Source organism: Periplaneta americana, chromosome 5 (assembly GCF_040183065.1).
Source record: "Periplaneta americana isolate PAMFEO1 chromosome 5, P.americana_PAMFEO1_priV1, whole genome shotgun sequence".
In the NCBI taxonomy this organism is placed as follows: Eukaryota; Metazoa; Arthropoda; class Insecta; order Blattodea; family Blattidae; genus Periplaneta; species Periplaneta americana.
In genome coordinates, this window is record NC_091121.1 from 168,107,602 (window position 1) to 168,251,780 (window position 144,179).

Genomic DNA, 144,179 nt, shown 5'->3' on the forward strand with positions numbered 1-144,179 from the left:
AAAAAGCGAAGTCTGAACAAAGACTCAAAGAGAAATTCACACTACTGAAGACAAAGTACTAAAAGCGAAAATAATGACCATTTTCGAAAGTTGATCATAAAGTAAGTTGGTTTATCAGCCTTACTTCAACATGGTTTATTAACAAAACATTCTCCAGAAGCCAAAGTGATTTATTAGTAATTCCCTACTTTGAAAGATAAATTTACAAGTTTTACACGACACTTTATTTCATATCAGCATACACACAACAATGAACAATGCACAAAATGGAAAAACCTTAGAGGGGAAAAAGTGGGAAACAACTGTAAAGGAAACATTAATTCTTTATGTAATAAAAGTGTAGTAACTCCAGGTACATTATCAAAAGTGAGAACTGTTATATGACTATGAGTCCTGCAGACTTTGCCCTTGAACTTAGAGATGCGACAGTACTACTGTTTGATAGAGGATTAAATTAATAGAGATTATGAAAATCAAAATTAAATTTTTGGAAGTTACGACAGTATTATTCTGGGGTGTGATGTATAATATTGGTATATTAGTAATAGTATATTTGTATTAGTAGTAGTTTTAGCATTAGTGTAATCTTTTTAATGATAACTGCACTAGTTTATATAAAATATTCAGTAATGATAGTAAGATGAATAAAATGCTAATATCTACCCTAGTAAATATAATTATAGCACTCTTCATCACTGTAAATACTAAACTTACTTTGTACTGCTGTACCCTTAAGAAACAACTCTAAAACTACAATAAAATAAAGAATCATCCTGGTTATAATACTTGTTTGACCTACAGATCGAAGGACAATAAATAATCTTGCAGCAAAATCTAAGCACATGTAAGTAAATTCATTTTCCACATTCCGTAAAATGCAATACATGGTATTTTATAATTCCAACTTTATAGGCATTTAATTAGCCTATTTCTGCTTAACTTACTTAAGTGCTGTTTTATGGTATATGTATAATAACATACTCCCATTATTTTATGAGAACACAAAATGTATACCTAGAGACATTTCATATTTATAATTGATCAGAAACTAAAATAGGACATTATGCAATGAGCCTATAATGATAGTAATTAAGAAGCGAGTATGGATGTTTATGAAACGAGCGCAAGCGAGTTTCATAATTTTCATACGAGCTTCTTAATTACCATTATAGGCGAGTTTCATACGACTTTTTATGCTCGACCATATTTCTAACTTGAAATTATTCATTTTATTTGTATCTAACTGACCTTGGGCAATACCTCGTAAACAGTGGCGGCTCGTGCCGGATAAATTAGGTGAAGGTCAATAGAATTCTAGGTAATTTCCTGGAATTGTAAGTTATAGCCGTGACGGCGCGAATGCTTTTGTAACCTATACGATGGGCATATGAATTAATGTAATATATTAACCATTTTCTTAAGTTTTATGAAAAGCACAGCATATAAAATAAACAAATTTTCAACATTTTCGGAAGCTACGTTCCCTTAACCCCGAAGAATTCACTGTCCCAACAAAACTTCCACACAATACATACCACAACATAATAAAACAACCACAAGTCTACATAACATAAAAAAGACAAAATCTAACACATTTTATACAACACATCAAATTAAAAGAGTACACAAGAAATATTACCCATAACAAAATTCAAAATCACAATCGTAAACTGTATTCATATTTTAAATCAACTTCGGAACATGCAACTTCCAATATAAGCTTACCTATCCAGTAAAATCAAGTAGCTACTACTAAATCAAAGCAGTATTCTCTTGAATAGAAAACTTACACTTGAACGGAAAAGAAAGGGGCATTAGTAATTTCATCTCTTGCAAGTTCATTGATGCATTCAGAAATACAATCAATTATTTCATTCTGAATCGTTTTAGATTTCCCAGAAAAAACAGGCCTAATTTTTTCATAGTGATTTCTAATTTTCAAAGGGCCAATGAAATGAGAGCCAATAATTCTTTGAAATTCCCGTTTTCAGTGACGAAATACTCTCATCATGACCGCGAAAAGCCAACTCCTGCTTGCTTAGAAACAATACCGTATCGATTACGGTGTGCATTACCAGTCTATTTAAACGTACGTTTTCATTAAATTGACTTACGTATAACCTAGTACTTTCCTTTAGTGCATCCGCAATGGTGTTCACGTTCTTCTGCAGTGCCTTTAATTGCAAAATACATTTAATGTGTTCAGCTGAATCTGCATGGCTGTGAAGACCGCGACTTTTTTCATAGTTATATTAATGTGAGTTGTTGTTCTGCGGTATTTTAAAATATCTTGCTTATCTTCTGCACACCAACGAGAGAACGGTGTTTCCAAAAGATTACACACTAAATCGTTTAACGGATTCATGTTTTCATCGCATTAATACACAGTAACACCTTCACATTTCGCTCCACTTGTCACAACAAAGAATACGTAGGCCTATAGACTAAAAGCGAAATCGTTGGTCTGCGCGGGTCAAATGTACAACGTAGTTTCAAATGTTATGCCAACTTTCTTCATTACAGGGTATTCAAATTATTTCAAAATCTATACAAAACATAATATTCAAGAGGTGCTAACGTTAAAAAATACAAAAATAGATATGTTATATACTAAATTTAAGCAATATTTAACTTCTTTACACAATAATTTATGTTTTCTTATTTAGTTGCAAAATATTACAGTTTGCCACCCTGGTCCAACGTTTGGACGAGAGAGAGATTCTGTCTTTCAAGAACAGAGAAAGGAGATGAATGCCTGCTCGCCAGACCTTCCTAATACCCTTGCAAAAGGGACCGGTAATTCATAGTAAGCAACTCGTTGTCATGGCAACCGGGTGTGTGTACTGAAGGCGAAAAGGAAAGTCTCATTCGGACCTTCAGCTGGTCTGCTAGCCACGTGGCCTGGCTGGTGAGGGGTTCATGTGAAGTGCTGCAGTGAACGTTAACTGAGCGGATTAAGCCGAACAAGATATTAAAAAGTAGAGCAAAATATGGTTTAGTGAAGAATTCATTTTATTTTAATTTATTGATAAAATATATTTTATTAAAACACGAAAAAAGGGGTGAAAGTGGCCTTCATGTACTTCACTTGAATAACCGCCACTGCTCGTAAATTGTGAGATGTGCGCAGACGCGAAAGTATTGATTTTTTCCGAGGAACAGATGTCCACATTGACCTTGACAGCCTATAAGAACCTACAGAGTAAACTAAATATTAACTTTGATATAACATTGAAATTAAATTAGACATTGAAAAACGAGATGACAAATTGAATTTATTTGAATATTATTTACAATTAACGCTAATTATTATAGTAACAGAACATAACCTTCTGCGACAGTATTGGATTTCCAGCCTCCGTGGCTTTTCGCTAATTCTCTTTCGATTGCATATCCGAGAATAATCGATACTTGCGGTTTTATAACAGTACAAAGCTGACTTGTCATTGGCTGAGGTTTTATAAAGGTATAAAGCTGATTCGTCATTGGCTGAACACCTGTACTTTAATGACATGCATTAAAGGACTGCTACCAGGTGTATAATTACTACATTTCGGCATGGTCGAGCATAAAAAGAATTAATAAACAAGAGAGTTACCAGCATGCTCAACTCAACGCTATGAAATATAAATATTCTGCACAGAATAAAGTTGTTAATAAATAACTCTAAAAAATGCACTAACTTACAGAGTCGAGACATATAAATCAAATAGGTCTGACTATAAACAGTTTACATAAGATGTTTTGCTATGACTTCACAACTGTTGTTTAGTCAACTGTCCAAAGACAGGTTTGAACCTCATAAGTAACACGAATAAGGCATAACTCATTAGGCGACTAAGCCAGGAAATAATGGGTAAGGTGTCTAGTTTCTTTCCCCTCCATAATAATTTTAATATGAACATGCCACCGGCATAGCTCAAGTAGTAAGTGCATATGCCTGCTGATTCAGAAATACAATATTGGACATGGTTTGATTTCCACTTGAGCTGATTATCGAAGTTTCTCCAAATATAATGTCAGTAATCCCATGGGAAATTCTTGGCCTCATCTCACATCACGAATTCTATCAACGTTAAATAACCTAATAGTTGTTAGAGCAACGTTAAATAACTGACTAAAAATATATACATCTTATCAATGTGTGTTTTTCCTTTTCTGAATCCATTGGCCTCATCTCGCCATCACGAATTTCATCAATGTTAAATAATCAAATAGTCGACATAGTATCGTTAAATAGCCGACCAAAAAAATTCATGTCTTATCAATGCATGTTTTTCCTTTCCTAAATCCAATTTTGCATTCAAGAAGGGAATCTGTAAAAGTTTTCAATGTTTCATTCAATAATTTATTATAAACTAGCCGTACCCGTGCGCTCCGCTGCACCTGTTAGAAATAAATATACAGTAATTACATAATTAAAATAAGACGTTTGATCCAAGGAACATTCGTGTTTGATAGAAGGATAATCGTTTAATATGTTACTTAATTTAAATTGTATTTAAATAATTAAATTGCGATCATTTTGGCCCAGAGAGCAATCATTTGGTGCAATGACAATTCCTTTAACATGTTTCTTAACTGTTATTACACGCAACCATAGTTTAATGAAGATTGACATATCATTTAGTTTTAATGTGTATACTTTATATTACTTGCTATATGTTTCAGAAGTTACTGTAATAACATTGTAGAATTATGTCCATCTAGAGAAACTACACTTTCCAATGGTGAAATAATAATTAAACAATTAATTAGCTTCCGATATTACTTCATACAAACACAGAAACATTCTCTGTAGGCTATGTTTAATAGCTTTCGATTGTTGTTGTCCAAGTCCCCTTATAGACGAAGTCATTTGTTTTTATATCAGTACAGCGCCTTAGATGGCATTGTTATTGTAATTTTAAAACTCATTTATCTCATTAAATATCAGTCATATCAAAATTTTGTATAGAATAACACTTATCGGAAATTATTTTTAAAGAAACTTTTGTTATGTAATATTTTTCATGAAAATCAAAAATAAGCGAGATATTTCGATCTATTTAATTCAGGCCCCCTTATAACCACCCATTTTAAATAAAGTATTTTAAATGCTATATAGCCTAAAATCTAAGTTACAACGAACTTAATTTATATTCCAATTTTCATATAAATCGGTTCAGCCATTATCGCGTGAAAAGGTAACAAACATCCAGACAGACAGACATAGAAACAAAAATGTCAAAAAAGCGATTTTCATTTTCAGGATGGTTAATTATACATGTTAACATCAATTATTTTTGGAAAACCGAAAATTACCAGAAAAATTTTTACTACAGATTTATTATTAGTATAGATATAGATTTTGTGACATGTAGGCTATTTAATAAAGATATTTCTCTGTAACTTTCCCGATTCATTTTACCTCCTTCTACATGGTATATCTGAACCCACGAATTCGTTTTCCGTGATTTATCGTGGCCCCAAAATATATATGTAAACTTTTCATTACTCCATCGTCATCGTACCTTGAGGGCTAAGTTAAATTGTCAGAATTCCGTTCATTCCAGACAATCATCTGCAGCTGTCATCCCACAATCACAGAAGTTCAGTGTCCGATAATTACACTATTATCATCATAATGTTATATAAAACATTCTAACAACATTATTATTGAACGTATCTGATCTAATCAAGCTCGTGGCTGATCAATAGTAGCACATCTAATTTATTTTGTTTAACCTGTAAAATGTGTAGGCTATATTGGCATGAAGCAATCTAAAAATTAAACAGTGAATTAGTTATAACTGGTTTACTATGTTATATTAGGTATAATACAGCAGTTATAACTTATTCAGTGATTATACCTACAAGTGTTAAAAGAGTGTATCCAAAAATGAAGAATAAAAATTAAAATTTAACTATGTTAAAATCTGCCATACATACTTTGCCAATTTGCTTTCAGTTTTTTCTAACATATTTCCAATTTAAATTAAAACAGTCTTACATAATTTGAACAGCTATAAACAAAATCGTAATTTTTAATCATGTTCATCCACCAGTTGAACAAGAATTAGTTAAGAAACTATAATCAAGTTAAATACAGTACATACAGAATGGCTAGGCTAATTTAGATGGTATGATTAATGGACAAGAGCTTAACTTCATTAACTCACTAAATTGCACGAAATCTTCACTCTGTAAGAGTATCAATCCTCAATCATGATATATACAACAGGAGTAAATTAAAATTCTTATTAAGAATTTGATTTATAACTTTAAAATACGGTAATGAATAATTTTGAAAACAAGAGAGGATAATTTGATATGAATGGTCATAATTTGAATAACTGCATGTATAAAACTTCATTTTATATTCAAAAACTCTATTATAGCAATGGTTTCTTGTTTGTTGGGATATGACATATGATAATTTTTTATATTTGTATGTTTTTTAACTGTCTTCAACTGGTAATGGCGCTGCAGTAAAACATTATTATTGGCTGATATTTCTGATATTTCACTAACAGAAAGGGGTGAAAATTGTCTTTTCATTATCATTATCAATATTATTATTATTATTATTATTATTATTATTATTATTATTATTATTATTATTATTATTATTAATAGCAGAGGACAGAAGTTTTAAAAGACATCAATTTTTATTTATTTTTAGAATATTTAATTCCTCTTTTTATGAAACTGACTCCACTAAATCAATGGGAACCCTGCTTTTTTTATTTTAAATAAAACTTTCATTCCTTAGAAGTTGACACTAGAATTAAACACAAGATTGCTCTTACATAATTGTTGTGTTATTATTTGTTTAGTTTGTGGGCGGATAGCTCAGTTGGTAGAGCAGCTGGCTACGGACTGGAAGGTCCGGGGTTCGATCCCAGATGGTGACAAGATTTTTTCTCGTTGTCAAACTTTCACAATGGCCCCGAGGTTCACTCAGCCTCCTATAAAATTCAGTACCGGGTCTTCCCTGGGGGTAAAAGGCGGTCAGAGCGTGGTGCCAACCACACCACCTCATTCTAGTGCTGAGGTCATGGAAAGCATGGGGCTCTACCTCCATGCTCCCCAAGTGCCTTCATAGCATGTTACGGGGATACCTTTACCTTTATTTGTTTATTTTGCTGTTGGTGTTATGGCAGTGTCTTAGGAACCGTTCTTATGCATGACTCTTGTTATAAATTACCAGTGATTTTGTTATTGCCCTTAGTACCGAGTTTCAATTAAGTTAAAAACTTATTTAATTCTCTATATTTAATTACAAACAAGATTGCTCTTACTTCATTTTTGTGTTTTTATATTTGTTTCTTTTGCTGTTGGTATTATGGCAGTACCTTAGTAACCATTCTTATGCAAGACTCTTGTTATAAAGTATTATCAGTGATTTTGTTATTTTCCTTAGTAGCGAATTTCAATTAATTCAATTATATAATTCTCTATATTTTAAATTACTAAAGTTGTGACCCCGAAAATGGACGAAGTAATGAAATAATACACGGAATAAAAGAGGAGATATATGTGCTCAGACAACAAGTACAATTACACGAATTCAGTCATGTACGATATGAAGAAATATCAAATATATCTCATGTATCCATCAAGCTTCCACCGTATCAAAAGATAGAGTGAAGCCAGCAGATCTTGACATTCCTAATATCCCTGATCAAGCTTAGAAGACACAGGGGTCTACAGAGCTTGATGTTCTGCCTTTCCTACCAAAGACTAGGCCTGCTTCTCTCTTCAGCATTGCTAGGTAACGTTCGGTGCTGGACCTCGGACTCATTTCGTCATCATTAATTCACATATCACCGTCATACCATACCATAGTCCAGATTAAGTTCACGGTGTGGGGTGCTGTATTTGTAGTGTACAAGAGCTTGGCTGTTCAGCTACCCAATCATTCACAGAATAGGAGTGATAAGCACAATAAGCCTTAGGCTACAGTCTATGTGTTCGAGTCTCTCCTCCATACAAGAAAAAAACAATCTACCTTTCTAAGCCAGTATTTACTCGCAAATGTATGTAGCATTCAGCTGTGTGAAGGATTCAAAGGAGGTACAAGTACAGTAGTCGTTAAGGAAACAGCTGAGCAAAGCCAAGATAGTGGTAGGCCTAATGTTTATGCAAAAAACAAGACAAGCCCGATGGTATTTGCGTCATTCTCAGCTAAAAAAAGAAGGTATTTCAGGTAATATTTTCTTCTTCAATTTTATACACACTTTCAAAATGTATATATCACTGATTAAATTTCCAACTTCTTTACTGTGTTAATAGTTAGGATTTATCTTATTTGCCTAGGCTTTGGACAATGAAGCACAAGACTTCGAAAACTAATCAAGCAAGGTAAATCCTAAATATTTAACACAGTGAAGAAGTTGGAAATTTAATCAGTAATATTTTTTTAATTATCAACCAAAATATAAGCAGCTTTGCTCCTACAGACCACTAGTTAAAGCATATTTAAATTATTATTATTATTATTATTATTATTATTATTATTATTATTGCCTGTTTTACCATTTCAACAAAACAAAACTTTATTAGGCCTACTGGTACTGTATTACTACAGTCTAGTATATATAGTCATGAAGCTCAATACGTAGGAAATACGCATCCTTACATAGTTGCTAACCACTAGGATCGCTACCATCGCCCCATCATAAACAATGCGAAACAGTACCTGCACAGTCTATTGTTCCTAGTACCCTCATCAACTCGAGCTATTGTGAATTACAGGAACGCCACTTATTACCTTTTTTAAAATAGCTGAAATAAACTATAAAACGAAAGTATTCAAACAAAAAAAAATCGTGTTAGAAGATTGAATTTGTGTATTTTTGGTCCAGGGAGCATCCGCTTTTTGGTGCAAAGTTAATTCGTTTTGCATGTTTCTTAATTGAAATTATGAAATGGCGTTCCTGTGCTTCACATTTAATAAAGTTCCTTTTACAATTCGGAATGTAATTTTGTATTTGTTGAGAGACGGAGTCAGTGAGAGCGAGGTTGAGGGAGCTGGCAGTACCGGCTAACCATTAAAACCGAAGAAAGTTACACCAATAAAATGAGTACAAAACCGACATATGACTTAACGGCGTATTATGGATTACTACAAAATTATGTAGGCCTACATAATTTCAATTTTAAGAAAAAAATAGAAGATTTTGTAAACAAGCTACTCAATTGTATATGCTCGTAAATTGAATTAACCTACTTATTATGTATTATATATATGCACTTTTATGTTTTTTTTTTTTTCCATTGTTCGCTTTACATCTTAAAACAACGTTGAAGTAAAATCTATGGATCGTAATGACAATGAGTCAATGACTAATGAAATATGAAATGAAAAAATACAAATAAATTTATAATGGAAGTTTTCTTTACCTGTACAGAAGGCACACCATGTTTTATCCTCTCATGTGATCCACAATTTTTTCTGGAAGCAAAACTAACGTAATGAAAATTACACTTAGGCCCTAAACTGTTCCCAATTTCTTCCAACACAGAATTTTTAACACAGAAAAGAGATTCGTATTGAAATCAGCGCGCCATATGGCGCCACAGTGATTATCAATTGTTTCCGAGAACGACCGAACGGAAACGAAATGATCCGAAACGTGCTGATACTGGCTGAAGATTGTAGAAACTTGTTCATTGCTTCATTCCCACAGATCACACACAGACCAGAGAGAAGGAGAGCACACACAATCAATATCTAAACTATAAAACGTCTTTCATCAATATATCATCATCATCACCTGTGGAGTAACGGTTTGCGCGTCTAGCCACGAAACCAGGTGGCCCGGATTCGATTTCCGGTCGGGGCAAGTTACCTGGTTGAGGTTTTTTCCGGGGTTTTCTCTCAACCCAATATAAGCAAATGCTGGGTAACTTTCGGCGCTGGACCCCGGACTCATTTCACCTTCATCTCATTCAGACGCTAAATAACCTAAGATGTTGATAAAGCGTCGTAAAATAACCTACTAAAATAAAAAAAAATCATCATCACAGTCACGAAGCTTGAGTTGTGAGGGTGCTAGGAATAATAGACTGTATATCGGTACTATTTCGCATTGTCTGTAATGAGACAGTATTAGCGATCCTAGTGGTTAGCAACTATCTATGGATGCATATTTACTACATATTGAACTTCGTGATTGTATATACTAGACTGTGATCATCATCATCATCATCATCTTATCGTATCCTTCTTTCGGAAGGGCGATTCCAAATATGCCTCAATTCGTCTCTGTCTTCCCAAGTTTTTTCCTGTTTATTTCAACCCACTTGTATCCCCGTTCTTACAAGTTCTTCTGAATTTGAAATAGCCATCTTTCCCATGGTCTTCCCGTTGGTTGTCTTCCTTTCACTTTTAAATTTAATATTCTCTTTGGCAGCCTTTCCATTCCTTTAAGGAGCCCAAACCATTGTAATCTTTTGTGTTGTTAATTTTTAAACCTTCAGAAATTCCCTGATTTTGTCGTTTCGTATCCTGTCTCTTCGTGTCTTCTGTACAATACCTCGCAGGTTTTTATCTCTGAGGCTTGAATTCTGCTCAGATCTTTTTTAGTGTTAGTCCAAGTTTCTGAAACATATTTCAAAACTAACTTGAAATATGTTTTATACATTGCCATGCTCTTTATGCGTACATCTTTATTCCAAATAAAATGTTGTATTAAAGTATATACATTTGAACTTTTCTGTGTTCTTTTTCCAATTTCAAGCTGTATTTTTCCGTTTGAAGTAATTTCTGTTCCCAAATAGTCAAACTTCTCTACCTTTTATCAAATTTGTGCCTGATAACTTAATATTCTAGTCTTCACTCTGTGCATATTATTATATGTAATTCAGTCTTGGCCCTGGAGAGTGATTCTTTATTGATTAGGTTATTTGTTGTGGGGAATCATTGTTTCGTTCTAGAGCTTGGAAAGAGTTCTTCATTGTAGGCCTACTCATTATCATAGTTTTGCTATCTTCTTCGATACGCTTTTGCCTCAAGTTTCAATATAGGGCCATTAGAAAATAAATAAATAATATATTTTTTTAGATTGTTCGTATTAATTTAAGTTTTCCTCTATTTTTAGTTCCGCCCTTCGAGCATTAAAGTACTTTTATGTTCGAAGGTTCCGCCTTTGTTATAAAGCATTCACAACATTTCCCCTTACCACTAACGTTCCTGGTCAAAACAGGGCTACGTATTAATTGCAATGTTGGCATTTCTGAAGTCCAATTGAATTCAACTTTCAATATTCATTTGTTTATTGTTTGGAACTTTGCGCGGGTAAGTTTTTGAGTAAATTCTGATATTTTTACTAATACTAAATATTATTGCGTTCATTTATTTAATTGTCATTTTGACACCGTCATTTTATGATGGTCAAGTTAATTTTCATTAACACTTCGAGCTTATGTTCTACGCTGAAAAAATAACCTGTAATTACTAAATTTCAATTTTTCTTGCATTAGGCCTTACACTAGATCATAGTACTCTATAATTATGATCTAGGGCTTTGCTTACAAATGATTTAGAGAACCCAAAGGTTCATTGCCGCCCTCACACAAGCCCACCACCGGTCCCTATCCTAAGCAAAATTAATCCAGTCCCTAGAATCAGATCCCAACTCTCTCAAATCTTTCTCCTATCTATGTCTCGGCCTCCTCAAAGGTCTTTTTCCCCTAAGGTCTCCAAACGCATTTATTTTCTGGATTCACCCATACATGCTACATGTCCTGCCCATCTCAAGCGCCTGTTCCAAATTATGTTAGGTGAAGAATACATTGCGTGACGGAATTCTCCAGAAAAGCTACACCAAAGAAGGCACAATTTTCTATTGCTTCACTGTGACATTTACGATATATAGTGACGAACACATGATTTTAGTTTGCAGCCACAAATACTTTCAAAATCGTTTGATACTTATCTCTGTATTCTAATGCACTGTTGTAGCTCCACACCCTACTCGCTATTAATCACCAATATAACATGAGGTCCAGGACGAATTACTAGGGAATTGGTCAGTTTCCCTCTTATTGCGTCCTGAATCTCTAGAGAGTTTTATTTGTAACATGTAACCGGGGGGGGGGGAAGATAACTATGATAACTATCAAACGATTTTTATGTTGAAAGTATTTGTGGCTGCAAACTAAAACCATGGTTTATCACTATGTACATCTCAGAGAAACGAATGAAACAAAAGGAAATTTTGACTCTCTTGATGTAGCTGTTTGAAGAATTACCATAGGTAGGACTAATTCTAAATTTGTTAACTTCTACAAAACATTTTGTGGGAACCTACCCTTGTATTAGAATATCACCCTTTTCTCTTTAGGCAGTCTTACTGTTTGTAAGTAGGCCTATACATTTTTTAGCACTCTTTGTCCGTTTATTCATTGGAGATTAGGCCTACTTAACAATGAATTGCTCATGGCAAAACTTAAAACTTTCCACCTATAAATGTGTAACTTGATATTATATTCCCAATTGACAGAAATAAAGTACCTAATAGGCCAGTTACATCTCAGTTGACATTTGTCAGAGGAAGAATAATTGTTGCATAAGTCTAAGTCTGATTAGGATAGTATCACAGTGCGTCTGGCTGCAAAACCCCACCTGGTTCGAATCCATTTCAGGGCAAATTACCTCGTTGAGGTCTTTTCCTGGGTTTTCCCTCAACCCAATACGAGCAAATGCTGGGTAACTTTCGGTGCTGGAGCCTGGACTCATTTCACCAACATTATCACTTTCATTTCATTCAGATGCTAAATAACCTGATGTTATCATCATCATCATCATCATCATCATCATCATCATCAGCATCATAAAATAACCCAATAAAATAGTGTCACAGTCTAGTACATACAGTCACGAAGCTTGAGTTGTTGGGGGTACTAGGAACAATAGACTGTGCCGGTACTATGTCGCATTGTCTGTGATAAGGCGATAGTAGCAGTCCTAGTGGTTAGCAACTATCTATGGATGCATATTTACTACGTATTGAGCTCCGTGACTGTATATAGGCCTACTAGACTGTGATAGTATGTTAACTAGTCAGTTTTGTAGGACTCTGCAATGGAGGGATAAGGAACTGGTCAACCTAACCCATTATCTCCTGAGTTAGTTGCCTCTTGAGTTATGCTTTATTGGTGTTGCTTATGAGGTTTCAACCAGTCTTAGGATTGTTGACTAACCAGCAGCGGCGGTTCCTCTATATGAGCACGTGAACACCTTAAAAACCAACAATAATCATACGTATTACTGTATTAATATTATTACCGGTACATCTATTACTTTCCAATGCACATGACGTTCCTACATTTTTCGTCTCGAGATAATGTCCCGTTCGTGTGTCGTGTGTCTTTAAATCTCCATTGGACGGGTTGAGGTTGACAGCAGCTCGCACAATTTTTCTGTAGCAGGGTGAAATAGCCTGAGGCGAGAATATTTTCTGGTTTGTTACAATGGTTACAACAGCTCTGGCTCGCACAGGTCTTAATGTGCTAGTGACAGAGAAAAAGAGATGCTCCATCTCTCTTGGGTCTGGCATCCTGTTCCTTTCTCCCTCTTTCCTCGTTTTCTCTCTTTACTTTTTCTTTTCAAAATACCATTATGCGCGGGGGCTGGTTCTGTTGTCTTTTGTTCAGCAAAGTAAGGAAAATACAAGCTGCATTGGTGCTTATTGAGAGTTGAAACGGTATATAACATTTCAAGTTTGGAAACGGACGTGTGTGAAATTGTGTGTTAAATTAAAAGAGGATTAAAACATTCCTCCGTAACACCATGACAGAAGACCGATTAAGTACATTGGCTATGTTGGCAGTGGAAAAAAAAAAAAAAAAAAAAACTTGTTAACAAGATTAGAGACTTCAATAATAAAGTTATTGATAAAACTAGGCGCATGGAATTTCTCTACAAATAAATCCAGATCTTCAACACCATCTACAACAGCAGTGAAGATGAGTCCTATGAATTAATTTTACTCTACTCTTGTTTAATGGTTTTAATTTTGGTTTCATATGCGTAGATTTGGTGCATGAATATTAGAACTCGTTTATCTCTGACGTGTGATTCAGCTATACGAGAATATATCAGTGTGTTCATTACTCATATTTTTTGTGAACACCCATTCAAGAAAGGCACAAGCCGCCACTGCTAACCAGCAAACCAACGAACCATACATATTACTCGTATAAGTTATCACTGTCAGCTGTTTTTGCCATTCCTCTTTAATTAAAATCACATTTCTTCTTCTAAATTAGGGCCTAAGGCTACAATATCGACGGTTCAGTTCAAAAGGGAAACAGTTAAACAAATTGACTTTTCGAGTTAGACATACCATGAAAAGGCAGAAAATTACTCTTTCTAGTTCAATAGGCCTACAGCAACAACTTGTAGTAATGTTGTATATACGCAGCAAAAAAGGACTAAATCCATTATGGAACTAATCATTTATAATGAAATAACCAGTTCAAACAGTCAACTCAAAATTTTTATTGCTGTGCTAATATAATTTTAATTGTAGTTGGTAGGACGTAGTTCCTTTTAAAAGGCAGTGAATGCGTTTGAAGTCTATTGTTGACATTTGCTTTTATTCTGCTTTTTTTTAATTGCAATTTCATTTTTATAAGTAAGTGATTTTAAATTCAAATAAATATGAGTGTAATGAACAATTATTGAATGTTATGTATATATTGAACTATTAAAAGTATTAGGCCTATGCACTATATCCAGGGATAGACAAAACTTCTAAGATTTTGGGTGCCATAGGAAGCTGTTAGTAAACTGGTCTACACAACTGGTTTCATAAGGGTGAAAAAAATTATTCCTTTTGTTTTGTTTTTTTTTTCTTGGGTTATTTTACGACGCTGTATCAACATCTAGGTTATTTAGCGTCTGAATGATATGAAGGTGATAACGCCGGTGAAATGAGTCCGGGGTCCAGCACCGAAAGCTACCCAACATTTGCTCATATTGGATTGAGGGAAAACCCCAGAAAAAGCCTCAACCAGGTAACTTGCCCCGACCGGGATTCGAACCAGGCCACCTGGTTTCGCGGCCAGACGCACTGACCGTTACTCCACAGGTGTGGACCGCTTTTGTTAACATTATGTATTTTTTTACTTGGTTATTTAGCAACGCTGTATCAACTACTAGGTTATTTAGCGCCGATGGGATTGGTGATAGCAAGATGAGGCAGAGGATTCGCCATAGATTACCTGACATTTGCCTTACAATTGGGAAAATCCTAACCAGATAATCAGTCCAAGCAGTAATCGAACCCACATCTGAGTGCAACTTTGATTGGCAGACAAGCACCTTAGCCGACTGAGCTATTCCGGTGGCAATATTATGTATTAGTCGTAGCAGCATAAAATAAATCAAAGTATTTTTTTTTTTTTACTAATGGCGGACATTTAACTGTTCCTCATTCACCCATATGAATTCAGTTATGTAGACCAATTTACCGGCAGAGTTGTTGCCCAGGGTGCACCATAGGAAGTTGGTCCACGCTACACCCACGATGAGATGAGCTAATGATGGAGATTTGTTGGGATGCCATAGGGGAACTGGAGTTCTCAGGGAAAACCCATGTTACCTGGACCACAGAGTTGCCCAACAAAAGTAAAAAATCAGGGGCACACTTGGGATCACCCCTGGGACTGTAGAATTATAAATTCAGTGCTCTAGGCACCATGCCAGCTAGTCTTAAAAACTTCGAACTTGTGCTCAGGTTCCACATAATAATTTTTAGGTGCCATGGTAACTTGGTACCCGGGATTTGTTTATCTCTGACTATAACAAATTTTTAGAATTTAACATTCTATTGTCATCATTAAGGTAGTTCAGTTGGTAGAGCAGCTGGCTAAGGACTGGAAGGTCCGGGGTTCGATCCCAAGTGGTGACGGGATTTTTCTTGTTGCCAAACTTCCAGAATGGCCCCAAGGTTCACTCAGCCTCCTATAAAATTGAGTACCGGGTCTTTCCTGCGGGTAAAAGGCGGTCAGAGCGTGGTGCCGACCACACCACCTTATTCTAGTGCCGAGGTCATGGAAAGCATGGGGCTCTACCTCCATGTCCCCCAAGTACCTTCATGGCATGTGACGGGGATACCTTTACCTTTTTTTACCTTTATTATCATCATTAAAGAAATCTCTCACTTCAATTATTTATTAATTTCCCCCTGTTTAAGATTACTCTGTCTCAAAACAATTGCTATCAATTTACTCTAAATGCCCAAATCAAAAAGGCAACAATTCAAAATATGTAAAAAAAAAAAAAACAAACTTCCAAGTAAAATTCCGGGATCATTGAACTGAGCCGTTGATGTGTTACTACTATTTAGTCCTAAATTATAGGATATTTTGATCATTTAGAGCAGCTTTTTTTAACCTTTTTCAACATGTGGCATGCTAAAGGTATAATTTAAAATTTCACTGCACACTCATATTTAATCTAAACCAATTGGGGGGAGGGGGGAAGGGGATTTTGACGGTTTTAGGAGGGAATATGTTTACTGAATGTTGACTTGTACCACATTCGCTCAATGTTGACTCTTGTGGCTCACTTTTTTACTCTCTTTTTACTTTTATTTTTCCAGCTTTTGCTACAACCTTTACTACTAGGGCATTCGATAACTAATGGCAACAATGCTGTAAATAAGTGCTTCTAGCGGTGACCATTGAAATCTTGTACTACGTAATAGAGCAGCAATTGTTTAATAAATTTGCAATATTAAAAGTCTCGAAGTAGCCATATTTTGTAAATACAGTGGCTGTTTCTGATTTGTAGTAAACAGTACAGCCCTAAAGGTACGAACAAAGGTGCTTCATAAAAATTCAAGTTGCAAGAGGAAAACATGCAACTCAGTGCATTACAAGAAGCCTGTACGAGAGAAGTTCTACCATACTGAACTATTGCAAATTGGTGGAAGCGAGGCATTTGCTTTCAATCAAGAGTTGACATCCAAAGAGGTTTAGATTGATCAGTGAGAGAGATATCCTGAAATGCTGCTGCAGATGGAGACCGCCATCTTCTAAGAATTTGGCACATATTGTTCAAATGGCAAGAGACTATATTTGAAGTATGTAATGTCAAAAGTAACCTAAATAAATTTAGTGTGAAACAGTAACTATGTTGCCATTACTTTTCGAATGCACTAGTATTTTCATCTTCTTTCAGCAGATCTGTAAATAATTACAACTGCTGCAATAATAAATGGTAATATTAAAAATTGGACTGTGAAGAACAGAATTATTATATAAAAGTCTGTTACCATTTTCACTGTTTCATCTGCTATAGTCCCGTCACTCTAATTTCCGGCAGCTAATCACATTGCAGGTTGGCTACATTTAAATGTGTGCGTCTTGTGATTCGCTGATTCATTTCTTAAGGCTCGATAAATGCTTAATATAATCGCCCGCCATTTTAGCTCTTTCGTTGGCGTTCGCAGAAAGCACACGAAGACGTTATTTGCTGCTCAATTATTTGCTGAATTACATTGCGTTTGATTTATTATCATAGAAGCTACGACATGATAATGTTTAAGGGTGTGGCAAATAGATTCCTCGTATGGTAGCTCGGAAACATAAGAACAAAAATGGCGAACGATACTACTTACCAAGACTTTATAGAGCCTTCACTTTCTAAGACGTAAGCAAAGAGGCGGAGTCACGCTGGAAATAACAGCGTCGGGACTATAGCTTCTTTTCTCTTATGTTTGGAAGTGGAAGTGATGTAACTGTGCAGTTTGAAGAGGGCAACAGAACACATTAAAATAAATTAAAAAACTTATTACCCATTTTGTAATTAAGTACATGGTCAATTAGAAAATTAGGATGAAAGTCTGTGTAGTTTCGCAGTAGTGCATAGCCACCTATGAATATTATACACACACGCAAGCAGTCTGAATAGCAGTGTTCTGTTTCTTAATCACTACAACAGGGTTGCCTGTCTTCCTAATGGCAGGAAATAATTATATGTGCATGTTAAACTTTGTACGGTATTTAATTTGCAAGAAAACCGTCCATTTTATTTAAGAACTACTTAGGGATAAATCATTCCTTATCCATTTCTCAACTAATGATATCAGTACAAATGAGAATTGTATGAATAGTCCTATTAAGTGTTAATATTTAGGGAAAAATTATTTTTTTTATGAGAAAAGTATTTATTTGGGACTAACATTATATTAAAATTTTTTATGCTCAACCATGCCGAAATGCAGTAATTATACACCTGGTAGCAGCCCTTTAATGGACCTCATTAAAGTACACCTATTCATTAAAGTTCAGGTTTTCCACCAATCAGAAAGCACCACTGTAGCAATATAAAAGCGCAAGTATCGATTATTCTCGGATATGCAATCGAAAGACAACTAGCGAAACGTCATGGAGGCTGGAAATCCAATACTGTCACAGAAAGTTATGTTCTGTTACTATAATAATTAGCGTTAATTTTAAATAATATTCAAATAAATTCAATTTGTCATCTCGTTTTTCAATGTCTAAATCAATTTCCAGGTTATATCAAGATTAATGCTCATTTTACTCTCTAGATTATATCAAGGTCAATGACATTTGTTCCTCGGAAAAAATCAATACTTTCGCGTCTGCGCACATCTCACAATTTACGAGATATTGCACAAGGTCACTTCCGCTCTCCAGTCAGTTAAGAATAATATGAATATTTATGAATAATTTAAATTTAGAAATATGGTCGAGCATAAAAAATCGTATGAAACTTGCCTATAATGGTAATTAAGACGCTCGTATGAAAATTATGAAACTCACTTGCACTCATTTCATAAACATACTCGCGTCTTAATTACTACCATTATAGGCTCGTTGCATAATGTACTATTGTTGCACTCTATCCTAGGAATAAGCTGTTAAAATCTGTATAATTATATTAATTCCACCCTGTGTAGTTTGTCGTGGACAGCCGATGAGGGGTGGTCCTCTAGCTTGAGGGTTGGGCAAAGGGCTAACAAGCCATCACTGTAAAAAAAACAGCTTGTTACGAAACCTTCAATAATATTAAAATGGATTTGAGGGAGATGGGATATGATGATAGAGACTGGATTAATTTTGCTCAGGATAGGGACCGATGGCAGACTTATGTGAGGGCGGCAATGAACCTCCGGGTTCCTTAAAAGCCAGTAAGTAAGTAAGTAGTTTGTCACCTGAAATGTTTCACTCACTTTAACACCAAGCAATTTTGAGCTTCTTGAAATGATACAATGTTCAATTACATTGAGCTCTACATAATTGTAATTTCTTTGTGCACGCCTGAGTGAGGTGCTGTTTTTGAGAGGGAGTTTGAAAATGAGATTTTACAGATGCTTTACGTGGCTTAATTTTTAGAGTTTATCGAAATTTTTTTCTTAAGAACCTCTGATTTCTCCAAAACAGATATATTTTTTTTCCTAACGAAAGTTGGTGTAAAATCTATTTGTAAAAAAAAATATCAACAATTCTGAAGATACAGCAAATTGTTTTTTATAACAATATTCATTCATTCAATATCCTGGCGCTTCAGTCCATGAAGGACCCTGGCCTCTCCTACAACTTTCGCCCTATCTTTCTTGTCCACAGCACACCCAGTGACGTCGCCAGGATCAGAGCAAAGGGGGTGCGGATAGGGTGCGAGCTGTAAAAATGTGGTACATAAAAAATCCAAAATATTCTCTCATGCAGTTGCGCGCATACTATACATCTGTTTAATATCATTACTATGTATTATTATTATTATTATTATTATTATTATTATTATTATTATTATTACTACTACTATTTTGACATGAAGGAACTGCAGATTGAACCGATTACGAAATACCTACAGAAATACAGACAAAACTGGAGATCACATGTCATCAGAATGCCTCGTTCTAGAATTCCATGCCAAATTTTAAATTACCATCCTGTGGGCAAGAGATCCTTGGGCAGACTGTTCAAGCCTTGGCAAGAGACCGTAACGGGCCACTAGGCCCAATACATGCAAGGATGATGATGATGATGATTACTACTATTACTACTTATGTGGGAATGTGTGTTGAGTTTCCTAATATAAAGCTATACGTCGATTACCATGGGCAGCATCAAATTTTGTCGATTACATCCTCAATATCCAGCGCCTCTACGAGATCTTGCTCTACAGCAAGGACTGCGAGATCGCTGAGACATTCATGGCCCGTTCTGTTCCGCAAGTGAGTTTTAATGCAACGTAAACACAAAAATGCACGTTCACATCCCGCACTAGATGCTGATGTTACGATAGAAACTATGGAAAGTTTGTGAATTTCGTAAAATGCCAATTTATACTCCTGAAGAAAATTAACAAATTTTAAAGTGTTGTCAGTAGTGACATGTTCATTCTCATAACATTCAATTGTTTTAGGGATTAGTTTCACTTCGGCTTCCACAATTTGTTCATTACATCCATAACGATGCACCAAGGGACATAGTTTTTTCACATCCAAGAAAATTCTTAGATCCGGGTTGCAAACACTTCAAGCCTTTAATTATTGAGCTATGTTCAGAAAATCCGTGTTCCAGTTCATTAAAAATTTTATCAAGAATTGGCTGAAAGTCATCCGCATAGTAATCACCTTCTGACTCAAGTTTCTCTTTATGACAATGCTGTAATTATGTGTCAAATGTTATGTACAGTTTGAATAATGGCTAGTTTTTATTTCTTGCGTTTAATGAAAATTGTTTTACACTCTTACAGGAATATGTTTGTTTTTTTCTTCAAAATAATTTATGCCTAGTATTTTTTAAAATAAATTGCTCAAATCAGGACTTCAAATGTCCTTTGGGGTGCGGAAAGGGGTGCTCCGATTTTTTATGGAGTGCTTGCGCACCCTTTCGCACCCCCTAGCGACGTCCCTGAGCATACCTCCTCCAATTCCTTATTTCCAGCACCTGCACATCTTCTCTGACATCATCCATCCAGCTCTTTCTGGGTCGCCCTTGTTTCCTCCTACCTTCTGGGTGTTGATCAAGGGTCTTCTTGGGAACTCTCTCATCTTCCACTCTCACAACATGACACAAGTAGTACAATCGTCTTTTCTTTCCCTTCGCTACCAGGTGTATTTCCCCACAGTCTTGATACAGTTCCTGATTATATCGAATACTCCACTCCCTCCTTTCACAGATCACTTCAAAGATCCTCCGTAATGCCTTTCTCTCCCACACTCAAAGCCTATTTTTCTCTCATTCAGTAAGTGTATACAGTTAGTTCCAGCCTTCTTGAGAGCCTGGAGGATTTGAATAACTTGTTAGAGGCATAAGTTAATAACACCTATTACCTGCTGCTATTCGTGCTTTAATCTCAATATTGACCTCGTTGTCTTCAGTTACTTGAATCCCCAAATGCTTAAATTCTCCAGCTCTCTCATACCTTCCCGTTCCAGCTTTCTCACCCTTTGGAATCTTTCTTTCTCCCTTGCACAAATCATGTACTTCGTCTTCTCGTTGTTAAGTCTCAGTCCCAAATGCCTCGAAACTTCTTTCATTTGCTGTAGTGCCTCCGTTGATGCTCTCGGTTTATAACAATATACATTTACTAATTTTTCAAGTAAATTAGATATTTCAGTAAATATATTATACGGACTTCAGAAAACCATACTGTAACGATCTCCACTGTATACTGAATAAAATAAAGCAAGAATCAAAGGCTCTTTCATTCTTCAATTCTTATGTCTACTTTTGTTCCACTCTGCGATCATTGATATCACAATTACTGAGTGCAAACACATGAACTTCAATAGGCTGCAACTCATAACGCATCAAGCAAATAGTTTAAAATGTTGCCAGATTTTTATACTAGTCCACATAAAACTCATGACAAAATACCATAACAATCGCTGTTGGTGGGTGACACAGCCTGGTTGAATTGACATGGAACTCTAATACATATTAGGATGTTCAGTGGTATAGTACATACAATTAAGTCCAATCTCAAACTTTATGGGTATAACCCAAAACTTTTATACTTCGGGTTTTTAGTTAATCTGGTTTTAACCTATAAATTTGTAAGCAATTAGTATCCGTGTATTTCCATTGAATGTTTATGCATATGAAGGTTATTGAAGATACTAAGTATGCCTAATGAGAAAACAAATATTTTTATTATATTGGACCAGTACAATGAAATTATTACACAACATATCATGTTATTGTAAAAGATATTAAATTAGCATAATTTGTATGTACAGCAAAATCCCTTGTAACTGGCACCTAATTAACCAGCAATACCAAAACAATGGCACTTTTGGCTGGAGGAGGGAAAAAAAGGATGTTTAAATCTGCCGCATTCACATCCTGGTCTGTCGGTGTTGCCACATTAAGAAGTTCGTATGAACTTTCACGTTCAGTAAATATTCAAACCTAAAATTAGTGTAGGCTATTATTTGTTTGCTTGATGTGTAGGAACACTGTAAAATCGTGAATAAACTACCTTAAAGTCGGTAAATAAAACTACTGTAATTCGTGAAAAAAAGTGTTGTTTAAATATGTAAATCGTGAAAAGAAGTCTGTATTTAGAACATGTAAATCGTGGGGGGGGGGGGGACATGGAAATCTCTTTATCGATCATTGCATTCAGTAGAACTTCATTAATTCGATTTTGTCATTAGCACAGCACAGCTCCATTCAAATTTATCCCAGAGAGAATTTCTGCTGACAGGAAGATGCCGAACTTTATGAGCAAAAAGGTATCAGTAGGCTTGTTACACTTTAGTTGGAGAAAAGTGTCATGTGAATATAAAAAAAAACAATACGCCTATGTTCATTTGCACACACTATGAAAGGCCACTTGGCTGCCAAATTATCAAAATACATTATTCCTTAGTCGTAAATATCTTTTACAGATTTCTTCTTACTGTGTTAAGCGTGTAATGAACCTAAGCATTGCTCATGCGAGATGCACATAATTTCTCCACAGCGATGCTTTCCACATGATAAAACATGAAAGACAAACCCATTAATTTTCTACTTATGTTGAATTTATTGTCGAAAATAAAATAATGGAATTTTGTGACCGATGAATGTACGATTCATCGATATTCGTAAAAAAATGTGTTTAACACAAAAAAATGAGAAATTCGCAACAAATTGCGATTGTAAAACATGCGTACAGAATGAGTCTTGTTCATACCTATAAAAATTGTAACTCTCTGACCCAATTAACATAACTTCGTGAAAAATTAATTCGCGAAAATCTGGTGTCCCTAGTGATGCGTTTTAATGAAGAAAATCCACAAAGTTTTTATGTTATTTAATTACGATCAAATGATTGAGAAATAAGTTTCACATGGCTGCAGTTTCAACAGTAGGGACCATAAAATACGAACAGATAATTTTTTTTTTTTTTTACATATTTATTCAATTATCCGGCAAAATCTCATATCTGGAACTGACCTGGTCCCTTTGGTGTCAGTTAAGAGGAATTTTACTGTATATAAAATCGCGGGTGTTTGTGTAAAGGGGGTTAAGTCAAATTGTAAGGTATGTAAACTTCTCTCCTTTGGTACTGAACAAAACCCCTTTGTCACAAAATACGGAGCACTGTAACTGCATCATAGATGGAAGCATGATTTAACCCCTTTAACACACGACAGAAGTAATCGTGGAGGGTTCAAATCTTTGCTTATCCCGCTTTAGCCAATTCCTACTTAACCCCCTTTACACGAGCACCCGCGAAATATTCCATAATTAATCTCGAAAATGGAAGAAATGGTGAAAGTTCACATTTCAGTCACTGAAGTTTAAAACTACACAATTTTATCTTCAAATTTAAGTAATTTTATATATCAACTCAACTCATTTTACAATACAATATACAAAATTTTACAAATATTCCGCAACTTTCCCTTTTGTATTTTCCAAATAGTAAAGTGAAGTGGACATTAAGGAGATATAAAGAGGGAAAAGAAATAAAATGGGTATATTGGCAGATATTTTCGACTTCTGTTAATTAACTCATAATGGAAAGTTATATATTATCACATTTATGCAGTCCATTTCAAACATCTGGTGTCCAAATGAGTGCCAAGACATCTCACACTACAATATCGAGCTCCACAAGGAATGCATTTATAGTTGCTAGTGAAACCACATACAGCACAAAAATGTCTTTCTGGAAGTTTAGAAGGCAGTGCTTGTGCTGACATGTAATTTGGAGGATTTGGATTGTAGTTTCTATCCTCTTCTACTAACTGCGCAAAAGTTTTGCGAAACCTGCAAATAAATTGTACAAATTTAAAAAATAACCAAAAATTATGTTACTGTACACATTAAAATACATGTCACGCTTATTGTTTACATTTAACAGGATAGCACAGGTTATGAAAACACATCACAAAAAAGAAAAATTAAGCTACAGTAATCACAAACGAAAGGACTACAGGGAAAATATAATAGATACCAAGATTTACAATATTTAAGACAATAATGCTCGAATTACTAGGCGCTGATAACTGGGAGATTTAAATAATGACTAGGGGACAGATTCATATGCACTAAAAATGACAAAATACAGTATGAATGCACATATGCACTTATAAACCAATATATTTTAGCTCGGCATACCAGATTACGGTCTGGGCTTTAATCTATGGCATCACCGTGATTTTGCACTGCACAACCTCTGCACCATTTTACAGTAATAATTTAAACTTGATGAATTTTCCTATAATAGAGCACTTATTTTAAATATATATCTTAATCCATTAAATTTTTACAGACAATTTTAATTAGGTATGTTCGAGAGAAACGCCATGTTATTTTGATATATAAATTTTAGGTCTTGCAATACAACTTTTGTAAAAATTCTTGAATTGAAATACTATTATAGTCACAATCATGCCATGGTATGAAAGAAAAATTTCACAACCTCGAGCGGGATTCGAACCTGCGACTTCCTGTACTCTGGTCAGGCGCTCTACCACTGAGCTATCGAGTTCGTCTCACGCCAAAGGCTTGGAATTATCCTTTCATACTGGCGACTCTGTTATAGAGTACTGTCCATAGTGTCTGATCTAGTAACCACTGCCCGCTTGAGGTTGTGAAATTTTTCTTTCATACCATGGCATGATTGTGACTATAATAGTATTTAAATTCATTAATATGTCACATCAACGGACGTACATATATACGTCACCAAACATCGTAAGATGAAGATTACATTTGTAAAGTTTCTTCACACCCTTAAGCAGTGCTGCCTAGATCAGATGCTATGGACAGTACTCTATAACAGAGTCGCCAGTATGAAAGGATAATTCCGAGCCTTTGGCGTGAGACGAACTCGATAGCTCAGTGGTAGAGCGCCTGATCGAAGTACAGGAAGTCGCAGGTTCGAATCCCGCTCGAGGTTGTGAAAATTTTCTTTTATACCATGGCATGATTGTGACTATAATAGTATTTAAATTCATTAATATGTCACATCAACGGACGTGTATACGTCACCAAACATCGTAAGATGAAAAATTCTTGTTAATTTCATATTCAGGGAGACAGATCATGAAAGTATGTAAAATATATTGCAATTGCAAATTACAGTTAGTTTCATTAAGAGTAATAATTGTCAAAATCTCGATCTAACCACAACCATCATATATGTTTAAAGATTTAACTCTGTCCTGTTAAACCAACACTAAATGTTTACAAATAATGAGACTCTGTGTTATGTGGTCAACATGGCGCAAGGTCAGTGTTAAGATGATAAAGAAGAAAGACCACACATCTAATCTGAATATGGAAAGGAGCTAAATCTCCACTTTCCTGCCGGGTATTGAACCCAGATCCACTGAATTTATAGCCACAGATACTACCACTTAAGCCAAGCTCTGGCATACTTTGGATAATAAAACCAGTAATATGTTCTGAAATACAACATAACTCAAACAACACCAAATGAAAATTAGAGATTTCAGTGGAACAAAATATAAATTCACCTTTGCTTATAATACTCTGCACTGCGTGTTTTCTTCTTTCTTCCACCTCTAGATTCCAATGTTTCCTGGAACTTTGGAACTTTCTTGCTCATTACTGCAACAGTGGCAAAAATTTTCAATATGAATGATTGTATTCTTCATATATACTACAAAACTACAGACTTTTGTATTTTTATTAAGCCTTAAGACTTTTTCTGATATTAATGGAAAGGAAAGATGAAATCAATTTCAGTACAAAAACTCCTTTAAAATTCACATAAACCCCAACAACTTTTAAACATAAAGAAGTACTACTTTTTCTCATCCAAGAGCCTTAAAATTGTACCTAATACTCTCCCTACAAGTTCTGTAGATTGTGTTTAAATAAAAATGAACTATCACTGTCAGAAGAGGCTCCTAAATCAATAAGCCTACCAGCCAGAATGTTACAATTATCTCTGGCCGACTGCTGTCTCACTCCACATGCTTCAGCAAAGGTGAATGATCATCCGACCAGTACAGGGGTAACTTAAATGTGGTTAGCACGATGATTCCCTGCCCCCAGCTATTAGAGATGGCTTTTGAAACAATTCTGCTACTCACTATAGTTCCCTAAATTCATCATGATGCTGGATCAGCAATGGTTCTATATACTGGGCTAAATTTCATGAACAATTTCTTCTCTCATGAGGACTTGAAGCAGTGTAAGACATGACTCTTTAGGGGACAAACCTCGATTTCCCCTTCCCATTAAGATGGTTCTATTATAACCATACAATTTCTAAGGTACTTATAGATTGTATTGTATTGTATTTATTAACATTCCATGGTATTCGTACATTGCTTCACAACTAGAATATGGAACAAGTCAAAAAAACTTAATACTACTATAAAGTCTTAATTTATAGTCACAGTCTAGTTGAAATGTATACAGAAGAGGTTTACAATATAGTCTACTAGTACAACACAAAGGTTTAGTATCAATTTCATGAAGCGTTATTGAATGTCATCGAATTCATCTACAGAATAGAAAGCGTGAGAAATCAGGTACTTCTTTAATTTGGCCCTAAATAATTTTATGTTTTGAGTTTTATTTTTTATATCAATAGGGAGGCTATTAAAAATTTTACTGCCATATAACGCACTCCTTTTTTGGATAGCACAATGAACTTGCTGATGGAGTATGAAAGTAATTTTTTTTATGTGTATTTATGCTATGAACTGTTGAATTAGTTACAAAGTTTTCACGATTACATATGAGGAAGACTAATGCAAAAATATACTGACAAGCCATGGGCATTATTTGTAGTTTTTTTAAAATAGTCCTTCACAATTCCCTAGATATGGCACCTCCTAATATTCTAATTGAGGACTGTTTTTGCAAAACTTGCTAACTGCAAAATTTGCAAAATTGAGATTTTGGTGGATTCGTTAACATAAAGCAGGCCTCTACACGATGTTAAAGTTATCTTAGTAAAATTGAATTATTTCTCTTCATTATAGTGTGTCAAAGTGTGATGGTTGCACCTATAACCTATTTGCCTTCATTCAGTTTTTTGTCTCTCCTGTAAAATTTAGTTTTTTCATTTAGCAAGTTTTGCAAAAACGGTCCTCAATTACTCTTTTTTGTAGTAGGAATTTCCCCAGAATATTATTCCAAAACTCATTACGTGCTAAATAACAAAAATGTTCAAACATAATATGTACCAGTATTGAGAGAGAGTATCTCGTGAGAAAAATTAAGCTCCCACTATTGAAAATGAAATGTAAAATACATGGCAGGTACAAGTATTTAAAGTCTGAAGAGATTTCATTATTACCAGCGCAGGGTAAAGAGCATCACAGAGCATTCGAAAAATAATTTGACAATTACACAAAATTTCTCCCTTCAATTACCACGTCTCTCTCTCTGACTTAAAAACTGTAGTGTTTTAAACAAAATTTCAGAGGAACAATGTCATTTCCTTCATAAGAATATATTTATTTTATACCTACCTAAATCAGCATGAGGATCATCATGGAAGTTATCTTGTTCCAATGCTTCAAGTGCCTTTCTTATTCGTCTTCGACGAGCAGCTTCATCTAGAACTCTTTTCTGATTGGCATCTTTCAAACGTCCAGATTCTCTAGATGACGCCATTATGTCTTAAAATATATATATCTGCACAATGAACTATCTATAAAAACAACACAAAATAATGTTTGCTTGAATTTACAGTCCCCTATCAGCCAGAGGGAAACTAATTTGATCCATCAAATCATCAACTCGAGATTGTAAAGTGTCCAAGATATCAGCTGAAATAAAGAGATGTGTTTCATCCAAATCTTGGATAATAAATTTCCTTCCTAGAGCCATTGTTTCATCCAAATGCAACAGGAATTGCTTCATAGCATGATCACTGAAACAAACAAAATTATACAATTATAAATATCTTTGTCAGATCCATATTTTAAGGTTCCATTCTTTATGTATGGATTAATGATGTTATGATTATAATAGCATTCTTTCTTCAAGATAACAAAATACTGGGTGTTCATTTCAAAGTGTGTCATGAGTCACTGTTGTGAGTCAGCGGTTTGAAGTGAGTTTCACCTTTTATGTCAGAGAAGTTGCCTATTATTCAAGGTGTTCAATCTGAACTTGAGAATGTATACGGTATAAATTGAACATTGTAGCAACAGATGGCGGTCTGTACGATCTGTGTGCTACCATAACCTCTTTCGAACTGTATTTTGCACGGGCAAATCGTACGCAGGGTATTTGTTATCATTGCTAACGGCAACATTCCACAATACAAATCAAATGCTCCGTGTCCATGTTAACCGTCGAAGTTAATGTCAACAAATACGTAAGTAATCGTCTTAACCCTCTCCTCATAAAAAAAAATTCACCTCAGTACGTGCTTCCAAACAGTTTACATTCTTGCCACTACCGGTGTTACTGTACGTATCGGTCAGTACCCTTCAGAATGAACGCCGTACTGCCAGGCAACTTCTCTGGCACATAGGTAATATGTCTCTGCGGAAGTGTAGGAAGATTGAATTCTCTAGGCTCATCGGCTAGTCACATGATGGCATACAGGGAGCCATGACACACTTTGAACACGCAGTACTAACACTGCTTAATGTCAATAGAAAATAAACATTCTATCAGGAAAAAAATATTTCCTCCTATCTTATTATTACCTGTTCAACTTTCTTTCAGGCCAGTATTAAAAAAAAAATATAATGAAAATTTATACCAGATATTATTTTCTAATGAAAATAAAACATGTGATATACTGGTAATCTAAAACATTCGCAATTTTACCTAGATTAAGTGGTATTACATGAAGGATACAACATTCATTAACCTTATTAATGAATCCCTTTGTTTACAGGTTTTGCTACATGTATGAATCATGTCAAAACGAAAAGGAGTAAGTGCAGAAGAAAAAAGAACGAGAATGCTTCAAATATTTTACGAGAAAAAAGAATTCTTCCAACTTAAAGTAAGGATGTCATTATTTTTATACTGTAACAATGTAGATTTATTTTTATAAATCATCTTATCTTTGAGTATACTATTTCTCTGATAAACCTACTTTTACTCTTACAGGAATTAGAGAGAATTGCACCTAAAGAAAAAGGCATAATTGCACAATCCGTCAAAGATGTACTACAGAGTTTGGTAGATGATGGCCTAGTGGATTCTGAAAAAATTGGGACATCAGTTTATTTCTGGGCATTTCCTAGGTATATCAATTATTTGTAAATTCTATTAATATGAGTTATAGCTAATGTAAATGAATCATGTATTTGAGAAAGGAACTAAAGGTACGGTCACACGTCACTACTTTTGCTGCGCAACTTTTGTACTGCAGCTGCAAAAGTTGCGTGTCGTGTTCACACATAAGCCAAAAGTAGCGCGCTGCACGCTACTTTTCGTGCTGCACAACCCGAGCGCTGCAAAAGTTGCAACTGGAGGTTGCGAGTCTGTTCACACACAAAGCGCTACTTTTGCAGCCGCAGTCTAGCTGCAGCTTGCCATCTTGTGGTTATGTTCGAATTATTAAGAAACTCATGCGAAAGCTTACTTATCTCTTATTTGCTTTTCTGTCCTAACTAGTATTCAGAAATTGGCATTATTTTTAATATAAAGCTTTTAAAAACACCTATACAATTAAATGACAACCAACATCATATTCACGTAATCAATGTTGGCAACTCTCCTGTTTGAAACTACTCTATGGAAAATTTAAAACGTGAATTATATCGTCAGCAAATAAACTCAGACTGTGTTGTGCATTTAATAACTGTTCCAAATAATTTTTTTTCATCACATCTTACATTAAAATATATCCAAACAATAAAAGTATCATTGGGACATTTGGGTGGCAACACTGGTCGCAAGCGCAGCAAAAGTTTCAACAAAACTGATATCAAAAATGCTGCGGCTGCAACCCTGAGAACCCTGTTCACACGTCGCTACTTCTAAGCCCGAACCAGCGGGCAGCAGGTTCGGCAGCCGCTACTTTCCGGGTTGCACCATTGTTCACACGTCGCAGCACGAGAGTTGCGCAGTTTTTTGTACTGCAGCGCTGCAAAAGTAGCGACGTGTGACTGTACCTTGAGTCAAGAAATGCCATCTTTTGTTTTTCATCTCAATTAGTATAGCAAAATCTGATCCTTTGGTATAGAAAGGAATTAAGTTACTGTTCTCTTTACGAGAGAAATAAGACATTGCTATCCAAAGAAATGCACTAAGTCAGTGACTTAGTTTCATTCTCCACCACATGTAGCGCACATTGACAGTTACTGTATCATATTACGGTATTATAAGCATGTGTTTAGGTTTGGCAGCATCAAAATGATTTAAGGAGCTTGATTACACACTACTTTCCTGAGAGGAGTAATTCTTTTCTACCCTGCGACAGGGACTTTGGGGTCTTTAAGAAGCAACTTAAAAAGATTATATGGCGATTATTGTAAATGGCAAAGGAAATGTTACATGTAAGCTAGTGGACTACGAGTATACCACAGTCTAATATATACAGTCACGAAGCTTGAGTTTTGAGGGTGCTAGGAACAATAGACTGTGCAGGTACTATTTCGCATTGTCTATAATGAGGCAATATTAGTGATCCTAGTGGTTAGCAACTATCTATGGATGCATATTTACTACGTATTGAGCTTCGTGATTGTATATGAGCTATCCCATCTCAAATCGACCGAAATATAGAGAAAATTGACCTTACAATTTCTAAATACAATGAAACTTTTTTTGTACTTAGAGAACTGTGATACAATGCTTTGTGCAAAGTTTGAGGCATCAGAACTTCATAGTGTTTAAATTAAAAATATTTAAATTTATCGTATTTTCAAAAAATTAGCAACTTTAAATTGTTGTAGCTCCGAAACCCTTTCACCCAGTGATCAAAATCATGGTTTATTTTGATGCTGAGAAATTAAATTTTATATTGACATATAAACAGATTTTCTTACTTTTTATGGAAATGGAGAAATTTAGATTTTTTCTCATTAAGACACCTTTGCCTAGGAAAAAAGTATTTTAAAAATATATAGTTAGATTCCGCATTCAAAGTACAAATAAACACATATTTTTTACTGATGGTATGTTGATAAGAAAGTATTGAAAATATCAAATAAAGAAAATAAATAGTATGCGCGTGAACTAACCAGCTGACTGTGAGATGGGAGCTAGCCGAGACAAGCAAGGCTAGGAGACAAACACGTGATGTTTGGTCTAGTAGCTTTATCACAGGTTTTCATAAACACAGGAGTAAAATGACGCCCAACGCTCGCTTATCATCATCATCTCGCAGCCAGTGCGTGCGGTACTGCGCCGTTCAAGTCTAGGCGTGTGAAAATAATTTATTTAATATTCTCGAAACTTAGTGCCGTACCACTAAGCAAACAATGCCGAATTCCTCTTAATAATGCAAGGTTTTTTCTCAATATTTTTTTACATTTTTATAAATGAGCAAAAAGCCTAAAAGTAAGTAAAATCAGATTATCTGTCTCTCTGTACACAATACAAATAAGGATTATTTCTTATCATAACCTACCAAATGTCAGCTTCAAAATAAGCTCTCGTTCAATGTTCTGCAGTAAATAGTTCCAGAGTTCTGAGCGCTGAAAGAGGCTTGTTTTTATAAAATACGCTAAATTTGTCGCTCAATAATACGAAAACCGTTTGACTTTCGATAGTATATTTTTGAAAATGCACTCTCCTCAGCACCTTCTATAAATAGGGAAAAAATTAGAGTATAAAAAATGCGAGGTTTTTTACTGATCGATTTCATATGGAATAGCCCATATACAGTACTAGACTGTGAGTATACTATGATACTAAATTTTGACAAATGATGTTGTTGTTTAATGCCTGACATCTGGCAATGAAACTATTAGCACTCTTTCTTTCTGGTACTTTTGAATTAGGTATTTCTCTCCAGACTGTGCTGCAGGTTTTCAGATGTTCTTCGTTCATATCAGTTTGAGTGTTGCATAGAGTGCAGGATGGTGAACTCAGAATTCCTATTTTGTAGAGATGGCTCGCCAATCAATCATGGCCTGTAAGCAGTCTAAAAGCTGTGCTGTTTTTCATGGTCCTTGAGGAACTGCATCTGAGTTGGAGAGAAGGATGTTCCATTTCTTATCTGCAGCATATTTTTGCAATTCTTGCGAGTGTTGTTATGAGAGTTTTGATTTTATTACCCGTTTTATTGATGAAAATGGAAAATTGACTTTTTTGTTTGTAATATTGTTGTTCCTTTCCTTGCGAACATGTCAGCCAGTTTATTCCCTGCAATTCCACAGTGTGCTGTAATTAATTGAAAGTATATTGTTTTGTGAAGTTTTTGAAGTGGAGCTATCATCTTATACTTACTTACTTACTGGCTTTTAAGGAACCCGAGGTTCATTGCCACCCTCACATAAGCCCGCCATTGATCCCTATCCTGAGCAAGATTAATCCAGTCTCTACCATCATATCCCACCTCCCTCAAATCCATTTTAATATTATCTTCCCATCTACGTCTCGGCCTCCCCAAAGGTCTTTTTCCCTCCGGCTGCCCAACTAACACTCTATATGCATTTCTGGATTCGCCCATATGTGCTACATGTCCTGCCCACCTCAAACATCTGGATTTAATATTCCTAATTATGTCAGGTGAAGAATGCGTGCAGCTCTGCGTTGTGTAACTTTCTCCATTCTCCTGTAACTTCATCCCTCTTAGACCCAAATATTTTCCTAAGAACCTTATTCTCAAACACCCTTAATCTCTGTTTCTTTCTCAAAGTGAGAGTCCAAGTTTTACAGCCATACAGAACAACCGGTAATATAGCTATCATCTTATATGCTTCTTTTATTTGTGATGATTTTTTCGAGTTATTGGAACATATTGCTTGTATTGCTGCTTTGGAATCAGAGAAACTTACTGCTGTCATGAATTTGTTCGGTGGGAGTCTTAAAAGTTCTTGAAGGGCTACAGATATTGCAGTTATCTCTCCTTCACAGTTAGTGATATTGGGACCTACAGGATGATATAAGGAGAAGACAGAACATGCTACTCAGCTCCTGGCAGATAGTCAATTTGTTGTTTACATTTCCTCTCTGTAGATTGAAAACTCAAAAAAGTTTCTTATCCGTTGCTCAAGAATTAAAACAGAAAATCAATATCCCGAATTTAAAAGAAAAATTACAAATTAAACCAAACCCTTTAACTCTATTAATATAGAATATAATCTAAATTTAACAGAAGAAATACTGAAATCAGAAGTAAACACTGAAATAATGAAACAATTGTCTTCAGAGACAATTAATATTAGTACCCTCCACAAAACTGGCTTCATTTATACACCGACGGATCATTGATCTCCAGAGAACAAGGTGCCGGTGCAGGTGTTACGTGCTGTCTCTTCTCACTTTATAGATCTCTTGGATATGGAACAACAAGTTTTGATGGAGAAATCATTGAAATAAGTGAAAGTCTCAGGAATCTTCTATACCACATCAATAAATTTAGTAATGCAGTTATATTGTCAGACTCCAAAGCAGCTATTCTATCAATGGTCTCTAAACACACACCTTCATCTCAAACAGCAGAAATAACTAAAATGCTCTCTCAATTAATATCACTCAATAAAAGAATTGTATTCCAATGGATACCATCCCACTGTGAAATCCGGGGAAACGAGTATGCAGATGCTTTAGCAAAGAAGGGCAGCACTGCTACTTACAGACCTGTTACTAAATCTACGTATTACTCTGTGAAAAGATTTATTAAATCTACATAGGCCTACTTAGACTTCAACAAACAAAATTTTATAACACAATCTCAAGGGAAAAAATGGAACTCTCTGCATCATAATCTACAGTTAATTCCCGATTTATCACGAAAATCGTCTGCAGCTGCATTTAGATTGGCAACAGGCCATGATTGTTTGTCCAAGCACGTGCATAGAATTGGAATATATCATCCCCTAACTGCCGATTGTGCAACTCAAACCAAGAAATGTATTCGGAACACCTCAAAAATCTGTGCTTCAGTGGCTGGCCATGATAATATCTTTGAAAAATATTGGAGTGCAAGAGGTCAAATGACTTTATTGTCAAATGCCTGGCATTAGAAAACAACAACATTTAGCTATTCAGCTTATTTGATATCTAACTGTATTTCATATAATATTATGCTAAATTTAATATCTTTCCTTCAGCAAAGCTAAACATTCCAAAATCAAGCAAGTAGAAAATGCAGGAAATAGGCTGAATGAGGTCACCAAGAAATTAAAGACATCACAGGAAAATGTTGCTGCTGCTAAGATAGGAAGGGAACCAACAGAGGAACGTACACAGATTTTAGAAAAGGTGGCTAAGTTGAAATCTGAAGAAGAATTGCTGCTAAAGGAAATTCAGAAATATAAGGATTCTGACCCAGAAGTAATGGAGAAAATGAAAAACCAAACACAGGTTTGAACCGTCATATAACATATTACAGTTGAACAGACATATACCATGCAAATTAAGATTTCAGGTATAACTCCCTGTAAAATGGACTTGAATAATTTCAAGGAAAAATTGTTCCGGCACTGGGCATCGAACCCGGGACCTTTGGTTTAACGTACCAACGCTCTACCAACTGAACTACCCGGGAACTCTACCCGACACCAATCCAATTTTTCCCTCTATATCCACAGACCTCAAAGTGGGCTGACAACCGTCAAGCTACCAACTTCGAGTGCACACTAACTCTGTGCGACTTAAATTGTGGTTTTCTGTTAACGAACAGTGACGTGTATTATGCAAATCAAGATTTCAGGTATAACTCCCTGTAAAGTTGACTTGAATAATTTCGAGGAAAAATTGTTACGGGGCCGGGCATCGAACCCAGGACCTTTGGTTTAACGTACCAACACTCTACCAACTGAGCTACCCGGGAACTCTACCTGACACCGATCCAATTTTTCAAGTCAACTTTACAGGGAGTTATACCTGAAATCTTGATTTGCATAATACACGTCACTGTTCGTTAACAGAAAACCACAATTTAAGTCACACAGAGTTAGTGTGCACTCGAAGTTGGTTGCTTGACGGTTGTCAGCCCTCTTTGAGGTCTGTGGATATAGAGGGAAAAATTGGATCGGTGTCGGGTAGAGTTCCCGGGTAGCTCAGTTGGTAGAGCGTTGGTACATTAAACCAAAGGTCCCGGGTTTGATGCCCAGCCTCGGAACAATTTTTCCTCGAAATTATTCAAGTCAACTTTACAGGGAGTTATACCTGAAATCTTGATTTGCATAATACACGTCACTGTTCGTTAACAGAAAACCACAATTTAAGTCACACAGAGTTAGGGTGCACTCGAAGTTGGTTGCTTGACAGTTGTCAGCCCACTTTGAGGTCTGTGGATATAGAGGGAAAAATTGGATCGGTGTCGGGTAGAGTTCCCGGGTAGCTCAGTTGGTATGTTAAACCAAAGGTCCTGGGTTCGATGCCCGGCCCCGGAACAATTTTTCCTCGAAATTATTCAGACATATACCATGTTTGTAGACATATTATGTTACAGTTAAAAATGTAATTACCTATTTATCTTTCACATATTGCTCATATTAAACTTTATTTTGCAGGTCGCAAAAGAAGCAGCTAACAGATGGACTGATAATATATTTAGCATCAAAGCCTGGTGCAAAAACAAATTCTTTATAGAAGAGAATGTTTTGAATAAGCAGTTTGGAATTGACCCAGAGATGGATTATTTGGATTAAGAGCACTTAAAATATTTAAATATCAAATTGTAAAATGTATCATTCTGTTAAATTAAAACATGAACCGACTTTTTTTATTACTATTTTTCAGTCAAATACATGCTATATTATTAAATTAGCTGGTTTTTAAGTTTATTATTCCCCTCAGAAAACTGGAATTATAGTCGCGACGCTGTTATTTCCGGCGTGACTCTGCCTCTTTGCTTACTTCTTAGGAAGTGAAGGCTCTATAAAGTCTAGGTAGGTAGTATCGTTCGTCATTTTTGTTCTTTCGTTCCCGAGCTACCATACGAGGAATCTATTTGTCACACCATTAAACATTATCATGTTGTAGCTCCTATGATAATAAATCAAATGCACTGTAATTCAGCAAATAATTGAGCAGCAAATAACGTCTTCGTGTGCTTTCTGCGAACGCCAACGATAGAGCCAAAATGGCGGGTGATTATATTAAGTATTTATCGAGCCTTAACAAATGAATAACGTCTTCATAAGCGAATCACAAGACGCACACGTTTAAATGTAGCCGTCCTGCAACGCGATTGGCTGCCGGAAATTAGAGTGACGGGACTATAGTAGTGGTAGTGACAGAAAGAGTTTGTGTATAGTGCAAATAAAACAAGCACATTTTAAGTACAGTAACATGCTTTACCTTATGTGATTCATGTTCATGTAGTATCATTTATTTAGTAAGTCAAACCCACTAGCACATAATACTTCTAGAATTGACTTTTCCATACAGTAGGGAAACTTCTAAGTTCTGGAACTGGGTTCATATGAAGCAAACGATCAGCTTTAAGTTGGTACTCCATAAAAATATTTCACCAAATGGAAAAACACTTCTGAGGTTGAGACACATGGAAGGCGGAGTTACAAAGAAAAAAACCTATTTAAATCTGTAAACGAAAGCATCCTCTAATATATGCACCTTAGTTCAAACATAAACCACCATACAGTTGGACCTTATTTCCCCATAATCTGAAAGAACAGTGTAGAGGCTGGTTCCCATCGCCCACTCCCTATACTATTCACATTCAAAAAATATATGATCAAAGCTTGCATTTTTTTTTTATGAAACTAGCGTTGAGGTAATTCCAGTCATTTCGAAAGTGGAAATCTCAGAGGGTGCGCTTCCGTACAGGGGCAGTGGCATTTCCTCTAAGGTTAGAGCCCAGTTTAGGTGTGCGTGTATTAATCTCTGAATTTATAAGTGATTTTTTTTGCGGAAGTGCAGTTGATCGTATATGCAAGGCATAAGTTAATAAAAGCCTAAACTAATCAAACGTCCACACCTGTGGGTAACGGTCAGCGCGTCTGGCCGCGAAACCAGGTGGCCCGGGTTCGATTCCCGGTCGGGGCAAGTTACCTGGTTGAGGTTTTTTCCGGGGTTTTCCCTCAACCCAATATGAGCAAATGCTGGGTAACTTTCGGTGCTGGACCCCGGATTCATTTCACCGGCATTATCACCTTCATCTCATTCAGACGCTAAATAACCTAAGCTGTTGATAAAGCGTCGTAAAATAACCTACTAAAATAAAAAAAATAAAACTAATCAAACTTAACCTGTCACATTCATATATGCAATGTGTATGGTGTACGAAGGGAACTACCTCAACGCTAGTTTAACCTAAATAACTATTGGTCAATACTATGGAGAACTTCATTGCAAAACTCTTCTTTTTATCCTCTCAGCATAATTCATACAACATAACCTCAATTAAATTCAGTGGCCGCAAACCTATTTCTGTTGTCATTATACATGTTAACAGCTTAGATACCTACCATTCAACTAACACACCTTTCATTACATTAACCATAATATAGAGTTCAATTGATTCTGTATAGGCTTTACTGTAATTTATAATAATTTCTTACACTTATCGATATGTAAACTCCTTTACGCATTACGCCATATACGAGCAATTTTTTTAATCGGTCTACGGAACAATGTTACCAACAAATACATACAATTTCCCACTAAATGTGCACAACTATAGTAAATTCTCGCCAGATGTGATTCATAATCTGCAAAGTACAGAAGTGAATATAGGCCTATGCAATGATCTGTACTGTCAACATCGGTACAGAACACTGAATTATTCAGATTTCATTCTGAACTCTGAATCTTGCTTCATGGCCAATATTTAGAAAGACAATTTAGCCAACCCAACATTCTTAATATATTTAAGGGATTTTGATTTTCTGTTTCAGCTTTCAGCAGAATACAACACATTACTACTGATTACAGAGTACGTAGGAATATTTAATCCAAAAAATGATATTATTTCTGAGTTATTTTGAAAATATTAGACAATATAATTTATAATATGCTGAGTCATTCATTTACTGTGTGTCGTCTGACAAAATAAAAGCAAAGTCTAGGATGTGGGTTTATCTTATTTATTACTCTGTCGACTTTGAACTTACGACTAGAGCTTGAAGACGTGGTTTCATAGAGAACATTGTATGCAACTGATCACACTGAAATAATTTCCAGGATATATTGTAGCAAGCATCATTAAAATGGCACTCCCGTTTCTTATGCTGAATAGGTGCTTTTCATCTTCACCAGCAATGGCAGCAGCTATTAAGAATGTCACTGTAATTGGCGGTGGTCTGATGGGTTCGGGAATAGCACAGGTACTGATGCATGGTTTACCAAATTTAGTGAATATAATAAAAGACGTGCATTCATCATTATTATAATTTGTATTGTCTTCTGGTTACTAGGTAGCAGCGCAGACAGGACATCAAGTTACCATCGTTGAAGTTAATGAAGGTGCATTAAAGAAAGCTCAGGACGGTATAGAAAAGAGCTTGCAAAGAGTAACAAAAAAACTGTACAAGGTGAGGTACACAATCCAGAATATATATCCCAGAAACTATAAATAAAAATTTTACCAATATTTATTAAAAACGCATTGACACGATTTTGTAAATGCTCTTTCCAACGTTTTATAGTTTCAGGTTTTTCTGTTAAGAAATAATAAAAATGTTGTATTAAAATAAGGATACCGGTACACTAAGTTAAATACGTTAACAGACTCAAATTTAGTCAGTACCGTACTATAAAGAAAGTATGGTAGTTTCACTTATATAATATGCCATTAGGAAAGTCCAGGAAAACAGAGAGGGTTTGGAATTGAACGGGTTACATCAGCTCCTTGTTTATATGGATGACGTGAATATGTTAGGACGAAATCCACAAACTATTAGGGAAAATACGGAAATTTTACTTGAATCAAGTAAGAAGATAGGTTTGGAAGTAAACCCCGAAAAAATAAGCCTGCCATCGGTCCCTATCTTGAGGAAGATTAATCCACTCCCTACCATCATATCCCACCTCTCTCAAATTCATTTTAATATCCTCCCATCTACGTCTCTGCCTCCCCATAGGTCTTTTTCTCCTCAGGTCTCCCAGCTAACACTCCAGTTCCATTTCTGGATTGGCCCATATGTGCTAGGTACATGCCCTGACCATCTCAAACATCTCGATTTAATGTTCGTAATTATGTTAGGTGAAGAATACAATGCGTACAGTTCTGCATTGTGTAACTTTCTCCATTCTCCTGTAACTTCATTCCTCTTAGTTCCAAATATTTTTCTGAGCATCTTATTCTCAAACACCCTTAGCCTCTATTCCTCTCTCAAGTGAGAGTCCAAGTTCCACAACGATGCAGAACAACCGGTAATTCATGCAGTCATTCGTTTATTGTTCTTCCCAAGGACAGGTCTTTCACTGCAAACCCAGTTTTCTCCAGTCTTTCCTATTTTATGCCTTTCTCTTTGTTTTCTCATATGATCCATATTAATGCCGTCTATCATCTGATTTCTTCTGCCCCGTTCTCATGGGCATATCCTCATAGGCAGTCCTTCACTGCAAACCCAGTATTCTCCAATCTTCCCTATATTCCACCTTCCTCTTAGTCTCTGCATATGATCCATATACAGGAAGGTACAGAAATGTCATACCATTTCTTTTACACATAACACATTTATTTACAAAAAACAGTACAGATTTAATCATTATTGGCTGGAAAATGTTTCCTAAGGTGTAACATTTTCAATATGACCGCCATTTTTCTTCACAAGCTCCTGTAAACGAACTCTTTATGTTTTTGTAAAAGAAGTGGTATGAAATTTCGTGCGCTACCCTGTATCTTAATGTTACCTCCCCAAATAAAAGTAAAGTGAAATAGGCTAGACTTTACGTCTACATAGGCGTATGTATTTGACTCTTATTAAATACTGTAAGTTGATTTGTGATGCTTCACACAGGTGGTAGAAAAGGCTTCTCATGTCTGTAGGTTAATGCGTGAACAAGGATAACACTCATGAGAGGGTTCGAAGCATGTTAGCTGTTGAGGATGTCACTTTTCATTTTTCACTTTATATTTTTTATTGTGTTGTTGGTCAATGAGATATAGGTTATAAAAAGTAAAGAATTCGGCAATGCAAAAAAAAAAAAATCCCTAAGATTATTACTGATAATCGTGATAATTCGGCAGGTATCTAATCTACTTAAAATATAAACAGTTTTAATTGCTATCGAATATGTATAATATGTGTCACGTATTGTTTAAATATGTCATTTACTCTGGTAAATTACGAATGTTAAAAATTAGTGACATAACGTGTAAATTTATTGCTTTTTTTAATAACAGGTACAGATGGGTTTTTCCTTAATTTGTTTATGTTTTGTGTCATTGTAGGACAAGCCAGCTGAAGGAGAAAAATTTATTAAGGAGACATTAAGCAGACTGAATACATCCTTAGATGTGAAAGAAGCAGTAAAGAACACCGATATTGTAATAGAAGCAGTTGTTGAGAATCTTGATCTTAAGCATAAACTTTTCTCAAGCATTGACTCTGTATGTACCTACTTAATTACAATGCAAGTAATTTTATTGTTTTCTCTAACTTTCACAATTTTAGTCATGTTATAAGTGATTTTATTCCCACCAGATTGCTCCTGAGCACACAATATTTGCTTCAAATACATCTTCTTTGTCGATACAAGATATTGCCTCTGTTACAAAAAGGAAAGATCGTTTTGGAGGTTTACATTTTTTCAATCCAGTTCCAGTAATGAAACTTCTGGAGGTAAGTGCTATTCAAAGATGAATTTAATCACCAAATCATTATATCCACATTATAAGAAAGAAAAAAATTCCTTCCTTTTCACATTATCAACTTATTACAGTTGTATTATGCCTATGACCATAGCACCAACTTCTTTGAAATGGGGGGGGGGGGGGGAGGAAGGACTCTGCACAAAAGCCTGAGAAAATTGTGTTGTTTTTCACAAATATACTAATACAAAGGTCACAACAAATAACTACAGAAAAAAAACTTTTGGAATTAAAATAGGACATACACATGGCAAGACAACAACTGAATAAGCATTGACCTGGTTGGCGAGTTGGTATAGTGCATGCCTTCTATGCCCAAGGTTGCGGGTTCGATCCCGGGCCAGGTCAATGGCATTTAAGTGTGCCGACAGGCTCATGTCAGTAGATTTACTGGCATGTAAAAGAACTCCTGCGGGACAAAATTCTGGCACATCCGGCGATGTTGATATAACCTCTGCAGTTGCGAGCGTCGTTAAATAAAACATAACATTTTTTTTTTTAAAACAGAATAAGCAAGATCTACTTACAGTATTTAACATCGAAAGCTGTACAAACTCGATAATATCACAACAACAAAAGTCATGCTGTATGAATATCCTGTTTTAATTCAAGGTTTTTTTTATATAATTATTTGTTGTGGCTTTTGTATCATATTTGTCCCCTTTTTCGTCAAATTATCTGCTTATTCATTCTCATTTAGTCTAAAGTAAAAAGGGATCCATGGCCAGTAACAGGCTGAAACTAGTTGACCAGGTATTGTAATATTTAACATGCGAAAGATATATAATACATATTCTGAAGTATAATTTTGTTCTACCCTGTGAAGTTAATATTTCATACATGCTTCTAATTTCTTCTAGAGTTTCTTTTTTCTTGCTGCATTTATTTAGAGCTTTTATCGGTGATTTTGAGTCCACTAGTTTAACCATTTTATTTTTTATGGTTGATCAATGCAAGAGATGTTTCGGAATATGTATTGTATGTCTTTCTCGTGTTAAATTTTACCTGATTAACATGTTTCGGTCTGCTATTGAACTTCTTCAGAACTGGTTGTTGCTGGTCTTGGAGCCTTTTGTTTTGTTTTCTGTGGGGGTGTGTTTGTGTAGTGTAATGTGGAGTCAAAGAGTGTGTGTGTTCTGAAATTGAATTGTGTGTTGAGAATTTCATTTGGATGTGTTTTTGTGTGTCTGTATATTTCGTATTGTTCTTTAGTTTCTGGTGTTTTTGTTGGATGTGTAGAATTTCCATGTTAACCAGGTATAGTAAAATTTAACACGAGAAAGACATATAATACATATTCCGAAGTGATATAATGTTAAAAGTTGTGTAATTAAGATGTATAGCAAGAGATGTATTAAAGCTGCAGGAATTGCTTGGAGTTCCACTTCAAAGATAGTGAATCTTGGGCCAAGTGCTTTATACAGAGTGATTCATTATTACATGTAAATATTTTGTGTGTGTAACGTAGAGGTGAAACTAAAACTAAAACATTCTATACAACTTTTTCTCAAAACTTTTAATTCCAGAGTTAATGCTTTTTTGCGTGGAACTTGCGCTCCTAAACCAAGAAAGGATAACACACCAAATGTAAACTAATTATCACTTTCGTACAGTGCATTTGGACTTCAATACAAAAACAACCAAAGTCACTAAACCCATATTCTCGGCAGTCCACTTATGCACGTTTTGTGAACTAAAACCAAACACAGTAAAGAATGTAACGCAATTTCTTCTAGACTTTACACATTTGCACAATTTTTAGTGTAATGCATGTTCAAAGTGCTGTCCCTCAACTTGAAGACATACCTGTGCTCGCCACCTTAGTGATCTCTGAACGTTACACAGCCCGTTCAACACATTACGAACAATCCCACACACATGTTCAATTTGCTGTTGTAGTACTTCTATGTTAGGTACAACAGAGGCATACACTAACGACTTCAGGCGACCTTAAAGGTAGAAGTCCAGAGGGTTCATGTCCGGTGATCTGGCTGGCCAAGGAGTTGGCCCTGCACGGCCTATCCATTGATCTGGATACACAGCATTGAGATACGCCCTTATGTTGCGGCAGTAATGCGAAGGAGCACCATCGTGCATAAACCATAAATTCATTCGCGTTGCACGAGGGATATCATGTAGCAGACCATACAATTCGCGTTCCAAAAATTCGCGGTAGATTTCCCCATTCAACTGCGGAGGTAGAACTCGAGGTCTGAGTAACTGTTTCCCCACAATACCACACCAAATGTTAATGCAGAATCGCCGTTGGTGTCCGTATACAAAGCATGAGGATTTTCAAAGGACTACCGGTGCATGTTATGAGAGTTTATTATGCCGCCACGGGTAAGCATGGCCTCATCTATAAACAGGATTCGCTGCATGAACATTGGATCATTTGCATGATGCAGTAGTAACCACTGGCAGAACTGTCGATGATGCGGATAGTCTGCAGGTGTCAACTCTTGTAATTTCTGCAGGTGAAATGGACACAGCTGTTGTCTTCAAAGCATGCGCCATACAGTACTTTGCGGAAATCCTAGTGCTGCACTAATTGCTCTAGTACTTACAGCTTGATCCTGATCTACCATGTCCAAAACATTATCCTCGACATGCACGCGTGGTCGACCTGCATGTGGCGTACTTCGAATACTGTACTCCCTCCACATCTGCAAATGGCTGATGACTTAGTAATTGTTGTCTAGGAAACAGCTCACTGTATCGTCGTCGTGCTGCAAGTGCATTACCTTCTGCTGCACCATACACAAGGTGCATATCAGGATACTCAATGTTTGTGCACATTTTTCCCTCTACACCACTGCTGTGTAGTACGAACATTGAGCTCTATAATGTTGAGATCACTGAGTACGAAGAACTTTAGCGCACTGACGCTGCATCAGGGAGACCAGTAATGCCTATGCAGTTACTATGACGTAGGTGCCATCTACTGGAACTCCGGAATTAAAGGTTTTGAGAAAAAGTTGTAAGAACGTTTTAGTCTTTGTTTCACCTCTACATTACACACACAAAGTATTTACACGTAATAATGAATCACCCTGTATATACAGTCAACTCTGAATATAGTGAACTTGGTTATAGTGAACATTCGACCCGCATACATTAAAAAGTACATTATAGTGAACCTAAAACTAGAACTTCCCCAAGAAAATGTAATTTTAAAATGGCCAAAATGGTAATTTAGGAAACTCTTCCTCCTATAAACTTCCAAGAACATGTTCAGAACAAAATCTCAAACCTTCTATTCCTTAAGTGCATTGAAAGACAAAGGATTTGTTCAGCTTCCTGGACAGCTTGAAACATGTTAAAGAGAACAATGTACGCAGTGAGGGATAAAGGAAGGATTAGTTCTGACTCCTTTAAAAGAGGTTATTAGAAGAATAGGAAGAGGAAGTTTTTTTTTTTTTTTTTTTTTGTAAAAGGCAGTAGATCCCTGATGATCAAAGGTTAAATACAAGAAGGATTACAGTATAGTGGTCCTCAACCCTTTCTCCCGCATCTTTGTAAAAGTGAACCCTGGGAAATTCTAAGGCCGAGTACATAGTAGCATACCTCTAGTGGAGTGGAAAGAGGTGCGAAATCAGTCATGGCCTACATGACCAGATTAGATTCAAGTTTCGAACTGTGACCATCAGGATGTCGAAGTGTAAAGTGTTTAAGTTGGAAGATAAAGAGAACATTAGTAGGCTACTGATATTGAACATGATCTGTCCCAAACGGGCATTAATACTGTATGTATAGCAACGTCAGTAATATAAAAACAGACACTTCGGTTTTAGTGAACCTCGGATATAGTGAACGAAATATGCTGGTCCGCAGAGGTTCACTATAACCGAAGTTGACTGTATTGTGTAAATATTTCACTGTGGTGTTCTCTGAACTAGATAAAATAAAATAAGAAACATACCAGCAGCTTTTGTAGAAGCTAAAAACTGGAAGAAACAGATCAGGACAAACTGAACTGCAGAAATGTTCGAACCTTCCCAGAAAGACGATTACAATAGTAACTACATAATTATGGTAGCTAGGACGAAACAAAACCAAAATACCTGTAAATTCTATTGAGTAATTATTGCATGTTTTCAGTACACGGCATTGACAACTTATTTAGTTGAAGTTATATAACATTTTTGTTTATTTTAAGCTGTGTCTCCACTGATAAACACTTAACAACAACATGCTAAATATTAACTCTTTAACGTCCAAACATGTTGATTGTACATGTAAATGCTATTTCATTTAACACTTTGTTCACACTTTTAAACATGTTACGTCCACACCTGTGGAGTAACGGTTAGCGCATCTGGCCGCGAAACCAGGTGGCCTGGGTTCGATTCCCGGTTGAGGTTTTTTCTGGGGTTTTCCCTCAACCCAATATGAGCAAATGCTGGGTAACTTTCGATGCTGGACCCCGGACTCATATCACCGGCATTATCACAATCTCATTCAGACACTAAATAACCTAAGATGTTGATAAAGGTCGTAAAATAACCTACTAAAATAAAAAAAATAAACATGTTACACATAATATTAAACTTGCGTTTGTTTTCCTAGTCTACTGTAACCAGTCCCTGCGATTTTAATCCATTAACATTCAGTGGTCTATTTATAGACTGTTGCACACTGGACTACAATATATTTTTTTTTTTATTCATGCTACATTAATTCAATATTAATGTTCAATATAAATATATAATGTAAGATGTTAATTAAATTTGCCAACGTCTTCATTCAAAAATTGTAATTCATTTTAGTTTGCATTGGTAAGATACAACATAATGTAATGCCATGGAAAGAATAAAATTATTTTTCCTTGTTATATTGTCTTGGTATTATTATTGGTTTGTGATTTAGTAGTGTCAAGGTTACTATATTGTGTTAGGTGCTTATCATATCGTGGAGCCAACAATAGAGAGGTGTGTCATTGCACTCAGTACTGCAACAGTTGATATCAACAAATGACTGCGTGCTGTACCTTTGCATGCTACTATTCAGGGATGTGCTGGCAATCATTTAATAAAGGACTTAAAAAAAATAAATAAAAATAATAATAAGAATAATAATAACAACAGGGCGGCCAGAGGAGAGAGATACAGCAGTAGAAGGGGGAAATACTTGTTACTTTATAATAATAATAATAATAATAATAATAATAATAATAATAATAATAATAATAATAATAATAATTTTTTGCCATTCATATTCATTCTCGAAATGTTTGAATTGACTGTGTGTACAACAACGAGTTAGATACTATAGAGAGGCCAAAGACCTCAGAAAGTTGAAGACAATTGAACATTGGTCCGCTATGTTTCGGTTAGTCAAAACAAAGGGGCGTGGCTCGGATGTTGTAGGAAATGACTGTGATGAAGTTAGTATTATTGTGAATTGAGTTACATATTAAGACTATGTTAATAAGTAAAAAGTAAAATACACACAAAACTTTACGTTTTATAACAGCTGTAGGCCTATGTTTTATTAGTTTCACTAAATATAGCCCAGATATTAAATGACAAGCTATACTTGATGCAACCAAAGCAAAGCACCTAAAGACGGATGAATTTAATCGGCAGAAGAAAAATAAATAATTTTTTGACTTCGTCACAAATTTAATTACCTTACAGCTAATCTAACCTAATATGAAATTATGTAATTCAGTGCTCACCAGGTGATTTTAAGAGAGACGACGTATGTAACTAATAGGAGTAAAATATAGGAAAGGTAGTGGCGAAAATTAAAAAAAATATTCAGTAATTAAGTTATTGAGAAAAATTCATTTGAAATTGGAATTAACACAGAGAACTTTTGAAAACTGCAATTATTAAAACTACAAATAACCTCTTAGCATGCAACATAATAATTAAAGAATGACACTAATAGAAAGTTACTCATGATCATAATTCACCACATTTATTGAAACGATAAGATACTTACGATTAACATTGTTATCAGAAACAACAGGAGTCACAGCTAGCTACACTTCTTTTCGCGTGATGAGACATCATGTAGTCTAATATAATTTGAAACAAATATTGTCACGTGATGGAGACATTGTGTAGTCTAATATAATTTGAAACAAACATTGATCTCACACGTGTCTCGCAACTAGGCAGAGGCTTTTGCAGAATAAAACTGTTCTTACATTATTTTGAACAATAATGACAAATTGTGTGTGATGCAAGTACTAACTTTCCTCTTTGTTAACAAAAAGAGCCTTACGCATTAATAAAAAGAAAATTGGAGTAGGCCCTATAAACACAATAAATACTAAACTCTTGATGGTACAAAATTATTAATACAGATATTTCACTTATGCTCAGTCCGTCTTATCTTATAATTCTCTGCGGCAATGGTACCTGTATTGAGAGGGTTTAATTATCCAGCAACGAATATTAAGATTTACGGTACATTTCATTTAAATCCGAGGGAATGAGACATTTTTGGAAATTTTAAAGTCTTAATTATTACTTTTTCATTTATAAATCAGCTTTTTACAAAACCTATAGCGAAATGTTTAAATTAAATATTGATGTATCTGAAAAATATAATACATGTACCAACTCGTTGAAGTGTACCTTTGATAAGCACTCCTTGCGGAGGCTGGCGGTACTATAGACCGCCATGTTTTTTAGGGAACGATCCATAGTACTGTTGGCCTCCGCAGAGAGCGCTTATCAGAGGTCTTCAGCCTCTCTATAGTATCTAACTCGTTGGTGTCCAACAATATTTATTTATTTAAAGTGTTTAGGTATAGGTAGGTACTATAATGTATGAAAATAAATTCACATTAATAGTTTTATATTTGCAGGTTATCCGAATACCAGAAACATCAGATGAAACCTATGAAAAAATGATGGCATGGGGGAAGGCTCTGGGAAAGACAACAATCACATGCAAAGACACCCCTGGATTCGTTGTAAACCGCTTGCTGGTTCCATTGCTAGCAGAATCAGTGCGAATGTTGGAAAGGGGTGAGTCACAAAATAGTATCTCAGAAGATTATGTTGCATTATGCAATATGGTGGTCGGGTAGCTCAGTTGGTAGAGCCACTGATTACCGACTGGAAGGTCTTGGGTTCAATCCCTGGTGGTGAAGAGATTTTTCTCTTTGCCAGAACGGCCCCAAGGCACACTTAGCCTCCTATCAGATTGCATACCAGGTCTTTTCCAGAATAAAAGGTGGTCGAAATGTGGTGCCAACCACACCACCTTATTCTAGTGCCGAAGTCGAGAAAGCATGAAGTTCTTCTTCTGTGTTCCCAAAGTGCCTTCATGGTGTGTATTGTGGATATCTGTGCCTTACCTTACCTATTATACAATATGGTATAATATATAATTAATGGTACTTGAAATACAACCCATGTGATATTTTGTTTTTATATTTATTATTATTATTATTATTATTATTATTATTATTATTATTATTATAACACATTATTATTTTGCTTGGTCTGGTCACATGCTTGGGTTTTTTTTTTGTTTAAGTTTTCCTCACTCGTAGAGAAAAATCAAATAATTCATCTCACCAAAGCAGCACATTATTATCACCAATTCCGCTGATGCTGGTTAACCTCACAATTGATATAATGTTGCTAAATATCTATTTGAAAAATTACCACCAGTGCTGCTACTATCGCCACTGTGATTGGGTACTAAAACTGTTGCTTTCGAGTATTACTGATTTTAGATCGATTTTTGTAACAGCTTAAGTTGGAGTGTATCAACTAGCATTCCATGCCTTCAGCAAAATAAGCAGGACAGTTTAAAGCATTTATTTTCGAAACTATAAAGACCGTACTGCTTAACTCCTAATGATGCTCTGTTATTGTTGTTTTCTAATGCCAGGCATTTGACAATAAAGTCATTTGACCTCTTGCACGCCAATATTTTTCAAAGATATTGTCATGGTTAGCCACTGACGCACAGATTTTGAGATGTTCTGAATCCATTTCTTGATTTGAGTTACACAATGGACAGCTAGGAGACTGATATATTCCAATTCTATGCAGATGCTTGGCCAAACAGTCATGGCCTGTTGCCAATCTAAATGCAGCTACAGACGATTTGCATGGTAAATCGGGAATCAACTGTGGATTATGATGCAGAGAGTTCAATTTTTGCCTTGAGATTGTGTTATCAAATTTTGTTTGTTGAAGTCTAAGTATGTAGATTTAATAAATCTTTTCACAGAATGATACGTAGATTTAGTAATAGGTCTGTAAGTAGCAGTGCTGCCCTTCTTTGTTAAAGCATCCGCATTCTCATTTCCCAGGATTCCACAATGGGATGGTATCCATTGGAATACAATTCTTTTATTGATTGTTTTTAGTTGAGAGAGCATTTTATTTATTTCTGCTATTTGAGATGAAGGTGTGTGTCTAGAGACTATTGACGAATAGCTGCTTTGGAGTCTGACAATATAACTGCATTTTTAAATTTATTGATGTGGCAGAGAAGATTCCTGAGACTTTCACTTATTGCAATGATTTCTCCATCAAAACTTGTTGTTCCATATCCAAGAGATCTATAAAGTGAGAAGAGACAGCACGTAACACCTGCACCATGTTCCCTGGAGATCAAGGATCCATCGGTGTATAAATGAAGCCAGTTTTGTGGAGGGTACCTAATATTAATTGTCTCTAAACACAATTGTTTCATTATTTCAGTGTTTACTTCTGATTTCAGTATTTCTTGTGTTAAATTTAAATTATATTCTATATTATAGAGTTAAAGAATGATGCTCTTTGGTATCTGAAACATACGAGATTTCTGTACTAGTCACCATTCTCTTTTGTCATCCAGTCATTGCAGATGACCCCGATCTCATAAGTAAAATTTAACTCTACCAGATTAACAGATTTCCAGAAAGATCTTAATTGACAATATCTGCGAGTTTCGAAATATATGAACGAGTTTTAATGTAGTCTAGCTTATCATTCTATAAAAGTTGTAGTCTTCTTTCTGGTTGTTTGTTGTCTTTAATCTTTTAGTGATATATGTACATCATTTTTATTAATTTGTATCAATTTTCCATAAGTGAAACTTCACATTTTTCTTTCTTTTGTATGTTGTCAGGTGATGCAACAGCAAGAGATATTGATACAGCAATGAAACTTGGTGCTGGCTATCCAATGGGTCCTTTAGAACTTGCTGATTATGTTGGAAATGATACAACAAAGTTTATTCTTGATGGTGAGAAATTATTTTTTTATAGTGAGTAAATAGGTAGGATATACATTCTTAACTCTAGAACAACTTGGGCAGAAAACTATGAATAATTTTTGGGAAAACAAATATGTCCGTATTTTTTTATCCAGAATAAATTACGGTAACCCTACTATTGGAAGAAGTACTTAATATTTTGTTTTATAATTTAAACAATGATTGGAGCTAGTGGAATGCTCGTGTTTATACATGCATGCAGAAATTCATTAACATTTTTGTTACAGGTTGGCATCAGAAATACCCAGATGTTGAACTATTTAAACCAGTTCCTCTACTATCAAAATTAGTGGAGGAAGGGAAGCTTGGAATAAAGTCTGGCGAGGGATTTTATAAATATGATAAAGCTACAAAATAAAAGACTTCTATTGAACTCTGCAAATGTAAACTCGCAAACTATATATAATGCCTTACAATGCAATTATGATCATTTAAATGAATTAAGTCTGTAATTGCAGAACATTTGCAGCTGAAGATGAGACATTTAAAGGACGATAAAATCTTTGTCATTAATCAAGACAAGATTTTAACTTCATTGAATTTTGTGTAGAACGACTTTTTTTTTTTTTTTTTTTTTTTTTTTTCAAGAAAGCCTGTTTTGTCATTGCTTACCTAAGCCTATCAGCAATGAGAACTATATGATCACTCTATTGTTGTATGAAATATTTTAATGCAAATAAATTTTATAAGAATTTTGTAAATACAAATAAAATAGAGTATAACTTTATGTAAAGTTTCAGCATGATATTCTACATGCAATGAACTCTACTATCATGAGTGTGATTTCATATTGTTTATACACATTTTTAATGTCTCTATACCAGTATAAGAACCATGTTATTTCATATTTTCGGATAGTGGTCTACAGCTGACATTTTACTATTATTGTACTCTTTTCAGTTGATAAAAATAGAAAAATAAGTTGTAAGAGGTGATTTTTCTGTATTTTAAAAATATTATTTTAAAATAAGGATTATCATTATCATTTAAGTGTCCTGCGCCGTGGCGTCGTGGTCTAAGGCATCCTGCCTAGAACTCGTGTTACAGAATGTGCTCTGGTTCGAGTCCTTATGGGGGAAGAAATTTTCTTATGAAATTTCGGCCAGTGTATGGGACCGGTGCCCACTCAGCATCGTGATGCACTTGGGGAGCTACGATAGGTAGTGAAATTCGATTGCAACTACCAGCTATAACGGCTCGGGGGATCATCGTGCTAACCACATGATACCTCCATTCTGGTTGGATGATCCTCCACCTCTGCTTCGGCATGTGGGCATAAGGCCAGTAGCCAGCTGGCCGGTCTAGGCCCTTCACGTTCTGTGGCGCCACGGATTATTGATATTATTATTATTATTATTATTATTATTATTATTATTATTATTATTATTATTTAAGTATATTAGTTTATAAATTATCCTGTCATCATTTTGCAACATTGTGAAGTCAATTGAAAATAACATGAATACTAACATCCCATAACACAGTTTTCATTAAATTTTAATTTTCTAAAAAAAAAAAAAAGCCAACATCATTGATCTGTTTTAAATTAGTGGTAGGATGTGATTTTATCGCTGTGACAGCTTTGTCACTGGTTCCAACTGTGACTACAGTTGTAAAATCACAGCTCCAAGAAATCACCATCTCTGCCCGATATGTGACTCAAAGTGATAGCAACCGACATACATATATGTGACAGCTCCAGAGTCCAGACAACTGTAAGTCTGAAGATTAACTTGAAGGACAACATAATTAGGATCTAATTAATTTTCGTCCCACTCGAAAGGTTATCATTGGCAACTCTTTGATACTGAAGCTATGTACTTACTATATTTTTGTCTACCATTGTGGCTGAGGGGTTAGCGAGTCTAACTCTGAACTCAGCAGTCCTGGGTTCGATTCCCTGTCAGGACGAGTTGCCTGGATAGGTTTTCGGGGTTTTTCCCTCACTCCTATGGATGAATATCAGGTAATTTATTAGGCGATTGGAACCCCACTCATCTTCGCCACTTCCTTTCCTCATCATCCCATTTCTAGTTTTTCAATCACTCTACTAGCGGCCTCCCGAAACTGCTTACTCTCTCGACCGGCCTCCGTGGAATGTAGTTCAGCGATGTTGGATGGCTTCTGCAATGGCACCCGAGGTGGACCTACTCGGAGGAGTTTCACCTCGGACCAACAGAGGAGCCTTATGGGAATTTGCCAAAGCAGGAATGGTATATGGATTCTGTCGGCTGTAGGGACCAATCATTATGGGAGTCATGTAGTTAGGGCGGTGTGCATCGGGGATCTGTGACACGCAACTCATTCCATATCGAGGGTTAGTGCAATAGATCTCAATAGGTCGCAGTGCTGTGCCATCCGTGCCCCCCTCAGTTAAATTCCATTCCATACTATATTCTTCCACCAATGATTCACTTAACCAATCGTAAACATTCTTGGGCTAATATACACACCCACACATCGCAATAACAGAGCTCAGATGAAACTGTTGGCTCAGAGAATGTTTTGTTTTCAGTATACTCACTACACTAATCACTATTGTTATAAGACATGGCACCCGTATATCAATTCAATTTGCAGTAGAGCTATAAACATAAACATTTGTTGGCTTGTGATGAGAAACATGGGTATTCCTCATGGTTTGTTCAGAAATACATAAGGGGATCGAAAAGTAACACACAACAATTTTTTGTTGGAACATATTTAATAGGTAAGCAAAACGAAATAATGCACAAGAAAGCTACAGGTTTATCTATTTCTCAACAGGAACAAAATATCTCGACACATTTCTCTAATTGTGCGTGACACCAAATTCAGAACTCCTCATTCATAAAACTCCGTTTTCTGGGCATATAGCCACCTGCACATGACAGATTTCACTTCTTCATCCGAAGCGTTGACCTAGGAATTTCTTCATTGGTCTGAAGACATGAAAGATAGATGGTGCGAAGTCTGGACTGTAGGGTGGCTGATTGCCGCCTCAATGCCTCTGATATTGGGTGATTTGCAGTAGTCACTGGTCGGCCGAAATATGCTTCGTTGGCAGCCCTCTTCGAAGAACCTACACCACCTGATGTTGCTACAGTCCAGACAATCAGCACTATACACCTCCAATATTTCCCTATGGATTTCTCTCGGACTTTTTCATATTGTCCACAAAAAAAGGGTTACACAAGTAGACGACATGCCATCTTTACTCAGTAGTTACCGCTCATTCTGCCAGATTACACCTGATCAAGTTATTGCTGTCTGTTGCGCAAGATTAAAACTATCTGCCCACTTTGATATTGCAGAAAGTCTCCCCATGTGGGCAAGAACTGAGGACATGTGGGAGAGTTTTTATCTCGTTGGTGCAATGACAGCAGTGGTTATTGTCCATGGCAATGGTGAGAGATCTATATGAAAAATTACACTTGAAAGATAACTACGTAGATATACTAAGGTTGGATAAAAAGTAATGGCAACAGTTCGATATTTCTGACATGGCTTTATTCACAGGGGTACAACATTTACGTACCTTCTATATTACCTTTTGCCAAATGTTTGAAAGGCATCGTACACCATCAGCACGTCCATCTTTGTTGATGTTCCGTATTGACCGCCCTAAAGCACAGATAAGTTCATCTCTGGTATTGTATCGGGTCCCTCGCAGTGGTTCTTTCACTTTGGTGAAAAGATCGTAATCGCATGGATCATATCGGGTGAGTACAGTGGATGTTCCAATAGTCCGCGTTTTCCGTCTGCCTTGGAGGTACAGCGTGGTGCAGTATTACCCCATCAATGTCATACGCCACAATGAACATCACTTTCACAGCACTTTTTGTGGGGCGCACTTTCTTCGGACGAGAAGAACCTGGATGCTTCCATTCATTTGATTGATGTTTCAAGTTTGGTTGGTTCGTATGAGCGAGCCCAGGTTTCGTCCAAGAAAGTCGTCATCTTTCCTTTGGTACCGGTCCAACAAGGCCTATGCGACTGAATAGCGGTGCCATTGTTAAACCTCGGTAACCCAGAATGTCTTGCAGAATGTGGAGCGCAGTTTTGTGACATAGACTTCCGCTGCTAACTCACGTGCAGGCCATCGGCGATCAGCATCCAACAGGGAAGCAAGGAGTTGAACTGTGTTGTCCTCCACGTGGGATCGTCCTGTACAGAGGTCCTGAACGGCATCCCTGCCTTCCTGGAACGCTTTAACCCATCGTGCCACTGTGCGATATGGCAACGCTGCATCGGCATATGCTTCATGCAGTCCCTGAAAACATTCTTGTGCACTACGACCTCGTGTCACTTCAATTTTGATCCAGGAACGTTGCTCTAGTTTTGTAAATGTGGTCTTAGGGCGCTCACACTATCCCTGTGAAAGTCAACGTTCTACACACTGCAGTAGATTGACAGAGTACTGTTGCCGCTGGCTGCACTAACTCATCTAACAGTCCTTGTTCATGTCCACACAGCTGGCAACTCTCGAACGCACCATCGTCACGTGACAGCAGTGTTCCCATTACTTTCTATCCAACCTATGTAGTTTACTGAGTATCTCTATGAGCTTTTGTAAAGATTCAGTCACAGAAATGACATTCCTTATATCAATCTTTTGTCAGATGCAATGCTGGCAGAATGTTTACTGCACCAGTTTTCCATATTTGTGACCATGCTTCAAGTCTTGGCGAGTTCAAGAGGAATTTATCATGATGGTATTAGTAGATTCTTTTGGGACACTACTGTTTCGTTCACTGTCATTTCTCCATAATTCATGTAATAATTCTTATTAAGGATGCATCATGTTACATTTTCAATAAACCAGCTCTAAAGGATTTCTATAGTGGATGTGCAGAAGACGAAGTAGGAGTAACTGCAAGAAATCCTACAGTCTTATCCAGTGGTAATATTAAAAAAGTTTAACAATCAGTTCTCTCATGTGTACCTATGTTAAACATATGCAGTATAAGTCTATAGTAATTGCAAATATTACCTAGAAATAATTTAACAACCGGTTCATCCGAACTGGCTGAATATCACCACTGGTTTTATCAACACCCAAAAGGTACTGGAGGTACTGATATAGCATGAAGATAGTGATATTGTAAAATATAATACCAGTAATAATAATAATAATAATACTTACTGGCTTTTAAGGAACCCGGAGGTTCAGTGCCGCCCTCACATAAGCCCGCCATTGGTCCCTATCCTGAGCAAGATTAATCCAGTCTCTGTCATATCCCACCTCCCTCAAATCCATTTTAATATTATCTTCCCATCTACGTCTCGGCCTCCCCAAAGGTCTTTTTCCCTCCGACCTCCCAATTAACACTCTATATGCATTTCTGGATTCGTCCACACCTATGGAGTAACGGTCAGCGCATCTGGCCGCGAAACCAGGTGGCCCGGGTTCGAATCCCGGTCGGGGCAAGTTACCTGGTTGAAGTTTTTTCCGGGGTTTTCCCTCAACCCAATACGAGCAAATGCTGGGTAACTTTCGGTGCTGGACCCCAGACTCATTTCACTGGCATTATCACTTTCATTTCATTCAGACGCTAAATAACCTTAGATGTTGATACAGCGTCGTAAAATAACCGAATTAATTTGTGGATTCGCCCATACGTGCTACATGTCCTGCCCATCTCAAACATCTGGATTTAATGTTCCTAATTATGTCAGGTGAAGAATACAATGCGTGCAATTCTGTGTTGTGTAACTTTCTCCGTTCTCCTGTAACTTCATCCCTCTTAACCCCAAATATTTTCCTAAGCACCTTATTCTCAAACACTCTTAACCTATGTTCCTCTCTCAAAGTGAGAGTCCAAGTTTCACAACCATAAAGAACAACCGGTAATATAACTGTTTTATAAATTCTACTATAACTTTCAGATTTTTTGACAGCAGACTGGATGATAAAAGCTTCTCAACAATAATAATAATAATAATAATAATAATAATAATAATAATAATAATAATAATAAAACTCCTTACTTATAAACACCATTTATTGCATTCTTTCAAATCACTTAAGTTATCACATTTTTTAAAAACAATTGTGTAGTACTGGTACCTCATAATTTATGCATAATAGTGTAGGCCCTACCGATGTGTGTATGAATTAGTCTCATTTTGTATTCGATTATGGTTAACAATTTATTTTTAAGGTCTCATATTTCAAACAACTCTGTTTCTTCAAGGACTTACGTCTAAATGCATTCATATTATAATTGATGCAACTGTACTTTGCCGAGTCATTGTGACATTTTAGAAGCATCTGTTTACAGTTTAAATTTTACCCGACATGAACTACTGACTGTTGGACCAAGGGCAACAGTACGAACAAATGCCACAAGTCATATCTGTAGACTTTGCAATACCGTGCTCGACGTGACGAAGATCTTGACTTTTGTACTGTAGGCGTATCTTCGTGATTGTGATTATATAATTCCCCGTCTGTGAACAGTAGTATACCTAAACCGTATGTGTCATTTTGATTCGAGCCTAGTCTGAACAAGATCACTGCATGTACTTTTAATAGTGTACCAAAATGGCCCAACCAATTCTGATGTTAAACAGGTGCTTTTCGTCTTCACCATCTGCAATGGCAGCAATAAAGCAAGTGACTGTAATCGGAGGAGGTCTAATGGGATCTGGAATTGCACAGGTAACGAACTGTAATTCTAACCTCAATCGTAAATAAAATAATTTGAAACTGATGCATCATTTTTCTCTATTTCTGTAGATTTTATTACTATGTAGAAATAGCATAATAGGTATAATATAGTCCTACGGTACTCGGAACTTTGGAAGTTGAGCAGTATTTTACGATGAACTTCATGAATAGGCTTATTGTTGATTTTGATTTTTATTCTCATTATTATTGCTGTATAATACAAGAATGTTAAAAATATGTAGGTTTTAGCTTAGATCATACTATATGATCTAGGGTTTTAGTCGCGCATAACATAGGCATTTACGGTAACGCAAAACCAAAGCACACCAAAAAGGGGTAAGATTTTATAATCGCGTAACGTAACACGTTTTGTGTATTTAAAAGAAGTTCCGGTAATTAACCTACAGAATTAGAGATATACTGTAGGCCTACGAATGAAAGTACGGTAGTAGGTACCCGAAAAGAAGTGCGGTTCAAATGCTTTTCATTCATTTCATAGTTTTTCACTGCAAACCCCGCATTCTTTAATTTTCCCTATTTTGTGCTTTTCTCTAGTCTCCGAATATGATCCATAGTATATTATCTTAATGTCTTCTATCATCTGATGTCTTCTACTGCCTCGGACTCTTCTCGGGTTCACCATTCCTTCCAGTACATCCTTCTGTTTGCAGCTTCTTCTCAGCCAGTGGCCCAAACAATTACTTTTTCTCTTCCTGATCAGTTTTTTTCTTTTATAATAGAATTCTTGTTTCAATATGTTAAACATTAAAAACAACATTTTAATAGTTAAATATATTTGAATGGATTTAATACATAGTAGGCCTATTCTCATTTGAATTCAATGCTTCTCGTTCATACGGTACTTTTTCGTCTATTAAAACTTTTTCATGGAGTCCTATATCTATTGAAGTTGATTTGAATAGGTTCTACTCCATGAAAACGTAGTATTGGCATATAGCCTATGTATGTATGTGTTGTCATAGACAGAAAATGCATGTACGAAAATCGGAAGATAAATACATCCAGAAACGGTAAAATTTAATTATATACAAAATGTAACGGTAATGGTCTCACAATAAAAGATGGTACCGTACCAGTACCAGTATGTCTCTATGTGACCCTTGATGCCAAGGAAAGGAAAAAAAACACTGTAACTTCTTTCTTATTCTTCACCTTCATTCCTACATCCATCTTTGGTATGCTTATACTGTGGTCCATAATGTCTGACAGGCGATGTAAACATTGCCGGAAGACGAAAGGGTAAGGATAATTGCTATTCAATCAATGGTAGACTTCTTGACATTGGGCTTTCTGGAGCGTTCTACCCCTTTCCAACTTCAAGACAAGCCTGGAATGTGACCTCTGCCATTGGTCGAATAGCAATTATCCTTCCCCCTTTGTCTGCCGGCAGTGTTTACGTCGCTTGTCAGACATCATGAAACAAAGTATAAGTAGGCCTACAGTAGATCTTTCTATTGGTTTGTACTTCCACATTTGTTTTGATACCATAGCTGTGTTTCTGACATTCTTTCTAAATGCTTTCGCCATTGCTTTTTGCGATCTTTTATTTTATTCATTTATACTTTAGATCAAGTCTCATGCATCCTTTAACATGATAGAGAAATTTCATCTCTGAAGCCTGTATTTTACTTTTTTGTCTTTTAGGAGTTGTTCATATTTCACTACCATTATAATAGGTTAATAAGCTATAGCACAAACAACTTGCATTAAAAATATATTTATTAAATTATCTAGACTTGTATAGACATTGTTCAAGTGAACTATTTGCTTCAGAGCTAAAAAATTTTGCTAATAATAATTTTAGTAGCTTACCAATTGTATCATCTACATATTATCTCAGGTTATTTTTTTGCGGCCATTATTCTGACGTCAGAATTTGATTGATCTAAAATGGAATCGAAAGAGGAAAGGGGAAGGAAAGCAATATTATTAAAAGGCACGCTAGCACACATCCTTGCAAGGGAACTAGGGCCGTGGGAAAATCTACCATCTAGCTTTACTATAGGTATATTATATTCATCGTAGGCATTGAAGATCTCTGGGAATAGTAAGCCTATGCATTCATGGCATCCATCTTTCCCAATCTTAAACCAATCTGTTTCTCCTAGGCCTACCTACACTTCAGCTACCGACCTTCATAATCATCTTATGTACCTGTAAATCACAGTCTAATATTATTTTTTGGACATCCATTTTCTAAGGATGAACCTTTTACACAACATATACAAAAAAAAAAAAAAAAATACAAGTAGGCCTATTAGTAAACAGAGGGGGGGGGGGGGAGGGAGAGGGGAGGCAGTAGGGCCAACTACTCCTACTCAGAAGTCTGATTTTTTTAGTTTTAGTATGTACTATAATGGACCTTTGGAGAGGCCGAGACTTAAATGGGAGGATAATATGAAAATAAATTTGAGGGAGGTGGAATATGATGTTAGGGACTGGATTAATCTTGCTCAAGATAGGAACCGATGGCGGGCTTATGTGAGGGCGGCAATGAACCTCCAAGTTGCTTAAAAGCCATAAGTAAGTATGTAAGTACTAGGCCTACTATAATGAAACCAAAGGATACGGGTATGGAAAATGTGCATAGTCTTGAACACAGTAAGTAAAAAATCTACATATTTCCAGGGACATAGTAATTAACACAGAATGTTATTCTTGAAAATTAACACCATGGGTAATGACGTATCCCACTAATATGAAAGCCCGTGATACACAATACAGATATTTTCGAAATAAGTTATGTAACTTATGCCTGAATGACAGCTGCAGATGTTTCTTATAAAGTACATTACATTTTTTTTTTATATACGAAAATCGTCTGTAGCTGGATTTAGATTGGCAACAGGCCATGATTGTTTGGCCAAACACCTGCATAGAATTGGAATATATCAGTCTCCTAACTGTCCATTGTGCAACTCAAACCAAGAAATGGATTCGGAACACCTCAAAATCTGTGCTTCAGTGGCTGGCCATGATAATATCTTTGAAAAATGTTGGAATGCAAGAGGTAAAATGACTTTATTGTCAAACGCCTGGCATAGAAAACAACAATAACAACTTTTTTTTTTTTTTTTTTTGTAAAACTTTTAAAAGTTTTAATTTTTGAGAAAGTTTTTACATCAAATTGACAAGTCTGAGAAATAAGATTATGGGGTAAAAAAGTTTATCCATAACTGGTATCTAAACTGGTCTTTATTTCACCGTCCTTAGCAACCTAAACAATGGCTTTATTCACAGCTTGAATTAAAGGTTTTTAATTCACTGCTGCTGTGAATTAAAAACTTTTTCCATAACAACCAACACATTAGCAACAATAAAATCCATACATTCATTCATTTATAATTTCTTCAGAAAGAAAAGGCGTACAATTTAAATTGAATTTAGATACCAATAATTAAATTTAGATACCAGCAATGTATAAAATATTGTATGGCACACGAGAGTAAACATATTTTATGTGCTCTTGGAAATTATCACCCTCTGCTTTGCTTTGGGCACTAATCTTTCTGCTCGCACATAATATCTAATTTTACTATTTGATACTATAAATCAGTGGCGTAGCATGAAATTTTGAGCAGGGGAAGCTAACTCAAGTTGTCTTTCATGCAATATGAGAAAACGTATTACAAAAATACAGTCTTAAATAAATAGTAGTCAATTTCAAGTCAGCAGTCGAAGATTGGTTGGAACATCATAAGTAACACCAATAAGGCATGACCTCAAATGATACGTAGTAAAATATAATTTCACGGTTTACACATATCTCTTAACAAATAGACACGTATACGTATAACATTAGCTCACTCCCTGTCATACTTAGAGAAATCACAATATTAGTATCATTACGTAAGTATGCGTCTGTCTTTTGGTTGTGTCTTTCATTGACAGCAAGGGAGTCGGTCATTTGTTTTTTAAATCACACTTTTGTTCGTAAGTCAGTCTTGATAATACAATTGTCCTAAAAAATTCATGTAAATTAGTGTCAGGAACTGTTATTTCGCTCATTATTTATTATATCAGCCACAATGCACACTAACACTTCAACTGAACACAACTGACGAAAAGGGATAACTCGGAAACTACTTATTTTAAATGTTAAAGCTAGCTTCTTTGCGAGCCTTGCGACTAGGGTAGCTTAGTTAGAAAGGGATGGAAAATCTGCGGGGTGGATTATACAGAAGAAACCAGTCTGCTTGGAAGCTGGTGTGTGCAGGCTTCTTGTTTACTGCTGCATCACAAATCATCCTGAGCTGCCGCATCACAATATTTAACGCGTAAATATAAATTCTATTAAGAATAATAAATAATTTTCTCCATAAACTGTAGGTTTATTATGAAATTATTATTAACTGGGGAAGCTAAGCTTTTTAGCTTACATTGACGCTACGCCACTGCTATAAATTACTATTAAGGATAATTCCAAAGCACTAGGCCTATATCACCATGTGCCCATGTGTCAAAAATGAGAAAGATTAAAAAAGTAGCTTATTAAGATTCAAGGTGTACAAATAAACCAATGCAAGAAATAGTATCGAACTTCATTTAGGACCATAATGACAATGACTACAATGGCAATGATGATATGATAATGATGTGAAGAGGAGTAGTAGTATTTTATTTAACGATATTTCAGCTGTAAAATCTTTCCATCTGATTCAAATAGTTTATCACCTCCCTTCCAGATTGTGCAGGGGCACAACATTGCTGAAACCGGATATCTTCCAAAGATAATAAAATAACAAGAGCTTTGTCGCTGTCTGTAAGCTGTTTTGGTCTTAGCAAACTTTGGACTTATTTTTAACACTTCCAGTAGGCCTGTTATTGAACTTCTTAAAAATGTTATATTACTGTAGAGTGACTAATATTTATGTCACGCACTTCGTTAAATGAGACAATTAACTCCTGTTGGATCCTCCTCCTGTCACCATAATCAATCATCTTTAGAATTTCAGTTCCTTCGTTTTCTGCAAGATCTACCACGTTCATCAAATTTAGAAATGATTGAGAATAAAGGAATCATTATTATTCAACTGTTTTCGATTGACACTTCTGTCCATGGTTATTAGCTTCATGGGTGCTGCATGGCCATATTTATTGTCAGTAGTTGTTATTCAGTCAATTGTGAGGTAGGGTGGCCAGTTCCTTTCCTCATCCATTGCATACATCGCCAACTAGTAACATATTACACTAGTTACACTTCTACTACTACTACTACTACTACTACTACTACTACTACTACTACTACTACTACTACTACGATGGCATCACAGCCCAAAGTCGAGCCTTAGCCTCCTCAATTTTCTTCCTCCAACTGTCCCTGTCCTGTGCTAATCTCCTCCAGACAGTTGTTCCGAGATAGTCCTGAGAATCAATCGTTACCGCATCTATCCATCTATTTTTGGGTCTTCCAATTGGTCTTTTACCATGTATTTTCCCTTCTGAGATCTTCTTTGGTATTCTGTTCCCTTCCATCCGATAGACATGACCGGCCCATTCAAGCCTCCTAAATTTGATGAAAGTAACAATATCGAAAATTAGATATAATACAGAACTGAAAACTCAATATAAATCTCCAGATATTGTTGCTGAAATCAAAGCCCGTAGGTTGGAATGGTTAGGACATGTAATCAGGATGAATGATCAGAGAATACCAAAAAAGATTCTAAACACAAAACCAGAAGGCAGGCGCAATATTGGCAGACAGAAACTAAGACGGTTGGATGGAGTGGAGGAAGATTTAAGGACTCTAGGCGTGAAAAGATGGAGGCAGAAGGCTCTGGTTGGACAGGAATGGACCAAGATCCTAAGGGAGGCCAAGGCTAGACTACAAGGGCCGTAGTGCCAAAGAAGAAGAAGAAGAAGAAGAACAATATCGAAACTAATATATAATTTATATAGCTCGTTACTATAACGTATTCTCCACTGCATATTTTCTTGCACCGGCCCAAAAATTCTTCTGAGTATTTTGCGTTCAAATATACCTAGTTTAGCTTCTGTCTCCTTAGATAATGTCCAAGTTTCGCTTGCATAACAGAGAATACTTCTAATAATTGTTTTGTATATTTTAAGTTTTGTTTCCTTGTGCACACAGATTTCAATATTGTGCTTAATGCAAAATAGGCCTTATTGGCTGCAGTGATTCGACTCTGTACTTCAATTAATTCGTTATTATTACTTGCCATTACTGTTCCAAGATATTTAAACTTCTCAGTTTCTTCAAGCATGTTTATCGTCAGATTAGGAGGGTTGTATATATTCTGTTTATTTCTTATTTGTGTCATCTGTTTGGTTTTACTTGCATTAATCTGCAACCCGATTTTAGCGGCTCCTTGTTCCAGGTCTTTATACACTTCTTCTATTGCTGTCAACGACCGTCCCATAACATGCAAGTCATCTGCGTATCCTACTATTTGAACGCTTTTGTAAACTAAAGTGCTGTTAGGATCTATACCTGTCTGTGTTATCACCCAATGTAAAGCAAGATTGAAGAGCATTGGTGCTAGAGCATCCCCTTGTTTCAGCCCATTATCAATATTAAATTGTTCTGTTGAACCACCATATATCTTCACTTGAGCCATGGTTTCTGCCATGATCATCTTGATGAGTCTGATTATCTTTGGATGTATCCCTTGATGAATCATAATTTTGTATAATCCTTGTCTATTAATGCTGTCATAAGCTGTTTTGAAATCTACAAACAAATGGTATAAGTTGAGATTATACTTCCAGAACTTTTCTGTCATGCCTTTAACAGTGTAAATTTGATCTATGGTCGACCTTCCTGCACGGAAGCCGGCTTCTAGTTACACTTCAGTTGTATACACACAAATGTTCTTCCTCTGACTCATATCATCAAGTGAGATGTACTGCCTGATACTAGATGTAGCTACATATCAGCCAGAACCTCAATCAGAGGTAATTATCAGTAGTGATAAACAGATACTCAAACACACTTTTTCTTTTAATTATTATTCATTGGACCCGCGCAATAATAACATACTATAAATAAATAAAAATGTTTTTTTATTTCATCCATTTTAAGACTAGAAGAATACAAAAAATGATAAAATACATTTTCTTGTACATCCTGTACAAAATGAAAAACTACTGTTTTACAAACATGTAAAAAAAATTATTGATTTAGGTACTCCAAAGAACTCTTATATACAGTAGAGCATTGATTATCCTGAATACTGATCAACCGAAAGTGTTCCAGTTGGCAAATTCAAATTTGCATGCGCGCCATGCAGAAGTTTCGCTAGCTCTGTTTGCAAGATTTAGCGGCATAAAAAAACGAGTCTCAGCTCTGAAGAAAAAAAAAAAGACTTCTTTTCCTAAACTTTAGGCCTACTCTAATGACCATTTTGAACTTGTCAGACTAGGCTAGTCAATTCTCTGTGTTATTTGTAAGACGTGTGATACAAAATGTATACTGTATGTACAATTTTGTGTTTAATATCAGTGTTTCTTTGTATCATACTGTTCCTATGACACCAGTACAGTACAAATTTTTTTCGTAAATGATTGGTTATCCGAAAAATCAGTTATCTGAACACCCCCCATCCCCAGTTGTTTCGGATAATCGATGCTCTACTGCAGGGGTCATCAGCACAGAGAACGCTGGGGCTAGCCTCTCTTACCTGCGGAAAACGCAGTGCACTATAGTGCTTTTGTAGCTGCTAGCGGGTATGCTCTCTATCTCTCCCTGTTGCATGACGGTGTACATGGGTCGGCACCGCATACCCATTGCACATTTCAGGGAGTGCTGACGACCACTGCTCTACTGTATTGCATTTTTCAGTACCACTAAATATTAAAAATTTTAAATATTACAAAGTTTTAAGCAATTTTCCATAATTTTTATTCATTCTGTTCTGTATAGTCGTAGTTTAAACTGTGATGACAGGTTGCAGCACAAACTGGCCACCAAGTTACCCTTGTTGAAATTAATGATGGAGCTATTCAAAAGGCACGAAGCTCAATTGAGAAGAACTTACATAGAGTAGCCAAGAAGGTTCATAAGGTAAGATTTTTTTTTTAGATATTTAACTTAATATTGACAAAATGATATAACATGGATGTGTTTGAATGTAAAATTACGTAATTTAATACATTTCCAGGACAATGCAGCAGAAGCAGAAAAATTTGTATCGGATGCTTTAAGTCGTATAACGACAACCATGAATGTGATGGATGCAGTCAAAGACACAGATCTTGTTGTGGAAGCTGTAATGGAAAATTTAAATGTCAAACAGAAGTTGTTCTCCAGTATAGATCCGGTATACATTTATAATATTTCTGTTATAATGAATTCATTTCTTCAGTTAATAGTAGGCCTACATTAGGCTATAATACAGTATTGACATATTGGGTATAATACAATTAATTAAAATGTATTGAGCTGAATGAAGGGGGGGGGGAAGAGCAAGGGTGAATTGTTCAATGATTGAACTGTTTGGACTTTTTTCATTGCTAATTTTCAAAATTGTAACACAACGTTTCGAAAAGAGATCCACTCTTCGAAACGTTGTGTTACAATTTTGAAAATTAGTAGATATTTGTGCCTTTGAGTTGATGCGTATTGGCAATGATGTGCTCTTTGATAAAGTAACTGTTCAATTTCACAATAATTGGTCTTTTTTTTTCCGTTACCGACTCTATACGCATTATTTATCGCACTTATGTCCAAGTTTAGACTGAAATAATTAGTTAATAATTTTAACACTACGAAACCAGTATCAATTCCTTTTTCATGATTGCACTCTTCAACACCATAAATTACAATGTTATTAATTCTACTATCATTTTCCCATTTTTGAACTATCGATTTTAACACCACCTGCTCTTGGATAACCTCCCTTAACTTCTTTTCCACTTCAGTGTATCTGTTTACTAATGTATCTATATCATTTGAAACTTTGTTTAGTAGAACACTTGCCTTTTGCCTGTCTTCTCTCGTTTCTTTCATGTAGTTTATCCATTCTCTTTGAAACACTTCATCACTGTAGACTCTTCCTTCTGTATCTCCAGGACCAGGGTTTAACTCCACATTTCCAATAATCAGTAGAATTGATAAAACAGCCGCGGCCACAAATATGTTGATTCTATCAGACACTATAGCATTTTCACCTTTTGAACATCTGCAACACTGCCCTGCATTGAAGCTCCTGATTCGCGCCCTGTAAGAATTTAGGTCGTTGCCCATACTTTCTTCACACGCTAACCTACTTGTATATGCTGCTTACTACACAACCGTTCTCTATGACTGCACTTTGTGAACGGGGAATTTTGAAAATTAGTAATTAAAATATCTCAACAAATTAATATTTTTATATTGTAATTGTAGCAGACTAATCATTGAATGTATCTTCATGATAAATATCTTACTTATTTTTATAGAGTTGTTATATACGCATACATATTTGCTTACATTTTGTTAAAACAAAGAAGGTACACTGGAATATACAGAGAGTTTCTATGCAGATTAGTCCCACTCCAACCTCAACGTAACAAAATCTGTTGGCGGGCGGCGAGTGGTCATACGCTGGCATGGACAAGTCTGTACATGCTTCTCTACACAGACTGGTCCCATTCCATCTCTTAATTGCTTAGCTTCATCGGGATGAGTACTCCGCACTATCATCATTAAGCAGACAGAACATTACTACCTGGGACCGGTTTGCATAGGAACTGTCTGTACTTCAACCTTAGATTTGGAGGGTTCTTGCTCCAACACATGCAATTGAATATTTTTAAATTCTTATAATTTAACAAAACTAATTTATCTTTTGAATACTGAACTTGACAAGAAAATAAAAGCTTAGTAATTGATTAACTAGCGGACTTACTTGTGTTAATTATGTAAGTCTGTGCGGCTTACAGCTGTTTCGGTGCGTCATCACACCATCCTCAGAGCCTACTAGATCTCGGTGTCATCTCGAACTTCTCTGCCTGTTGTGTGGGTGCGTTTGAGTGTTGAAAAGTATTGAAAAGTGGAGTCACAACGCACCCACACAACAGGCAGAGAAGTTCGAGATGATGCCGAGATCTAGTAGGCTCTGAGGATGGTGTGATGAAGCACCGAAACAGCTGTAAGCCGCACAGACTTACATAATTAACACAAGTAAGTCTGCTAGTTAATCAATTACTTATATTCAAGTGTTAAAAGTAGTGTACACAAGATTAAAAATGGAATAAAAGTTTGTTTTTAATTTTTAATGTGTACTCTATAAGTATATATAGGGAGGGAGGAGCAATATAAATTTGTATCTCTACTGATTTCTTTTTCTGTTATTTTCTCCAGATTGCACCTGAACATACAATATTTGCTTCAAATACTTCGTCACTTCTAATTCGAGACATGGCTTCAGTAACAAAAAGGAAAGATAGATTTGGTGGTCTACATTTCTTCAATCCTGTTCCTGTTATGAAACTTTTAGAGGTAAAAGTTACATACTTTTGCATGATTTTTGTACGTACATTAAAATATCTTAAAGTGCAATTTTTGTCTGTTCAGGGAATGTTTACTGACGGAATTCAGGTTTTTTAAAACTGGAAAATTGCATCAATATCTACATGTGGGCTCATAATTTTATTAAACATTGTTCCTTTCTCAGCTCTGTCTGCCTGGAAGAAACGCGCCCTAAAACAATACTATCGAATTTTTTAATGACTTTCACTAGATATAGATATAGAGTTTAATCTTAGGGTTTTGTAAGAATAATAAAGTTTCACAATTTTAATTTATTTTTATTATTTGTCAAAAAAAACTTTTTATAAAAATGCGTTAAAACTTCGTATAATATAAGTTGTGAACGTTTTTACCAATGTAGCAAAAGCATATCTTCTACCCTTGGATATTATTTGAGAAATAGCTGTCCAGTTTTAGTAGTTACCTGTTTTTTTTCTGATACGAAAGTTCGTTTTAAATGCATAAATAGAACGTAATACTTGTTATTTTATTTATTTACTTACTTATTGTTTATTTTTATTTATTTATTGCTGATTTGAGCAACAAGACTGCTGTAGTAAACATAAAAGAAATTACACGTTACATGCGCACTTGTTAATCATATTTAGAGATCACTTGTGAAGGCTATTGGAAAATTTTAGGTTATGAAACCCGTATGATTTTTATTGGAATTTGCAGTTATATGAAACATTCATTTAAACATCTTTAATAACGTACTAATGATTTGGTAAATTTGTTATATAAACAACTTTCCTTTGTTAATTGAAACTAGATGGTAATTTACCTTAGTTAATGGCTAGTTTTGGCTTGATGTCGACCATTTTCAGATTTCTAGTGAGGTCCTTGCTTCTTGTTTCTGGTTTCTTCTTTCGGTTCCTTGATGGGGGGTAAACACATCCATCACCAAGGCACTAAAAGAAGAAACTGGAAACAAGCAAGGACCTAGAATTCTGAAGATAGCTGACATCAAGCCGAAACTAGTGATTAACTAAGATGAATTATCATCACACAGGAAAGTTGTTTATATAACAAATTTACCAAATTTTTAGTATACATCTTGATTACACAACTTTTAACACAATATCACTTCGGAAAACGTATTGTGTGTCTTTCACGTGTTAAATTTTATTTTTATTACCTTGTTAACATGGTACACAGACTACTCAACATACCAATGAACTAACATGATTACAAAGAAGAGCTAAACACAATCAAATACATAGCACAAGAAAACGGATACAACCTCAACATAATAGACAACATAATACGTAAGACAAAACATAATCACAAAAAACATAAGAATACAACACAAACACAAGAACACAAAAAATACACCACACTAACATACGAAAACAAAAACACACACAAGATTGCAACCTCATCTAAGAAATTAAATTACAACATCGCATACAGAACAAATATTCTACAAAAACATCTCAACACACAAACAAACAAATACAACCACACAGGTGTATACAAACTCAAATGTAACACCTGCAACAACTTCTACATAGGACAGACAGGCAGATCATTTCAAACACGTTACAAAGAACACATCACAGCCATAACAAAATTACAAAACACTTCCACATATGCAGAACACATCACAAATGCTAACCACACCTACAGAGACATCAACACAGACATGGAAATACTACACATCCAACCAAAAAGCAGAAAATAAACAGACTAGAACAGTACGAAATACACAGACACACAAAAACACATCCAAATGAAATTCTCAAACAACTCAATTTCAGAACACACACACTCTTTGACTCCACATTACACTACACAAACACACTCCCACAGGAAACAAAACAAAAAGTGCCAAGACCAGCAACAGCCAGTTCTGAAGATGGCCAATAGCAGGCCGAAACATGTTAACAAGGTAATAAAATTTAACACATGAAAGACACACAATACGTTTTCCGAAATTTTTAGTGATGAAAGTGTTAAAAGTGTGTAATCATCATGTTTCTTTCATAAATTTGTCTCAAAATTGTAAACTTATTTTTAAGGTTATTCGTACTCCGTATACATCTGATGAAACATATGAGAAACTGATGGCTTGGGGCAAAGCAATTGGAAAGACAACAATCACTTGCAAGGATACCCCTGGCTTTGTTGTCAACAGGTTATTGGGTCCATATCTCAATGAAGCCGTCAGAATGTTGGAAAGAGGTGAGTAAATATATTGTTATAAATTATTATCTGCAAATTTAAAGATATTTGTGCTATTCAAAACGTTAATAAATAATATTAAAAAAGTATAATAAAATTGTTGCTTAATTTGTTTTCAGGTGACGCAACAGCAAGAGATATTGACACAGCTATGAAATTAGGTGCAGGTTATCCAATGGGACCGTTGGAACTTTTGGATTATATTGGTCTTGATGTACATAAATTTGCATCAGAAGGTATAATTTTCCGTTTTTCTTCTTTTATTAAACTCAGATGTTGAGATCAGAGCTAAGTTAACAATAGATTTTCATTACTTACTGAATTTTAGACAAAAGTTACTAAGCTTTATTCTTGTGTACTATTAAAATGTTATTCATTCCACTTGAGTATGCCTGTAAAATAGGTTTGTTTCTGCAGGAATTTCCAACGGTTTGAAACCATCATGAGCATGAGCACTTCAGTTTTACACATAGTAAATTTGATGTGTACATGCTCATGACAGTTGCAAATAGAGTTGCCAACTTAAAAAAAAATACGGGAGGTTAAGGAATCAACAAAATTTCACATAGAAAATTGACAGATATTTTGTTCAGTTACTAAAAAACAATTTTTTTTCTACTAGGCTTAAATTAAGAGTATTTTGAGACAGATTTTGTCTCGCGTAATAGTTGAAATCGATTGCATTTGCTACTCTGATTTGATTAGATGTGTTGTGCTCCTGTTTCGAACATCTGTCCAATTATTGTTCATGAGATAAAACATCCTCTTTCTGTGAGCATTACTACTTGGTATGCTTAGAACAAAACTAGCCAGTTTTTTTTTAAATTTATAATACTGATATTTTTTTATTTTAAACAGGTGGCACTAAAATCCATTTCTGACAGGCATTACCTTCTAAAAAGACTCCACATCTTAATGCATCTCTTGAACAACAAAATTCATCACTAGAGCCCGGATTTATATGCACTAAAAGTTAAGAATGACACCGAGTATAATTGAGTGGATGTGGTGTCGGTTATTAAAGTTTCTGAGCCTGGTTCACAAGACTCCAAAATGTCAAAATAGACAACTCATTCACAAGGACTAGACAATGCATCTTGTATACCTCGCGGTGATTTGTAAGAAGGATTAAAGACATTTAAGACAAGAATGGTATCTGAAAGGAGTGGGGCATAGCTTTTATGTTTATAAACTATATTGACTAACAATATTAATTTTTAGTGCATATAAATCCGGGCTCTATTCATCACATAAACAGTCATCATTCATGGCAAAATCAAATGTTTAGAATAATGATTTTTACTCGTACATTATGCAAAAATAAGGGAGAAAAATGCTTGAAGAGAAGAAAAATACGGAAGCCAGGAGACTGTTAAAAATTAGGGGAAAATACGGAGACCCTGGGAAATATGGGAGGGTTGGCAACCCTAGTTGGAAACTGCTGCACAAACAAACCTAATATTAATCTTGTATGCTCTGTCTGACCTATTTGATTACATTTTATTAATCATACATCATCACCATTGCTATGATATGAGAATTGTAGGTTGAGGGTTCATTCTATTCTCATAAAGTATTTTATTATATGGGAACTTTAGTCACATATTAACAAAATTTATATGGCAGTATATTTGCGATTTCTGTGTCCATGTTATCAGACTAGTTTTCTTCAGTCTGTAAGCACCGTTCATCAAAATTCGGTATAAATTTTATCACTGTTTAAATATCAAGGGGCTGAAATTTACCTTGTTTTTATTTGTATTGTTAATTAGAAACGCTAAAATGACTAATACATTACGAATGTAATATTACTTTTAGGTAGAATACATCATATTTCACTCATTTTAGTAAAAAAAAAAAAAAGAATTTAAATACTATTATAGTCACAATCATGCCATGGTATGAAAGAAAAATTTCACAACCTCGAGCGGGAATCGAACCTGCGACTTCCTGTTCTCCGGTCAGGCGCTCTACCACTGAGCTATCGAGTTCGTCTCACACCAAAGGCTTGGAATTATCCTTTCATACTGGCGACTCTGTTATAGAGTACTGTCCATAGTGTCTGATCTAGTCAGCACTGCTTATGGGTTGAAAGAAACTTTACAAATGTAATCTTCATTAATATGTCACATCAACGAACGTGTATACGTCACCAAACATCGTAAAAAAAAAAAAAAGTAAAGGTGAAGGTATCCCCATCACACGCCATGAAGACACTTGGGGGGCACAGAGGTAGAGCCCATGCTTTCCATGACCTCGGCACTAGAATGAGGTGGTGTGGTAAGCACCATGCTCTGACCGCCTTTTACCCCCGGGAAAGACCTGGTACTCAATTTTATAGGACCTCGGGGCCGTTCTGGAAGTTCGGCAACGAGAAAAATCCCGTCACCACTTGGGATCGAACCCCGGACCTTCCAGTCCGTAGCCAGCTGCTCTACCAACTGAGCTACCCAGCCGCCTTCACTCATTTCAGTATTTTCCATAAATACAGCATGCTTGAATATGAAGATTAATTTATGTTACAGGTTGGCGTAAGAGATTCCCAGATAACCCCTTATACAAACCCAGTCCAATAGTCGAGAAGTTGGTAGAAGAAGGAAAGCTTGGTGTCAAGACAGGCGAAGGATTCTACAAATATGATAAGGAATCTAAATTGTAATTCACGAAAGAGACAAACATATTGTCTTAAAAGACTTTTGTGAATGAAACAATCGAATAAATATTATATTTTCCAAAATATTACCATTATTACATTCAACTAGTCTACTACAATTTTGGTCATGAACATCAGTTTACCTGATAAATGTAAGGAAGTACAATTTAAGTTTAAGAATGGAAAATTACAGCTCAAGGTGATGGTATTCAGTGACTTGGGTCATGTGCATGAAATTTTCCACATGATTAAATGGCCATGAATATCTCAGTACTAATGTCAGTATATCGTGGTGATTTTAAGATAAAGATATTTTATATGTCAGAGAAGTGTATTATTTCAATATAATGAATTGATTTACAGTAGCGGCTGGTGGTCAAAATAATGAGTGTGCTACAATCTCTATATCTGCCTACTATATACACTTATATGTATTTATCTTAATTTGAGACTCGCCTAGTGACGAAATATGAAGTCCATACGACGTTCCTTCCTACTGCAGAACTTGTCAATTACCCTGAGTTAAACCCCTCCATTTTGGACATCATACTCTTTTCTATTGACAGTATTGCAAGAGCAGTGAGGCGATCCTGGGACATAGTGTTCCTTAAAAATGTTTTTATGCGTTTAAAAAAAGAAAAACATCTTTCTGGCTCATTGGTGTTGTAACCAGAATATTTAACAACTTCGTTATTTTACAGAATGGATCCTGTGAATTGTTGGAGGCTATGTTATGTATTGTAACAATTGAACAGCTCCATCTACATTTCAGAAATGGGGTCTTCCATATAGAACTCCAAGTTGCGTCTTTAACACTCCTTTGTTCAGTACAGTATAGCTGTTGACAGCAACTTCAAGTTCGCGTTCAGGAAAATTATGCGGAAAATTGTCAAAAAATTTGCTGTTTAACAACTTTGTTGCGTCTAGGTAGGTTAAAGACTGAAACGATAAGTAGTTTCCTGAATTATACTGTCACATAATTCCTTGTCTTCAATTTTCTAGACTGACTGATTCAGGAGGAACCTCAAAAACCAGGTAGATGGCAGCAGCGGTCAGACACTTGAATTACCGAACACATTGTACATAGTTCCGAGTTCTTCCACAAACAAGCATTCTTTTGTTACGCTTTACTTTTGTAATCTCCAAGCTGTGTTGTGCTGAAGCTGACTACAGCACTTCCCCGCGTAAAAATAGCCAATCAGAGCAGTGATTTCAGCTTCGCACATGCACATTAATTGTCTACATTCTCATGTAGAGTTTTGAGTAGCACAACGTACTGCCTGAGGTACCAAAGAGTGAAGAGCGAAGACTAAACACTCTATAACGCGCCGTGAACATAACCAAGGGAAATTGTCAAATGGCAGATCAAATACTATGGTATTGCAAATACATTATTTGAGCAAAAATTATCATTGTGCTGTAGCACTGTAGCACATAAGGACGGGCTGCCCCTGTTGATTTAATCCATGTCTTCCACATGAAAAACCACCTTGTGTTCATGATATTCTAAGCACAGAATATATAATGTTACACTCTATGTAATTTTGTATTAGAAAATCTTTTCATTATGTTGTAATATGCAATATTTGGTTTTTCTTTAGTGCATATATTTCACAGTAGGCTAAATAACAAATACGTGAAATTACAAGACTGTAAATGAATACAGAGGACATAATGTAAATGAAAATACACTGAAAGGCAAAAAAAACCCACTCACATTAGAAAATGGATAAAATGGATATAAATAATAGCTGAATGCTGCCCTAACAGAGAAAGTACATGCTGTATAACGCTCTCCAGCTCGCCTCTAGTAGAGTTCCTCGATAATAATTGAGTATAAGAGTTGAGACACAGGATCCAAACATCGCCGATCTTGTTGCATAATCCAGTAAGCACTTATAACGGCTTTGCTTCTAGTAAATAAAAATTAACAGGTTTTTTTAATTGATAAACTAGGTATAATAATTATTTTAATGTATTATATGTTACGTCAAAACCAGTTTTAACTAGTAAAAACTAGTTTAAACAAGCAAAAATATGAACAAAAATTGTATATGCAAGGCCTATCAAAAGTCTAAACAAACCAAACTTAATCTGTCACTGATTCTAGACCTTACGAAAACTCACTTTCTACCTATCTTTGTTTAAACTAGTTTTTACTAGTTGAAATTGGTTTCGATGGATTTCGAGTTTTAATGTTAAAATATATACCGGTAATAAATTATACTATAAAATAATGTAGTATAGGCCTATTATAAAGTTATGTATCAAATTTATTCAATACCTGTACACAGTATAAGCTTCTAGGCGATGTTCTCATAGGTGATTTATTTTTCCATTTTTAGTACTATCAAATCATTACTTACTTACTTACTTACTTACTTACTTACTTATGGCTTTTAGAAAACCTGGAGGTTCATTGCTGCCCTCACATAAGCCCGACGTCAGTCCCTACCATCATATCCCACCTCCCTCTAATCCATTTTAATATTATGCTCACATCTACGTCTTGGCCTCCCCTAAGTTGACTGTGGTCATGCCAGAGAATCAGTCCCATTCCAAGGCTTATTTTGGGGTTTCGTAACAAGCTCTTTTTTACGGTGATGGGTTGTTAGCCCTTCGCCCAATTCAAGCTGGAGAACCACTCCTTATCAGTTGTCTGCGACTGCTTGTTCAATATATTTGCAGCTACTCTTCATATCTAGAGGCCGTCTCCTCTATCTGCAACCTGAGGACGTGCCATACCGTGATGTTAGGGACTGATAATACATGGGATATCAAATCATTACGTATTTTAATTGCTGATGGGTTCAGATACCATACACCATCTCATCTCTCGTTATAAAGGAACTCTAGAGTTTAGACATTACAGATAATGAGGTATTTATTATTTCATCAACCCAATTTAATTTTATTTAGGTACATATGTGTACCCAGATTTACTAGGCCTAATCTGTTAATGAAAGTTATAGTTGCATATAACCAATCAGAAAGAGTATGCTCATTGTCTCAACTCTCATCATCATCAATGGCACGACAGCCCTTCATGGGCCCCGGCCTTCTTCAGAAGTTCTCGCCATTCCTCCCTATCCAATGCCAAACTTCTCCAATTTCTAACACCCAAAGTCTTGATGTCATCCATCACACAGTCTTCCCATCTCAATCTCGGTCTCCCAACCTTCCTTCTTTCCATCGGAATAAATTTAAAAACTCTCTTCGCAACTCTATCATCTTGCATCCTCACAACATGCCAGGCCCAATCCAATCTTCTTATTTTTATAAATTTAACAATGTCCAGCTCATTATATAATTTGTACAATTCGAAATTATATCTTCTTCTCCATGTTCCGTTTTCTCTAACTGGTCCAAAGATTTGCCTAAGAATCTTTTGTTTACTATTTCGTCTTGAATAAGTCCGTCTGGCAATTACTTCTTCAGATTCCATAACAAGATGTTTTTTACGGTGTGGGGCCGTCAACCCCACGCCCAACCCCCAACCTGGAGGACCAGGTCCCTCATTTATAACCCCAGGGACTGGGTGGCCCAGCTATACCCCCCAGGCACTGGGTTCCCATTTAGTCACCTTTTACGACATGCAAGGGATACAGTGGGACAATTCTTTAATCCCGGTCACCACACGGGAGGTCTCAACTCTCACATTCAATTATTATTATCGAGGGACTCTAACCTCCAGACTCTCTTCCTGCCATCTGGTGATGTCCGGGAAAACCTGGACTCATCAGAGAATTGCACTTTGTTCCACTCCACCATGTCCATTCTGCGTGTTCATGGGCAAACTGCAGACTGGCTGCTCATTGGTCTGGAGTCAATGCTGATCTGTTGCAGGCCAGCACAATTAAGTGCTACTTTCCCTAGACGTTTCCAAACTGTCCTCACCCTTATGCTCACAGACATCACATTCTGGACTCGATTTTAGGCTTCCACCGAGGTTGTATGACTTATCGGTACTTAAAATCTGCAGCAGTGTAAATCGGCCACCACGGGCTGTAATTTTTCGTTTTGGCCAGATCCAGGCTTCCTAGAATAATTTTGCGTTTCTCTGAACCATTTTACTGCATCTCTAACCTTTGAGTACGCTGCACTTATGGCAGCAACAGCAGAGTCAAACTGCAATGTTCGTCAATGAGGGCAGTAGCTTTTGCAACTTCTTCTGCTCTCAACGGCGTTCTTGGAAACGAATTTAATGTTGAAATAACAAAATTAACATTCACCGACAACATTCCTCATAACAATGGAAAACATGGAAAAGATTATGATCACGAAACTCATGTATTTTGAGCAGAAATGCCAATAAATGGATTTGGCCAGAAGGAAGTGCAGATAAGAGAGGAATTTTACATACAGCCACTAGTTAGAAGATTAAAAAAAAGCACTTCATCACTCATAACCAGGGAACGGATTTATATGGACTAAAAATATATGAAATATGTAAATATATATGTAGTTATTTTTACCAAAATATGGAATTAAATATGGATTTTTACCAAAATATGGAATTAAATATGGACTTAAAATTATAAAAAAATGACTATGTACGTTAAATATTGGTACATTTTAATCAAACTAAACAAAAAATATAATGGACGTACCTTATCTTCCAATGTAGTTTCAACAAAACACAATTTTTATTGTCTGTTACCATAACAATAGGTTACAAACATTTCTTTCAAGTGCTGAAAAGTGAATCTTCTTCTATTGTCTCTGAGGATAGATTTATACTGACTAAAAGAGCGTTCGACGTCACAAGAAGTAACTGGTACATAATTCAATTTCACAATGTCTGCTGGGGATAAGTCCAAGTTAATCTTCACTGTTGATTCACCACTCATCACAGCAACAACCTTTTGTAGTTCTTCATATCCAGGGTTTTTTGAAAGTACAGTGTCCACCTTAGCTCTTACTGCATCTGCAACTTTACCTCTACCACGATTCAGTTGTTCCGCAGTACTATTTATAATTTCAAAACTTTCAGATAGTGAAAGGTGCCTATTTTGGAGACTTTTGAGCGTTTTTATGATGCATGAAAATGTATGCTGAATGTGAGCTAAGTCATTCTTCACACTTATGTCACAGGTAACTGTTTTCGCAGTATCAATTGAGACTGCATCTTCAGAGTCCAATGCAAGGAGAACATTGTTAATAGAGTCTATATGTTCGGCATAATATTCAACTGCTTCTAGCCATGTACCCCATCTAGTTAAAATTGGCTTTGGTGGCAATGGAATTTCAGGGTACATTTCTTTCAACACGTTAACTCTACTGGGAGCTTTGAGAAATACTTTTTTCACTGATGAAATCAACAAATCTACTTTAGGGAAATTGTCTCTGACCACTTCTGCCACACGATGAAATGCATGCGCCACACAAGTAAAATGAGTCAATTTAGGATATACAACAGATAATGCTTGTCCAGCTTTGACCATATAAGGGGCAGCATCGCTAATAAAGAATAACACATTATCGTACATAATACCCTTTGGCCACAGGATACCCATAGCTTCGTTGAACAGTTTAACTATAGTTTTGTTATTGCACTTTTCTAGAACATCACAATGTAAAAGAATTCGTTCAGAATATTGTTCACTTAACAAACCGATAACTACATTACCAACAAGTCTACCTTCTTTGTCGGGAGTCTCATCAATGGAAACCCAAATTGAACTATCTTTAATTTCATCTCTTATCTTCTGTATTGTCTCATCGTAGATGGATGGAGCATACGTCTTCCTAAGTGTTGACTCATCCGGGATTGTATGTTGAGTATATTTTTCAAGGAATTCCCTGAAGACCTTATTCTTTAGTTTGTAGAGAGGAATATCAGCAGAGATGAGAGAACGGCACAGGTCGATGTTAAACTCAGATCTTACATTCGATGTTGTTGGTTGTGTTAAAAACAATTGTCTCTGCTTGGAATTTAGTTGTTTGTTGGCCTGATGTTTACTAGTTGTAATGTGTTGTTGCACCAGGAACTTTTGTGTAGATGATACTGCACACTGACACAAATTACAAAATAATATTTTATTGTCAGTTGATAAACCATCTTCTTTAAATTCTGAAATGTAACTTGTTAGTTTTGATTTTAAATTGACTGAATGACGTACTTTTGGCATATTTACCGTCTTTATAGTATGATTTACAAAACTGAACCTATGTGTACTCTGACTGGCATTTAACTGTTGAGCTGCACAACTGAAGTCTGTTAAAAATTTTAAATTAAATTAATACAGTTTTGTAACTTACTTTCCCATTGTTGATAGGACTGCTAATTTTCAAATAACTCTGATGTTAAAGGGATTACTGAACATGTGTTTAAATCTCTATTGTTGAAATGTATTTTTAAAAGTTAATGGAATTTTGTTTTGTTTTATTGTTAAACCTAATATAATATGGACTGTTTTATATGAAATATGGAAAATATATGGAAATTAACGAAAATATGTACTAAACTCTAAAATATGGAAAAATATGGAAAATAAAAGTAGGATTTTTCAACCCTACACATTGTGAAACATAAAGATAATGCAAAATATAAATTATATTAGCTTTATAAGTAAATATGTATTTACATATAAATCCTTTCCCTGCTCATAACTGTATACAAGTCCAATGGAGAGTGTATTTACATAAAAATTTCTTAATTTTGAAGTGAGCAGTTTCTTTTGCCTCTCATTGTATGTTAATGATTAAAAAATTCGCAATTATGATTATTGCTATTCTCTTTGTTATTAGTATATGAACAACTAGAATTAGGCAGAATTTATCTCATTAATAGAATGAAATGTATTAGAAAAAAGTTGAATTGTGTGAGAGAATGTACTATCCATCTGAGTAGTTATATCACAAGATCATCGAAACGGGGAAAATCACGTGACAGTTATTTAACAGGGCCCATTTCTTTAAGTTATTTTAAACAGTTATATAACATTAAGTAAAAATCCAATCTCGAACAGCAAATGTTTTCGGGAAATAGCCAAGACAGTCCAGCCACAAGGCTTTACAGAGGGGCTAGCAGAAACGGGTGGGGGAAACAAAGATGCGACATAACTACTTGGACAGATAGTACTGTAATATGCTAGCCGATGTATGTTTACATTAAATTTAATATAAGGCAACAGTTATTATTTTCATATCAAAGTAAAAGCAATTACATCAGTCTTCGTTATTCTGAAAATAATGTTTCTTTGTAAAACAGTGTTATAAAAAGCAAAAATAAGCTTCTGTCGAAGTAAATGACTGAGATGTAAAGAATAGACTGAATTTAAATATATATAATTTTGTATAGCATACACTTTTTAAGGCGAGAGTTCAATAAATTTTGAAGGATGAAATATTCATTCATAGTTTTCTGCCCAAGGGCAAGGTATTTCACTGCAAACCCGCAATATTCAATCTTTTCTATTTTCTGCTTTCCTGTTGGCCTTCGCATATGATCTATAATATATATCTTAATGTCGTCTGTCATTTGATATGTTCTTTGCCCCGAAATTTTCTTTTGTTCACCAAACCTTTCAGTCCATCCTTCATTAGGCAGTTTCTTCTCCAGCACCAGTGACCCAGTCAATTCCATTTTCTCTTCCTGATCAGTTTCAACATCATTCTTTCTTCCCCACTCACTCTTTCTAGCTTCATTTTTTATTCTGATTGCCCATTTCACTCGCTCCATTCTTCTCAATATCCACATTTCAAATGCTTCTATTCGTTTCTCTTCACTTCGTCGTAATGTTCATGTTTTTGCCCCATACAATGCTACACCAAGGATAAAATTATTACCTCCATAAAAGTACACTATGAAAATAAGAAAAATAGGCAACTCTAATGTACTTATTCGGAACATACATTTTTAAATTTCGGAGGAGAAATATTCTTGACAACTTTTTGCAAACAAAATCAATACAAGATGAAAATCAATATGGTTTGCCAGGTAAGTGTGATGTCTACAGTAATACCGAGGAGTGTGAAGTTACAACTGGCACCAGCATTTTTGGCGTGTGTCCTAGATATATAGTGCCCAGTTTGTGATCATGTTGCTAGTGCAGCTGAAAATGGTGCCACTTCTTATACATGTCACATCAGCCATTTGCCAAACACAGTTGTCAGACTGATTTGGCACTTAACATGCCCATTACTTATATCACACGCCAAAAACGGTGACGCAAACTGTGTAATTATCCATGGCTGTACTACTAAATAAGAGAGATGCAGTTTTATTTTCGTTTAGAAGAACTAAACCATTTTTTGGCTTCCGTAAAAACTGAATTAATAAGAGTTTTCAATTCATTAATATCACCATGACTTATCAAAAAAGTAACATATAGACTGAAACTGTTCCAACGATACTACCTTATATCTTAATAATAAGATTGAAAGTTACCATGAATTCAATTGGATCTGAGATACATTTCTATTTTTTTGCAATTTCAAGGTGTTGTCAGTAAAACTGAGAGAACATTTGTGTAATATTAGCTGAAATTCTGGCATTAAAACTGATTTTTTTACACTCAGATATAACAAATTTTTGGATATCATTAAGAGATGAATATCCTGCGGATGCCGCATTAAAGTTGCTCATGCCACTCACCACTTCATATCTGTGTGAAAAGGAATTTTGTCTTAGGTTTAACTGAAAAGTACAGAAATAGACTTGATGCATGCTGTCATTTACAACTTGAGTTAACTGCACTTGAACCCAACATACATCAGCTTATGCAGAAACGTAACGCCCAACCATCACATTAGTTCGGTCAGTACAAAATATTTTAATAAAATTTCAGCATGTGCGTAATTAGAGTAATTTAGTTTTTCTGGATAACATATTTACTTTTTCATTACAGCATAGTCTACTGATTTAATTTACAGATCTCGTCAAGTTTAATATTCTTCAAGGTGGGTCCCGAACTTAAATTAGTATATTATGAAACAAATTCATAATTTTTATTTATTCATTAAAGACATCAGCTCAAAGAATTTGAGTGACCACAAGGGTCCTGAATACAATAAACATGTACAATATAATGTGATTTGACACATTAAAGAAAAAAGAAAGTTAATTGTTGAAGGCAAATGAATCGCTTCATAAAGAAAGGGTATCAGTCCAGTTTAGCTAAGTTGTGGGAAATGAAGAAAAACTGTCTGGACCGATGCCTCTTCCTTTACAAAACGCTCACATTCCGAACACAATATCACGATGAAAGAAATGTTGGACTGGTTTCTTTTCTTGATAAAATGATGTGTTGAACATTCAAGATGGGAAATTCAATGTTAACTCAATTTCGAAAAAAATGTGACTGATGCCCTTTCTTTATGAAGCGATTCAAATATAAGTGAATTAATTGAAATAAGGATGATGATGTAATATTTGGAGAATCCTTGATAATATTTATAAGAACAGACATTACATAATCAAAAGAAATGTGAAGTTCCTTAAGATAATTCCATGTGAATTTTGTAATAGAACCTCTACTGCCAAACAGCAAACCAATGACAGACCATTGTTTAAGAGGGATGTTGTACTTTTGAGAAAGATAAGGCAAACAAGGTTCATATACAGACTTCTTCTCAATGTCAACTTCGGTGGCCTGATTTAGGTTCCTTACGAAACAGATAGTAGGCCCGTTTTAAGCATTCGTTAATAGCAATAATGTTACACTTTATGGCAGGAGTCAATTTTTAGGGAATGAGCGAAGCGAGTTTCCTTTATTTTGACGAATGTAATAAGGAGAGTTCACGGGAAAAACGATGAATGTCACATTTCTGTTAAGGATTAGATAATGATCTAATTGAGTCTATAACTGCAAGATGTAGTGCTGTTTCTATAGAAAATAAAGGAAAGGATTACTGTATTCGTGGTGATAATTCTCCTTTTTACCATTTTTCATAAGAACAACATTAAATTTCTCAGTGATCCATTGAATTAGATGATGACATCAATCTTAAGAAAACTGTAACATTCATAGTTTTTCCCGCGAACTCTTCGTATAACATTATAAACGTGTTTCATATGTAATTTTTTGTATGACAGCATTATAAAGTAATTAATAAAGAAATAACATCAGATTTGGAATGATGGGTAGTTTGATATCATGGTCTATGAAGAAAGAGGTTGCTATGACAACACTGATGTATTAAATATTATAGCATGGCAAATCGTTTCATAACCTTAACTTTATGGCACAAATTATGCCGTCATAATAGAAGTCATGATGTTTTAGTTGGCATGGTAATATTTTATGGCTCTGGTACAATAATGTGGTATATTATGAACGATTTTCAGTAAGACTATTTATAATGTTGGAGTAGAAAAATATATTATGAAACAAGATTATAATGTTATAGTTTATGGCATGAATCAATTTGTAGGGAAGTGCGAAGCAAGTTTCCTAATTTTGACGAATGCAGTAACTGTATAACATTTTTTTTTTGTTAAATTTATTTATACATTCTGTGGTCATATCGCGTGATAGGATCTGTGGGTATACCAGTTGGCCGTTTTCACTATTGTTGAGTTCCTGTTCCTGTTTCTGTTGTGTGTTGTGGATGGTTCAGTGCTAGTTCACACAAAGAATATTCACCCAAATGAAATTTGACCCATGGACGATCGATGTACCTGAGAATGCACCCAAATAAATTACCCAAAAGAAAATTAGAACAAAGAAAATTCACATATAATTTTTTTTTTATTTTATTCGTTGATAATGCAATAATTTAGATGGAATGAAGTTTTGAATAATTTACATATCTCCTGAAAAAACTGTAGGCTTATTTTATTTCAGAAACCGAGTTTCGGTTGGATTTCTTCAGATTTGAATGTTGTAACCACAGGCATGCAAATATTCGACACATTCTTCGTCTTTGAATGCATTATACCTTTGCGAAATATTTTGCAGCCTTACATTTAAGCTTTTATATTTTCGTTTTTGTGATTCTTCTACTCTTTGTTCTAGATCCAACTCCTGAATCATTGTGTCAACATCGAATTGCTCTTTCTTTAAATAATGTATGAGTTTGTATATAGTGGGATATTTCTTACAAACAATGTTCTGTGTTGTTATTCGTGCGTGGTTCACTCGATCTAGCTGATTCCATAAGTGAGGAGGATATTGAGCTTCTGCAGCGGCCAATGACCTCTTGCAGTAATCCCAATGTTGGTGGCCTTGAAATATTTGATGAAATCTGTCATCCGTCTGGGCATGATCTCCAGAACAGTATGAAAACGCGCTGGTACATCTTCGATAGGAACAAATGCTAAAGACAGCAATTCACCGAAAGATTGTTTGATGATAATATCATGTTACAAATGTTACCACGGAAACTTTATCGCAATTAGTGAATTTTTCGTGAGAGAGGGTGAGAATGAAAACCGGGTGTAACCACTTTTCGCGAATATTCCTGGATTAATATTCTTGGACTAATTTTTTTGGGTGAATTTTCTTTTAGGCCAACTTCCATTGTGCGGACTAGCCTGGTTCGGTTGTAGATAGCTTTGTGTTGATGTAACTGATTATTGATTTTGATTAATGTTTATGATTTGGTGATTGAGGTGGTGATGAATCATGGCATGTAAATTTTCAATCCGGCATTTGCCTTTGTGACTGAGGGAAGTCATGAAAAACTCCAATCAGATTGGTCGGCCACAGGGTTTGAACCTGAGACTTCCCGAATGCGAGTCTCAATTGCTACTGCCTGAGCCAACTCGCTCGGTCTTTATAACATTTTTTTTTTTAATTTATTTATTTATTGTCGCTTTAACTTATAACAGAAGTCATATCGCGACACGAATTAATTTTAACAATAACATAACATTTAGCAAGTTATAATAGACATTACACAATTTTATCAAACAACCCAGTCAACTTGAAAAACTGTATGACAATATTGCAGTGAGAAGGTTCACCAAGAGATCTTGCTATATCGTTGGGGATTTTTAGTTGTTGTCGTAACTGAGTGTATTGAGGACAGTCCTGGATGATGTGCTTCACAGAAAGAGTTTCACTGCAAGTGTTACAAACTGGAGGAGGTTTCTTTAATAAATAACCATGTGTGAGCTTGGTATGTCCAATACGTAGTCGGTTGATGAAAACTTGATTCCTGTGTGGTAGATGTTTAGTTGGGTAGGATAAACTGGAAGCAGTTCTAATTTCCCTGAGTTTGCTAGTAGATGTTTGAAGCCAATTGGAGTACCATAGATCATTTGACTTTGTTTTAAGGTGAGTGGCTATATCATTATTCCAAGTGTCAATGTCCATATCCTGTATAGGAAGTCGGGTTGCTTCTTTTGCTGCCATATCAGCCTGTTCATTTCCATGCAGACCTTGATGGGAAGGAATCCAGATTACGATAATTTGCTTTAATTGATTGTAGATCTCGGTGTAATAATGTTGAATTTCGTTGATCATTGGAGATTTAGAGGATGAGTTATGTAGGGCTTTTATAGCAGATTGAAAATCTGTAAAGAGCAGATACCGATCGCTATCAGGATGTTTTAGTACATTCTCAAAGGCCTTTTTAATTGCATATAGTTCAGAAGAGTAAACTGTATAAAATGTTGGTAATGTATGCAGCATGATGTGAGTAGGATAAACTATTGCACATGCAGTGCCGTCTTCAGTTTTGGAACCATCTGTATAAATATGAAGATAATTTGGATATTTTCCACAGATTTCGTTGAACAGTAGTTGATAAATTTTATAACATTATAAATGTGTTTCATATGCAGTTTTTTGTACGACAGCATTATAAAACAATTAATAAAGAAATAACATCAGATTTGTAATGATAGGTAATTTGATATCATGGTCTATGAAGAAAGAGGTTGCTATGATAGCAAATCATTTCATAATGTTAACTTTATGATACAAGTTATGCCTTCTTAATAGAAGTCATGACTTTTAGTTGGCATGGTCATGGCTAACGTGGCATGGTAATATTTTTACGACACTAGAACGATAATGTAGATTTTCACTAATGGTAAAGAATGTTTATAATGCTGATGTACAAAAAAAGATATTTATTATAATATGCGATAACTAAAAATATGACTGTGAATGATATACCCAGTAAGAATTACTTAATGGATGTGCTGTCTACAGATAACATAAACAATTGTACAAGTCATTGCATTATGACATGTTCCAAAGGTCAAAGATGTTGTGTCTTGTCTTGTTTTTACTGATAACTGGTATTTATATATGGGAGTTGTGTTAGTGGGTGTGACTCAGTGGAAAGAGGCAGGTTGGAAGTAAATTGAATTTTCCCTTTGATTTTCGTAAAAAATTTAGAAAATGTCATTGCCGTTTTTAGTTTTCAGTAGACATTTTTCAGTGTCTCATTCAGTTTTGTCAAATGCAATAAATCAAGTAACAATAATTGGAGGTGGTCTTATGGGATCCGGGATTGCTCAGGTAAGTCGAGTGTTAATAAATTTTGTAATTACATTATTTGAACCTTCTTTTATTACATTTACTAGCCGTACCCGTGCGCTCCGCTGCACCCATTAGAAATAAATATAAAGTAATTACATAATTAAAATAGGACATTTGATCCAGGGAACATTCGTGTTTGATAGAAGGATAAATCGTTTCATTTGTTACTTAATTTAAATTGCATCCAAATAATTAAAATGCGATCATTTTGGTCCAGAGACACTCATTTGATGCAATGACAATTCCTTTAGCATGTTTCTTAATTTTTATTACATGCAACCATAGCTTAGTGAAGATTGACATCATTTAGATTTAATGTGTATATTTTATTTTACTTGTTATAGGTTCCCATTGAATTATGGTAATAACTTAATTTTAACCCTTGTTTTCTACGTATTCAATAAATGGCGCTTGGCCACTATGGTTCTGAACCCTTCAAATAACTTAAATTATATTATATAATATTATATTATATTATATTATATTGTATTATATTATATTATATTATATTATATTATATTATATTATATTATATTATATTATATTATATTATATTATCATTAAATATCAGTCCTATCAACATTTTTCAAGGAATAAAACTTATCGCAAATTATTTTTAAAGAAACTTTTGTTATGTAACATTTTTCACAAAAATCAATAATAAGCAAGATATTTTGATTTATTTAATTCAGGCCCCCTTAAAACGCCCTTTTAAATAATGTATTTTGAATGTCATATAGCCTAAAATCTAAGTTACAACGAACTTAATTTATATTCCAATTTTCATCGAAATCCGTTCAGCCATTATCGCGTGAAAAGGTAACAAACATACAGACAGACAGATAGACAGACAGACAGACAGACATACAAACAAAAATTTCAAAAAAGCTATTTTTGGTTTCAGGGTGGTTAATTATATATGTTAGGACCAATTATTTCTGGAAAATCGACAATTACCAAAAAATTTCGGCTATAGATTTATTATTAGTATAGATTATCTGCGCATAGTACAAAGAATAAGTTTATTTGGATTAGAGCTACATACAAATTATTGCAATGAAATTATTATACAAAGCCAGGTTTACTCTATGTAAAACAGTCTGCGAACTGTATTCTACGATGTGAATTGAAGTGTACAGGAAAGAAGGGCAGGTAGGTAGTTTATGTAGATACTTAAAGGTGTACTGGCATACGAAAATAGAGTCTACTACATTAAGGTGAGCTGTATGTTTTTGAACTTAATAATCACAAGACAATTCTCATCGACATTCACATCTGTTCTAGCATCTGTTTTGTTAGTTTAGGAAAATGTTAAAAAAAGTCCACTATTCGTGAGATGAGAATAGTTTTATTGCTCAATAAACTGAAAGAAGCATTTTATGATAATAAATCGAGAGAATTTACGTGTCCATTTGGATTAATCCCTTCGGCTTAAAACCATTAGAGCTCCTGAACTTCGTGATCTAAAAATTAAATTGTACCAATGTTGAGAAATAGGTGGAATTTTAAGACAATTAACTCACTTTTAAATCTTTTAAAATTCACTGTACTCACTGTTTATGCTTTAAAGTAATTCAGTTATCATCGTTACAACATGTGCTACTGGCACATATCTTCGCAGTCGTAGGTTCGAAATATTCCTGTGCTATTATAGAAGTTTGGACCCCATGTTTCACTGCCTTCAGATTTGGAACTTTTGTAACGCTTGGACCAGTTGTGCATATTTTTATCTCCCTACCTTGCTGGTTCAGAAGAAGTTTCCTTCAAAATATTTTCAAACTGAGAGATGATTTATGATGAGTGGTAAATTTATAAGCTGCTGGTTTTCATATCTTTCTGTCAAAGATGCCTTCCAATTGTATGTCAAAGGATTTTGGGGACATTCATGTTAGTAATATTTTTAAGTAGGTACTATATTTTTTGATATGAATGTATATAGGAACTTAATATGAGAACAATCATTGTATTGGGAAGCAAGAATGTGAATGTGGAATATCCAAATGTCTGAGAATTATAGATACTACTACCGGTACTGCTGTTGCTACTGCATTTTTAATATAGTTTTAATCTCCCTGCTGTGTTAGTCCAGAGGTAACATAATGATAATTATTATCTGGTGACACATAATATAGTATTTATTAGCTGTTGTTAAAGCAAAAGCTATACAAATGTAAAATGATCGTAGGTATACCGGTACTAAAATCTAAAATATTATATTACATAATACCACTAAAGATAAAACAAACTAATCCCAAATACTTAGAGTTTACAATCGAGAGTCAAGATAATAAAAAATAAACCTATACAATCTAGATGAAAATCAGAACACACTGATCCCAAATAATACTTGATACTCTCTGTTTACATACAGTAAGACAAAAATTAACTTGTAAACAATTTATGAGAAACTCCTCATATATTACAAAAATAATAATAAAAATTAGAGAAAGAAACCTAAAAAAATCTGTAGATGTTGATTTTCTAATTCAAAATATTCTTGCAATGAATAGAACAGATTTCTAAGAAGCCACGTTTTCACTTTTACTTTGAATTTGTCTAGTGACACTTCCTGTGTCCTGTGTATAAAACTTATCTTCAAAGAGAAACATACTTCACATGCGTATTAGGATGGAGTGAAAAAATCAGAATCAAAATTTTGAATAGTAAGATGCCTCAAAACTTGCCTTTGGTGGTAACCGTGAACCACAATTTTTTTTTTTTCAAATTTTTTAAACATTATCTTTAGCCTCTAACTAACCTTGAAATTTATATGACCACTAAAATATATTATGCCATTGTAATGAAATAGTGATTATAATCTAGTTATAATCTGAACACCTGAGCCATCTAACAGATACAGTATGTTGTGAAACACGAAACATGTCTGTGAAACAGCAAGGCAGATGGCGCATTTTCTACAGATTTCTAACCCTTTAACGTCAAAATACACCTGACAGTTTGCACAAAAACATGTGCCATGTAATTATTGTTTGGTTAATTATGTGATTCTCTGATGTCTGTTGTATAAGTGTTGTAGTTGGTTGGTGTGGTGTGATTTAGTGATTATAAATACAATGTAATAAGTGTAGTAATTCTAGCAATATATTATTATTGTTAAATGGAGAAAGATTCGCTCCAGTGCCGGGAATCGAACCCGGGTCCTCAGTTCTACGCACTGGGTGCTCTAACGGCTGAGCTACACCGAGGCTCAATCCACAGCACTGGATCGAATCTTTCTCCTTTGGTATTTTCCTTCTGTGTCTACTCCATGTTCTACATATTATGTTAACACACACAGAGGTAAAATACCAAAGGAGAAAGATTCGATCCAGTGCTGTTGATTGAGCCTTGGCATAGCTCAGTGGTTAGAGCACTTGGTGCATAGAACTGAAGACCTGGTTTCGATTCCCAGTGCCTGAGCGAATTTTTCTCCATTTAATACCAATGGTAACCATAACATTTTTGAGAAATACGGGATGGAAAGTTCAATTAATAGCCTAAAATTAAAGTAATGAGATTCATCGGAAAACATAATCTCTGCAGAAAAATATGCCATTATAGTAAACCTGTAGAACAGGTCTCATGTTTTAAATATTTGGGTTATCATTTGAGCTATGAACAAGAAAAAGATATTTCTACAAAACTGAATTACGAGTACTTTAACTATGCAATGAATACCATTAATAACATCGGGCCCTTATTGCAAATTATTTTCTACATAAATAAAGCACATCAAATGCAAGTACTCTTATGTATTTTGCACACCTACTTGTAGAATTTAACTTGTGTAGTTCTTTGAAGAACAAAGCTCCATTTGCACAAAAAATAACTACACCCCCTTTACCCGAACACCATCTATTTATTCTGCGTTTAATTTCCTTTTGAGTGTCATTTATTTGTTACTATTGCTCTAAGGTATTTGAATTTTTCCATCTTTTCAAAAGATAAATTTCCAATTTTTATATTTCCATTTCGTACTAAGTTTTGGTCACGAGTTTAAGTTGCCCTAAAGGGGAAAACTATCATCTTGTGGAACCCAATGTCAGATTGTCAAAATCTAAAAAACTGATACAACTCGATTGCCATCGTCTTATTTAACAGGAGTCTTCCAATGTTAGTTTTTTAAATTTCTAGAAGGCAATACACGAATGACTGTATTCTTATTATTCTTTTAAACGAATTTCTACAGCCAGGAAGTGTTAATGTGCTTTAATAGATATTACTACCTATACGTATTTGTTTGTTGTATTTTGTTATATTTATTGTTGGCCATATCTATAGTAACGGTGGCTTATGACAGGACTGTATAATATAATGATAATTGCTGTGCTCCATATTACGAGAATTTTACAGAAATACAGAAATGAAGTGCTAATCAGAGCATTGTTTAATTCTGATTATATCTGTAATAGGTTGCAGCCCAAGCTGGAAATCATGCTGTTATTGTTGATGTGAATGATGGGGCTCTTAAGAAAGCTGAAAATGAAGTAAAAATAAGCGTTCAAAGAGTGGCAAAAAAAATATTCAAAGTAAGTATAAAAGGAATTATATACTTCGCACTTTGTTAAGGAAGAAACCGTTTCCACCACTTTTGAATATATTGATACAAGAAAATAAATATATTGTGTACTGAACAAAATGCAGTTGAACTTCATTATTTTCTTTAAGCAGGAATTGTATACTAAGGTATATTAAGATATACAACGACTTCAGAAATGTCAGATTTCTTCAAAATTTTGGTGAATAATGTTTTTGCCTCATCTGGAAGCCCATTTCTTCTGTTTACACAAATAGGTATATAACTTGTACCCATTATCTCAATAATTTCATAATTATTTGGGTACAGTATTTATTTATAATATAAGCACACTATGCTTTCTATACCTTACGGCCTTATGCCATCTTCAGTGTCTGTTTCATTCTATTTCACATTTTCCGACATTTATTATCCTTCCGACGGACAAAAAGTAGATTTCCAATTGGGCAAAAGACTTCCTTGAGGTACCAAATTAAAGCTTAAACATGTGACTATATTGTAAACCAAAATTATTGTTTTCAATTGATTATAATTATTTTATCCCAAAATATACAAATATATATATATATATATATATATATATATATATATATATATATATATATATATTTTCTAAAGTTCTTATATAACTTAATGTGGCATATCTTTTTAATGGTTCTAGAGAAATAAATACTTTTAATATGTAACATTCTCCATTTGGCGAAAGAAATTTTACTCTAGGTCAATTTCTAATGAAGTTAAGTCGATCCAAAGTTTTATACATTTTTGTAAAAAAAAAAAAAATTTCTTTGAGTCTCTAAATTCGATTTTCAAGTTTGAATTATATAAATCATGTCACCAAAGTTTGAAAGACATTGAGGAAAAACTGTGAATTTTTATCCTAAGAATCGATATATCTTAATACATTAATTTGCAAATAAACTTATTATAGCTCCTCAGAATTATGTTTTCTTCATAGGCATACCTAATGCTAGAATGTGCCATTAACCTATATCACTTCGACCTGCCTCCCTGTAACTCCACCTATGGTTATAAGTTATAACCTTATTCTGGTTAACTATTCAATTGTTCTTTCTTTTCAACATCTTATATTTTAGCTACCGGTACTGTAGTACATTGAATTGATATTGCAAATTTTATTTCATAGGATAAACCTGCCGATGGAGAAAAATTTGTGTCAGATGTAATAGGACGAATAAAGACATCACTTGATATGAAAGAAGCTGTCAAGACTGCAGATCTTGTGGTCGAAGCTGTTACTGAGAACCTTGAATTGAAGCAGAAGTTGTTTAGTAATCTGGATTCAGTATGTACTATATAACATTTGTAACAATTCAATATGTATAAGAGTTAAGGTTATGATTACCAGGATACCTTATTTTACTGTCCCATATACAGGGTGTCTCCAACATTTAGGACCATAATTATACAGCTGATAGAAGACTCTAAACTGAGTATTTTGACATAAGAAACCAGTGATCGATATTGGATATTTCGTACTTCATGAGATCTTGAAAGTGTATGTGAGGGACGTTTCTGTAAGCTGCTTTAATTTTCATAATCATAACAAACAACTGCCTGACGCTTCCATGGTGATATTTGTTATTTGTTATTGCTTACAAAATTTCATGCATCATTGTAATGCATGTATTGAGACAGGTGTTCGCCACTTTCAATAACTGCTCTGAGCTCTAAGTTCTTGCTATGAAGTGTATGTTGTTTTGGAAATAAAATATTAAATATCTTATTGTTTGCAAGAGAATGTGATTGTAACACTGCCCACTTCATATCTATGATCACCTAGGCAACAGATTCTTACCTGTCTGCCTCATTGTACAACAGACTTCAGGGATAATTTAAGAGAGTGAAGCAAAAGTCATATATTGTTGTTCTGGATGTATCAAGGTTGGTGATCACCATTTTGAATGAACCGTAACAAGACACTTCACATACGACATTTCACATACTGTGCATTTCGAATACGTCATTTGACATACTAGATATTTCACATACTACATTTTTCACATAATGTCAATTATTAACATACTACACATTTCACATATACTGTGGAGTAATTTACATGTTTTATTAATGATTAAAAACATTGAATTTCTAACCCAAATACATTTATTCAAATCTATAAATAATAATAATAATAATAATAATAATAATAATAATAATAATAATAATAATAATAATAATAATAATAAATTTAGTCCGTATACATCCCGTAAGGGCAAGGGCCTTGTCACAGGGAATTGCTCATAAGCAGACTCCTAAGGTGAGTGAGTCCTTGGGAGCTTGGTCATATTACTGATATTTCTTCGTTTCACTGTTCCTGACTTCCCTCTTCGATCATTTCTACCATACTCATCTCCCACACTTCCTCACATCACTTCACACGAATTACACTCACTGTCGTTGACTTTCTGTCCTATCTGGTGCTTGCTGATTCATGTTTGGTGCCAGCTGCCTCCATACTTCTCTGTCTCGTGCCACTCTCGACCATTGACTTCCTGCTCTTGTTCTGAAGTAGTCCGCCCATCTGGTTTTTTGTCGTCCCACGTGCCATCGTCCTTCTCTCGGGTCCCACATTGTGATGCGATTCGTCCATTTCTGGTGATCCATACGTGCTACGTGGCCACCCCATTTCCATTTTAGGTTTTCTGCCCTTTCTACCACATCGCGCATTTTTGTCCTTATTTCCTCGTTTCTGAGTCTGTCTCTTAGTGAAACATTTAGGATCTTCCTTTCCATTCTCCTTTGACAAACCTGTAGCTGGTTTTTTTTTTTTTTTTTTTTTTTTTTTCCAAGGACCACGTTTGACAGCCATAGATTAATGTCGGCATGACACATTTGTCTAGGATTTCAGCTTTCGTACTTGCTTTTTGCCGTTTGTCCATGAGTAGGAATTTGAGCGACCAAAATTTGTTCCATGCCAGTCCTATTCTGCGTTTGATTTCATTCTCTGTGTTCTAAAAATCTATAAAGTGAAGTTGTAACTCAAAGACATTAGATATTGTACCGGTAATACTCGGTTGCCATTTTTGTACTCTTGGTATGTCCTCACTATATTCTTGACCTTAGCAAAGCTTTCAACTCTGTAAATTTCGACCTGCTCACCCATAAATTGAGAAATCTGCATTTGTCAGAGACTGCTGTGAGTTGGTTCGAATCCTACTTACGGGAAAGACAACAATGTGTTGTATCCGGGAATCGAAGCTCTTCCTGGTTTAACATAACATCAGGTATACCACAGGGTTCGGTACTCGGACCATTGTTGTTCACGATATATGTCAGTGATATTACATCTCATGTAAGGCATTGTAACTATCACTTGTATGCTGACGACCTTCAATGCTACATCTCTTCCTGCTTAGATCGAATAAATGACGCTATAGATAAATTGAACAAAGACATTGACTCGATTGTGACATGGACAAAGAAATTCCATCTTAATATCAATCCTGGAAAGACACAAGCAATCATATTAGGACACAAACGGCAAACCGACGCTGTAAAGCACCTCGACATTTCCCCCGTTAAAGTAAGTACAGTGCATATCCCTTTCAGTTCTTCGGTAAAAAATCTTGGCATTCACATGGATAATAATCTCAACTGGGACATGCAAATCACAGAAACCTGCAGAAAAGTATATTCTATTATTCATGTGCTAAAAAGGATAAATGTTCATCTTCCCTCTTGCTTAAAAAAGTCCCTTGTGCAGACCCTTGTATTTCCCCATTTTGACTATGCTGACATTTTACTGACTGACCTTTCCAGCGACAACAAAATGAAACTTCAACGTGCTCATAATTTGTGTGTACGTTTTGTAAGCAATGTTCGTAAATATGATCATATTACCCATCCCTGGAAGCAATAGGTTGGCTTAAACTAGATAAGAAAAGAAATTTACATTCACTTCTCTTTCTCTTCGAAATCTTGAACTCTTCTATTCCTTCGTACCTGTCGTCTCGCTTCACTTACCTTTCTTCCCACCACAATCTGAACACACGCTCTCGCCATGAAACAATACTAACAATACCATCCCATCGCACCTCCTCATACTCATCCTCTTTCACAATAGCCCTGCCAAGACTCTGGAATTTGTTACCTGCTAGCATCAGGGACTGTCGAAATAAAATTCAATTCAAACGCAAACTTACTAGGCACTTGGTCAGTAATTGAGACTCGTTCAGACATGGTTTCTTGTAAATAGTTCTTTTAATCTACCACAAAATATCTCAATATCCGGTAATTTCATCACTATAGAATTTTGTTATTGTAGGTTTAATTTGTAATTTAGTAAATACAAAAATATTCTTTGTTCTTAACTTCTATGATAAAATGTCTAGCTTTCATTAATCAGGTATTCTTGTTGTACTTTAATTTTTATTGTAATTGTAATTGTAAATTTAATATTAATTGTAATCTTATTGTTCATGTTATAGTTGTAATCCCCTGGTAGAGGGGCAGAGAAGGCCTGACGGCCTTCTCTCTACCAGGTTAAATAAATAAATCTAATCTGATCTAAATCTATATTTTGCACCCTACGGTTGAGTGTAGCACACTTCTTTCGAAGTTGCGGACGGATTCTCCTTCCTGCATCCAATTCTCTCATCATCGTTTCAGTGTCCTCTTGCTCCTTAATAATTTCTCGTATGAGTGAATAGAGTGATGGGTGCGCTTGTCCTACAAGCAACTGAAAGCGATTGTGCCAGGCTTCAGTTAGGTTGTTAATCCTTGGTTCATTGCGAAGCACTGAGTCATACTGATTCCACCACGAATGACTGCTGGTTATCAATCGCCATTCTTATCTTCGAGCTGGCATACCGTGACTGCAAAAATTGGCGAAATAATCTCCCAAACCTAAGTAACGATTTAGAATTGTCGCATACGATTCTTCAAAAGTACGTACATTTTTCTTCGGAACAAATACTAAACAAAGCATTTGATGCATTACATCCTTCACGTCGCGATTGTTTTCATTGGTATAATCAGGTTGTAGTTCTTCTACTTGAACTTTCCTATACATTGCTTGGCCCAGATGGAAAAAAAACGTAATCTCATTGTAGCATGTGGGAATACAATATGATGCGCATTAATAATGCCTAACTCCATTACCACGGAAACGGCAACAAATAGATATGAAAATGGTATATGAAATACGTATATCACCACGGAAATGGCTACAAATAGATATAAATGGTGTATGAAATATATGTAGGTGAATTTGTGTGCCGGTATTTAAAAATATGTATGCGAAACGGAGTATGCCAAATGTCAGTAAGTGAATTGGTCGTATACTGAATGACAGTGTGTTAATAGACAGTATGTGAAATGTATTGTAGACAAAATCCTGTATGTGAAGAGTCGCTATGAGATGTAAGTTGTTTATGTGTATACAAAATTAAAGCAGCTTGCATCAAAACCTTACAGCTCCTGAAATATGCATTTCCGACTACCAGTTCCTTATGTCAAAATGTTCAGTTTAGAGTCCTTTACCATCTGTAAAATTTTGACTCTAAAGGTTGGAGACACTCTGTATAATATACAACGTAATTTTATTCAGTAAACGTAATAATGTAATTTGATTGGTGAAATATATTAATGCATTAATGCTACTTTTGGGGCTTGAAAATCATAATGGTAATGGGTTTACTAACATGGCATATCGTTTGTGGGACTGAATTACAGTTTGATTTGTAAAAAAAAGCTTAAAAATTAGTCTGAAAATGAAAACAAAAAATTAAATTATGTTATTGAAAAAAATTGTGTTAAATATTATTTTCAGGTAGCACCAGATCACACCATTTTTGCTTCTAACACTTCATCTTTATCAATAGGAGAGATTGCTTCTCTCACAAAAAGAAAGGATAGATTTGGTGGACTACATTTCTTCAGTCCTGTTCCAGTCATGAAGCTGCTGGAGGTAATATACTAGGCCTACTCATCTGGTATTTTAATCTTGCTTACAATGTCTACTCATTCTAAATCTAGATCTAGAAGAGCGAGAGAGAGATGTAAATGATTGCTAGAAAGGCAATGTGAAAATATCCCGACTTAAAAGGTGGCACAGCGAGAACTAACAGAGCAGATAAAGGGATGGTAGTGGTTGTGATGATGTGGTGCGCGTTTCGCGTGCAATAGTAGCTGGATTTGTTAAGAAAAGGAAAAGCACGAAGGTCACAGCTTGGTTTATTTTACAACTTACTGTTTAAAGTTATACATAACATTTGTTATGTTATTTAACTTACAAATTACCAACAGCAAAGAAAAATCTCGTCTTACAGTAAACTAAACACATCGACTACGTCACCACCATATCTTAGACTTAATATTTCGCTTTCAGTAATAGAAGAGTTACGTTTTAGCTCTTATTTTCATGTGACTTACATTTCATCACATTTACTGAATGTTTTAAAAGAATAGATTTTAAATAAGCAGCTATTAAAAAAAAATGTTATTTAAGAAATAATTGCCACAATTTTAGATAATGTTACCATAATACTCGTATTTGTTTGATAACTCCTGCACTGTAGCCTCGTGGTGTAAAGCATTATGTATTAGACTAGCATCATGTTTTGGAGGAATAAATACAAAACAGGAAAAGAACTGCAGGATCCAAGAGTTGTAACGATTGTTACATACCCTGTGGCAATTTTCAGAAACCATTTACACTACCAGTCAAAAGTTTTCAGTCAGCTATGAAAAGAACTATATACTTTATTTCAATGTACAAACACATCGGGAAAACTAAATAGACCAACAAAATAAATATTTTCTCTCTCTAGCATTATGATATGATGGAATATTCAAAACGAAATCCCTGTTTTAACCACAAATCCATAGTTGTGATAGATAATAGAAAATTTTTGACCTGTAGTGTATATGGAATTACTTCCATATAAAACAACAATGAATTGTACATCAATATATATTATAATTGTTCTTTGTTGATTTTTTAAAAATAATTTTGTTTGGAAATTGCTAATTTACTAAGCACGGTATAATTTTATAATTTATTTTGCGTATTATAGGAAATTTATGTTATTACGGAACATTTACACTGAATCCATGTATTCACAAAGTACAGAGACATTTTTATGACGTGAGGCAAGAAAATGGCGGGTGACTCCTGGCCCACTGCTAGCGTGGTTTCCAGCAAGCACGTAACCATTTCTCCGGCACTTCTACAATACAAAACAGTATTAACAATAAATGTTCAATAATTTGGACTTACCATGCTCACAGTCGTTGCTGAAAATGGCCCTCATTTTAAACGAATGAACAACACTTTGAAGTTCCACATCATTGATAGCCTCAATTTCTTCTCGTATATAGTCTTTTAGTTCATCTGTAGGATGGGGATTTTTCCTATAAACTACCTTTTAGCATTCCCCATATATAAAAATCACAGGGTGTTAGATCTGGGCTTCATGGAGCCCACAAATGATTGTGTCTTGTTTTAGCACATGACCTTCTGCCTTTTATATATGCATTGCACATATACACATGTTCACGCAATGAGAATTTGTTGGTAGGCATTACCTAAATACACAATAATCACTAACTTTGTGCACTTGAAGAATCAAGACTTTTGTAACACGACTTGTGACTACAGCGAATGCCATATGGCGACTGAGGATCCTACACTGCACCTCTAACAGCCCACGCATTGCAGACCACGCAGGGAGTGGGCCACCAGTAACCCGCCATTTTCTCTCCTCATGTCATAATAATGTCTCTATATGTATTGTAGGTAGGTAGGTATCTCTTGATTTAACAATCGGGTTATTTTCTCTCTTGCTTCTCAGTAATTAGATGTAAGACTTTTATTTTGTTGAAGTGCTTCACAATGTGTTAAATGATCCATATCCATTTCTTCTTCTTGAGAACATAATACACAATTTGGAGTAGACAGAATTCCAGTTCTATGTAAATGTTTAACCAGATAGTCATGACCTGTAAAGAATCTGAACATGGCCACAGCAGATTTATGTGGTAGATATTAAATAAGATCTTTCTAGTAAATTTTTCCAATGAGAATTTTCTGTACTATTTAATATTTGGACATTATAATTATTTTAAATTTTATTTTTAATAACTTGTTCTCTTGAGTAGGTAGTATGAAAAATTATAGTTTTTTTTTTTTTTTAAATTTTAGTGCCTTTCTTTGCTATAGAATGTCGGCTCTCTCATTTCCGATGAAAAAGTAATGGAACGGAGAAAAATTCTCTCCGGCGCCGGGATTTGAACCCGGGTTTTCAGCTCTACATGCTGATGCTTTATCCACTAAGCCACACCGGATACAACTCCGACGCCGGTTAGAATCGTCTCAGATTAAGTCCAACCCCTGGGGTTCCCTTTAGTGGCCTCCCTCTGCACTACGTCATAGATGTCTATGAACACAGGACCGAAGTCCATACATGTGCTGAGGTGCACTCGATATGAGTGACTAGTTGGCCGGGATCCGACGGAATAAGCGCCGTCTCTCATTTCCGCTTATACTACAATATGCAGGAATTCACTGCAAGTATTTTCTGTTATTTTGTGTATAATTTGCAAATCCTAATATGAATCAGATTGTCAAATAATAAAATAAATAGAATGAATGCTGATTCTAGTCCTTACGAGAGAAGAAATTCTCTCATGAAATTCCGACCACTGTATTAAACTGATGTCCACCCAGCATCGTAACGAATTTGGGAATCTACAGTGAGTAGCGAAATCCGGTTTCAAAAGCTAGCTATAATGGCTGGGAGTGGGAATCATCGTGCTAGCTTGGCCTTGGCTGTCTATGGCCTGTTGCACCACGGATTAATTAATTAATTAATTTATTTGTTAAGGTTATTCGCATCCCAGAAACGTCTGACGATACATACGAGAAGATGATGAACTGGGGGAAAGCAATTGGCAAGACTACAGTTACATGCAAAGACACTCCAGGATTTGTTGTAAACAGATTGTTGGTTCCTATGTTTGCTGAAGCTGTTCGAATGTTGGAAAGAGGTACGAAAAATAATGTTTACTTATTGATTATATTATAAATATTCTTGCAAAGAACATTAGGCTGACATTATGCTGAAGGCAAATTTCAATAATAATTTTTTGCAAACAAGTAATACAAGACCGTGTTTAGGTCTAAGTAAATTGATTAACTGATCACATACCATATAGGTGACTGTTACGTTAGTAATGGACAAAGATACGAAGAGCTTGACTTACCAGCAGCTGTAATACAAATTAAGAACTGCTTATAGAGAGATAGTATTCAGTAGATTATAATTGTAAATATCAATGATATATGATATAATTATGTTTGCAGTGAATAGGCCTACTCGTATAAATCAGAGCTTTTTTAAGCAATTTTTATTACTGCGCAAATCTGCACCAAAATTCTAAGATACTGTTGGCTGTTACGAGTTAATTTCTTACATCAATTTTGCACAATTATGCTACAATTATTTACATTACTTGTATTTTTCTGTTTATTGTAACTGTGTGTAACTTATAAAATGCAAATTTTCATGAATACAAGACTATTGCTTTCACTTGATATCTGTTCTTGTCCTTTAACTTTTATTACTGCACAAAATTTGTTTTATTACTGCAAATATTGGTTTATTACTGCACAAATTGTGTATGACTGCACACTAAAAAAAATCTCTGGTTTAAATTAATTTCTTCTGCCATTTTCATATGTTGTAAACGATGTACAACATGCAACAGAAGTTATTTTGAATTGAAGAGAGAGTTAATAAAGGGAAAAACAATCTTATGGAAATAGAAAAATATTAATGAACAACTGACTGGATTGAAGTTCCTCCTAGAATTTACAATCCTCCTAGAATTTACAAATATACAGAGCTGTCCACTTAGGATTGTCAGGTTGAACTATCGCCAAACTCGGAGATTTACCATGTCTATAAAATTAATTATTATAGGGATACGTAACAAGCTGTTTTTTACGGTGATGGGTTGTTAGCCCTTCGCCCAACCCCCAAGCTGGAGGACCACCCCTTATCGGCTGTCCATGACTGCTTATTCAATATATTCGCAGCTACCCTCCATATCTGGAGGCCGTCTCCTCTATCCGCAACCTGAGGACGCGCCATGCCGTGGTGATAGGGACCCACAATACATGGGTTACATCAGCTTCTTGTCTATGCGGATGACGTGAATATGTTAGGAGAAAATACACAAACGATTAGGGAAAACACGGAAATTTTACTTGAAGCAAGTAGAGCGATCGGTTTGGAAGTAAATCCCGAAAAGACAAAGTATATGATTATGTCTCGTGACCAGAATATTGTACGAAATGGAAATATAAAAATTGGAGATTTATCCTTCGAAGAGGTGGAAAAATTCAAATATCTTGGAGCAACAGTAACAAATATAAATGACACTCGGGAGGAAATTAAACGCAGAATAAATATGGGAAATGCGTGTTATTATTCGGTTGAGAAGCTCTTATCATCCAGTCTGCTGTCCAAAAATCTGAAAGTTAGAATTTATAAAACAGTTATATTACCGGTTCTTCTGTATGGTTGTGAAACTTGGACTCTCACTCTGAGAGAGGAACATAGGTCCAGGGTGTTTGAGAATAAGGTGCTTAGGAAAATATTTGGGGCTAAGCGGGATGAAGTTACAGGAGAATGGAGAAAGTTACACAACACAGAACTGCACGCATTGTATTCTTCACCTGACATAATTAGGAACATTAAATCCAGACGTTTGAGATGGGCAGGGCATGTAGCACGTATGGGCGAATCCAGAAATGCATATAGAGTATTAGTTGGGAGACCGGAGGGAAAAAGACCTTTAGGGAGGCCGAGACGTAGATGGGAGGATAATATTAAAATGGATTTGAGGGAGGTGGGGTATGATGATAGAGACTGGATTAATCTTGCACAGGATAGGGACCGCTGGCGGGCTTATGTGAGGGCGGCAATGAACCTTCGGGTTCCTTAAAAGCCATTTGTAAGTAAGTAAGTATAAAATTAATTATTATTACTATTATTGGGCGTATTATTATTATTATTATTATTATTATTATTATTATTATTATTATTGCTATTATTATTATTATTATTATTATTATTATTATTATCCCAGGTGGTGACAGGATTTTTTCTCGTTGCCAAACTTTCAGAACGGCCCCGAGGTTCACTCAGCCTCCTATAAAATTGAGTACCGGGTCTTTCCCGGGGGTAAAATGCGGTCAGAGCGTGGTGCCGACCACACCACCTCATTCTAGTGCCGAGGTCATGGAAAGCATGGGGCTCTACCTCCATGCCCCCCAAGTGCCTTCATGGCATGTTACAGGGATACCTTTTTTATTATTATTATTATTATTATTATTATTATTATTATTATTATTATTATTATTATTATTATTATTATTATTGTTATTATTATTATACCTAATTAATTATTATTACCTATATTTCATTTTGTATTGCAAGTTAAAAGATCGGTAAAAAAATTCAACAATGTCGGATTTGTTTTGATAAATTAATATTTGAAATCGTGAAAAAAAATTACATTTTCAACAAGTTTCTTAATTTTAATGCCACATTTGCCGACATTAATCTTGACATGGGACCTTTGACATTACTTCTGAACTAAAATTCTACATCGCTGTAGCTCAAGAACAGGATTACATTTTCACTAAGACACAACAAGCAATCAGGCATAAAAGGCATCATATGTGATATGTGATATTCATGACAGTTTTTCTCCCTGTGTTAAATGATACATTATAATGGACAATATAGACGTACGACACAAAGGATAAAAGACAAAATACACCGTTATCATCAAGATTGGACAGAACATCTCTTAAGGATGGATGGCAGCTTATTAACAAATCTGAATAATCTCAGAAGAAGAAGAGAGATGAGAAGACCTTGGAAAAGATTGACCCCCACTAAGACATCATTGGAACAAGCTGACAGAGCCTAATTCATGTTGTTGTTGTTGTTGTTGATGATGATGATGATGATGATGATGATGATAATTTTTTTTCTCCATATAAATCCGAAAAAACTAAAAACTTTTTTCTTTGTTGCCAGGTGATGCAACAGCCAGAGATATTGACATTGCAATGAAACTTGGTGCTGGTTATCCTATGGGTCCTTTCGAACTTGCTGATTTTTCAGGAATTGACACACCCAAATACATTCTTGATGGTAATTATCTCCCTTTATATCTCTTACCATTACTTTAAATATGTGCTCAGCTTGATATAGATCAGTAAAATGTTGAAAATATAAGGCAAATATAAAATACATTTCTGCTCGAAAGAATAGACTAGTCTTTGACTACTGTTCATGGAACGATTATCAGTTATAGCTCTCTAATCATTCATATTGTCAATTAGAGAGCTTCTTGGGTCTAAATGTAATTTGAGTGGTAGTGGACTTCTTACTTACTTACAAATGGCTTTTAAGGAACCCGAAGGTTCATTGCCACCCTCACATAAGCCCATCAGCGGTCCCTATCCTGTGCAAGATTAATCCAGTCTCATACCCCACCTCCCGCAAATCCATTTTAATATTATCCTCCCATCTACGTCTCGGCCTCCCTAAAGGTCTTTTTCCCTCCGGTCTCCCAACTAACACTCTATATGCATTTCTGGATTCGCCCATACGTGCTATATGCCCTGCCCATCTCAAACGTCTGGATTTAATGTTCCTAATTATGTCAGGTGAAGAATACAATGCGTGCAGTTCTGTGTTGTGTAACTTTCTCCATTCTCCTGTAACTTCATCCCGCTTAGCCCCAAATATTTTCCTAAGCACCTTATTCTCAAACACCCTGAACCCATGTTCCTCTCTCAGAGTGAGAGTCCAAGTTTCACAACCATACAGAGGAACCGGTAATATAACTGTTTTATAAATTCTAACTTTCAGATTTTTGGACAGCAGACTGGATGATAAGAGCTTCTCAACCGAATAATAACACGCATTTCCCATATTTATTCTGCGTTTAATTTCCTCCCGAATGTCATTTATATTTGTTACTGTTGCTCCAAGATATTTGAATTTTTCCACCTCTTCGAAGGATAAATCTCCAATTTTTATATTTCCATTTCGTACAATATTCTGGTCACAAGACATAATCATATACTTTGTCTTTTCGGGATTTACTTCCAAACCGATCACTCTACTTGCTGTAAGTAAAATTTCCGTGTTTTCCCTAATCGTTTGTGTATTTTCTCCTAACATATTCACGTCATCCACATAGACAAGAAGCTAGTGAAGAAATATAGGAAATGCCTGTATTATTCGGTTGAGAATCTTTTGTCATCTAGTCAGCATTCAAAAAACTGAAAGTTAAAATTTATAAAACAGTTATGTAAAACCAGTTGTTCTGTATGGTTGTGAAACGTCTAGAAATCTCACAGAAGAGAGGAACAGAGGTTAAGGGTGTTCGAGAATAAGGTGCTTAGGAAAATATTTGGGGCTAAGAGGGCTGAAGTTGCAGGACACTGGAGAAAGACAATGCAGAACATTAAATCCATATGTTTGAGATGGGTAGGGCATAGCACCTATAGGTGAATCCAGAAATGTATAATAGAGTATTTATTAGTTGGGAGATCTGAGGGAAAAAGAGCTTTGAGGAGGCCGAGACGTAGATGGGAGGATAATATTAAAATAAATTTGATGGAGATGGGATATGGTGGTAGGGATTGGATTAATCTTGCTCAGAATAGGGACAGATGGCGGGCTTATTTGGGGGAGGCAATGAACCCCCAGGTTCTCTAAAAGCCATTTGTAAGTAAGTAAGTAAATGGACAGTGAAGACTGTAGGTCAGCTTTTGTAGAGTTTACCATGCCATCATTCCACATTTGTTCCATGATTCTCTTCATCACCAGTGCAGTACCGGTACTAACCACGAAAATATGTATCTGTGATTGGCATTGACATATACTGTAGGTCTCGTATAAGCAAGCACTTTTATAACTCAACACTATTGACGTATGTCTGTCAGAGAAAAACAGACTAATATGGCAAGAGATCGTTGTTGTACTTTGCGGTATTGAAAACCTCAAAATTTTGGTGTCGAGAGTGGACTTACTTAGGTATAATATATAATGTACTGTAATCTAATAAAAATTGTATGTATCTCTAAATAAGATACCGGTAGTGTAATATAACTATCTGGTTAAAATGTTACTGAAATCATGGTTGTCTTCGTTGATATTAACATTTTCGAATTGATTATTTATTTATTTGTTTGTATGTCTCTTTCTTTATTTACGTATTTACTTATTTATTAATTTATTTACATTTTTATTTATTCATTTATTTATTTTTATTTATTTATTTACTCATTCAAATTTGTATTTGTTTATTTATTTATATATTCATTTACGTTACTTAATATTATTTCAGTTCTTATCCAATGAAGTCATAATAAAAATGTTTCTTTTTTTTTATACAAATGTTACGATTGTCATATTTTGCGCATATAATTTTACAAAGAAAAACTATGATAATTTGTTGCAGGATGGCACAAGAAGTTTCCAAATAATTCATTATTTAATCCAATTCCATTGCTGAATAAACTCGTTGAAGAAGGAAAAGTTGGTATGAAAGCTGGTGAAGGGTTTTACAAATATGAAAAGAAAAATATGTAAATGTGTTTGAATGTTCCTGCTGTGACTATATTACTAAATTTCTGATTTCTATTTATTGTATTTTTGAAGTACATATTGAATTAAAAATGTCCTCATTCTAAATAAGCACTAAAAGATTTCTTTTAATTTCTTGAAGGCTATTTGTTCTACAAACGAGAGCAACACTTTTTTACTTTTTTTGAAGACCTGAACCACTAACTAAAATTGATTTCTATACATTTGTAACATTTATTGTAGTAGTGCAACACGCTAGCAGCAGTAAAATATGGAAAGTGAAAGATTTTATTTTGATGTGTACATGACAAGCAATATATTTGATATGAATCACTATGGCTCCTTTCCCTTCCCCTTCTTCCCATCAAACTAACTAAGAGACATGTGAAATGATGTTAACTATTTCATACATGGAAATTCTTCCTGTCTAACAAAATCATCTAGCTTTTTCGCCGTACTCTCTCAATCACATTGACTGCAGTGACGTAGCCAGACTAATTATTTTGGGTGGGCCAGATGTGCAAGGTTTAGAAAGTAAGGTACCTGACCCATCTCCTGACAATGCCGCTGCCATCAACTCTCTTGAAACTCATTCACGGAAGTCATATTTAATAGCATGGAAAATTATGATAAACAATCATGCAAGGCATATCTATACAATTTCTTCATAAGGTGAACTGGAGCTGTCGAGATTTTCTAGCAACGAATCTGTCGATCGCTGATGATGCTTCCTTCAACAAATTCCAACTTTTCTCTCTCTCGATGGATAGAATTGCTAGATTACAAAGCCTTGTGATGGTGAAATCATTGCAATAAGTGAATGCCTCAGGAATCTTCTATGCCACATCAATAAATTTAGGAATGCAGTTATATTGTCAGACTCCAAAGCAGCTATTCTATCAATCGTCTCTAAACACATACCTTCATCTCAAACAGCAGAAATAACTAAAATGCTCTCTCAATTATTATCACTCAATAAAAGAATTGTATTCCAATGGATACCATCCCATTGTGGAATCCTGGGAAACGAGAATGCGGATGCTTTAGCAAAGAAGGGCAGCACTGCTACTTACAGACCTGTTACTAAATCTACGTATTACTCTGTGAAGAGATTTATTAAATCTACATACTTAGACTTCAACAAACAAAATTTGATAACTCAATCCCAAGGGAAAAAATGGAACTCTCTGCATCAAAATCCACAGTTAATTCCCGATTTACCACGCTAATCGTCTGTAGCTGCATTTAGATTGGCAACAAGCCATGATTGTTTGGCCAAACACCTGCATAGAATTGGAATATATCAGTCCCCTAACTGCCCATTGTGCAACTCAAAACAAGAAATGGATTCGGAACACTTCAAAATCTGTGCTTCAGTGGCTGGTCATGATAATATCTTCGAAAAATATTGGAGTGCAAGAGGTCAAATGACTTTATTGTCAAACGCCTGGCATTAGAAAACAACAACACAACAAAGCCTTGTGCTTGACAGGATTGCCGAATATTTCTTCTTTTCAGAGCTTTGAAAAGTTTATATCATTGCTTTAATGAAGGACGAACATTTACTAATATCCATTTTTGGAGACTGAGGTGCTTCCGATAATGTATTTGCAAGAGCAAGAATATCGTCTAAATATACCAAATAAAATAAGGTGCCAAATTTTTCTAGCTGATGTAACAATTCAGTAGCCTCCACAGCTTCCTTCTTTTTATTGCTGCGGACAGTTTTTTAGGTCCAATCCGACACAGTTAAATTGGCTCTTGAAGAAATGAACGCATTTTTAACTTCTTACCTTAATGACATTGACTGTAACTATTGCTCTGGATCCATGGTTTAGTTTTAATGTTGAGTATTTTTCATAAAAAACGCAAAAATTCGCATATTTTTTCCTGGCCCACTCGCTGGCTTCACCACTGATTGACTGTGGAGCTGTTAAGTACGAATCGATGTTTGAGAAAATTCTAATCACTACTACAGACACTGGAAGAGGGGTTCTTAACCTGTGGGGTGTGCCTTTCAAATGAAGGTTACCTACACTAGAAGTCGAGAAATATTTTTACAATGTCTTTCTCAGTGGATAAAATATTAAAACGTACCTATCTATTCTTTATAATTGATGTTATAATTAAAATTATTAAAATGAATTGCATCTTCATTAAGATAATTATATTGTCAGACCATCGGATCTGTGCCCCTTCAGCGCTGTCGTCGTTCTTGAAAAAGTTAACACCTGTACTCACTCCATTCCACCCGCTTTCCTCCCACCACATTAAACAGCAGGCCACGAACCTTGCCGAATAGGGATGTTGCCAAACTTCCGTCAAACGGTGTCATAAATAACTGGTCCTCCATGCTACAATATTATTTCTTTCAATCAAAATACATCTTGTATTTCTATATTTTTTAAACCATGTCTCGAATCACTTTCCGTACCGTTTCTCTCCAACCTTGGAAATTATTACTTCTCTCGCAAGCTTCAGTAATTTCTTCAATGTTTAAACTTCTTTCTGAACGGTATAAAATTCTTGTATCTTTTTTCTTAAAATACATCGGTTCATATCATCTACAATAATTAAAAGTTCCCTTGGTCTGTTCTTCTCTGGTGATTCTAGCTTATCATCTCCTGTACAGACTCCCTCTCTCCTGATTTTCTTTATTAGGAGTTCTGACCTGTCTATATAAATTACATAAAATGTTGTATTATTAGTATTAGTTAAGTAAGTAATTTTAATACATAATCAATTGAAATGAAATAAGCCTCACCTGTGATATCAGCTGCTCTTTTCGTTGCCTGATTTATAGGAAACAGATATTGACCTGTTTGTTTCTCTTCATCGCAAAATGCTATTATTTACTTAATAATATTTCTTTCACCACTCCGTGCTACAGTATTCATGTTGAGTTGACAACACTGGACTGCAAGTGCAAATATTGTAAACTGTCCTGCAAGAAGGCCAAAATTGTGAGTAGTGGGGGACAGAAAGAGAGAGAGATAGAAAAGAGAGAGAGAGAGGAATGCAGGGAGAGAAATGAATTACCGAGGCTGAGAAGGAATTAGGGTTCAGTTCGCATATCTTACGGGGGCACAGATCCGATGGTCCGACTATATGTCTATTTCAACAATTAAAGTCAGATGCGTTTTATACGTATATGTGTACAGCAAGTTCTAGCAAACATTTCTGGTATTTCTGTCGACTGACCAGTGACAGGTCAAGTTACCACTACTGGTCGCATCCTTGACTCACAGCACTTCGCCAGATTAAAGCTTACAGTACGTACTGTGTTGCATTATTAATTTAATAAGTTTTAAAAATTGGAAAGCTCTGTTTTATGACTAACCAATAAAAATATCGATTAGACCAGACCTGCACAAGGTTTGCACTCTCCGAACCGACTCAGAGGTCATCAGCGGAATGCATATATTAGCTGCGCTCTGTATAAGGGTGGATTGGAAGAAGGGGTGATCTCGTACAAAATGTACACAAAAGGAAGTACTAGTACGAGTGTTTATGAAATGAATTCCCGTTCAGTGTTTGCAAAACTATCTTGGACTATTATTAATTAATAAAGAAATATTTATTTTACAGAAATAATAGAATTCTATAGCTACTTAAATGTAGAATATCATTTTGTTATATTTTTATTTATCAGTACATCAAAACGAGGTTTTATGCTGTTGGCAGCTGAAAGGAACAGTAGCCTACTGATCGTAATGAAACATCAGTTACAGATGTTTGATGTCTGCCTTTATAGAAGTTGATTATAGAAAACAGTAGCTCACAAATATAAATGTTGAGCCAAAGATAGCAATCATTTTCACAGCCAGCCTGTGTAGTCGTGGATATTATTGCTAAGGTTTAGTCTTGTAAAACTCAACCAGGCTAGCAGTATTATTCAAACGGTCTTTAGCCCTTAGGTCACATTTAAGATCAGTAAGTTCGAGCTGTAAATCGTTAAATGTTAAATGTTATGTTCCATCTTTTATATTCCTAAGATTTTATTTTGAAGTTAACTTTATTTTAACTTCTGTTTACTGTATTTCGCAATCTCTGAATACCGTCATTTTAATATTAATGTGAAAGATAAGTGCATAGCCGCATAAAAGATTGCGATAGTCACTAACAGATGGTGGGAGCATATCTACCAGCTTCATAGAAAATGCATACAGTTGATTCGGTTGTCTCCATGAAACATCATGAAAGAATGAAGTATGTGCAGTCTGTGTTGTCTTCAGATTCAGGTATACAAGTCTATTGACAACTAATAAATATGAATGAATGAATAAAAGGAAGATCATCTTTCTCCGGGAGGAACTTCCCCGAAAAGAAATACAAATCCCAGATCTTTTGTGGGAGCTGCTAAATATAACATTCGCTTCAACATTGCTTGGCGAGTAAAGTATCCTGTATCTGCAGTTGCTGATGATCCATCTGCCTTTTGTCGTAAAGTGTGTGCACGATCCCGAGAAGACAAAGTATATGATTATGTCTCGTGACCAGAATATTGAACGAAATGGAAATATAAAAATTGGAGGTTTATCCTTTGAACAGGTGGAAAAATTCAAATATCTTGGAGTATCAGTAACAAATATAAATGACACTCGAGAGCAAATTAAACGCACAATAAATATGAGAAATGCCTATTATTATTCGGATGAGAAGCTTTTGTCATCTAGTCTGCTGTCAAAAAATCTGAAAGTTAGAATTTATAAAACAGTTCTATTACCGGTTGTTCTGTATGGTTGTGAAACTTGGATTCTCACTTTGAGAGAGGAACAGAGATTAAGGGTGTTTGAGAATAAGGTTCCTAGGAAATTATTTGGGGCTAAGAGGGATGAAGTTACAGGAGAATGGAGAAAGTTACACAATGCAGAACTGCACGCATTGTATTCTTCACCTGACATAATTAGGAATATTAAATCTAGACGTTTGAGATGGGCAGGGCATGTAGTACGTATGGGCGAAGCCAGAAATGCATATAGAGTGTTAGTTGGGGAGGCCGAGACGTAGATGGGAGGATAATATAAAAATGTATTTGAGGGAGGTGGGATATGATGATAGAGAGTGGACTAATCTTGCATAGGATAGGGACCAATGGCGGGCTTATGTGAGGGCGGCAATGAATCTGCGAGTTCCTTAAAAGCCATTTTTAAGTAAGTAAGTAAGTAAGTAAGTAAGTAAGTAAGGCTATCATGTATTATATATTACTATAGGCCTACGGCATGGCCAAAAAATAAGTGGCACAATTTTAGGAACATACTTACTTACTTACAAATGGCTTTTAAGGAACCTGAAGGTTCATTGCTGCCCTCACATAAGCCCGCCATCGTCCCTATCCTGTGCAAGATTAATCCAATCTCTATCATCATATCCCACCTCCCTCAAATCCATTTTAATATTATCTTCCCATCTATGTCTCGGCCTCCCTAAAGGTCTTTTTCCCTCCGGTCTCCCAACTAATACTCTATATGCATTTCTGGATTCGCCCCCATACGTGCTACATGCCCTGCCCATCTCAAACGTCTGGATTTAATGTTCCTAATTATGTCAGGTGAAGAATACAATGCGTGCAGTTCTGTGTTGTGTAACTTTCTCCATTCTCCTGTAACTTCATCCCGCTTAGCCCCAAATATTTTCCTAAGCACCTTATTCTCAAACACCCTTAACCTATGTTCCTCTCTCAGAGTGAGAGTCCAAGTTTCATAACCATACAGAACAACCGGTAATATAACTGTTTTATAAATTCTAACTTTCAGATTTTTGGACAGCAGACTGGATGATAAGAGCTTCTCAACCGAACACGCATTTCCCATTTTAGGAACATATTCCTCATAATTATGTAAACAATGAAAATCGTGTATAGGCCTATGTACAGTAGTGGCAAAAAAACGGATCGACCCTTGTAGCTGATTTCAGAGCCTTGTTCACTCAGAGCACGATAGACTGGTAACTAAGATTCTCGTGGTTCGAATCTTGCCTGGGAAGGAAACTTTTTTTTTGTTCCTTATTCAAATTTATTCCAAATACTTTTCGATTGCAGCGATATTTTACTACTTAATTATCTTATTATTCCCAGAACATGAATTTTACCAGCAATCGAAAAGTATTGGGAATAAATTTGAATAAGGAACAAAAAAAAGTTTCCTTCCCAGGCAGGAAAGTCTTAGTTACCAGTCTATCATGCTCTGGAGTAAACAAGGCTCTGAAATCAGCTACAAGGGTCGGTCTGGTTTTTTTGCCACTACTGTAGGAAGTCCGGAAGTGCTTTGTTTCCTAGTTATAGGCTGCCACTATACGTACTAACCAGAAAGTTTTTCTCTCACTGTCGGTTTCCTATAACACGTGATAGTTCGTATTGTAATTCCGATATTGAACTTGGACTGTAACGCAACCGAATGCATAGCAGTACGAGACGTCATCATTTAACGAAGAAATGTTATGTTTTATTTAACTTTATTTAACGACGCTCGCAACTGCCGAGGTTATATTAGCGTCGCTGGTGTGCCGGAATATTGTCCCGCAGGAGTTCTTTTACATGCCAGTAAATCTGCTGACATGAGCCTGTCGCATTTAAGCACACTTAAATGCCGTCGGCCTGGCCTGGGATCGAACCCACAACCTCGGGCATAGAAGGCCAGCGCTATACCAACTCCGCCAACCAGACCGAGTTTAACGAAGAATAATCCGAGAAAAAGTAAACGTGTTACACACTACTGTTTGCACAATTATTTAATAACATATGAGTTTACTTTTTTGGAATCATGCATAATATTAGCATTACGTAAATAATACAATAATAACTGAATAGCTCACTTTGTTCAGAACCTAACATTTTAATATAATATTAACAATATTCTTCAAACTATTCACGGCTCTACATAGCTCCACAGAATGCCACTATGCGTTGTTTGTGTGAACATAATGTATATCGTTTGTAGCGAGCGGGAGCAGGGCGAGGCGCTGGTGACATCTATACTCCTCGCTGTACTCAACTGAAATCTACTGTTATGGTACGAATTTCTTACCTATGGTGATAACTACACAAGTCATGGAATATGCAATATTCAATAAGAGGATGGCGAGGTCCTCAAAAGAATACATGCGTGTTGTGAAAGCCTATAACTCGGAAAGCAAACATTTCCGGACCTATGTATGTACATATCAGGACCAGGTTTGAACTCCCCCCTTGAACTTAATATATATACTTAATATATATATATATATATATATATATATATATATATATATGGATATTTTTTATCCATAATCGTTTTCTCTTCTCTAATTTTTCACTATAAGAGTAAAAAAATCCTAGAGTATGCCATTAGGAAAGTCCAGGATAACAGAGAGGGTTTGGAATTGAATGGGTTACATCAGCTTCTTGTCTATGCGGATGACGTGAATATGTTAGGAGAAAATCCACAAACGATTAGGGAGAATGCAGGAATTTTACTTGAAGCAAGTAAAGAGATATGTTTGGAAGTAAATCCCGAAAAGACTAAGTATATGATTATGTCTTGTGACGAGAATATTGTACGAAATGGAAATATAAAAATTGGAAATTTATCCTTTGAAGAGAAGAAAAAATTCAAATACCTGGGAGCAACAGTAACAAATATAAATGACACTAGGAAGGAAATTAAACGCAGAATAAATATGGGAAATGGTTGTTGTTATTCGGTTGAGAAGCTTTTATCATCCAGTCTGCTGTCAAAAAATCTGAAAGTTAGAATTTATAAAACAGTTATATTACCGGTTGTTCTTTATGGTTGTGAAACTTTGACTCTCACTTTGAGACAGGAACATAGGTTAAGGGTGTTTGAGAATAAGAAAAATATTTGGGTGCAAGAGGGGTAAAGTTACAGGAGAATGGAGAAAGTTACACAACACAGAACTGCACGCATTGTATTCTTCACCTGACATAATTAGGAACATTAAATCCAGACGTTTGAGATGGGCAGGGCATGTAGCACGAATGAGCGAATCCAGAAATGCATATAGAGTGTTAGTTGGGAGGCCGGAGGAAAAAGACGTTTGGGGAGGCCGAGACGTAGATGGGAAGATAATATTAAAATGAATTTGAGTGAGGTGGGATATGATGATAGAGACTGGATTAATCTTGGTCAGGAGAGACACCAATGGCGGGCTTATGTGAGGGCAGCAATGAACCTCCGGGCTCCTTAAAAGCCAATAAGTAAGTAAGAGTAGCAAAATCTACATCGACATAAATTATAGTCCTCCTACCCCTCCTTCAATATAATCCCTGTGCTTGGTGCTGCGTCACATTGGAATTATAATAATGCTGTCTTTATTATAGAGAGATTTTCGGTCTTGTAATAAAATGAAGCCGACACAGACACAGTATGAAATTTAACTTGTTGTGAAACATTGAAAATGTTGTTTTAGCAGTTCTGCAATGAAGATGTTAAATATTTTGCATTGTCGATTTTAAACTTATTTTAAGAGCATTCGTTAGTTTGAGTTCTGACTTCATTATGAAACGTTTGTTTACATTTAATTTAATAATAATAATAATAATAATAATAATAATAATAATAATAATAATAATAATAATAATACACAAAAAATTTAGTCCACACCTGTGGAGTAACGGTTAGCGCGTCTATCCGCGAAACCAGTTAGCCCGGGCTCGATTCTCGGTCGGGGCAAGTTGCCTGGTTGAGGTTTTTTCCAGGGTTTTCCCTCAACCCAACATGAACAAATGCTGGGTAACTTTCGGTGCTGGATCCCGGACTCATTTCATCGGCATTATCACCTTCATTTCATTTAGACGATAAATAATAATAATAATAATAATAATAATAATAATAATAATAATAATAATAATAATAATGATTTATTTAACCTGGCAGAGTTAAGGCCATACGGCCTTCTCTAACACTCAACCAGGAGTAAAAACTGCGTTACAAAAACACTACAAATTTACAAAGTACACTACAATTTTACACACAAAACTGAATAAGATAATAATAATAATAAAATGTAAATAACAAGTAAGAAGAAATCAGGCATCATATATAACATGCAGAAAGAAAGAAAAAAGCATATAAAAATGTGAACAGCAGGTCAAAATAAATGAGGCATACAAAGTATAAAAAATATGACAATTATTGATAATAATAATAATAATAATAATAATAATAATAATAATAATAATAATAATAATAATAGTAATAATAATAATGATAAAAATAAGAATAGTAATAATAATAATGATAATAATAATAATAATAGGCCTAATAGTAATAGTAATATTAATAGTAGCAATAAAATAGTGCAGTACAAAGCATACAATGAATACAATATTTTTAAGTACACACAGTAAAGAAAATTATGATTATATATAGCTCAACATATCACATTAGAGATATGCCATTATCGGAAAATATGAAAACAAAAATATAAAATAAGTTAAATATCACTAGAACATAAAAAAAGTGAATACGTGGAAACATGCAATACAACACTTGTCATAATGGTGTTAGTTTGGCAACTCGTCATAAGATAATTTTCTAACTTGGATTTGAAAGATTTCAATGTTCGGCAGCCCTTGACTTCAGGCGGCAGAGAGTTCCAGTGACGAGAGGTAGCAACAGTGAAGGATGAGGAATACAGAGATGATGTGTGAAGTGGAATTTCTAGCGTATTATCGCGTTGTGATGACCTAAGATGTTTATAAAGCGTCGTAAAATAACCCACTAAAATAAAATAAAAATAAATACACAAAATTTAAAACATCGAAATATAAATTAGGAGCCCTCTTGACAAAATTCTGTATACGCCACTGGTACATACCCATATAAACTATTTTCGTTGTTTACATATGAGAAATGCATTCCTGAAGTTATACCGCTTATATTTGGGATAAACTGTATATTATGCATACAGAAAGCAGTAGGAAACTTCTACACTCGTTTGTATCGTAAGTTATCTCGAGAACATCAATGGACTCTTATAACTTAATTTTTCATTATGGATACAGTTTAATGCGGCATGGAAACATCTTATTATAGTGACATACATTTCATGCTGCTTCAGTGCTGACGAGCTATTACATGTTGCAAATGCGCGATGAAAATATAACGCCACAGAGGAAGTTCAATTTTATTTTGTAGCGTGGACACGCAATTTTCATCTTGAAACAGCAAGTGCTTGTAGGGGAGCCATTTCGACAAGTATTATATTCTAATAACCGAAAGAGAGAGGAAGATGCTTGGAGAGAGAAAGTGGGAGAGAGATATATATAGCTGGACGACGAAGTACGGCACTATCAAGTAACAAAAGAAGAGGGAATGGCGGGAAGAATGAAAGAACCATCACGAAACAAAGATCCTATGGGATAATGCAAAATACCTCGCATCTCCCCACTCCTTGCAAGGCAATCTAATATTGCAAAGTATGGCTACTGGTAGGTCATTCTTTTGTGGCCACATCCGCTTCCCCACAATGACAAGTCTTTTTTTATCTCTTACAAGGACGTTGATGATATTGTCTCAGTATATATTACTTATACGTCCTATAATATATCATACAATACAGCAGAAAAACTGTATTACACTCCTTTCAGGGCTGCTAGTTTTTTTTTTTTTCCTTGAGAAAAGGAAGTTATATAAAATGAATAAGACGAGAAGACAGAACTTTTATTTCGTGAACCGAAAATGCGTACGCGTTCTGCAAGATGTCGTCTTAACGGGGGGGGGGGGGCGGGGGAAACTACCGAATGATCGTGAACGTTTGGAATTGGAAAAAGAACAAAGTAAACAGAAGAAATGTAGAATTGGAAGAAATGAAACTTTTGTTGCTGATTTCTGATTCTATATTGGCATCTTACTTTTTGTAGCTGTAAGTTACTGTACACTGTTTTAAAAGTAGGTATCCTAAAAATATTGTGCACAAGTTAAATTTTTTGCACTGGTTGTCAGCACTCGCTGAAACGGGTAAAGTGCAACGTAATATATTGCGTCGTATAGAAGGGAGAGATAGAAAGCATACCCGCCAGCAGCCACGGATGCGCGCCAGTCTTATGCGCGGGTAAAAGACGCTAGCCCGAGGGTGCTCTGTGTTGATGACCGCTGATTTATATTTTATACAATATCTAGGATGCTGTTCGAATCAGTAAAAACCAGTGGAAAAGCTCTTTAAAAAGTTTTGAGGCTTAGCCTATCCAAAAAAATTTGAGTTACTTTATCTATACCTGTTTTTTTTTTTAAAGATGGGACATGACAGTTAAGCGGTCGAGCTTGGAACTACAGGGACATCATTTTATTTTTACTAACATTTTGAATATTAACCTGGCTATATCTTTGGATTAAAGGTCTAGAACCGGAAATACCGCTTGCTCTCCCTTCTAAGACTGGAGTTCGATGATACTGGCGTAAAATACAAATCACTTTACTAGGTATAGGAGGGAAGAAAAGTAGTTCATCCATTTATGTAAACTAGGAAATATCGCAATTTTGAGTTTGATAATTTTCATTAGGTTTTTGTTTAATCAAAATACAGTACTGTATTAACACTTAGTGTTTTTACTCACGAATTGAGCTGTCCATTCGGACGTATTCATTATGCAGTGTATATTGCAGTGTTACAGCACATTAGCGTACAATATAGGGAATGAAGTTAAATTGAAAAATAATCATAATATGGATATTTAAACACATTTTGAAAATGGTGGCCGTTAATTTCGATACAGGCTTCAGTTATTTTGTGCATATTATCGCACTATAGACTATTGTACCTAATTCCAATTACCAGTTTCGTCCTTCGTACGAGTAACTCATGTTGAAATAATTCTATACCTACTCTATAAAAGAGTACCTTACGTACTGTAAATTCAATCTTCACTTCTGCCCGATCCGAAAAGATAAAATTACTCAGAAATGCTATCTACTGGCCGTTCAAGTGGTTTGTCGCAGGGACGTAGAAAGGGGGAAGGGAAATCACGTGACAATTAATTACTTAACGAGGCCCTTCCATTTAACTTATTTTAAACAGTTGTATAATATTACGTAGACGTACAATCCTAACAGAAATTAATGTTTTCAGAAAAGAGCTAAGAAAGCCCAGTTACTAGACTTTACAGAGGGGCGAACAGAAGCAGATGGGGGAACCGGGATGCGACGTAGGCAAACGGACGACAGTACCTGTGCGAAAATATGATTCAATATTGAAAGCTCTTTCGTCACTGGAAAACGCGAACATATTTCTGGAACGTACTATACTCACTGACTCAGTACTGCATACGCGGCCTCGGTTCTGTGTGGAGAACGGTTGGAAGTTTACTAGTAGAGGGGGTGGGAGTGAAGTACATTCAAAGACTCAGGTACAATAAAAATTGAAGTAAAAATAAAATGATGTCCCTGTACAACGCTATGTTGCCAATAATGGACGACTACAAGATCAGCTGATGTGAACTAGCAATTGACGTTAGATGGCTGAAGTTAAAACATTCACTGACAACTGACGCGAAGGTAATAAAATAGTACAAGAATCGACAGAGAAGTAACGGTTAGCACGTCTGGCCGTGGAACGAGCGGGCCTGGGTTGAAATCCTGGTTGGGACAAGTTACACGGCTGGGGGTTTTCCCTCAACCAAATGAAGAAGAATTGTTGGATAACTTTCGGCGTTGGACCTAGGACTCATTTCGCCATCATCAATTCACATATCATCCATATCACAGCCTTGTTTTTGTACATCAAAATATGGTTTCATTTTATGACACAATGGGAATTCGTAGTCCTCTACAAACACATAATATATTATGAGTATTTTTAAAGATTCCGCTGTCAGATATCCTATCTTTAGATTCAATGTTAACGAATAGGAAACATTAATCTGCATCTAGACCTATTACAACAAAAGAATGCTGGAATTCGACTGTAATAGAAAAAAAATCATTTTCGCTATGTTGTGGTGATTGCAATATATCCTATCAATTCCTCCTTAACAAAGGGGGGAATACGATTGTTCTTCAAACGGTGTACAAAGTTTTTCCATCCCTCCGGGAAATTTAACAGCTAAAATAATAAAATTTATAATAATTACAGCTATGCAAAACAAGTACAGCATTACTTTAAACCAGGATGCGAATTAAAATTTTCGCCTTACTCTTAATCTCCTCATACGATTCATATATCTTAATGCTTTTTTTTAAATTGGTTATTTTACGACACTTTATCATCTGCTAAGGTTATCTGAATGAGATGAAAATGGTAATACTAGCAAAATGAGTCCAAGGTTTCGGGAACGGTGAATTGCCACAAAATTACGGTTGGGTCAGTGTGAGATATGTGAATTGCCACAAAGACATTTGTGAATTGCCACAAAGACATATGTGAATTGCCACAAAAACATATGTGAATTGCCACAAAGTCATATGTGAATTGCCACAAAGACATATGTGAATTGCCACAAAGTCATATGTGAATTTCCACAAAGCCATATATGAATCACCACAAAGTCATATGTAAATTGCCACAAAGACATATATGAATTGCCACAAAGACATATGTGAATTGCCACAAAGTCATATGTGAATTGCCACAAAGACATATGTGAATTTCCACAAAGACTTATGTGAATTGCCACAAAGTCGTATGTGAATTGCCACAAAGTCATATGTGAATTGCCACAAAGACATATGTGAATTTCCACAAAGCCATATATGAATCACCACAAAGTCATATGTAAATTGCCACAAAGACATATATGAATTGCCACAAAGACATATGTGAATTGCCACAAAGTCATTTGTGAATTGCCACAAAGACATATGTGAATTTCCACAAAGACATATGTGAATTTCCACAAAGCCATATATGAATCACCACAAAGTCATATGTAAATTGCCACAAAGACATATATGAATTGCCACAAAGACATATGTGAATTGCCACAAAGTCATATGTGAATTGCCACAAAGACATATGTGAATTGCCACAAAGACATATGTGAATTGCCACAAAGTCATATGTGAATTGCCACAACGTCATATGTGAATTGCCACAAAGACATATGTGGATTTCCACAAAGACTTATGTGAATTGCAACAAAGTCATATGTGAATTGCCACAAAGACATATGTGAATTTCCACAAAGCCATATATGAATCACCACAAAGTCATATGTAAATTGCCACAAAGACATATGTGAATTGCGACAAAGACATATGTGAATTTCCACAAAGCTATATATGAATCACCACAAAGTCATATGTAAATTGCCACAAAGACATATATGAATTGCCACAAAGACATATGTGAATTGCCACAAAGTCATATGTGAATTGCCACAAAGTCATATGTGAATTGCCACAAAGACATATGTGAATTTCCACAAAGCCATATATGAATCACCACAAAGTCATATGTAAATTGCCACAAAGACATATATGAATTGCCACAAAGACATATGTGAATTGCCACAAAGACATATGTGAATTGCCACAAAGACATATGTGAATTTCCACAAAGCCATATATGAATCACCACAAAGTCATATGTAAATTGCCACAAAGACATATATGAATTGCCACAAAGACATATGTGAATTGCCACAAAGTCATATGTGAATTGCCACAAAGACATATGTGAATTTCCACAAAGACATATGTGAATTTCCACAAAGCCATATATGAATCACCACAAAGTCATATGTAAATTGCCACAAAGACATATATGAATTGCCACAAAGACATATGTGAATTGCCACAAAGTCATTTGTGAATTGCCACAAAGACATATGTGAATTTCCACAAAGACATATGTGAATTTCCACAAAGCCATATATGAATCACCACAAAGTCATATGTAAATTGCCACAAAGACATATATGAATTGCCACAAAGACATATGTGAATTGCCACAAAGTCATATGTGAATTGCCACAAAGACATATGTGAATTTCCACAAAGACTTATGTGAATTGCCACAAAGTCGTATGTGAATTGCCACAAAGTCATATGTGAATTGCCACAAAGACATATGTGAATTGCTACAAAGACATGTGAATTGCCACAAAGACATATGTGAATTGCCACAAAGACATATGTGAATTGCCACAAAGACATATGTGAATTGCCACAAAGACATATGTGAATTGCCACAAAGACATATGTGAATTGCCACAAAGACATATGTGAATTTCCACAAAGACTTATGTGAATTGCCACAAAGTCGTATGTGAATTGCCACAAAGACATATGTGAATTTCCACAAAGACTTATGTGAATTGCCACAAAGTCGTATGTGAATTGCCACAAAGTCATATGTGAATTGCCACAAAGACATATGTGAATTGCTACAAAGACATATGTGAATTGCCACAAAGACATATGTGAATTGCCACAAAGACATATGTGAATTGCCACAAAGACATATGTGAATTGCCACAAAGACATAAGTGAATTGCCACAAAGTCATTTGTGAATTGCCACAAAGACATATATGAATTGCCACAAAGACATATGTGAATTGCCACTAAGACATATGTGAATTTCCACAAAGACTTATGTGAATTGCCACAAAGTCGTATGTGAATTGCCACAAAGTCATATGTGAATTGCCACAAAGACATATGTGAATTGCTACAAAGACATATGTAAATTGCCCATAAAGCCAAAGCTGATAAATTTGTGGTACCGGTACACGAAAAAATCACTAAATCACTACGTCGTTTTCAAGAATAAAATCTTCGCCTTTATTTGTCTTTATGGTCATTGATTACAGCACTTCTTGGACCTCTCGTCTTGTTTTAGACAATGCGGGATGTACAGCTGATCTGGCATAATGTATATTTCGCCTAATAGGTTCAAGATCCGCTGTTGTCAACTCATGTTCATTGAAATGATTTGCCAATTCAATACGAATGATCTTTGAAGATTTTTCAGAGAAGTTTTCTATTGCTTTTCTTTTGCAAGTATTGCTTATTTCTTGTCGATTTAATTTTACGTCGGCTATGCTCATATGATGAACAAGGTCCATTTACCCATGTCACATATTTCTTCAGTTAACCCTGTTGTGTAAATCTTCGATCTGCAGCTTCTTTGGACACACCGCCATGTATGTTTGTTACTTTTAAATATAATAATGAACATAACATTTAAAATTGTTGATCACTAAAAGTTGTTAACTCTTTTCGCTGTAAGTCAACTGCACTGCCATCACTAAGCAGGGTAGAACAGACACTGATATGAAACATAAGCAACTTGATCGACACAGGTACCAACCACAAAATTGACCGCAGGTAATTTTGTGGCAATTAACATATCTCGATCTTATAACTATCTTTATGCTCGACCATGCCGAAACGTAGCAATTATACACCTGGTAGCAGACCTTTATGCATGTCATTAAAGTACACCTACTCATCAAAGGTCAGGCCTTTCAGCCAATGACGACTCAGGTTACAACTGTTCAGCCAATGACAGGTCAGCTTTCTACCGTTATAAAACCGCAAGTATCGATTATTCTCGGATATGCAATCGAAAGAGAATTAGCGAAAAGTCACGGAGGCTGGAAATCCAATACTGTCGCAGAAGGTTATGTTCTGTTACTATAATAATTAGCGTTAATTGTAAATAATATTAAAATAAATTCAATTTGTCATCTCCTTTTTCAATGTCTAATTTAATTTCAATGTTATCTCTGTAGGTTCTTATGGCCTAGCAAGGTCAATGTGCACATCTGTTCCTCGGAAAAAATCAATACTTTCGCGTCTGCGCACATCCCACAACATACGGGACATTGCTCCAGGTCAGATACAATAAAATTAATAATATCAAGTTAGAAATATGGTCGAGCATAAAAAGTCGTATGAAACTCGCCTATAATGGTAATTAAGAAGCTCGTATGAAAATTATGAAACTCGCTTGCGCTCGTTTCATAAATATCCATACTCACTTCTTAATTACCTTCATTATAGGCTCGTTGCATAATGTAGACTACTATTACCTGTTCGGGTTTTGTGGCAATTCACCCGGACCCTAGCGTTTAGAGCCGAAAGTTTCCCAGTATTTGCTCTTAATGAGTTGAGAGAAAACCTCGGAAAAGCCTCAACAGGTAACTTCTCCAACCAGGATTTGAACCGGGCACACTAGTTTCACGATCAGGCATGCTAACCGTTATTCCACAGCGGTGGATTATCTTAATGTTGAATTGAAGCAATTAGGATGTTAATAAAAGTGCCTTGGGCTTATATTTCATGATAATGTTGTTTTTAGGACATTTGAATCAGGTAGGCCCTATTGCAGAAACAGCACATGTCACCATTTATGGCGAAATGAGTTTATTCGAATTTCATGGACTGTTGGTATAGGGATATCATTCCATGCAGAAACCACATATGTCAGTATAGCCGTCTCACATTTGGAGACCTGTGAAATCCTGGAAGCGCGTAGAAACAACTCATGTCAAAGACATGTGCCGACACATTGGTTCCGATTCCAGACGGCAGACATCTACGACACAAGGATACAAAAATTGATACCATTGAATGACAAATGTCTCAATTCTGGTGGTGAATACATGGAAAAATAACTTAACAATTGCTATATCTGTTCCAATAAAACTTTCCATGAAATTTTGTTCTCTTTCTGTAAACGGCCCCAGGGAAACTTACTTTTTTACGGCCTTCGTAATTGTGCTCGAGTGGCCAAAATTTGTGTAAGCACTTCTTTGACATTATTAAAATGATGGAAGAAAAAAGATTAATTTTTTTTATCTGCTCCCATGAGAATGTTTGCTTGTAAGTACAAAGGAGAATACCATATTTACCTTCTTCACTGGCATATCCAGACAAAATCGTGCCAATTCAAAGAGAGAAGCTTGACGATATACGCAAACTAATGCGTTACATATCACATGAATATCAAGAATTTTACAATAATACTCTTCAGTGGCCTATTGTGGAAAAATAAGTTCATTTATACGCTGAACTTATGTATTAAGTAGAGAGTAGGCTTATGCATTTATTATATCCCTAATATGACAAATAAACTTTAGTTGAACTGAAATTATTATACTACAATTTTGATTCCTTGCAGAAACAGCACATGTCAAGCTAATATAGGGTAAACATTGGTAATTTCGTGGCAGTGGTTATTTCGTGATACTTTTTATTTGCTCTTTTGTGAACTAACCAATGGTGTTACGAGATCCAAATTTCCGCCAAGGGATTGCATATGTTGTCCAGTTTCCAGAAACATACAGCTAAGCTTTGTGTGACTATTGTAGCTGCTTCAGTGAGCTTTTATGTTTGCAGAGAGCAAGTTTGCGTCGACTTCTCAGGCATACAAATTTTGTGGATGTTTGTAATTACATTACAGGCTTATTACTAAAGGTAAGCATATGATATTTGGTACAAGACTTTATTGTATCGTCATGAAATTTTAGGAAATGTTTTTGGAATTTGAGATACATCTGTAGTCGCCATATAGGCTTAGCTTTACTGATAGAAATCTTAGCTGTTTGAGGCGAAATTTTGTTGAGCATTAAATGTAACAATTTTTAAAATAGTATAAAATGTATTACTATAGGAATTTTAGAAATCTGAAGACAAGATGTGATAACAAAAAAGAAAACGGAGACGCAATGGGTTCAGTGTAGCTTCTGTTTGATTTGTTATCATGCTAAGTGTCAATGATAAGTGCTAGATGACTTGCAAGAATTGTGACAGAAGATGGAACATGGCTCCACCATTCTGGACCGGAGACAGAGGCAGACAATGGAGTGTCATCATGCATATTCACCAAAGAAATAGAAATTCAAAAGTACACCTTCGGTAGGAAACGTTATGGCTACTTTTTTTTTTCGATTCAGAAGGACTCTTGCTTGTGGACATCATGCCACATGGAACCATCATAAATTCTGACGGGTATGTTGCAACTCTCAAGAAACTTCAAGTTCGACTGAGTCGTGTTCGACAACATCGGGAGAAGCAGGATGTTCTGCTAATGCACGATAACGCACAGCCATATGTCAGTCACAAGACCACAGACCAGATCAGAAAATTCGGATAGACAACACTGAAACACCCGCCTTACAGTCCTGAACTGGAACCGTGCGATTACCATCTCTTTGGTAAACTGAAGGATCCCTTCGCGGAACGAGGTTAGAAGATGACTCCCTTGTGCACGCTGCTAAAGAGTGGCTCAGACGTGTTGGTCCAGACTTTTACCGTGCTGGTCTACAGGCCCTCGTTCCTAGGTTACGTCAGGCAGTTGAAAGGGACAGGGATTATGTGGAAAAGTGACATTTTGTTCCTTAAGGATGCATCTACATTCTATGAAACTAGCAAAGCTGTAGGATAAAAATATAATTTTTAAACAAACGTTATACATTACTTTTGGAGTTACCCTAGTAATATAGGCTATAGTAAAGTCCGTAATAAAAGTGTTCACCCTTTCAGGGCAAGGAAGATCCCTTTTCAATTTCAATTTTTACTTTGATTTCATTCTTATTATGTGTTGATATGTATTTCTATGTTTTCTTGCTATGAATATTAGACGGAATTACTATGTTTGAAGTCTTGTAACAATAAATGAGAATTTCATTTGACTTTAATGAATTTTTCCACAATTCTTCTACCTCTCACGAAATTATCAATGCAATATCACGAAATTACCAAGGTTATCACGAAATAACCAACCTTTCAGCTTAAGTTGTAAAAGTGGTTTTTGGCACATATTCAAGAACGTATCCAATCTTTTATGTCTCCAGATTTGTACAGCAAGTTATCGTCTTTTAGATAACAAAAAATCGGAATAAGATATATTTACACATTTGCATTTTAAATTAGTTTTCATGAAATTATCACGAAATTACCAATGTTTACCCTATATTGATTTATTTCATTAACAATTCATTAGATTCCAATAACTTCGATATAAAAAGACACATCTATTAGGCTTCTGTCTGAAGAGTACTTAACCAATGATGTGATCTACCACCAGTAATATCATTTTTTGTCTCCATTGAAAAATTTAGTTTTCATGACATGTACTGTTTCTGCAATCCCCGATCCATTTAGTTTTCAATTCTCCAATTTTATGTAAAAAAAATATTAATATTTTTAAGTTACAGAAATATGAGTTCCGTCAGCATTATTGAATTTACATTTTAATTATTTACGGTGAGTGAAGTTTCCTTGCTCACGTCTGTACTCTCGAACTAAAGGCGCAACACAGCGCGGCGGGTCGTTTTAATGTAGCCACAATTACGTATTTTCTTCTCACCAATATCTTCTCACCCTTTTCGCTGCAGTTCTGTCAAACTCAAGAATAGTTTTTTCCACTCCACTTGTGTTGAAGGGTTGGGGGAAAGAATAAGGAAAGGCAGTGTAAGAGGACACCGCAGGGGTCCCATTCACCACACAGCGCACCCTCATCCCCTAGATTACTTCTTTTTTGACCCAACCCTTCTGTGCATACATATATGAAAATAAACGCCTTTTCTCGAAGAGCTTCTTACCAAATGTTGGAAGGGGACTGAAGGAGACATTTCAGGATAAATAGAGGTGCTAAAATAATTATTATTGTTATTTTTATCCAATCCAAAAGTCCATGGAACAGCGGCTCTCATAGATATGTTTTGATTTTTTTTAGTGTTGTGAGATTTAATCGATTAATCGATCAATTTCTGTTGTAAGATTAATCGATCAAAATATTTAATCGAATAATCGAGTCGATTAATATTAATCGGTTGTGTCCACACCTGTGGAGTAACGGTTAGCGCGTCTGGCCGCGAAACCAGGTGGCCCGGGTTCGATTCCCGGTCGGGGCAAGTTACCTGATTGAGGTTTTTTCTGGGGTTTTCCCTCAACCCAAGATGAGCAAATGCTGGGTAACTTTCGGTGCTGGACCCCGGACTCATTTCACCGGCATTATCACCTTCATCTCATTCAGACGCTAAATAACCTAAGCTGTTGATAAAGCGTCATAAAATAACCTACTAAAATGAAAAAATAAATTAATCGGTTGTAGTTGATATTAATTATTATTTTGTTAATATAAACTCATACTAAAAATTTCAACAATATTTCTGTCTCGGAATTTGCTTACTTAAAAGCATAAGAGTACTGTTATTTTCTAACTGTAAACCAGGTAGAGTATGGAAAATCTTTGCACCAACACTCCAGAAAGAGATGGAAATATGAAGACAGTGACCTAGTCTACCTCTATTGAAAGTTGAAACACAATTCGAAACCCTTATTAAGTTTTATGGTTTCCCAAGAAAACTTCCACCTTGTTGTCAGCTCGTTTTTCTAGCATATGAAATATACCGGGGACAGAACATCTAGAAGCTTGGAGGCCGTTACTTTCACGCGGTCCGACCACACTAGCAGGCACGGTACCATTCAGCTGCAAAACATTTTCTGAACGGAAGTTATTGTGTTGTGAGAGCGCAGCTGGATCAGTGAAAGTAAGTGGTCAACGTTTTCAGTTTGTAGTGCAACGAACAATTCTGCTGTGTGTGGACGCTTCTGTAGTGACGTCACTGAAGCCTCTAGTTGTTCTGTCCCTGGTGTACATATTGTTTCGTAACCATATTTCCGCTGCTTTTGATATTAATTTATATTATTGAGAAATTCATTTATCTGAAAAAAATTAAATCAGTTGAATGAATTTAAATTGAACTATCAACGGCACTAATTTTTTATATTTTAAATTTATTAAAATAAAATATTTAAACAAAATCTATTACATTGAAATGGAGGCATTGAGTAACAGAACATATATATATATATATATATATATATATATATATATATTTTTTTTTTCGATTAATTTGAACGTAGAATGACACTAAAGGAGTCACATTGAAAGAATTCAGGACAGTTAAAAAAAAGTTAGCCTAACCTTTTCACACGCCATTAAAGCGCATGGAAGACCTAGAAGTAGAGCATCACTCTTTCTCGGTCTCATCTCGTCAAATATCATCTCGCTATCACCAATCCCATCGACACTAAGTGACCTCGTAGTTGATACAGCGTCGTTAAATAATAAATTTAAAATATATGCATGTATTTTGATTCCAGTAATTTATTGTTTTCTGAATTGTAACATTTAATTTAAAGCTAATTTAAACTAAACATGACCTGTATAATAGCTGCTCACAAACTATTTGTGAGAGTTGGGAGTGAAAAAGTTTAGCACTGCCTAGGGGCGACACTATACCTAAAACCGGTCATGGGTTCAGCGGAACACAGTTTGAGAACTACTTAAATATATTTAACTATAGACCTTGTACAGGGACATCATTTTATTTTTACTAACATTTCTTATATTAACCTGGGTATACCGTTAGATCTATGATTGAGAACCGCAAACACCGTTTGCCACCCTCTTCCACGACTGGAGTTCGATAGTACTGACGTAATATACAAACAAATCACTTTACTATGTATAGGAAGGAAGAAAAGTAGTTCATCCATTTACGTAAACTAGGAAATATTGCTTTTTTGAGTTTGATAATTTTCATTTTTGTTTAATCAAAATACAGTATAGTATTAACAATAAGTGTTTTGACTCACGAACTGAGCTATCCATGTGAACGTATTCATTATGCAGTGTATATTATAATGTCTACAGCACAATAGCGTACACTATAGAGAATGAAGTTAAATTGAAAAATAATCATAATATGGATATTTAAACACATTTTTGAAAATGATGGCCGTTCATTTCGATACAGGTTTCAGTTCTCATGTGCATATTATCGCACTATAGACTATTGTACGTAATTCCAATTACCAGGTTCGTACTTCGTATCAGTAACTCATGTTGAAATAATTCTGTACCTACTCTATAAAAGAGACCTTACGTACTGTAAATTCAATCTTCACTTCTGCCCGATCCGAAAAGATAAAATTACTCAGACATGCTATCCACTGTCCGTCCAAGTGGTTATGTCGCAGGGTCGTAGAAAGGGAGGAAATCACATGACAGTTAATTACTTGACGAGGCCCTTTTATTTAGTAACATCTTTAGTAAAATCCTTTTATTTAAGTTATTTTAAACAATTTTATGAGTAGGCCTATAATATTACGTAGACGTCCAATTCCTAACAGAAATGAACGTTCTCAGAAAAGAGGTAAGACAGCCCAGCCACTAGCCTTTAAATAGAGGCGGATAGAAGCAGGTGGGAGAAACCGGAATGCGACGTAGGCAAATGGGCGACAGTACCTGTGCGAAAATGATTCAATATTGAAAGCTCTTTCGTCACTGGAAAACGCGAACATATTTTTGGAACGTACTGTTTACTATGACCGTAAGACTGTATATGCGGTCTTGGATCTGTGTGGAGGACGGTTGAACTTCATTAGTAGAAGGGGTGGGAGTGAAGTACATTCAAAAATTCAGGTACAATAAAAACTGAAGTAAAAATAAAATGATGTCCTTGTATATTCTTACAAACTTTATGGAAAGAACTGTAAACTCGCATTCAAAGAAAGAGTGAACAGGATTGCGATTAGCATATTTTCACACATAAAACGCCCTACATATTCCCATCACTACGCCTAACGGCATGAGATGAGAACAAAGAAGGAAGCCTGTGTTGTGTATACGTTAGCGGTGACAGCAGGACACTTCCGATGAATCGCCATTTTGACTCATTAAGAAATAATAAATCTAGTCTCTGTGTGTGAAAAAGAGCGGAAGGCAAGGGTCAGTGCAGGAAGGAGGTGCAACAATAGCCGGCTTGCATGTTGGTTTAAGCAAGAGTGGACTATATTTAGTGAGAATGAAAATGGTTTTCAGCGTGTATAGTCCGTGTCAGCTTACTTCATACCCTAAGGGTGAAACCTAACAATTTTTCCTCCATTACTACATATGGTAGTGGATTGTGGTGATTTTCTAGTTTGCAGGTTGAATTTTCTTTTACCAACTTAGTTTCGAATTTCAATACTTACAAATACTACAAATGATAGTGATTTTGTAACTGGTATGTTGGCAGCTGAGACAAATATCGACAATATTTGTCGGTACTGGAGTTCCATGAAATTAAAATTATAGCTAGATTTCTGAGCCGGTTACTGGAAGCTAGTCAAATTTGAACATACTAATAATTAATTAATATCAGTATTAATATTGTATTGTATTGTATTGTATTTATTAACATTCCATGGTATTCATACATGCTTACAGCTAGAATATGGAACAAGTCATAAAACTTAATACTATTATAAAATCTTAATTTATAGTCACAGTCTAGATGAAATATATACAGACGAGATTTACAATATAGTCTACTAGTACAACACATAGTTTTAGTATCAATTTCATGAAGTGTTATTGAATGTCATGAATTCACCTACAGAATAGAAGGCGTGAGAAATTAAGTACTTCTTTAATTTGGCCCTAAATAATTTTATGGTCTGAGTTTCATTTTTTATATCGATAGGGAGGCTATTAAAAATTTTTACTGCCATATAACGCACTCCTTTTTGATAGCACGATAGACTTGCCGATGGAGTATGAAAGTCATTTTTTGACGTGTATTTATGCTATGAACTGTTGAATTAGTTACAAAGTTTTCACGATTACATACGAAGAAGACTATTAATGAAAATATATACTGACAAGCCATGGGCATTATTTGTAGTTTTTTGAAAATAGTCCTACACGACTCTCTAGATTTCGCACCTACCATTATTCTAATTACTCTTTTTTGTAATAGAAATATATTGTTACTATCTGTGGAATTTCCCCAGAATATTATTCCAAAACTCATTACCGAGTGGAAGTATGCAAAGTATATTGTTTTTAAGGTATTGATATTTACTATCTTTTGCATTAATACATAATAGTTATTTTATGTGTTGCGTTGTGGTCATAATTCAAGACTATAGTCAGGTAAGTTTTCGGAGTTAGTACTAATAATATTATGTAGTCAAACAAAATACACTTTTAGGTTAGGTGTCGCGAGTCAATTGTTTAGTCAAGCCAATGAATTTCGTATTGCCAGACAAAATACTTGACATGTTGATCCCTTTCGCGTATAGTTTGCCTGCGAAAATATGTTACAAATTATTGAATTATTTAGAATGACCTTCCAACATAAAGTACGGTAACTAAATAAGTCATTTAGTACATAGGATCGTGTGATATCTGGTAACAGTTGGCAACACTGACAAGACGGCAATATTTGCTGTTTAGGAACTGTTTTTATGTGACCCTCACTATATGATTTGTTGGTTTCTCTGCTGTATAGCCTACATGCAATCCTATAGGAATAAAAACATGTTTGTAATGAAATATTTGTAGTCAGTTACATGTTCAACAAACACAAAAAGAAAATATGAAACAATTGAAAGTTAAAAAAGGAAAAGAACTATAGCCTAAAAACGCAAAGTTGAGATATTAAGCATGTGGTCAGCATATTGTAGCGGCCATCTACTGAATTAGTTGTTAGTGAAAAAAAAAAAACACCATAGTCCTATGTTTTTTTTACTTGGTTATTTAATGACGCTGTATCAACTACGAGGTTATTTAGCGTCGATGGAATTGGTGATAGCGAGATGAGGCCGAGAATTCGCCATAGATTACCTGGCATTTGCCTTAGGGTAGGGGAAAACCTCGGAAAAAAACGAACCAGGTAATCAGCCCAAGCGGGAATCGAACCCGCGCCCGAGCGTAATTCCGAGCTACGCCGGTGGCTGTCCTCTGTTACAGAAATGGAAATTTTCAATAGTTTTCATAAAACAACCATAGTCCAAACACTTTTTTTTTTTGTGAAAATACCCATTATCCAGTCGATGATGGCATTTACAAATACGCAAATATCCCATTCATATAATTCTGAAACATTTATCCATACAATATGTTTTTTACGGTGATGGGTTGTTAGTCCTTCGCCCAACCCCCAAGCTGGAGGACCACCCCTCATTGGCTGTCCGCGACTGCTTATTCAATATATTTACAGCTACCCTCCATATCTGGAGGCCGTCTCCTCTATGGGGGAATCCAGAAATGCATATAGAGTGTTAGTTGGGAGACCGGAGGGAAAAGACCTTTGGGGATGCCGAGACGTATATGGGAGGATAATATTAAAATGAATTTGAGGGAGGTGCGATATGACTTAGAGACTGGATTAATCTTGCTCAGGATAGGGACCGATGCCGATGGCAAGCTTATGAACCTCCGGGTTCCTTAAAATCCATATGCATGTATGTATGTATGTATGTATGTATGTATGTATGTATGTATGTATGTATGTATGTATGTATGTATGTATGTATGTATGTATGTATGTACAGCTTAACTGTACTGGAAACAACGCTATATCGCATGCGTGACATCCGATCGCTCTGACTGCAGGCGACAGACTAACATGAACATCCCTTGGCGTAACTTAATGGACTCGCCTGACCCAGGCGCACATCGCCGGCGACTGTCAGGACTAAATAATCGTACTGTATGTACGTATGCATCGACGCAAGTATGTAAGGATGTGCTTATTTAAGTATGCATGTATGTAATTATAAGTATACATGCGAAAATGGTATGGTAAATACATTTTTACCAGGCTTAAAATTGGTAACATGATAAAATATGTTCCCTGTATGTAGTGAATACCATGTAGAAAGAGAACACCTCTCATGAATATAGAATTTCAGTAGGCTACTGTGATTTTTCGGTTGCTTTACTCGTCAGATGAAGAGTCCTATGCATGTATCAAGGACGTTACAGCGAAGAGAAGAATATATATTATTTTTGTTACTGAGGTCGCTCTTCTAGTCCACATCCAGTTCTTCCACTGACGATTAATATGACACGATTGAAAGGAAGCAGAAATACTTTCAAAGTTGTAAAATCCAAGAGAGATGCTATTGGTACAATTGGAACGTAGATGACAGGGGTTTTAGGGAGGTGGGTAATGAAGTGAACAGGATTCAATCTATTCAGGACAGAATCTAATTGACGAGTCATGTTACGGCAGGATTGATCTTCGGGATTCATCTGAAACAATGAAGTCCGAACGATTCCGTACAAATTAATCTAGGTTTCACAAACAAGGAAAGAAATAATTTAACGTAAATTGTATTAAGCGAAATAAAACGATTGCAAAAATTTTCATATATTCATATGAAACCATTATTTAAGTATTTTAAAATAAGAAGTGAAAGAAGGGCTAATATTGACCGGGAAAATAATGGTACCAGTATTGAAATAGATGTATGAAATCTCGCAGGATTATTCAAGCTGGAATAAATGAACCTATAAAAGAAATAATGTAACTATATGACAGACCAGATATAGATATCGGTATGGCTGTATCAAAATTGATAGTAGGAAAGATACTGTATTATACCACAACTGGTAGGCCCTAATGAAAATGAAAATAGACATTGAGGGACAGAAGATATAGGGTCTCCTAAATAAGATTACAAGCAAACATTCTGATGGGGCAGATAAAAAACGTTAATTTTTTTCTTCCACCATGTCAATAATGTCAAAAGAAGTGCTTATACAAATTTTGGCCACTCGACCGCAATTACGAGGCCGTCCAGGAAGTGATTTTCCTTGGGGCGTTTACAGAAAAAAACACAATTGCATGGAAAGATTTATTGAAACAGATACAGCAATTGTTGCGCTATTTGTCAACATGCCCCCCCCCCCACTGGAATTGAGACATTTGTCATACCATGGGATCAATTTTTGTATCCTTATGTCGTAGAAGTCAGCCGCCTGGGATCGGAACTAGTGTTTGACAACCATCTGCACCTCTCTGTCGATGACAGAGATATGACGAATGTGTCAATTCAGGTGGGGAATAAGTTGAAAAATATCTCTACAATTGCTGTGTCTGTTTCAACAATTTTTTTCCAATGAAATTGTATTTTCTTTCTGTTAACGGCCTCTGGTGAACTTATTTTTTACGGTCCTCGTAATTGCGTTCGAGTGGCCAAAATTTGTATAAGCACTTATTTTTATACTATTAACATGGTGAAAGAAAGATAAATAACTTTTTTATCTGCTCCCATCAGAATGTTTGCTTCTTAGCTTTATATTCTTTAATTGTTTATATTCCATTTTATTCTATACTAGCCGTACCCGTGCGCTCCGCTGCACCTGTTAGAAATGAATATTACATAATTAAAATAGGACGTTTGATCCAGGGAACATTCGTGTTTGATAGAAGGATAAATCGTTTAATATGTTACTTAATTTAAATTGTATTTAAATAATTAAAATGCGGTCATTTTGGTCCAGATAGCAATCTTTTGGTGCAATGACAATTCCTTTAACATGTTTCTAAATTGTTATTGCATGCAACCATAGTTTAATGAAGATTGCCATATAATTTAGTTTTAATGTGTATACTTTATATTACTTGCTATATGTTTCAGAAGTTACTGTAATAACATTGTAGAATTATGTCCATCTAGAGAAACTACACTTTGCAATGGTGAAATAATAATTAAACAATTAATTAGCTTCCGATATTACTTCATACAAACACAGAAACATTCTCTTAGGCTATGTTTAATAGCTTTCAATTGTTGTTGTCCAACTCCCCTTATAGACGAAGTCATTTGTTTTTATTTCAGTACAGCGCCTTAGATGGCGTTGTTATTGTAATTTTAAACTCATTTATCTCATTAAATATCAGCCCTATCAAAGCTTTGTATAGAATAAAACTTATCGGAAATAATTTTTAAAGTAACTTTTGTTATGTAATATTTTTCATGAAAATCAATAATAAGCCAGATATTTCGATTTATTTAATTCAGGCCCCCTTATAACCCCCCCCCCCTTTTAAATAAAGTATTTTGAATACCATATAGCCTGAAATCTAAGTTACAACGAACTTAATTTATACTCCAATTTTCATATAAATCGGTTCAGCCATTATCGCGTGAAAGGTAACAAACATCCAGACAGACATACAAACAAAAATTTCAAAAAAGCGATTTTCGGTTTCAGGGTGGTTAATTATACATGTTAACACCAATTATTTTTGGAAAATCGAAAATTACCAGAACAATTTTGGCTACAAATTTATTATTAGTATAGATTTTTTTCTTTTTCTCAGTCTTCCCTTCATTTTCTTATTTCCTTCTTATTTCCCTTTTCAAATTCCTCTTGCCAAATTATGCTCCAAATTTAAGCGCGCAGTAACTAACGCGACCATCTTGAACCTAGTGGGAATCACGGCCTCCTGTAGCGCAGTAAGCAAACAGAACAATTACATAGCCCGGGTTATCATTCCATGTAGAAAGCGAATGCAGGATGAAAGCCTTTTTAATAAAATGCCGGCCAGCATGATGATGGGCCCGCATTTTGGTGTTGAGTTTCATGAGAGGGGCGAGTTTCAATTCTAATACGAATGCATGAGGGAATGAACACATCTCCGTGTAATAAAGATATAATATATTGCAGCATTTTCCATCTACGCGACCGGCTTTATGATAGACTCGCTTTGCACTGCTTTCAGTACATCCGTAAGATACTGAAACTGTCGTTCTAATATTTTTCTTAAGTAAACATCTTCCTCTTTTAAAAAAGAACTAAGAAAACTCGTAGCCTCTTTTTCAGCGCAGATTTTGCTGGCTACTGGAGCTAAATGACAGCTGTGAGTAGTATGGGATGAAGATAAATGCATATACAAGACGAAGAGCATGGTCATAGGAAGAAAAAAACAGAAGATAAACTTGCGAATTCTAAATGAGGCAGTAGAGCAAGTGGACAGCTTCAAATACTTGGGATGTGCTACAAGCCGTAACATGAGCTGCTGCCAGGAAGTCAAAAGGACGATAGCAATGGCAAAGGAAGCTTTTAATAGAAAAAGAGCATCTTCTGCGAGCCTCTGGAAAAAGAACTAAGGAAGAGTCTACTGAAGTGCTTTGTGTGGAGCGTGGCATTATATGGGGCAGAAACGTGGACATTACGACGAAGTGAAGAGAAGCGATTAGAAGCATTTGAAATGTGGAAATGTTATGTTTTATTTAACGACGCTCGCAACTGCCGAGGTTATATCAGTGTCGCCGGTGTGCCGTAATTTTGTCCCGCAGGAGTTCTTTCACATGCCAGTAAATCTACTGACATTGAGCCTGTCGCATTTAAGCACACTTGAATACCATCGACCTGGCCCGGAATCGAACCCGCAACCTCGGGCATAGAACTGGCCGACTTTGAAATGTGGATATGGAGAAAAATGGAATGTATGAAGTGGACAGACAGAATAAGAAATAAAGCTGTGTTGGAAAGAGTGGGTGAAGAAAGAATGCTACTGAAACTGATCAGGAAGAGGAAAAGGAATTGGTTTCGTCACTTGTTGAGAAGAAATGCCTACTGAAGAATGCACTGGAAGGAATGGTGAACGGGAAAAGAGTTCGGGGTAGAAGAAGACATCAAACGATAGACGACATTAAGATATGCGGATCATATGCGGAGACTAAGAGTAAGGTAGAAAATAGGAAAGACTGAAGAATGCTGGGTTTGCAGTGAAGTACCTGCCCTTGGGCAGAACACTAAATGAATGAATGAATTGTTGGCTTGAGTCCCATTTAAATTAAAGCATTAGGTTTACTTTATTATATATGTTGATTCAATTGTCGTCGACCAGTGGCCGTGCGTCCTATGCGTTCAATGGTTCAGAGAAACCCCCAGAAGAAACAAGGAAAAACAATTTAATTGTTTAAATAAATTTATTTATAATTTACACTATCATTCTTTGTTTCCTGCCCATCTTTAATTTACTTGCGGATCTGATGTATTTTTGTCGTATGAAAACCTATGAACGGCAGAGATCGAGGTTCAATTTCTCCTCTGAACTTCGTCGAGCGAGCTTCTGGACGTGCGTGCGGGGTGAGAGGCAAGGGGACTTGGTGCATGGCAAACGTGTGGTTGAACTGGTGTTTGGACCACGTAGAGGAAGTGTTACAAATATGGAATACCATTTAATTTTTTCGTTTTGGAACATACATATTTTGAATTCTGAACGTGATGTATCGCCCTGTTTATTGCTTTATGTCTCTGTGGATAGTACACCGGATTTAGAAGTTCGTAAGAGTTATAAAATGTTTGAAAAAAAAAATCCTCAAAATCTAATACATTTCCTTCATAAAAATGAAGGTACAAATATGTAATACTATTAAGAAGTTACAAGATTAACAAAATTGCAAAGTCAAAATGGCCTCTACTAAGGAAAGCATAGAACAAGCATTCAGCATCTTTATTGGAAGGTGTTTTCAAAGCCGTAATATTGGCTCCAGATGAATCGTCTCTCATGTCTTTTCTCGAACTTGTTTTATGGATTCTTGCATTGCCTTTTCATTCCACTGTTTTTTAAGTTTGTTGGAAGGTAAGGTTTTTCCTCCTACATGTGCCAACACTAGTAACGAAACAGGAAACCAGGGTATAAAGATGGAATACTAATAATACTAGTCCATCCGCAGAATAAGGGCTATTTGAAACGGATTCCCCCTATTTATGTAGCAATAAATCGATCTGTGAAATCCGTTTCTTTCAGAAAGGGCTCCTTTACAGTCTGAAGAAGCGCTTTCTGAAAGAAACAGATTTTACAGATCGATTTATTGCTCCTTCACAGTCTGAAGAAGCGCTTTCTGAAAGAAACAGATTTTACAGGTCGATTTATTGCTACAGAAATTGGGGGAATCCGTTTCAAACAACATTTATTCTGCGGATGGACTGAGTTCCTTTTGATTCAACGCTCATCAATATCATTAATATTAAAATTTGTAACATTGAGGAATAACAATGTATGTCCAAGAAAGGAACTTACTGCCAAAATTTTTGCTTGCCTCGAAAATTCAATAATGATACACGTTTCAACAGTTCAGCTTCTAACTGCAAACTAACACATTCCCGCGAAAGAGAGCATCAGTACATAGTAATTTGGAAGGCTTCTGCTAGAATACAACACGTCTATCACACTATTTCATATTTGTACCCCTATTTCATATTTTTAACATTTTCTCTAATGATTTTTTTAAAATTTAAGTTGCTAAAATCTACCATTTCTACTCATTATATTAGTAAGAGAAAGTATTTTGCGAAATAAGAATTTTGATTATACAAGTATAAAGTTTTAGTATCAAATCTCCGGTGTTTCGAGCAGCAAGATGGAGAGTGGAGTATAGTGTTGTTATTGTTTATTGCAGATCCATGTGGTAGGAATTAGTGGAAATGTTGTGATTTTGCATATTAAAAGACCTGGAAGTAGCTTAAGAGATGGTGGGAAATTTAACAAATTTAATTCAGTGTAATGGCTATTTTAAATGCTACGTAACTAGTATATTAAATTACATCCCTTAATTCAATGTCGATGGTACTTGTACGCAGTGTTCAAGCATTTTACTACTCGATTTCTAAAAATGCAACAAACTTTGAATATAAATGTACAAAAATGCGACAACCACTTGGAATTCAGAAACAAAGATGGTAATGGAGAAAATGAAATCAGAGATGTATTTGAACTAATCTGAATTTAAATGAAATGTTAATGGCATTGACAATGTTAAAAAAGGTATTGAGCAATAGATGTTCAGGAATTGATTTCAAAGAGTTGGAGCAGTTCATGTAAGTTAAGTGAACAATTTCTTCTAATTGATTAATATAATTCCATCGCATACTGTAAATTGTGAGCGAGGATTTAGTTGCATGAATCTTGTAAAAACTGGAATCAGAAACCGCCTTTCAGTAAAAATAGTTAGCACTCTGCTAACAATAAATCTTGAAGGGTCTACTTGTAAAGAATTTTAATGTTAAGAGTGCCCATAAAATAGCGCATTTTAATGTGATGTAAATTCAGCAATAATTGAGCCGTTAAGAGCAGAAGTGATGTAAGTCAAAATGGGTAATGAGGATTAAAGTAAACATTCTGTAAAATACAGCTCAAAGTAGCAATAATATTCAATTTATTTAAACTATTAGTAGTCAGTGGATAGCACGAAGGACATATTAATTGCTACTTTGCGCTGTATTTTACAGAATTTTTACTTTAAACCTCATTACTCAATTTTGACTTACACCACTTCTACTCTGAACGGCTCAATTGATTCTAAACATACCTACGTCTAATGATTTGCTTACATAAATATCTAGAGTGTGATAAGATGGATTGAAAGTAATAAAACTCCAAGAAACAAATTACATAACTTTTAGTTTCTGCATACTTCATTAATTTTATCTTTCTGCACTTGAGGCATTGACATGGGAAAGGTCGTAACTGCCAAACATTCGAATTTTTAGGTTTTTCATTGAGAAGGTAGTAAATGGCCATGCCCATAGCACAGAGAAAGTAGTACCCATGTCCGTATGTAATGAAACTGAGTTGGAAACGTAGTCACTAGATGTTGTAAGTTGTATGTGCATAGCTGTTGGCGCGGAGAAGGTAGTAACTCCTTTTACAATATCAGAGCGTGTCTAGACAAATATGGGCTGATAACTGTGCAGGGCAGAATAAGAATCGGATGATTCTAATGGTCCTGATTTACATTATTGCCAAGAAACATTTTGATTCAGTGGACTTGAAATTCCTGGTTCCAGAGCATTCCTACATGCCATGTGATAGGGAATTTGGCATCATAGAGAAAAGAAAAAAAATGCAAGACCATGGTTCCAGAAGAGGTAAGGCCTAATAATGTAATAACGATGAAGGATGAGGATTTCTTCGACTTTTCTGCAGAATGTGACAAGTTTTTGAATACAACTCCTATCAAAATCAGCACCCTCAACTGGATTAGACTGTCAAGAGCTGATTTTCCTCTAATAAAAGCAAGATAGTCATTTAATGACCTTGAAATGTGGACAGAGCACAGGATTTTTAAGAAAGTACAGTCATTAACGTCAATCACTAGCTTGCATTGCTTGCAACGCCTTGAAAGAAGACTAGTCGTCCCTGATGCCAAAAAGAGAGACTTGTTATCTATGTTAGACTTCCTCGATGAAAAGTGTCATGCATTTTACCGAAAAATTGTGCATAATGTATAAATAACGTTAATTCTCAGTTTGGCTAAGGAGAGATTTCAATGTTGTATTTTCATAAAATAGGATTTCACAGATAAATCTGTGCCAGACTTTTCAAATGTCATATGTAACACAAACATGAGTGTATGTCTTTCATTTAAAGCAGTTTCTGTCATAATGTAAGTGAGAAAGTGTTCATAAATTTGTTTTTTGCTTTCCCTGAAAAATTTTGTTTTTGGCAGTTACTACCTTTCCCATGTCAGCGCCTCAATTATCTATACTAATAATAAATCTGTAGCCGAAATTTTTCTGGTAATTTTCGATTTTCCAAAAATAATTGGTCCTAACATATATAATTAACCATCCTGAAACCGAAAATCGCATTTTTGAAATTTTTGTTTGTATGTCTGTCTGTATGTTTGTTACCTTTTCACGCGATAATGGCTGAACCGATTTATATGAAAATTGGAATATAAATTAAGTTCGTTGTAACTTAGATTTTAGGCTATATGGCATTCAAAATACTTTATTTAAAAGGGGGGTTATAAGGGGGCCTGAATTAAATAAATCGAAATATCTAGCTTATTATTGATTTTTGTGAAAAATGTTACATAACAAAAGTTTCTTTAAAAATGACTTCCGATAAGTTTTATTCTTTACAAAATTTTGATAGGACTGATATTTAATGAGATAAATGAGTTTTAAAATTAAAATAACGCCATCTAAGACGGTGCAATGAATTAAGAACAAATGACTTCGTCTATAAGGGGCCTTGGACAACAACAATCGAAACAGGGGCCTTGGACATCAAAAACCGAAAGCTATTAAACATAGCCTACAGAGAATGTTTCTGTGTTTGTATGAAGTAATATCAGAAGCTAAATTAACCGATTTGCATAATTAATTATTATTTCACCATTGCAAAGTGTAGTTTCTCTAGATGGACATAATGCTATAATGTTATTACAGTAACGTCTGAGTAAATCGAGGACAGGTAAGATTAAAATAGCTTCTTTTGCACAGAAAATTTGATAGGCTATTTTGTACATTCGTTTTCTGTATTTCTTAAAATAATATTTATGTACACTCATTTTAATCTCAGAGAATTAACGAAGAACGAGAGTGTATTGATTTAGTATGCAGTAATAGTACGTTAGCTTAGCAATCCATTATTTTATAATTCAAATTTTAACTATGCTCAATTGAATCGCGTTAAAATACATAAAATATATATGCAATAAATGCAATGCAAAAAAAATTGGGTAATGAGCGAAGCGGATTATCTTGCGCTGTTGCAAAAGTTGTTCCCTGGATCAAACGTCCTATTTTAATTATGTAATTACTTTATATTTATTTGTAACAGGTGCAGCGGAGCGCACGGATACGGCTAGTTTATAATATTGCACAAGCATTTCGCAATTTACACAAATATAATTATCATTTGTGCATTTTTGCGACAATTATTTATTTTCTAGCTTAAACCCTGCTTCTACGTAGTGAATTTCATACATATGTTCTGGAAGTCAATATAATTTCTCGCCTCTGTAATATTTTTTTCACCTATAAATGAGGCTCACTCCGTAAAATTCAGCAACGCAATCTATAAAAATGTCACTGTTCTCGCAGGCAACGCTCCGGAAGTGTGAATAAATGGCTGGACTGTACAGCGCCCGAAGCGGGTATAATAAAATGTAGTTGCCGGGAAACTGACAGGCAGCGATGTCCGCGACGCGGCCGGTCCCCTATAGTCTCGCCCGCGACATGGGAAGGGCGGACCACACTGGACTACAGCAGCTCCCCCTCCAAAATTCTCTCACTCGTCTTTATTTCGGCATCTGAACGTCGTCAAAAACTGCTGCCCGACTCCATCTTCCAGCATTGTCAGCATAAAGAAGGAAATGGAGGGAGGCAGATTACGAGCAACATACATACAAAACCTCAAACGCAGGCGAAAGACTTGAGAGAAGTGCTATTTTTCAGAGATGAATTCAGCCATATCACAACTCTTATCTTCCTGCAAAGATATAACACTAAAATCAGAACTACCAGACTGATTAAAGGTGGTAGCAAGTAATATTCTGACGATCATTAATGACACACTGGTCAGACATTTTGATATTTTAAAATTCCATGTAATGACGATGAATTAACTGGTTGGTTATAACTAGGGTCCGGAAGTTGATGACGTAAAATTCACAGGAAAATGCCTAAAAAATCACCTTAAATTTCTGAAAGTATGACATAAAATTATTGTACGTTCACTCGGAGAAAAACCAGACGAAGGGATGCAATAAGTGAGTAAGCTATCGAAGCAGTGGTTGTTGTTACACAACTCGATACGCAACTAAGGAAGCAGCGTTGCAACATCTACTAGAGTACGTTATTTAAACGTCCCACTTACGATCTATGTTTATTTTCACTAATAACATTTGGTCATTTAATTTAATTTAGGTATGACTATTATTTTATTGGTGTTGTGAAGATAAGAAGAATTGTCATTGTATTATATTAATTATGTATTATATTGTATTGTATTGTAGTATTGTATTGTATTGTATCGTATTGTATTATGTTATATTCATAGCAATGTAGTAATTTTCTATCATACTGGTTGAGTGGAAGAGAAGGCCGAATGACCTTAACTCTGTCAGTTAAAATAAACCATTATTATTATTATTATTATTATTATTATTATTATTATTATTATTATTTTATTTATTTATTTAACCTGGTAGAGATAAGGCCATAAGGCCTTCTCTTCCCCTCTACCAGGGGATTAGAACTAAAATATTAAGAATACAAATAGGGGAGACCCGGGCAAAACGAATAATCCGGGCAAAGAGAATAATGCCTACTTCTTAGAAACGCCAACAGGTAGCGCTTTCTGCTATGTTGGGGAAGAATCCCTACCAGATTTTGCTGCTGGAACTGACTTGTCTTCATTCTAGCTAGTGAGAGAAGAAGTCAGCGTTTGTTTGAAGAAAATTGACTGTTTTCTTAAAATATTTCAAGGTAAGAGAAACATATGTACAACATATAGTACTGCAGAAACTCTTTGTTATGTGATAGTAATATATAGGCGATAGAATTAGTTCTAAAATGCCGTACTTACGAAGAAGATTATTGACGTTTATGTTTGTATAACCTTAAATGAAAAGCGAAGTGGCGTCTGCGGGCAAAGTGAATAGGGCAAAGTGGATAACTTATCCACTATATAAGTGTCAGCTGTATTTTTGTATATATTTGTCTATTATAATAGATCATTTTACATAGTGGAGGCATTAAGTCACACTAATTAAATTAAAAATTAGCAACACTGATCTTAATTTTTACTTGAAAAGGTCGTAATGTGTTTTCAGATGGTCTAATTTTTCAAGAGGAAGACGGAGCAAGCCAAATGGTCGGAAGAAGACATGAAGAAAGCACTTGAAGAAATAAAATCTTCCAATCAGTGGTTTCTGCTATCTGGCCATACAACCATAATGTGTTTGTTGATGAAGATTTTGCTCCAGATGAACATACAGATCGCCCACTTGAGAGAGAATTCAGCGATGGTGAAATATTCGATACATCAATTACACTCATTAACATCGTGTTTATGTGTTGATTTATTTTTATTATCAGTGAATAGAAATTAAATACAAAGGTGAAAATGTTATAGGGATATTCACTTTGCCCGGGTACCCGGGAAAATCGAATAATTAACTATATTTTCTTTCTCAAATCATATCACTGTCCGTAGGTATGAGAAACGAATTGCTGTTTTGTAGATATGTGGACAACATGTGTCACAACCAAAGTCATGAAGTTTTTATTTCGGGAGCACCAAAATGTAGCCTGTGGCATTGTTTATTCTTAGCTTATCCGCTTTGCCCGGGTTTCCCCTACAATTATAATTACAATTAATATTAAATTTACAAATACAATAAAAATCAAAGTACTAAAAGATTAACTGATTAATAAAAACTAGGCAGTTTATTGTAAAAGGTAAGAAGAGAGAAACATTTCTTTTAGAAACATTCATTATTATTATTATTATTATTATTATTATTATTATTATTATTATTATTATTATTATTATTATCATTGTTATTATTGTGTATTGTTAATATTGTATATACCACTGCCACCGGGTGCTTGCCCACTTGCAGTGTAAATAAATACATACATACATCATCATCATCATCATCATCATCATCTTGAATCCGCATCTGAAGAAATCTGCTAGTTTGGAATTCGTTAAGTCAAGTTTGTAAAGCGTCTTTGTTATCAAAAGGGTTCCCGATCTTGCGCTCTCACATTTCCATCTTTTCCGTTCCCACCAATCTTCAAGGGAACCCCTTTGCTAACAAAGACGCTTTACAAACTTGGCTTGAATTCCAAACTAGAAGATTTCTTCAGATGCGCAATCGAAAAACTTCCCTAGCGTTGACAGAGAGTCATAGATAGTGTGGGAGAATACAGGGACATCATTTTATTTTTATTAACATTTCTAATATTAACCTGGCTATACCTTTGGATCAACGTTTGAGAACCGGAAACACCGTTTGCTACCACCTTCCACGACTGGAGTTCGATGATACTGGTGTAATATACGAACAAATCACTTTACTAGGTATAGGAGGGAAGAAAAGTAATTCATCCATTTACGTAAACTAGGAAATATCACGCTTTTGAGTTTGATAATTTTCATTAGGTTTTTGTTTAATCAAAATACAGTACAGGATTAACAATGAGTGTTTTTACTCACGAACTGAGCTGTCCATGCGGACGTATTCATTATGCAGTGTATATTATACTGTCTACAGCACATTAGCGTAAATACAGTATAGAGACTGAAGGTAAATTGAAAAATAATCATAATATGGATATTTAAACGCATTTTTGAAAATGGTGGCCGTTCATTTCGATACAGGCTTCAGTTCTAATGTGCATATTATCGCACTATAGACTATTGTACGTAATTCCAATTACCAGGTTCGTTCTTCATACCAGTAACTCATGTTGAAATAATTCTGTACCTATTCTGTAAAAGAGTACCTTACGTACTGTAAATTC

At 35.4% G+C, this 144,179-nt stretch overlaps 5 protein-coding genes and 1 non-coding gene across 8 annotated transcripts; 4 read left to right on the forward strand and 2 right to left on the reverse strand.

The window, feature by feature from the left end:
* Positions 1-8,171: 8,171 nt before the first annotated feature.
* Positions 8,172-36,273, forward strand: LOC138700273 (meiotic nuclear division protein 1 homolog). Of its 2 annotated transcripts, none has more exons than XM_069826775.1 (5): positions 8,172-8,191; positions 29,315-29,425; positions 29,533-29,669; positions 34,653-34,905; positions 36,060-36,273. In XM_069826775.1, exons 2-5 carry the CDS (start codon positions 29,336-29,338, stop codon positions 36,195-36,197), a joined length of 618 nt encoding a protein of 205 aa, XP_069682876.1. In that variant the 5' UTR covers positions 8,172-8,191; positions 29,315-29,335; the 3' UTR covers positions 36,198-36,273. The 2 variants fall into 2 exon arrangements, with proteins under 2 accessions (XP_069682876.1, XP_069682875.1); XM_069826774.1 differs by lacking the exon at positions 8,172-8,191 and adding an exon at positions 11,183-11,284.
* LOC138700274 (zinc finger HIT domain-containing protein 1) lies at positions 23,768-45,379 on the reverse strand. Of its 2 annotated transcripts, none has more exons than XM_069826776.1 (4): positions 45,252-45,379; positions 27,930-28,333; positions 25,956-26,049; positions 23,768-24,240 (listed from the first exon to the last, which is right to left on the reverse strand). In XM_069826776.1, the coding sequence occupies exons 2-4, from the start codon at positions 28,072-28,074 to the stop codon at positions 24,012-24,014; spliced, it is 468 nt and encodes a 155-aa protein (XP_069682877.1). In that variant the 5' UTR covers positions 28,075-28,333; positions 45,252-45,379; the 3' UTR covers positions 23,768-24,011. The 2 variants fall into 2 exon arrangements, with proteins under 2 accessions (XP_069682877.1, XP_069682878.1); XM_069826777.1 differs by lacking the exon at positions 45,252-45,379 and adding an exon at positions 37,980-38,409 and having other exon boundaries at positions 27,930-28,111.
* On the forward strand, positions 38,469-51,293 carry LOC138700271 (hydroxyacyl-coenzyme A dehydrogenase, mitochondrial-like). The gene is made up of 7 exons (XM_069826773.1): positions 38,469-38,837; positions 38,928-39,044; positions 40,910-41,068; positions 41,163-41,300; positions 48,153-48,315; positions 50,420-50,536; positions 50,794-51,293. Exons 1-7 carry the CDS (start codon positions 38,721-38,723, stop codon positions 50,922-50,924), a joined length of 942 nt encoding a protein of 313 aa, XP_069682874.1. The 5' UTR covers positions 38,469-38,720; the 3' UTR covers positions 50,925-51,293.
* Positions 51,294-56,811: 5,518 nt separating this feature from the next.
* Positions 56,812-74,869, forward strand: LOC138700269 (hydroxyacyl-coenzyme A dehydrogenase, mitochondrial-like). Its single transcript, XM_069826771.1, has 7 exons — positions 56,812-57,209; positions 65,149-65,265; positions 65,363-65,521; positions 67,546-67,683; positions 69,735-69,897; positions 70,017-70,133; positions 72,423-74,869. Exons 1-7 carry the CDS (start codon positions 57,093-57,095, stop codon positions 72,554-72,556), a joined length of 945 nt encoding a protein of 314 aa, XP_069682872.1. The 5' UTR covers positions 56,812-57,092; the 3' UTR covers positions 72,557-74,869.
* A 10,881-nt stretch (positions 74,870-85,750) lies between these two features.
* On the forward strand, positions 85,751-105,459 carry LOC138700270 (probable 3-hydroxyacyl-CoA dehydrogenase B0272.3). The gene is made up of 7 exons (XM_069826772.1): positions 85,751-85,968; positions 90,402-90,518; positions 91,674-91,832; positions 96,321-96,458; positions 99,376-99,538; positions 102,604-102,720; positions 105,044-105,459. The coding sequence occupies exons 1-7, from the start codon at positions 85,849-85,851 to the stop codon at positions 105,172-105,174; spliced, it is 945 nt and encodes a 314-aa protein (XP_069682873.1). The 5' UTR covers positions 85,751-85,848; the 3' UTR covers positions 105,175-105,459.
* TRNAY-GUA (transfer RNA tyrosine (anticodon GUA)) lies at positions 98,765-98,836 on the reverse strand. The gene has a single exon. It is a non-coding gene; the product is annotated as a tRNA-Tyr (tRNA).
* Positions 105,460-144,179: the final 38,720 nt, after the last annotated feature.

What these genes read in the sequence shown, in the direction of transcription:
- LOC138700271 (XM_069826773.1), top strand. Translation starts at nt 38,721, where the DNA reads ATGGCACTCCCGTTTCTTATGCTGAATAGGTGCTTTTCATCTTCACCA. An exon ending in TTTTCTCAAGCATTGACTCT is followed by an intron (nt 41,069 to 41,162) that starts GTATGTACCTAC and finishes TATTCCCACCAG; the next exon opens with ATTGCTCCTGAGCACACAAT. An exon ending in AACAAAGTTTATTCTTGATG is followed by an intron (nt 50,537 to 50,793) that starts GTGAGAAATTAT and finishes TTTTTGTTACAG; the next exon opens with GTTGGCATCAGAAATACCCA.
- LOC138700273 (XM_069826775.1), top strand. Translation starts at nt 29,336, where the DNA reads ATGTCAAAACGAAAAGGAGTAAGTGCAGAAGAAAAAAGAACGAGAATG. An exon ending in AAGAATTCTTCCAACTTAAA is followed by an intron (nt 29,426 to 29,532) that starts GTAAGGATGTCA and finishes TTACTCTTACAG; the next exon opens with GAATTAGAGAGAATTGCACC. An exon ending in TATTTCTGGGCATTTCCTAG is followed by an intron (nt 29,670 to 34,652) that starts GTATATCAATTA and finishes TCTTTCCTTCAG; the next exon opens with CAAAGCTAAACATTCCAAAA.
- LOC138700274 (XM_069826776.1), bottom strand. Translation starts at nt 28,074, where the DNA reads ATGGCGTCATCTAGAGAATCTGGACGTTTGAAAGATGCCAATCAGAAA. An exon ending in TGATCCTCATGCTGATTTAG is followed by an intron (nt 26,050 to 27,929) that starts GTAGGTATAAAA and finishes CCACTGTTGCAG; the next exon opens with TAATGAGCAAGAAAGTTCCA. An exon ending in GCAGAGTATTATAAGCAAAG is followed by an intron (nt 24,241 to 25,955) that starts GTGAATTTATAT and finishes ATTTATTTGCAG; the next exon opens with GTTTCGCAAAACTTTTGCGC.
- LOC138700269 (XM_069826771.1), top strand. Translation starts at nt 57,093, where the DNA reads ATGGCCCAACCAATTCTGATGTTAAACAGGTGCTTTTCGTCTTCACCA. An exon ending in TGTTCTCCAGTATAGATCCG is followed by an intron (nt 65,522 to 67,545) that starts GTATACATTTAT and finishes TATTTTCTCCAG; the next exon opens with ATTGCACCTGAACATACAAT. An exon ending in CGTCAGAATGTTGGAAAGAG is followed by an intron (nt 69,898 to 70,016) that starts GTGAGTAAATAT and finishes ATTTGTTTTCAG; the next exon opens with GTGACGCAACAGCAAGAGAT.
- LOC138700270 (XM_069826772.1), top strand. Translation starts at nt 85,849, where the DNA reads ATGTCATTGCCGTTTTTAGTTTTCAGTAGACATTTTTCAGTGTCTCAT. An exon ending in TGGCAAAAAAAATATTCAAA is followed by an intron (nt 90,519 to 91,673) that starts GTAAGTATAAAA and finishes TTTATTTCATAG; the next exon opens with GATAAACCTGCCGATGGAGA. An exon ending in TGTTTAGTAATCTGGATTCA is followed by an intron (nt 91,833 to 96,320) that starts GTATGTACTATA and finishes TATTATTTTCAG; the next exon opens with GTAGCACCAGATCACACCAT.